Genomic DNA, 144179 nt, shown 5'->3' on the forward strand with positions numbered 1-144179 from the left:
AGACCACTGAAATAGTATAAATAGGCTGTTTAATCTTCAAACTAATTAAGGGAAAAACAAAATGTAAAATCATAATAATCCCAAAAGAAAGAAAAAAAAAATACAACACATATTGTAGAAACCAGCCCAAAAACTTTAATCTTAATACATATAGATGAATAAAACTTACTACTTGAACTATGATTGTTAGACTGAAATTTCTAAAGTCCCTCTTTATATTATTCGTAATGACATAAAACATGACACATAAAGATTAAAATAAAGAGCCAGGCAAACCATGCAGGGCCTTGGAGGAGAAACAAGCCAGTTCACCCTTCCCATGAGTCAGCAGAAGCCATGCTGGGTCTGGGAGGAGTACAGCAAGAAGCCAATTTGCCCTTCTTCTTCTTCTTCTTTTTTTTTTTTTGTCTTTTTCCTTTTTATCAGTACCAGGGATTGAACTCACGACTGCCTGCTTGCAAGGCAGGTGCTTATGCTGCTGAGCTAAATCCCCAGCCCCCCAATTCGCCCTTCTGATGAGCCACAACAAGCTATGCAGGGCTCAGGAAGACAGACAAACCAGTTTACCCTTCCTGTGAGCTGACTGGCACGTGGGATGAGTCAAGAACACTGTGTCTCTTTATCCTCTATCTCCTTTAATCGACCAGCTGATTCAGAGGACAGACTGAATTAATAACAACTGAGGTATAAAAGCAATTTATTCCTGTATTGTTTTATTGACTTTGCAGGCCCAAAACCAATAGCCTGAAAATCTATTTAAAGGATAACAATATAAAATATAGCAAATATGGGTGATCTCCTTCTGTCTTATTTTTAAAATCCAATATTGTTCTCATTTTGTTCCATTTTATTTTGTTTTACTCAATGTTCTACTTTGCTTGGTTTTATTCTGTTCTGTTTTATTTGATTTTATTATATCTGATGGTACGGGCAGCCATTTTGAAGATAGCAGGAGGCATTTTGGTAAACATTGTTCATTTCCTGTTTTGAAGTCCTGTATCACTTTGTTTTGTTTTGATTGGATTTACTTTGTTAGGTTTTATTCTTCTTAAAGTAAAAAAAAAAATGAAAATAAAAAGTAGAGAAAATATAGTAGGCATATGCTAATCAAAAGAAAAGCCAAGGATTTAGCTCAGTGGCTTAAGTGCCTGCCTGGCAAGCATGAGGTCGTGAGTTCGATCCCTGGTACCAAAAAAAAAAAAAAAAAAAAAAAAAAAGAAAAGAAAATATATGTAGCTATAGTAGATTCCAAGAAAACAACTTTAAAGGTTAAGCATAATTAAAATTACTATATTATGATAAAACTTTCACTTCACCAAAATGATATAAATATTCTGAATGTGTATGCACTAAATAGCGTAGCTTCAAAATAGTTAAGGCAAAAATCCAGAAAAGAGAGCTACTAACATATTTGAGATTTTAATGTACATTTTTTAGCTAATTAGAAAACTAAATCATCAAAAGATTAAAAAGAGATTACTGTCATTCTCTTGAACGGTTTTACATTGTCTTGATATGTTTGATGCTACAGTATACGAAGATATACCCAAAGATTTTAAGGGAAGAGACACTATGGTAACTACTATTATGTCGAGATTATCTTGTGGTGAAACACTATTTTGCTTAAATGGCTATGTTTTGACTGTGCTGTTTTGTTGTTATGCCCTCTTTTTTAAATCTCAATCTCCTTTTTATTATCTTTTTCATTTTTATCCTTTTAATTAAGGGAAAAATAAAAAATAGCAGGATATATTATAGTAACCCACTTTGATTTCCTATTAACTTGATTTGAAACTCTGTATTGCTCTTACCATCTTGTTTTGACTGATTTTCCTCTATTCTGTCATGCTTGATAGTACCAAGTTTGAAAGTATAGGCAACAACTATGCAGACAATAAGATTCATTGTGATGCCCATTCTGGTTGACTATTATCTTCTTTTGAAGTCCTCTAATGTCTCCAATGTTTTGGTTTTATTGGTCTTATTCTTTACTGTTTTGTTCAATTTTATTATAACTGATGATATAGGAAATTCTTTTTAAGAAAACAAGAGGCATTATGGTAACCATTGTTGATCACCTTGTATTTTGTTTTTACATTATGTATTATGTCCATCCTTTTGATTTGACTGACTCTGTCCTGGTATGTCACATTTGGTTTTACTTTCTTCAAAAAAAAAGTAATAAGAACTGGGGGAGTAATAAAACCCAAAATGTGTAATTGTCATTGTACAAAAGAAAGGAAAAGAAAGTTCTCTAAAAAGATATAACTGCATATATATTTAAGTGTATAAGATAGATAACTATATTACTGAGTTTTGTTGGATCATTGAACAAAACTGTTTGCAGTCTCACTGTTTGGAAGTCCCCTCTATATGTTTTAATTTTGTATCTTCAACTATTTCTAAGATGACAATATGTAATTAACTAGTGATTTCCTATTGTTTATTTTTTCTGAAATTCTGTATAATGTGTACCCTTTTTCTGTTTTTTTTTCCTTTTTTCTCCTTAAATAAAATTAAAAAAAGAGAGATTTGAATAGAACAATTAACAAAATTGAGCTTTTTCAATAAATGATAATCTGTAGGCATTACTGTTGTTATGTGTTGTAGTCTGGGTTTACAAAGGGGATAAATTTAATTCAGGACACATAATTCTAGGGATACTTTATAATATCCACCCAAAGAGTTAAATGCAAGAGTACAAATGATCTGTCCATGCACTAGAAACCCAAAGAATTCAACTGACTGTCTGAATCCTCTGGCACTGTCCTACACAAGTCCATCTGAAGATCTACAGTCCAGCTACAGGCCTGAAGTCCATAACACTGTCTCATGCAAGTCTGTATCAAGCGTCTCCGCTGGGAAGGCCCAACGGTCAGTGGTGGAAGCTAGAAAGTCTGTGCCAGCAGGCTGAGAATCTGCACTGGCACCAGGAAATGACACTAAAGGTAAGGCCAAGAGCTCCCCCAAAGAGAACCACAGCCATTCTCAGGGAGCGCAAGGACCTGAGTTCCTCCAACAATGAGAACAGCTGAGTTCATATAGGAAAATGAGTGTGACAAATTTCTTCAGGAGAACCAACAGCACACCACATTCCCCTCCAGTTCTCCTTTTGTGTTGTTGGATGTGGAGGACCACCTGAACAACTGTCCTTGAAAGAGAAGCAGTGATCTCCATTTTGGCTAAACCTGGCTCTGTTTCCAGGTACTGATATGTACAGAGCTGGCCAGGACTTTTCCTTATCCCTTCAGTTGATTTTAAGTGATGCAAACCAGTGTAGCCAATGTGCTGATGTGTAGTCTTGCTGAAGCAAGGTGATAAGTCAGTGTTGCCCTGCCCTGCAGCTCCCAAAAAACAAATAAGAGCAGGTGGGAGGGGAGCCACATTCTATGCTGTCAAATGAGATTGAGCCTCATGATAAGAGGCTATGACTAGGGCCAGGGACATAGCTCAGCAGCACATCTCCTGCCTTGGCAAACATGAGGTCGTGAGTTCAATTCCCATTCCCCAAAAAAGAGGTCATGACTTCCTGGGGCATAAAAAATTATGCACCAGAGCTGAAGCACCGACCCCAAGACAATAGGGCCACCTCGATTTATGTTATGCAGGTTATTCCTTCTACTGGTCACAGAGGTGATTCCTTCTATCCTTCTCTCTACTGGTCACAGAGGTGATTCCAGGCCTCCTACCTAGCCCAGCTCACAGCACTCACATACTTCCCACCTCTCACAGTCTCACAGTCACTCATGCTCAAATTACGCCCTTCTTCACAAATAAATAAAACCTGGACTTGGCCCTAGGTCTAGGCCTTTGTTCTGGTTTCCATCACCCTCACTGGATCTAGGAGCCTTGGCTTCCCACAACATAAATGTGCCTTAGTGCCTTTATACTCACCATGTATTGCACTGGTAGTGGTAGATTGGTATTAACTTGCTGGGATTCCAATAACTTTTCCATGGGATTACAAATAAAAACTTCCCAGACCACAACAAGGACTAGGAAGGGCTGACCACAGCAGGTAACAGTCCTCAGGTAGGCTTTCCACACCCAGAACCATGTGAATTTAGCTCAGCTTGGTGTTATAAGATGACCACTAGTTGACCCACCACATTATGTTTATTAATCACTTAGTTTTTACAACAATGTATGAAATGGGTAAAATTATTTTTATTCTACAAATCAGGAAATCAAATTTCCCATCACTGAGATATGATATCCAACACCTACAATTAAAGAAAATGTTTAATGTGATCACAGTTTCAGTCTAAGTTCAGTTGGCTTTAAGCAAAAGCATTATGAAGGAAAAATGTGGAGAGATAAAAATGCTCAGTTCATGCCTACGAGGAAGCAGAGCAGGAGAGCAGTGCCAGAAAACAAGGGGCCAAGGTCCATACATAGTTCTCAAAGTCCACATCTGTGACCTACCCAGAAACATCCAGGATGCCTCACCAAAACCTCAGGCAGCTCCTAAACCAATCAGGATGATGCAATCAGTGTTAACTGCCACATGCCATTGCTTGTCAGCTTGGCACCCAAATACATCTTAAAGCATATGTCTTTATGCTCATTGCTGAGACAAAATACCTGAAGCCCAAGTTGGGAAAGGAAAGGTTTATTTCTTACAGTTTGTGGAGGTTTTAGTCCACACTCAGTTGGCTCCCAGGCAGGTGGGCATGGCTGGGCCACCTTTCATAGCGCTGCAAACAGCAAACAGGAACCAGCAAAGAGCAAGACACAGCTTCTTCCTGCCATTACATCACATCCTGGCTCCACCGCTTTGTGGGTGGAGCACTGACACCACCAATCCAAGCACTAGACAATGAACGAATAACAAATGCACAATTCAAACTCATGAGGCCTGGGGGACACAGACATAAACCATGACATTCCACCCCTGACCCCCAGGACTCATGTACATCCTTTATACAAAAGACATTTAGTTCACCTCCAAGAGTTGCCAAAGTCTTAACAGCTTCAGCATTGCTGAAAAGTCCAAGTCCAAAGTCTCCTCCAAGATCTATGGCAAACTCTTAACTGTAACCCCTGTACAAAAGAAACAAGATTAAACATTTCTGAAATGCAAAGGCACAAGATAAACATTACCTTTCCAAAAGTTACAAATAGAAGAATATAAAGCATTGGAAACAAAGCAAGTCCAACATCCAGCAGGGCAAACATTAAGTCCTAGAGGTCCACACTCAGCATCTGAAGCAATCTGGTTGCAAGCTCCAAAAAGCTTGAGTGATTCCACCCCCATGGCACTTCTGGCGATTTCAACTCCTGCAGCTTTTCTCTTAAATCTTCTCTGCTCACTTTTTGCAGCTTTCCTTGGATCATCTACGTTTCTGGCTTTTCCAAACTTCTGGGGTCTCCACTGCACCTTTGGCTTCACACTTACATCTTCACAAATTGCCCCTCTCAGGGGCACACTTTTTGGCCTCCCAGGCCCTTTGCAATCGAGGTGGAAGCCATCTTACCCTCAGAATTCATGCATTTTCCTTGCACCTAAAATCAGCACCTTGTGGATGCCACCAAGGTTTGCTGCTAGCTGAAGCAGTAGCCAGGCTATTCTCCTTCTTGGCTGTAGGGGTCAGTTGCCTGGATTGCAGGGCTCTGTTTTCCTGATTGTGGCGAAAAGCTTCTCTGTGTTGCCACCATTCTGGAAACTCATGTGGCCTCTGTCACCATTCTGGAACCTCATATGGTCTCTGTTGCCATTCTGGAGCTGGCACTCTGCAGCTTTTTCCTCTGAGCAAATTCTTTAACATTTGCAGTGAGGCTGCACAGCATGGGGGCCCGCTTCCTGGGATGCCCTGGGGCCATCTTTCTTATCTCTCTGTTTCCCATCAACAATTAAAATCTCAACTCTGTCTTTATAATCCACAGCCTTCCTGGAATTTTCCTTCTGGCCAAACTCACAGTATTGCAAATTATCCTTCTGGGCTCTTTGCTCTTGATTTGAAACATAAAGCTCACTAAAAGCCACCAACAATAGCCATGCCACAGCCTCAACATTCGATTGCTTTTTAATTTCTTTTTCAAGATTAATCAGTCCATTGCCCTTTGTCTCAGTCTCAGGCAAAGTCTCTGGGCAGGAGCAAAATGCAGACAAACTTTCTGCCAACCCATAACACACATCATGTGGAGCCCAACAACCAATACCATCCTTCTTCCCAGCAGAAACCTCCCAAGCCTGGTCTTTACCATCAGGTTTTCTATCAGCCTTCTGGTCTCCTGAGCTCTGACCAGAGTCTTCTCTACAGAACAGCCTAAACTCCAGCTCTATGCATCCAGGCAACATGTCTGAACCTTTCCAAACTCTCAAGCCATCTCCCACAAGCCATTTCCAAAGCCTCTCGAAAAACATGGTCAGATATAGTCACAGCAAATGACCCCGCTCCTCGGTACCAAATTCTGTCTACGTGACTTTATGCTCGTTGCTGAGATGAAACACCTGAAGCCCAAGCTGGGAAAGAAAGGTTTATTTCTTACAGTTTTTGGAGGTTTCAGTCCACACTCAGTTGGTTCCCAGGCAGGCGGGCATGGCTGGGCCGCCTTTCATGGTGGCTGCAAACAGCAAACAGGAACCAGCAAAGAGCAAGACACAGCTTCCTCCTGTCATTACATCACATCCTGGCTCCACCCCAATATGGATGGCGCACTGACACCATCAATCCAAGACTGGACAATGAACGAATAACAAATGCACAGTTCAAACTCATGAGGCCTGGGGGACACAGACATAAACCATGACAGCATGTATAACCCTCAAGGAAACACAAAGTCATAATTCTGTCTAAAATGATAAAACTGTCCTGTAGAACTGAAAATGCAGTAATTTCCTCTCCAAAGTTTCACCGTTCCAGCATTTATCACCAGTCCAAGTCCAATTCTCTTCAGTCTCAAAGCAAACTCCTAGCTGTGGGCCTCTGTTAAAATAAAATCAACTTATGTAATCCCAAGGTAATAATGAAACAGAGTAAATATTATTGCTACAAAAGAGAGGAACCAGTGTGATAACTCATACCCTGGAATAAAATCCAAAGAAGCAAGAGATTGAAATTTGGGGAGCAAAGGCTTTATTTTAGGCCAGGCCTGGTGACACAGCCTCCGGTAGCAAATTTGGAGACTGTGTGCCCCAGAGACTGAAGAAAGGGATTTTAAAAGCAGGAGAGGGGGAGAAAACAAAACCCACAGAGCTGTTAAGCTGTTGACTCAAGTCTGGAAACTGTAAAGCTGTCCACTTAGTTCTGATAACATCGGGAGCCTGGCGCCTTTCAAGTTACTCCCATTCTGCAGATAAGCATTATCTTGGAATAGCACATCTGCAATAACATTCGGAGAGGAAAGTAGAAAGTTAATTATTTTGGGACAGCTTGTTAGCAATAACATGTGGAAGGAAGGAGGCGGTTAATTATCTCAGGACACCTCGTTAATAGTAACATGTGAGAAGGGGTCGAAAGTTACAGAAGCTGAAAGTTAAGTTTTTACAAGGATTTGGAACTTAACACTTTCAGCGCATGCAGAACAAGAAGAGGCGCATTACAGAACAGAAATATGACGAGATTACTTTTTTTGTGGTGGGGGAGGGGGCGAGAACAAGATCAGGTAAGGGTTGTGCTAACAAGCAAGTTTCCCTGCAAACAAACAAGTTACCCTTCAAACAAGTTTAAATTAGGAAAACATCCTGGTTTCCTCAGCAGAGAATAGAGAAGTCAAACAGTAATTAACAGTAATCAACAGTAATTAACAACCCGTGCTAGCTTATTTTAGCACCAAATCTGTTATTTGTAGAGGGCAACAATGGTTAACATATCAATTAGGTAAGATTTTGCAGTTCTTTACAGAGGAGAGTATTGATTAACATATCAATTAGGTCACCCAGAGCGAAAGGAAAAACATATAGATGGTATGGCCATGTTACAGGTAATTTGCTATAATACAAATATAACGAAGTTATTTTTCTTAGTGCAACACCGGGTAGACAGAAAAGAATTGGATCAAAGCAAGGCCAAATCTCAGCAAGGCAAACATTAACCCTACAGCTGTGTGTCCAGAATCCAGGGCACATGGTGGTCCGTGTGAGTTCCAAAGGCTTGCCCCACCTTTGTGGCCTTGGAAGTTGGTTGCAGCCCGTGTGGCCTCTTTCTTGTCCTGGCTCCACTCATGGCCTGCAGCTTTCTTTGGCAGGAATTCCAGGTACCTGGAATCTCTGGAATCTCTGGAATCTCTTCCTGGGGTGTCCACTGTACCTTTTGCTGTATTCTCTATGCCCTTCATTGTGAAAGAGTTCAAGAGTCAGTTAAAAAAAATCACAAAAACACTAATCACAAAAATGCAACTAAAACCTAGTGTGGCGTAATAAACTGTAGAGTACCTCTTGCTTTAGTTCCCTAAGCATGTGTTTATTTTGTTTAATGGTTAATTTAGATCTTGTAACTTAGATCTTTTAACTTAACTAGTGTTTAACACTATTCATTATATATTCTACTATCCATAATGTGAGAAATTATAGAATCCAGTTCCCTTTACCACACCTACTACTCTGGAATATGTTTACATTTTTACAATTAAAGTATTCATAGAATATGACAGCAGGGCACTCAAAGTCTAGTGTAGTTAACTATGGAATTTACTTAGAGATGAATTTCCTTATACTACTAAAACATGGGTCGGTTAGTTTGCTTTCAATTGGAAGTAACAGAAAAAGCAACCTAATTGGACCTAATGAAAAATTAATAAACTGGTATTTGCACAAAGTTCAGAGAGAGAACAACCCCAAGCTGACTGGTTTTGAGACTGACCACATATTAGCCTGAGTCTTTGGAGTTAGTATCATTTCATATTTAGTTTTCCTCTGTGTTGTAGCACAGCTGCCAGTCACAGCAAGGCATGCTTACTTAATTTTTCATCCAGCAGAGAGCAGTTGTTTCCCTAAGAAACCAGGCAAATCTTGATCTTCCATCTTCTGGCATCAATTTGTCTCCCCTCCCAAACAGTGGCATAGCTGTGTCTTTGAAGCAATGTTGATTGATTTACTGCCCGGCCACATCCACTGATCTCAGTTCAATGTTTAAAGTTCATGGCTACAACACGAAGGCATGTGGAAATAAGTTCAAAAGTCACTCTCTCCATCCCATAGATTTGCTCAGAAACACTTATGTACCTCCTGAAGTGACATTTGATTATATATTCATTCTGAAGTCGACTGAAATTAAAGAAATTACATATTGTGTTTCTGTCGGTTAGCATCTCAAGTAGATCTCTGCAAAAGCTAAGTGCCAAGATGGGAATCTTACTAGATTTCAGGAATTTATAAGGCATCAAGATTCAAATATACAGAAGAAGTACAGACTGATGTTTTCATTCTTTGTTCAATATAAAGTATTAGTTGTAAAATAAATAACTTTTAAACGGCTTTTGAAGTGTTGAAGATAATAAATATGTTCAAGAACATGCATAGCTAGGGAGAATCTTTCAACTCAGGGTATACGCCTCCTCTGGTGACCAAGACGGCCCTATGCAATGGCTACCATGCAAAAATATTTCATAAAGTCCAACAGACAGCATCATGTTATTCATCTATAGGAAATAGACCGTGGTATCATCTACATATGTATAATGCATATATCTTTAAAATATGTGAAGAAGTAATACATAGACATTGTTGCAGAACTTAACATCAATAAACAGACATTTTTAAAAAGTCTGTTTCTCAATTGCACTAGACTCCTCTTCACTAGAAGCCTAAAACTATCAGTTTCTTGCATGTCCTTCCCCAAACATTACACATACATGAAAGAGATGTATTCTTTCTAAAAAAGAACATGTGGAATTCATATCACACAGAGCTCTACACCTCGCTTATTTTCATTTAACAAGATTCTCACACATGGAAAAGAAAAGTCACAATCTCCCAAGAATCCGCCATACTGGGACTGGGAGAAACTGAGAAGCGAACCAACCAGCCTCTTCCTGGCTTCCAGGAAAAGAAAAGCCAGTGCCTCCTGTGAGCCTATCTGCGTGCGGGCTGAGAATGAACTCCCCACCCCTGCCGTCGCCATAAGCAACCCGCTGGATCCGCGGTCTGGCTAAGTTGATAGCAACTAAAGTGCATAAAGCAACTAAATGCTTCTCTTGTCTGCTTGATTTTGCAGGCCTGGACCAGCGGTCTGAGCATCTCTTGGGAGGATGACAGTATGCAATATAGCAAATATGGGGGATTTCCTTCTGTCTTGTCTTTGAAGTCCAATATTGTTCTCACTGTACTGGTTTGTTCTGATTGTTTTGTCTTATTCAATATTTTGTTTAGACTGGTTTTATTTTTGGTTTGATTTTGCTTTACCTGATGCAATGGACAACTACTGTGAAGATAACAAGATATACTGTGGTAGCTATTGTTTTCCTAGTATCCTGCTTTGAAATTCTATATCAGTTTTGCTGCTTTGTTTTGACTGGCTTTGTTCTCTCTCTCTTTTTTTTTTTTGGATTTTACTATCTAAAAAAAAAAAAAAAAAAGATTCTCACACATGGAGATTGACCTGAGCAAACTTTGTGTAGCTGCATGAATCTTATGACCTTGAAGCTAAAGAGAGACCAGCAGCTGTGCTGAGCTGAGGGATGATGTAAGGGGTTACCTAAGGACCAGGTGGGGAGAATGCAAAAGGAACGGGTGTGCTGGAATAAAGAGCCACAGCACCTGGAGTAAAGGGGTGAAAAACCACAGACAAGAAGTAAAAGTCACGGGCCTCACAAAAATGTCAAAAACGACTTGTAATTTTGAGGAAGTTGGAGAATACTTCAACAGTGTTAGAATGCTACAGAAACAAAGTTATTCACTTCACATTTTTTTTTCTTTTTCTGTATATATTTTTCAATGGGTTACTTTGAAATTAAAGCCTTACAAACTGATGTATCCCTTAGAGTTAGGAAACGCCTGCCTTGGCGATTCTCTGGTTCACCACTAGATGGACCAATTTGACATCTTGTCTTCCAGGACAGTGGACGTTCACACTCGGATCTTTCTATTATCTTCATATGGATGTAAACTGCTGATCTTAAATGTGATCCACTTGAAGTTTTAAAAATACACTCGGTCTTAACCAAAAGGCCGAGAAGCAATTGAAGTTTTAAAAGTATAAAATCACTTATAGAAGTAATTAATAGAAGTTCCTTGTGTATGTAAATAATGATAATTAGAAACAAACACCAGTATAATCACCACCTTCTGGTGCTGATTAATACAAACAGACAAATCTTTGAAGCTAACAATGCTCCCTCTCTGATGGTTTCTATTTCCCACATGGATAAATCACCACTGTGATTTATAAATTACCAGTTACCTTAAAAATAGTTTTATAATATATGATGTATCCCTAAATAATATAATGTTTAACTTGTCCTGGTCTTAAAATTTGTATTTTAAAAGCTCCTATATGGCCAATGAATTAGAAGATCATCAGACCAGTGCTGACACTTGGCATATTGACAGACGTATGGTTCTAATTCCCAGGATATAAATTGGCAGAACCCACTTTTCTATGCAGAGTGCCTTTGGAGACATGTGCCAAAGAGCCTGCTTGTTTGCACCAACCGAAACCTGGCATCACTGGTGGGGTGAACACAACCCAACAGCTGAACGCTATCTGCTGTGCTCTGGCTGCCTCAGCCTCCCCAGCACTGGTCCTGTCTGGAGACATGTATAAAAGTTCCTATATTTTCTTTTGTAGTCAAAAAAGGTTGCAAGAAGACTAGGGAGGCTATTTTGTTTAAGACCTTAAGCACAGAATATCAACAAAAGTTTGTACTTCTCGGGGCTGGGGATTTAGCTCAGCGGCATAAGCACTTGCCTTGCAAGCAGGCGGTCGTGAGTTCGATCCCCGGTACCGATAAAAAGGAAAAAGAAACAAAAAATGTAAAAAAAAAGTTTGTACTTCTCAGCAAATGAGAGCTGAAAAGGGCAACATGAGAAACTGCCGTCATATCTCTGCTTCACTTCTGATGAAGACAGTGGTATCACGAAGGCTGTTAGAAATATTCCAAGCACTTTTATAGACAGTGGAAGCAGACTGAACACTTTGAAACTTCCACCTGGCAGGTGTGTAGGAGTTTTCTGCATGTGTACTGAAAAGAGTTTCTGGAAGCTAAATAAAGCGGTTGGCACTAGCTTTAAAGATGGTTCTCTCAAGAGTAAGTGTAACCTGCCTGTGCGCATGTGATCAATCAAGAGCTCAACGGCATCTTGAAAAGTTGAGAGATCCAGAGTCCTCGGAGCACCACACAGGAAGATTCACCACTGACATCCAAAGAAGGATCCACTGAAGGACATGAGGATCATGCTGAAGACCGTGTGCTGGAACGCCAGTCTCCACCAGGCCAGGAGTCACAGAGTCCTGAGAATAAAATTGCAGCCAGCACAGCACCACGAGCAGCCGTATCAGATCAGAAGGAAGGCAGAAAGCCTGTGGGAGAGAAAAAAGAAAAGAAGGCTGCTGAGGTTAAGAAGCAGAAGCCTTTGAGGAAAAAATCTGCAGCTATCAAAAAACAAAAGAAGAGGAAGAGGAATAAGAAGAAGACAGAAGAAACTGCTATATAAACTATTAAAATTTCACACAGGCCACATAGGTTTGCACTGCTTATTTTGAATAGTGACCTGATCAAAGAGAAAAAAGAAATTCCTATTGTGTATAGTTTTTTCTGTCCCGTATTTGCCACATTAACATTATATTTCAGATTCATGCATGTTGGTGTGTATAGCTCTAATGGGTTTTAAAAACCATCCTGTAGTACTGTGTTACATAAATAGGTTAGCATTAATTTCTCCATTTTGCTGATTTTGGACTAGCTTTTTCCACTCAACATTATGATTTTTAAAAAGATTTTCATATTCATCCAACTATTTAAAATTTAGGTAGATCAAACAACATCTAATAATTCCAATGTCAATCTTCTTGGAGTTTGATTCTTTATCTTTTCTTGTGACTTTCACTCATTTGGACTTGGTTCCTTGGATTTCAATACTTTTTTAAAAATTATGAGCTCATAGAAATTCTCACCCTCCCCATGTTGTTATATCTTTAACTGCAAGGAGTTCCCTGTTCTTTCTTCTGGAGGTCATTTCACCTAGTGCTCCATTTGGCTAACCATCTGTCTCTTTTTAGCAATTATGAAGCAAGCACCTTTTCTTGGGTCAGAATAAGCCATGGTTTATTGTCTTCTCCAGTGATAAGTATGTGGGGAAGCCTGGGGGTAAATCTGTTGCTACTGATATCTTTCACATGAGCCACATCAAAAGCGTTACATTACCTGTTTCTGCCTCTTTATTCCTGTTGGTGATGACAGGTTAGTGCCTAGAGTCAACATATCTAGGTTAAAACAGCTTGATTAAAATTAAAAGGAGGCCATATATTTTGCTAAGAAGGAAATGTAGCCTGGTGAAACCACTGTGGAAATCAGCGTGGAGACTCATCAAAAAGCTAGTTAGAGATTCCATTTGATCCAGATATCCTGCTTCTGGGCGTTTTCCCAGAAGAACTGAAAACATCCTACCAATAGTGATATATGTGCACTCATGTTTATAACAACACAATTTCTAATATCCGAGTCGTGGAAACAACTCAAGTTCCCATCAATCAAGGAGTGGATAAAAATATGTGGTATTTTCATCTATAAAGGAAGACTGCATTGAGATTTTTTAAGTAAATGGATGTGACTGGAGACCATACTCATAAGTGAAATAAATCACACTCACATGTGTAAATACCAGATTGTCTCCCTATGTAAGAAACTTAACTTTATATCATCCAAAACCTATAGTAAATACTGCATAAGGGTAAGAAACTGATCAAAGAGGAAAAGTAATTGGGATAGAGGAAAGGAGAAAAGAAGGGAAAAAGAAAAGACATAAATTTGTGTGTGTGTGTGTGTATGCATGTATGTGTGTGTGTGTGTATATATATATATATATATGATAGCTAAAATGACTACTACTAATTGAATTAGCTTTTGAAAAAGAACAGTTAATATTCATACGATTAGATCAACTTTACAAGTAAGTCCCTATCTGTCATTCTAAGCAACCCTTTTGGAGGTAACAATATGCAATATTACAATCATTGTCAAATTCCTATCCTTTTGTTTTGTAAACCTATACTACTATTGTATGTTTGTTGTTGTTATTTCTTTCTTTTGCTTTTCACATTTCTTTTGTGTCCTTTTCTCTCTTAAATAAATTTTAAAAAATAAAAGAAAAAAATTCTCAAAGGAAGATGCCAGGACTTGGGAGACCAACCAAGAAATCAGCTAGCCAGCTTTCCAGATAAGGTGTGCAAGCCACACAGTTCCCAGGGAATGAAAATCAGAAAGCGCCTCCAGTGATCCTGCTGGCTTAGGGGCTGAGAATCAAACACCATCTGTGCTCCTCCCCCCCCCCCACTCTTAAGCAACCAGGTGGTTGGAGGACAGGCTGAGCTGATAGCATCTAAGGTACATAAAGCAACTGAATGCTTGTATTGTTTGGTTGATTATGCAGGCTTGGGGCCAGCAGTCTGACAGAATGCAATGTAGCAAATACGGGGGAGTTAGTTCTATCTTGTCTTTGAAGTCAAATACTGTTTTCACTGTTTTGTTTTGTTCCGATTAATTGTTTTACTTTATTCAATATTCTATTTTGACTGGTTTTATTGTATTTGGTTTTTGGTTTGACTTTGCTGATGGAATGGACAACTATTATGAAGATAACAAGATATACTGTGGAGCTATTGCTGTTTTCCTGGTATCCTGCTTTGAAGTTCTGTATCAATTTTGGTGCATTGTTTTAATTGGATTCGTTCTGTCTTGTTTTATTGGATTTTACTATCTTTAAAATTAAAAAAATTCTCGGACAAAATTCTTCATTGTTTCCCTTATTCATACTAGAGTCAAGCACAGATAAGTAAGTGTCCCCCTGAGTGGTTAGTTTCTACAGAAGCTCCTTCTAGAATTCTGGCTTATGCTAGACTCTTGGATTCTAATTTCTACACTTCTTAGTGTTACTGTGGCATGGGTCCCTATACTCCAGGCTCTTGTTATGAGGAAGAAAGAGTTACCAAGTATGCACCCAGTAGCAAGTGGCAAGCATCTACATTTATTGAGGATGCAGGAAGCATTGTGCTCAGGACAAACCTGTACCAACAAAAGATAGAACACAGAGGAAAGAAATGTGTCAGTGTGAAAAATACAAGTGAAAGTAAAGCGTAACACAGTACACAGGTCATAGCAACAAGGAACTAGCAACAGCAGAAACTTCCCCCCATACATCAGGCTTTGGAAATTTAAAGGCTATGCACCTCAGCCCAGGTGTCTGTCCTTGAGTCTCTAAGTGTGAACCACAGGCATGACTGACAGGGAGCTTAGGGCCTCTCAGTATGCATGCCTGTCCCACAATTTACTCCGCCTTAGTTATATTTATGATATAGTACACCTTTAATGAGGAGGAAGTAAGGTGAAGGTGACTGGGGGTCATGCTAGGAGATACCCCGTGACTGGGCTTCCTGAGGGCACCAGAGATCTCCTGAGTTTTTGGTCAACAGTCTTGGGGCAACGGAAGGAATGGCAGTAGGTTGCTGTTTAGAAGTACATGGATGGAAGGGAGTGACCTCCTCAGCTCCATTGTTTCTAACCGTACTATTAGAGTGCAGGCTTTTTTCCTCCTGTTCATTAAATGCCATTAAATCACAACTTGTGGACCTTCCAGTTTTGAGTCACATGAGACTGTTGCTGCCACCCTGACAACAATAACAAACCAGGTAAGCTACACTGGATGGCATAGTAAAGGCTGAAAGAGGGCAGAAGAACGTACAGACTCTACTATAAAGTGATGTTCCCCTTCCCAAGTTAAGATAACGGGCCAGTGAAGTGTAGGATAGGACACAATGAGGACTAGAGTTACTCTGGGCTTCACTGACTGTAGTGCAGGAAAGCTCAGAGATCCCTGTGAGACATAGTATGCTTTTACTGGGAATAAATTAGTGATCCTCTGAAAACTAGAAGAAGGCCAGAAAGACCATCTATAAAGATGAGACTGGATCTGAAGAATGAAACAAAATTACCAGCCCCACAGTAAAAGCTGCATTTCAGAAATCATTTGTGGTTCACAAAGCTGGTGGCTGTGCTGTAAAACAGCAAAGAGATTCCTGGTGTCTTCCTGGTACTTCCTTGGTGCTTCTTCAGGGCTAGAAATTCTTAGCATTCTGACGGAAAAAGAGCTGAGAATTTTCTGGAGAAAATACAATTTATGGCAAGTGTTACTGTTCATTTGTGTACTATGTCCAATGTACAATTAAAACTGAAAGGCACACAAGAAGCAAAAAAACAAAACAAAACAAAAAACTGGAGCTCGTGATCATGAGAGGAAAGAAGCAGACCGGAATGAAGATGAATCAGATTTTGGAATTAGCAGACAGAGACTTAAAAATAACCACAAATTGGGACTGTAACTTCAGTAAATCCAGCCAAAGGGTTTTCATTGTTTGCTTCCCCACCTCCCCCAGTACCTTGCCTTCTGAAATGTAGTTTTATCTCCTTTTTTTCTCTCTCTCTCGCTGTCTGCAAACTTCTGCAGATTTTGTTTTCCTTTGCAGCAGTTCGAAGTCTCTAGAACATGAGTGGCTGTGTATAAAACACCAAAGACAGGAAACACTGGCTCCTCTAACCAGAAATGGGAGTTGGGGCTGAGAGGAATCCTCTATGACATGTTGTAGCCTCGTTACATCCTCTCTCAGGTCCATATACCCCACTCCTGGGTCACATGAAAATAAAATTTGATCACCAGATGATCATTTAGATGACAAGTGACATTCTTGGGATCTAATGAAGCCTATGGACTGACACTGGAAAAGGAACTCCTGGTTTCCTTCCTTCCTCCTTCCTCTCTCCCCTGAGAAAGCCCCAATCCTCCTCTTGTCCTTTCTCTCTGAGGCTTTCATCTGTAAGAAAACTCAAATCCTTTAACTTTCTCTGATATTACTTATCAGGGAGAGGCGAGGAGCTGAAGGGAGCAGGGAGATCCACGGGAGCTGGGGAGCTCGGGAAGTTTCCTGGTGTCTCTGGGGAGAAATGTGGCCCATCACGTGAGAGGGGTGCAGGGGAGCATAGGTATTTCCCTGGCGGTACAGGAGACCAACAGGCCCGTGGCAAGGGCTCTATATCAGCTCTCTCAGCTGTTTTCCAGGACCTTCTTGGGTCCCCAGGCTGTCTGTCCAGGCTTGATTACATGTAACTTTTTTTGACAGTCTTGTGGCTGTTTCTACAGCCCTGGCTTGCTTATTTCTTTCAGATATTCATCTAAAAATCTTGGCTACAAGTTTATCTTTCTATCTAAAATGGTATGTACTAGGTGACATCTCCAGACTTTCACAACACTCTGTGAGTTATGTGTGCCATCGGTCCCTAGAATATAAAGATCTTGAGTGTGAAATTGTTGAGTAAATCCCAGATGTTTCATGTTCTGCTGATCTACTGGTGACAATTGGGGTAGTTATATGCCAAGAACAAGGGAGTTGTCTTGGATTAGAGTAACATGTGTAGTGATGCTGCCCAGACTAGTCAGTGACATCTGCCAATGATGGGGGGCTCAGGACCTGAGGCAACCCCTGGGCACTTCTGGCTCTGGGATTTAGAGTGTGGCTCTTGAAGCCTAACATTGGGAGACGTAAGTAGGATCCTATGTTTTCTGTCTTTTTGTTTTCTTTTTCTCTTTCTAAAAGTGTACAAGAGAGATTGTAAAGCCAGGTAATACATCATAACTTATTACAGATAACTCAATGTCTGTCTCCAAAATGTCATTTTTCTGTTATATTTTATGAACATGGGACCAACTTAAGATGGAATGTTTGCTAAAAGACTGATGTGTTTTCTCCAAATGTAAATCAAAGAGTAAAAAGATAAGGTCTCAGACTTGATTATTATATAAAGATTCCACCTAACAATCTATAACTCTGCTCCTTTTTCCTCTTCTGATTCTTACTGGTTGTAAGTCTATGGTATACTTTAACAGAAAAATGTACTCAGAGTAGCTTAAAGTATTAAAGAAAATACTGTTATGACTTAATATAAGAAAAAGGAGTGCTAATTGATATTTCCCAGGGAAAATTCTGACTAGTCTATTTATAGTTATAAACTTAGAACTGTGAAAAAGATTATTATAATTCAGCATAGCCAATCCATCTAAAAGTACTTTATGATTTAATGCAATTATTTCATGTTATATATATTTTCTTCTATGTTCACCTGGCTGTTAATTTGTTTTAGTAATAGGTTAAAGTACCTATAGCTGTTTAATTAAATTTTTTGAGTTTATATTATTTTTTTTAAAAAATTCTTTTTGCCCTTACAGTGTTCTGTTTCTGTAGGAAACAATTATACAAATATTCAAGAGTGACCAGACTCAAAACATTACAGGATAAAAACTGCTAGCCTCAAGGGCTACACAAAACTTGCAAGTAAGAACTTTGAACTTTAAAGGTGATGTGTGGCTTAGGTTAATATATACGTTTCTGCAGGTTAGCTTTCAGGTAGATGCTGTCCTCTAAAAGTCCCTTACCTCAACTTCAGGAACCTCATCAGACCCTGTCTGGTGACCGTAATGTGATTCATACACAGAGGAATACAAATTAGAATAATACAGAAAGTACAACAAAATTCTGAGCTCCATAAGATACATTTATAGAAATAGAATACCAGAGAAAAGCAGAGAAGTGGCCAGAAGAAATATTTAAAGAGACAATTCGGGTTTTCCTAAATTGTTTAAAGATGTTGTCAGCAAACTTCAAAAAGAGAAATACATGTTTGTGCATTTCTATATGTGCACGCACACACACGCACACACGCACATGCACACACAAAACATGATACAACTCACTTCAGAACATCCGATTCAAGCTGATGAAAGCCAAGATAAAGAGGGAATCTAAAACTACTGTGCACTGCACACATGATTTCTCACAGAAACAATGCAGGGTAGAAGACAATAAAAAAGACATTTAAATTCTTGAGGAAAAAATTCAACCTAGAGTTGCATATACAACAAAATATATTCCTTAAAAGCAAAAGTGGAACAAAAGTGTTTCCAGATAGCCAAAGAGGAGGAATTCTGTCCCCCAAAGATCTTCAGTACAAGGAATGCTAATGGAGTTCTTCAGGCTGAAAGGCAACAATCTCAAACCATAGTACAGTAATAATACCACCACGGTGTGTAGGGTATATAGTATACATAAAAGTAAAATTCACAACAAGAACATAAAGTATAAAAGAGAGAATAAACAGAACCCTCACTACTGTAAGATTATGTTGTCCATAATTATTATTTCAAGATAGTCTATGTTAACTTAAAGATGTAATCTCCATGTCAGCATAAATTACTCTTAATAGGTATGATTAGAGAAGGCAATGTGAAATTTTAAAAATACTCTGTTCATTTAAAAGAAGGTAGAAAAACATGCTCTGGGGGTAGAATATGATTGGGCAAGTGACCAATAAGCAGGGGTTGAGGGAGAGTTCAGGGTAGCTGGAGGGCTACAGGTGGATGGACTCTCCCAAGTGCCCAAGAACCTCAGCAGGCTGTTTAACTCATCACAATGGGAAGCAAGTGCCACCTCGAGTGACGGTACTTGCAGATGTCCAGGAAAAGCTGAGCCCCAGAAGATAAAACTCTACCAAGGCAGAGCAAGAGGTCACAGAGAGTGAAGAGAACAAGTACAATGTAGCAGAAATCTATGAACAGCTCATAGGAGGATGACAAAAATAGAGAAAATCAACCAAAAGTTCACATCAATTTCACTCAACCTGTCTACAGTGAATTTTGGGGGCAACTGATAAAAAAACAAAAAAAACAACAACAACAAAAAAACCCAACTGAATGAGCCACCCCAAACAGTTCAAAATTTGAACGACAGATGCAATGATGATGTAGAATTCTCAAAAAGATGTCATATAGGAAGTACCTGAAGTAAAAAATCATTATAGAATTCAAACACAGGTGAAGTGGCCATAGTGAAGACAGAGTATCTGATGTTGAGGACAAAATAGTGAGTTATAATAAAGAGCTCAAGGAAGCCAAAAGAATAAGAGGAAATGACCCAAAAGCTACTAGATGACAACAGAAGTCTAATCTAAGGCTAATCAGATTTAGAGAAAACTTAGAAGATAGCACAGATGGATTTGCTAACACACAGTAATTATGGAAATTTCCAAATTTCCATCTAAGAAAAGAATTTAAAACACAAGGAAATTTTTCCACAAATAAGAAGAGTTTAAAACACAAGTAAATGATGGAACAACAAACAATTGTAATGAAAAAAGCAGCTCATTAAGACATATCCTTATTAAATTCCCAGTTATACAGCAAAAAACCAGAATTTTAAAAGCAGCCAGAGAAAAACAAAACAAACAAAATCACATAAAACCAATTAGAATCACAGCAGATTTCCCTACACAAATCCTGAAGGCCAGAAAAGTATTTCAAGGTCTAAGAGCAAATAATTTCCAACCCAGATGAACTTACCCAGCAAAGCTACCCTTCAAAATAGGAGAAATAAGTTATTTCCATGAAAAAGATCAGCCCAGAAAATATATGAATACTAAATAAGCTCTAGAGAAAATACTTAAAAATGTTCTCAACAGATACAACAAGCTGGACACAGCTAAAAACACAGAGAAAACTAATGAGGTCAGTGAATAAACAGTAACAAAAAATATCAGGAAAAGAAAAACAAAGGTACACCAACAGATCAAGAAGGCAATGGCAGTAAATAATTAACACACCTGAGTAATATCTCTCAATTATAGGAGCATTTATCTTCATAAACAAATAGTGCTGAAGTTAAAGATCAAATAAACACACAATCATAGTACAGAATATTAACACTCATTCCACTTTTGCCAATAAATAAGTCAACTAAACCAACAAAAAAAGTAATAAAGAAATTTCAAAGCGGAACTACACCCTTAAGCATGTGGGCTTAATAGATATACACATAGTATTCCACCCCTCCACTACAGGAGCACATTCTTATCAGCAGCACACGGTAATTTTTCCAAAAATGTATCACATACTAGTCTACAGAGCCTGCTTAAGTAAATATAAAAAGAATAGATATTGCTCCATGCGTATTATCAGATCACTGTACAATGAAAATAGAAATCAAGGGGACTAGGGATGTGGTTGAATGATCAAACTCTTGCCTTCTATTCACAAGGCCCTGGGTTCAATCCCCAGCATCACACACACACACATGCACACACACACACGCACACACACACGCACACACACACACACACACACACACACACACACACACACACACGGGGGGGGGGATTATAAAGTGGGAATCAGTGAAATTGAGGCTATAAAAACAGTAAAAATAAACCAAAGAATTGAAGAGCTGGTTCTTTGAAAGAATAAGTAATATAGATAAGACTCTAGCCAAAGTTACCAAGAGAAAGTGAGCAAAGACTCACATCAATGCAATTTGAAATGAAAAGGGTGAAATCACAACAGATACCGTGGAAACCCAGAAGATAGTAACTACTTTGAAAAACTGTAGTCCAACAAATTAGCGAATTTTGAAGAAATGAACAGATTTCTAGACACATGCAAACTATCAAAACTAGTCTAAGAAGACATACATATGATTAACCATCCAGTCTTGTGAAATGACAAATGAAATTGACACAAGAATAAATAATATACTAGTTTTAAAAAAGAAGCCAAGGACCTGATGGATCCACTCCTGAATTCCACAAAACCATTATGAATGTATCACCAATACTCTTTATGCTCTTCAAAGATACTGAAAGAGTTGAAGTGGTCCCAAATTCATTTATGGGGTCTAGTATCAATTTGATCCTCAAACTGGATAAAGACCCAACTAAAAAAGAAAACTACAGGCCAATCTCCTTAATGAATATAGATGCAAAAATCCCCAACAAGACATTAAGAACAAGAATGTAGCACATTATCAAAAAGGTCATAGATCATGTTCAAGTAAGTTTCATTCCAGAGATTCACGGTAGTTCAATATATGTAGGTCAATAACTGTAATATGTTACATAAACAGAAGCAAGGTCAAAAACCATATTATATCAATAGATACAGAAGATTTCAACAAAATCCAACTCCTCTTCATGATAAAAATTCCTGAAGAAAATAGGCATAGAAGGACCATATGTTAATATGATGAAAGTTACATATGACAAACCAATAGCCAGCATCATATTTAATTGAGAAAAACTAAAGGATTCCCTTTAAATTCAGGAAAAAGAGAGGAATGTCCATTATCATCTCTTCTATTCAACATAGTACTTGAAACATTAGCTAGAGCAATTAGGCAAGAGAAAAAGATAAAAGTGGGAAAAAATAGGAAAGAACTCAAGTTATCATTGTTTGCAATTGATACTCTACATTAAAGACCCAAAGAACTCTACCAAGACACTCTTAGAATTAATGTAGTGGAGCAGGATACAAGATCGATACACAGAAATCAGTAGCATTTATGTACAGCAACAAAGAATTGGATGAAAGAGATTAAGAAAATAATAGTACCATTCACAGAAGTTTCAAGAAAAATGAAATACCTAGGAATTAACCTAACCCAGGAAATGAAGGACCTCTACAAAGAAAACTACAGTATTCTGAAAAAGGAGATTGAAAAGGTCATCAGAAAATGGAACGATGCCCCTAATTTCTGGATAGGCAGAAACTATATTGTCAAAATGGGTAAGCTTTCACAACTGTTATACAGATTTTATGCAGTTTCAATCAAAATACCAATATTGTACTTTACAGATCCTTAAAAAATTTCTAAAATTGATATGGAGCCAGAAGAGACCCAGAAAAAGCAAAACTGATTTTGGGCAACAAGAACAATGCAAGAGGCATAACAATAACTGACTTCAAGCTGCTACAAAGCACAATGACAAAAATGTCATAGTTCTGGAATAAAAGCAGATAGATAAATCAATGAAACAGACTGGAGGATACACAAACTTTCCCAGACATATCAGCTATTTAATCTTTGACAAAGAGGTCCTATGCTTTGTCAAAGGAAATATAGCTTACTCAGAAAGTGGTGCTGGGAAAATTGGTTATCTGTGTGCAGAAGATTGAAACTGGACCCTTATCTCTCACCACAGACTAAATATAATAAAAATGGACAAGATCTAAACATCAAATCAGTAACATTAAGCCTACTGGAAGATAAAATAAAACTTTTTTTTTGTACTAGGTATCAAACTCATGATCTTGCACTTACTAGGCAAACGCTTGAGCCACTAAGCTAAATCCCCAGCCCAAAATAAAACATTTGAAGACATAGGTGGAGGAAAAATTTTCTAAACAAGACTTCAATTTTGCAAGAATAAATAAATGGGATTGTATCAGACTATACAGCTTCTGTACCGCAAAAGAATCAATCAATAAATAGACAACCTACAGAACGGAAAAAATTTTTGCTAGCTACTTCTCAGACAGAGGAATACTGTCTAGAATATACAAAGAACTAAAAGATAATTAAACCACCTAAAATTAATGATCCACTGAAGAAATGACAAGAGAATTGAACACACATCTAACAGAAGAACAAATACAATGGTTAACAATATATGAAAAAACTCTCAACACCTCTGGCAGATAGAGAATTACAAATTAAAACTGCTAAGATTCCATCGTACTCCAGAAAGAATGGCAATGATTAGGAAATCCATCAATAACAAATGCTGGTGAGGCTGGGGTGAAACAGGAACTCTCTTTCATTGTTGACAGAGTGTAAACTAGTACAACCAGTATGGAAATCAATATGGATATTTCTCAAAGAACTGAATTTAGAAATTTCATATGACTCAGTGATCCTCTGTTAGGTATCTTTCCCAAAGTTCTTAAGACTTCATATTACAGCTATACATGCATAGCAATGCTTATAGCTGCACAATTCCTAATAGTTAAACCATGGAAACAGCCTGTATAACCCCTCAACAGACGATGGGATAAGGATGGACTATTATTCTGTTATACAGAATGACCAGTTTGAGATAGTTAAAGGAAAATGGATGCACCTGGAAAATATAATTTTGAGTGAAATAAACCATACTCACAAACTTAAATACCATCTGGGGTCTCTTATCTGATAGAGGCAAAGTATAAACAAATAGAAAATAAAGGATGAATGGAAAGGGACAAGAAGATGGATCTCTTGCAATAGAGAAATGGTCCAAGGGAAAGAATGTGAGGAGTGAGGAGGACAGGAAGAGGAAATAAGTAGAATAACTATATGTTATGTGCAGGAATTTAATAACCTCAATTAATGCAAACATTGTATGTCATAACATGAGCTAAGATTAGTAATATCAATAAGAATGAAAAACGTGATAGGGGAATTGGAGGAGGAGGGAGGAGAGAAGGGGTAAAAATAAGCTCTGATATGAGTATGTAACTACTCCTCAAGATGACTGCAAACATGTATTAATAAAATTTAAAAATAAATAAAGAGTTATCTCAAAAGAAAAGGGATCATAAGGATTACTCAGAGGTTCTTAACATATAGTCTGCATTTAATAAAGTGAGAAATTGCATGTCTACATACATACATATAAATATTTGGGGAAATTCCCCAAAACTGAAAACTTTACCATCATTAGACTATATTCAGTGATTTCTTTGTGGGAGACAACTCCAGTGACTCTCTTTGAATGAAAAACAATTCCTGTAACTTTGATTATTTGGAGACTCATTTCCTTATACTGATATGTAAAAAGCTGGCTAGAGTATTTCCTTCTCTCTTCAATTGGCTCTAAGCATTGCAAATAAGGAAGGCTAGGCTCAGGTGCTGCTATGTAATCTCCATAGCCAACAGACAGTCTTGTTTCCTCTCATAGTGTTCTCTGTACAATACAAACATGTACAAGATACGAGCACTGGAGATGTTAGAGCAAACAGCTCCGGGACAACTGGGTACAGCCTCAAGATAAGAGGCTATGACTTCCCAGGGCACAAGAGTTTGCATATCAGAAACCTAAGAGATAGCCCCCAAAAACAATTCCACGGATACCTTAATTGGACTATGTAAATTGATCCTTCCACATATCTTTATCTCTGCTAATTACAGACATGCCATTCTTGCACCTGGCCAGCCAAGTCAAGTTACTCAGTAATCCCCAACATCCTTACTATCACTTACCCTTGAGCCACCCCACTTTTTTCACAAGATAATAAGTGCTGGGAGAGGCCTAAGATCAAGGCTTTGTCCACATGTCCTCTTGAAGACTGGACTTACGACCCCTTGGCTGCCCTGAACTTAGAACATATCTTGATGTCTTTACTCTTGCCGTGGTTTGCATTGGTCGTGGTAGATTGGAATTAACTTGCTGAGATTCCAATGATGTCACAATGGGATTACAAATATAACCTTTTGGGTTGTGTGGGTGTCTGAACTCAGTATTTGTGTTTACAATATTCTTTGTGTTATTATGCTTCCCTCATAATTTTTGTATGTTTTAAGTGGTCAAAGAAGAAATACATTTAAGTGAAGAATAATCAGTATCAGGGATATGTCCTCAGACACTTAACTCATTTATTTATTAATGGGTCCTGAAGTAGTTTATGGTTCCCTTGAGCAAATGTAGTATCCTCTTATGTTCTATACTATAACCTTATTTCAAATTTGCTTTAGTCCCCACCAGAAGGAAACAAATGTTAATGTGTATCTTGCAGACTTGTTCTTCTTGCCTTGGCTCCATTAGCGTTCATGGCCTTTTCAGATTAGAAAATGCTTTTGTTCAGAATGATTCAGCAGCTGTGCATGCCACCTAGGCCTCCAATGCTTCTGGCAGTAGTTAGGAGTGTTACTCAGCAAGGTGAGTACAGAAGATAATTACTATCCAGAGAGAGAGTAATGTCAGAGTTTCCAAGCAGCTTACCTTTTCCCTAGCATTTGTCTTGCTTCAGGACAACATATCCTCATTTTCCATTGTCCCTTTAATCATAGTGATTCTGCATTAAAGGACAGGAGGCCTGGGCCAGGGACCTAAGAATATATCTTCCTTCTCTTTGGGCTAAGCCCATGGTGAAATGTGCAGCATATGGAGCAGAGCCTGCCAATCATCTTCAATGTAGAGTCAGTGGGATCTGGGGACCTTTCTCTGTGTATATCAGGACTCAGAAAAGTTGGTACTTATTTCTGAGAATCTATAGATGCAGGAGTCAATCAAAGAGCTTGGAGTTTCTACATATTCCTGGTACAGCTGGAGTAAATGAAATGAATCTCCAGCCAACGACCTGTTGCTGCCACAGGTGTGGCTCTGGGTGTTCTTTGGGAAGGTTCCCATTCTGCAATCAGATCCTAGAAACCCTTGTCCTATTATTGCATAAGGTAAAACAAACCAGTACAATACAGATTCTGCAATCACTGTTTCTTGTGCTCACAATGAGTACAATGAAGTTGAGAATGGTGTTTGAACTACAGAGTTCCTGTACAATGTGTTCCTTGTGATCTGGACACTGGGGCCAGAAAGCAGAAGGAGTATGTGACTCTTGTGGAGTCAACAGTTTTGGCAACAGCCTCAGAGGCAAAAATGGAAGGGGAAGGTGTAGAAAAGGTCAGAGTTCATTCCTCATTAGCAACATAGACTTTATGAAGTATATGATTAAGACACTTGGTTTTTGGCTCATATAGGCCCTGAAGGTATCCCAAGGAGCAAGGAACACACAGGATGGCAGGGGGGCAGGAGGATACATGTGGTTGCTGCACACAGAATCACAAGAAGGAAGATGGTGAGTCTTGTAATCCACACACGAGCCCCCAAACTCGAGTTCAAAGATTGAGGCAAAAATGTATTTTAAAAAGCAGCACTGTTTTATTTTATCCTCAGTCCAGCAACACACTGTAGTTGGAGACTGCAAAAGCTGTGTGTGTCTGTCCCCCCCACTCCACCATACTTGCAGCCTTTATATATATATCACTGTTTACAGAGTAAGGGGTTTGGCGTGGATCAGGAGACAGGCTAATGGGGAAGATCTGTTTTTCCTCAGCAGAGAACAGAGGAGTCTAGCAGCAATTAACAACATTTTGTTACCTTATTTTAGCACCATGTCTGTTATTTGTAGTGGGCAGCAATGGTTAACATATCAGTTAGGTCACCCAGAGGGAGAAGGGAAAGAAAAATGTATGCAGAACAGTTACGGTCACGTTACAGGTATTCTGGTATAAAACAAATATAACGAAGCTCTTTTTTCTAGTGTACAACATTCCCCATGATTTTAGTGAGTGAGTCAAATCATTGACTCATAGGTATCTGTTTATAACCTTGCATGCGTCTTTAAAATCATAAGCTTTTAAGATCTTCGACATAGTTTATCAACTTGTTTACAATACAAGGCCCAATAGGAGGATTAACAAAGGTCTTGCAGCTGTCATTATTAAGCTGTTAACCAAAAGGAGAAAGAAAACCAACATTTAAATTTACTCTGTTGCATCATACAAGTAACAATTTTTTTTTTTTACAAAGTCAGACAGAGGCCTCTTTGGGGTCTCTATAAGGGAGAACACAAGATTATCAGTTACATTTGGCAATTTTAAACTTTAAAGAGTCCTTGGAGGAAATGACAGTCCACTTATCCATAGGTTGAATGCTTTTGGAAGCTGGGACTTGCTTGAAGTGGGAATGATGAATCCAGGCAGGCTTTTTGGCTACTTTGATAGTCCATTGTGGCTCAAGAGATTTATGATGCACCTCTTGATAAGGACTGGTGTCCAGGCTCCACAGCAGGGTGTTTGTCCTCGCAGTGGGCAGCAGGTGGAGAAATGTTGGCTGAAAAGTCTGGAGGGACTTAATAAGATCTTGGCTAAATCAGCTAATTTTTTTTTTTTTAGAAATCTTAGGGGTAAGAGGAGGAGGTCTCCCATATAAAGCCTCAAAAGGGGAAATACCTGCAACATAGGGGTACATTGCGCACACAAAAGGGCAATAGGAAGAAGACTCACCCAGTTCTCGCCAGTTTTTAAGGCTATTAGTAATTATTGTCTTTAAAATCTGACTTATCTTTTTTATTTGCCCTGAACTTTGAGGCCAGTAAGAACAATGGAGTTTTTAATTGATCTGCAAAGCTTAGGTTAGTTTTTGAGTTATCTGGGTTATAAAAGCCGGGCCATTGTCGGACCCCACGGATAAAAAGGAGACCAAATCGGGGAAACTGTTATCAGGGCTGACTCAGACTTAGTAGGCAACACTTTAACCCATCTATCATTATTAATAAGTACTTATTTCCTTGAAGTCTAGGCTTAATGTTTTCTAGGCATACTCTCACATAGTGAGCAGTTTCTAATTGTTACAGTTGTTTTGGGTTCACCAATTGGCACTGAGGGCATCTGAGGCTCACAGACTGGGTAAGCTTTGATAATTGAGGAATAAAGAAACATTCTCGAAAAAGGGCAGCTAGTTTGGATCATCCTAGGTGGGTGGATTGAGGGCTTGTCACATAAGTTTGCGGCCCAGTGCCTCAGGGAGGAGGATTTAGTTGTCTGGAAGTTGGTACCAGCCTCTAGGGACATTAGGCTTTGATTGAAGCTGTGCAGCTAGAAGCAAGTCTCCTTGAGTATAGACAGGTTCTGACAGAATAGGGGGAACCAGCAGGAGAGTTGGGACTCTCAATCCCCATTGATTGTACAGCTGCCTTTCAGGCAGTGATGTCTGCCAAGTTATTCCCCCGTATAACAAGATCGTCTTCTGTCTGATGGGCTCTACCATGGATAATAGCCACTTTTCTTGACATCCAGATGGCTGCCAACAAATCTAAAATTTGGGGAGCATCTTTAATCCTTTGGCCCCCAGAAGTCAATAATCCCTGTTCCTGGTAAATAGCCCTATAAACGTGGGCAGTAGCAAACGCATACTTTGACAACTTGAGGCTTCAGTGATGGCAATGAGTTCAACCCATTGGGCCGATGTTTTTGGCTCCAGTGTTAGTTACCATAGAATCTGAGAGTCTGTGGTAACGGCAGCTCCCACAACCCACTTACCTTGATAGATGTAACTGCTTCCATCAGAGAAATACAAAGGAACTCTAAATAGTGGCTCATCTATCAAGTCTGGTCCCCAATACAGTCATGGAGGGGCATCATCAGACAGTAGAGTAGCAGAGTTTGAAGCCACTGTCCCCTTGAAACTGATGGTAGTCAGATCTAGAAGTAATGCCTGATAATGCATGACTTGGGAGTTAGGCAGCCATCGGTCCTGCGGAGCCTTGATGAGAGTCTCCAGTGAATAGGACGGGACAATTAAAAGTTTCTGCTGAGTAGTACTCCATTGTATAAAAATACTACAACTTTTTTATCCATTCCTCAGTTGATGGACACTTGGGTTGTTTCCAAAATCTGGCTATCACAAATTGTGCTGCTATAAACATGGGTGCACATACATCTGTGGTATGATGCTTTCAGTTCTTCTGGGAATAGGCATAGAAGTGGAATAGCTGGGTCAAATGGGGCTTCCAAATCCCAGCTTTGTGAGAAATCTCCAGATTGACCTCCACAATGGTTGCACCAGTTTACACTCCCACCAGCAGTGCAGGAGAGTTCCTTTTTCCCCACAGCCTCTCCAGCATTTGTTGTTGGTGGTTTTCTTGACCTTGGCCATTCTTTCAGGAGTGAGATGAAATCTCAGTGTGGTTTTAATTTGCATTTCTCTAATGACTCATGATGATGAGCCTTTTTCCCTGTATTTATTTGCCCTTTGTATTTCTTCTTCTGAGAATTGTGTACTCATCTCAGATGCCCATTTTTGGATTGGATCTCTGAATTTTGGGGGTCTGATTTTTTAAAATTCTTTATATGTTTTAGACAGAAGTCCTTTGTCTGAGAGGTAGTTCACCAAGATTTTTTCCCAGTTTGTGGGTTTTCTTTTCACTATGCTGTAGATTTCTTTTGATGTGCAGAAACTTTTTAATAAGAGGTGATCCCAGTTATTGATTCTGGGAAGTATTTCTCATGCGGTTTGAGTCCTGTTCATAATTCTCCACCTCCACCTACCTACCTAGAATTCTCTACCTACCCCTATGTCTTCAGAGTTTTTACCCAAATGTCTCCCAATAGATTTAGTGTTTCTGTTTTACTATTCAGATCTTTGATCCATTTAGATTTTATTTTAGTACATGGTAATAGGCATGGGTCTAGTTTTAGTTTTCGGCATATGGAGAGTCAGTTTTTCCAACACCATTTATTAAAGAGACTGTCGTTCTTCTAGTGAACATGTTTGGCCCCTTTGTCAAAGATAAGGTGGTTGAGTGTGTTTGCAGTTGTGGTTGTATATTCTAATCTAATCCACTGATCTTCGGCTCTGTTTTGGTTCCAGTACCATGTTGATTTTATCACAGTTGCTTTGTAGTATCACTTCAAGTCATGGATTGTGATGCCTTCTGCCTTGTCTTTGCTACTTAGAACTGTATTTGCTATTCTAGGTCTCTTCTCACGCCAGATGAATTTTAGGAGTCATTTCTTGAGATCTATAAGGTATATTGATGGTATTTTTATTGGGATTGCATTGAATCTGTATAACACTTTAGGAAGAATGGCCATTTTCACAAGATTTATGCTTCCTATCCACGAGCAAGGGATGTCTTTCCATTTTCTTAGATCTTCTTCAATTTCATTTTTCAGTGTATTATAATTTTCCCTGTATAGGTCCTTCACTTCTTTTGTGAGAGTAATTCCTAAATATTTCATTTTTTTTGGTTGCTAGTGTGAAGGGTGTGGCTTCTCTTATTTCTCTCTCTGTGATTTTCTTGTTAGTGTAGAGAAATTCTATTGATTTTTGAGTATTGATTTTGTATCCAGCACCAGTGCTGAATTTATTTATTATATCTAGGAGTCTTTCAAATGGAGTTTTGGGAGTCTTCTATGTACAGTATCATGTCATCTGCAAACAATGATAATTTAACTTCTTTTCCTATCTTTACCCCTTTTATTTCTCTCTATTGTCTAATTGCTCTGGCTACTATTTCCAGTACTATGTTAAATAGGAGTAGTGATAAGGGACATCCTTGTCTTTTGCATGATTTTAAAGTAAAGGCATGCAATTTGGGGCCATTTAGTATGATATTGGCTGTCGGTTTGTCATAGACAGCCTTTATTATATTGAGGTAAAGACCATCTATTCCAATTTTCTGCAAGGTTCTTATCATAAATGAATGTTGGACCTTATCAAAAGCTTTTTCTGCATCTATAGAAATGATTATGTGATTCTTACTTTTGGCTTTATTGATGTGGTGGATTGCATTTATTGATTTATGTATGTTGAACCATCCCTGCATGCCTGGGATGAATACCACTTGGTCATGGTGTATAATCTTGATGATTTTCTGCATCCTATTTGCCAATATTTTATTGAGGATTTTTGCATCTGTGTTCATTAGGGAGATTGGTCTGTGGTTCTCTTTTTCAGTTGGGTCCTTCTCAGGTTTTGATACTAAAGTAGTATTTGTTTTCGGGAACGACTTACGAAGGACTGCTTCCCTTTCAATTTCATTGAAGAGTTTGAGGAGTGTCAGCATTAGGTCTTCTTTGTATTTCTTATAGAATTCAGCAGTGAATCTGTGTGGGCGGGGGCTCTTCTTTGTAGGTAAGGACTTTATTATGTTTTCAATTTCATTAATAGAAATTGGGTTATTCAGCAGTTTTACATCTTCTTGACCTAGCTTTGGTACTTCATATGCTTCTAGGAATCTGTCTATTTCTTCTGTGTTATCAAACCTTTGCGAGTAGAGGTTTTCGAAACAGGTGTTGATGATCTTCTATATTTCTATAGGGTCTATAGTGATTTCACCTTTTTCATTCCTTATTGTAAGAATTTGAGCTTTTTCTTCCCTTTTTAAAATAAGATTGGCTAGGGGGGGCTTATTGATTTTATTTATTCTTTCAAAGAACCAACTCTTTGATTCATTGATTTTTGGATTGTTTTCTTAGTCTCTATTGCATTGATTTCTGCTCTGATTTTTATAATTTTCTCTCTTCTTTTGGCTTTGGGCTTGACTTGCTCTTCTTTTTCTAAATGTTTGAGGTGTAACATCAGGTTATTTATTTGTATTTGTTCTGTTTTCCTGATGTTTGAACTCAGTGCAATAAATTTTCCTCTGAAGACAGCTTTCATTGCATCCCACAGATTCCAGTAAGTTGTATTTGTGTTTTCATTTCTTTGTAGGTATTGTTTAATTTCTTCTTTAATTTCTCCTGTGACCCCCTGATTACTCAAGAGTGTTTTTTTCAGTTTCCATGTGTTTGTGGGATTTTTGTAGTATCTTTTATCATTAATTTCTAATTTCATAGTGCTATGATCTGACACCATGTAAGGGATAATTTCAACTTTTGCATTTATTTAAATATGTCCGTGAGTTAATATATCGTCCATTTTAGAGAATGACCCATGTACTGCTGAAAAAAAATGTGTATTCTGTTGTTGATGGGTGGAATACTCTGTATATGTCTATCAAGTCCATTTGTTCACAGGTATGATTCAGTTCTTTTATTTCTTTGCTGATTTTCTGTCTGGTTGATCTGTCCATTGGTGTCAATGGTGTGTTAAGCTCTCCTGTTATAATTGTCTTACTGCTAATTTGGTTTTTTATTTCTGTTAATACTTGCTTATATAACTCGGTGCTCTGGAATTTGGTGCATATATATTTAAGATAGTTATCTCTTCCTCTTGAAGTTTTCCCTTAACCACTATTGGTTTGAAATTCACATTGTCTGCAAACAGAATAGCTACCCCTGCTTTTTTTTGGGTTCCTGTTGCATGAAGTATTGTTTTCCACCCTTTCACTTTCAGTCTGTGAATATCCTTTTGGGTTAGATGGGTTTCTTCTAGACAGCATATGGTTGGATTTTGTTTCTTGATCTATTCTGCCAGTCCGTTTCTTTTAATTGGTGCATTGGGACCATTTACATTAATGGTTATAACTTTTATATGTTGGTTTATTGTTGACATGTTACCTTTCTGCTGTTGCATCTTTATCTTTCTGTTCTGTTTAATTGTCTGCTTTGTTTAGTGGGTTTTCTCTAAGTGTATCTAAACTGTCTGTCAGTATTCTTTGTAGTGTTGGCTTGGTGATCAGGAAGTTCTTCAGCTGTTCTTTGTCATGGAAGTATCTTATTTCTCCATCGATTTTGAAGGACAGTTTTTCAGGGTACATCAGTCTAGGTTGGAAATCATTTTCCATTAAGATCTGAAATACTTCACTCCATGCTCTTCTTGACTTTACTGTTTGTGCTGAGAAGTCTGCTGTGATTCTGATAGGTTTTCCTTTATAGGTGATCTGTCCTTTCTCTCTGACAGCTTTTAATATTCTATTCTTTTGTTCAATTTCTGGGATGATGATTATTCTATGTCTGGGTATAGTTTTATTTTAGTTATGGCTATTTGGAGTTCTATATGCTACATTGATCTTGATATCTTGATTGAGTTTCCAATCTCATGTTTGGGAAATTTTCAGCTATTACTTCTCTAAATATCCTCTTGACATCCTTTATGTTGTCCCCTTCTTTTTCATTTATCCCTATAAACTTTATGTTGTTTTTCTTTGCATCATCTTGCAGGTGTTGAATTGTTATTTCCTGATTTCTTGTTATTTTTAAAAGATCTTTCCTTTCCAGTTCCCTGGCTGCAGTCTTGTCTTCGAGGTCTGAATTCTATCTTCACATTCATTGAGGTAGTTTTTACAACTTTCAATGGAATTTTTGATTTTCTGTATATCTCTTTGCATCTGCTCCATGTATTGTTTGTTTCTTATATTGTTCATCCAGGGATTCTATCTTTTTGTGTAGTTCCTCCAGTTTTTTAACTGTGTCTTCTTTAGATATGTTCAGCATCTCCTTCATTTCTTTTATCATGTCTTGTTTTACCTGAGAGATTATTTCTAGTTTGAATTGCTTTAAAGCTTCCCAGAGTTGCTTCTTTATTTTGGTTACTATTATTTCAGGTATTTCAGACATATGGCATGTATTTTATTCCATGTACATGGCTCCTAGTCTTTCTTGGGATGGGCTGGATGTTTGAGATTGCATTTTGGTCTTTCGTTTTGTCATTCTCCTATATTTCCGTGTTTCAATTGTTGTTGCCAAGCTTCCCATGGGCGTGTTGGAAATTGTCTCCTATCCTGGGGTCCTGGGACTCCTCTGGTAGTGTAGCTCCCTCCTTGGGCAGCGAGGCCCCCTGACTAAAAGAAGGTTGCCATGCTCCTCTCAGGTAGGCCTAAAGCCTCTTCAAGCTACACACCTCCCCACTCTGGCAGCAAAGCTCCCCTGAGGAAAAGAAGGCCACCTGGTGTGGTCCAGGCAATCCCAAATCCTGCTAAGCCCAATTTAGTGTGGTTTCAAGCCCAGCGGTCCCCCAACTGCCTAGATCAAGGATCTCATACTCGCCCAGTGATTGGATGTTGTGTAACCATCCAGCTCCTTGGATGGCAAAGCTCCCCAGGCTCATAAAAGTTTCTCCTATGATGTAATAGGCCTCAAACCTCCTCAGCAGGACTGCTCACTCCTCCAGGCCGTGGCAGTAGAGCTGGTGCTCTCCAAATCAAAAGAAGGTCGCAGGCAAGGCCGGAGCAGGTTCCCACAGCTTGGCCCAGTTCCCTCCTTCAGGCGAGGCAGCTGCCATGTGCCCTCCGTGTGACAGAGGGCAGTCAGCAAGGCTGGAGTGGGGTCATGCGGCTTGGCCCAACTCATTCCTCCAGGCAGGCAGCTGTGGTGTGCACTCCGGGTGAGAGTAGGTGGAGAGAAGGCAGTCAGCTAGGCTGGAGCAGGGTCCCGCGGCTAGGCCCAGCTCCCTCTTCCTGGCGGACAGCTGCAGTGTGCCCTCCGGGTGAGAGAGGGCAATCAGCAAGGCCAGAACGGGGTCCCGCAGCTTGGCCCAACTCACTCCTCCCAGCGGGCAGCTGCAGTGTACACTCCAGGTGAGAGGGTGGTCAGCAAGGCTGGAACCAGGTCCTGCAGCTTGGCCCAACTCACTCCTCCAGGCGGGCAGCTGCGGTGTGCACTCTAGGTGAGAGAGCCATATGCCACTTTTTAAAAATCCACTTATTTACTGATGGACATATAGGCCACTTTCAATATTTAGTGATTTTGAATTATGCTTCTATAAACATGGTCTTTTTGGAAGATGCCCAAAAGAGATAGAGCTGGGTTGAATAGAATTTCTATTTTAATTTTTTGATGAATTTCCATACTGATATCCAAAGTGGTTCTACTAGTTAATATGCCCACCAATGATGCAGAAGGATTCCTTTTTTCCTATATCCCCCAGCAACTTTCTATTTTATTTAATTCTCGATGATAGGCATTCTTTCTGCGAAAAGATGAAATCGCAGTTTTTTGACATGCCTTCCTCTAATAGTTGAAGATATTGAACATTTTTTCATGAACTTATGGTCATTTATACTTCTGAGAGATGTCAATTCAGTTTACTTGACTATTTCTTGACTGGATCTTTGGGGGTAAGATCTAATATTTTTTATTCATTATACATTTTAGTTATCTATTTGAGAAATAGCCGGTAGACACTTTCCTATTCTGTAGGTTGTCTCTTTATTCTGTTCATTTTTTTCTTTGCTATGTGGAGGATTCTTAATTTGCTGCAATTCTTTTTATTGATTCTTAGTGTTATTTCTTGTGCAGTTAGTGTTCTGTTCAGAAAGTCCCTTAAGGTCTGTATCTTCAAGAGTTTTTTAATTTACTAGCAGATTTAGTATTTCTATTTCAATATCTAGGTCTTCAATAAATTCAATTTTATTTTAGCACAGGTTAGAGAAGTGGGGCTGAATTCATTTGTGTATGGATAATCAATTTGTCCAGCTCCATTTTTCAGAAAAGATTATCTTTCCTCAGTAATTTTTGGCCATTTTGTCAAATATCAGACAATTGAGTGTTTCTGGGTTATTTCTGCATTCTCTATTCTGTTCTAATTGATCTGGATATGTATTTTTGTGCCAGTAGCATGCTACCTCTATTTCCTTGTTATCATCTATTCAATTTTCATACATTCTTTGTTCAGTTTTGGTAATTCACATGTGTAGGGAATTTCACCATTTCTTCCAGGCTCTTTAATTATTGAAATATAAAATTTTGAAATAGTTTCTTCTTAACTCCCTAGATTTTGGTGGTGTTGGTCTTGATTTTACCTTTTTCATTCATAACTTCATTGATATGGAGTTTTCTTAGGACTGGAGATTTAGCTCAGTGGCATAAGCATTAGCTTGGTAAGCAAGAGGTCATGAGTTTGATCATCAATACCAAGAAAAATGGAGGGGAGAGTTCTTTCTTGTTTGTAACTTTTTTATTTTAAAGAGAATAAAACTAAACCAAATAAAACCAACTAAGGCAAATCAAAAGAAAACAGTGAAAGTGATGCAGCACTTCAAAACAAAATAATCAACAATGGCTACCATAATGCCTCTTGTTATCTTCAAAACAGCTGTCCACACCATCAGACATAATAAAATCAAACAAAACGGGACAGAATAAATCCAATCAAAACAAAACAATGGAAGCAATACAGGACCTCAAAACAAGTTATCAAGAAATCAACAATGGCTACCATATCTTACCTTTGAAATAGCTGCCCATGCCATCAGATAAATAAAATCAAAAACAAAACAGACTACAACCAAACAAAATAAAACAGTGAAAATGATACAGGCCTTTAAAACAATGGAATAGGGAAATAACAATGCCTACCATCTTCAGAAGGAAATCCCCAATAGTTGCTATACTGCACATTGTTATCCTCTAAATGTATGCTCAGACTACTGGTTTTAAGCCTGCAAAGTCAAATAATACAGGCATTAAGTTGTTTCTTTACTTCAGTAGCTATCATCTCAGCCTGTGTTTCTCAGAATCAGCCAGTTACTTATAGGGGGGAGGGATTGGCACTTTTTGTCTCCCAGCCTTCACACCAGCTGGCTCACAGGAAGGGCTTGGTCTCACCTATGACTTTGCAGGAAGGGCTTAGCTTCCTCTTGGTTCTCTTTCCAGGATGCATGGCTGCCACTGGCTCACGGGAAGGGGTTAGACCAGCCCATGACTACCACTGGCTCACAGAATGGGTTATCTTCTTCTTGGTTCTCTTCCTGGAGTGCATCTGTTTGTAACTGCCTCTGAGTTTATCAATCTTGTTTAGCCTTTCAAACAATCTACTTCGATTCACTGCTCATTTGTATCATGTTCTTATAGTCTCGATTTTATCAATTTCTATTCTTATTTTTATAAGTCATACTATTAACATCATATGTGAATTGCTCTTACTTTTATAGTACTGTGAGATGCCTTCATTAGGCAACTTACTTGAGGTTGCTCAGTTCTTCAAACGCATAGTAGATTCATAGCTCTAAGTTTCCCTCTTGGGATTGTTTCCAATGTGTCCCATAAGTGAAGGAATGTTTAGCTTCTATTGTCATTTAATTGTAGAACTTTTAAAGTTTCTTCTGTGATCCACTGATTATTCAGTAATGTACTGTTCAATCTATATGAATTTTTAATTTCTGCATGTTTTTTGCTATTGATTTCTAGTTCCATTCCATTATGATCCTGACAATATGCAGGAAATTATATTAATTCTTTTGCATTTATGTATGATTTATGCCCTAAGATATGGTCTGTTTTGTAAAATGTTCCATGTACTGCTGAGAAAAAGGTCTATTTTTTTTGGTGGGGGGGTCTGGTATTGTAAACCCAAATATCGAGTTCAGTCACCCAAGTATTGTAATCCTCTTTCTAGTTTTCCTCACAATCCAAAAGGTTATATTTGTAATCCCATTGTGTCATTATTGGAATCCCAGCAACTTAATTCCAATATACCACCACCAATGCAACCCACGGCAAGAATAAAGATATCAAGACATGTTCTAAGTGTGATAACTCGGACCCCGGTATGAAATTCAAGGAAGCAAGAAATTAAAATTTGGGAAGCAAAGGCTTTATTTCCAGGTCTGGTGACACAGTCTCTCTAGGGTCAACCCAAAGACTGCGCACCTGACAGCTAAAAGTCAGGGCTTTTATCTTCTAAATCCACAAACAGCTGCTGGTCACACAATGTAAGGAGGGGGAAACAGGTGTGGCACACTAAGGAAATGGTGATTATATGCCTTGGGAAGGGCAAGATCAGGTAAGGATTGTGCTAACATGCAAGGTTACAAGTTTAGATAAAAAGAAATCTTATTTTTCTTAGCAAAGAATAGAGAAGTCTAACAGCAATTAACAACCTTAGTTACCTTACTTTAGCACCACAACTGTTATTTGTAGAGGGCAACAATGGTTAACATATCAATTAGGTAAGATTTTACAATTCTTTACAGAGGAGAGCATTGATTAACATATCAATCCTTTGCCCAGAGGGAAAGGAACACACAGGTATTGCTATGATACAAACGAAGCTTTCACAACCTAATGCAATTAACACAATTTGTGTGATGGGCTACCGGAAGAGAAGGGGATTGTCAGGAGCTATTACCTCAGGCCTTTTAGGAAGTTAAAACTTAACCTAGTTAGATTTGAAGGGGGAAGATGAGGGAAAGCAGCAGGCGGGCTTATACAGAACAGGCTTCTCGGTGCGATAGTCTGGGGGCCTTAGGTTATTACACTAAGTTCAGGGCAGCCAAGGGGTCTTAAATCCAATCCTCACAAGGACATGTGGACAAAGGCCTTGATCCTAGGCCTCTCCCAGCATTTATTATCTTGTGAAAAAAAGGCGGGTGGCTCAAGGATGAGTGATAGTGAAGATGTCAAGGATTACTGAGTAACTTGACCTGGCTGGCCAGGTGCAAGAATGACATCTCTGTAATTTGCAGAGATAAGGATATACAGAAGGATCAATTTACAAAATCCAATTAAGGTATCAGTGGAATTGTTTTTGGGGGCTATCTCTTAGGTTTCTGATATGCAAACTCTTGTGCCCTGGGGAGTCATAGCCTCTTATCTTGAGACTCCTAGAAATAGGACTGTCTGATGGCTATAGACTTGGCACATTATCATCTAGGCTAGTTTTGCAGTGCTCAGAGCCAGAAGAAAATACCCAGTCTTTTACATATCAGTATAAGGAAATGAGTCTCCAAGTAATCAAAGTCATAGTAATTGTTTTGGATTCAAAAGGAGTCACTGGAGCTGTCTCCCACAGTCTGGTTTACCTAACATGAAAGTGGGATATTGAAATATCCTGTTATATTCATATTGGTATCTATCTGTCATTTTAGGTCCAATTGTTTCAGTTTTATGAAGTTGGGTAGGCTAACTCTGTTGCATATATTTATAATTATTATCTCTTCCTGTTAGCTGTTCCCTTTTTTAGTATGTAATGTCCATCTTTGTCTCTTTTGATTAAAGTCTGATGTGTCTGAAAATAAGATAGCTAATCTTATTTGATTTGGGTCCCTGATTACATGGCATATTATTTTTCATCCTTTAATCTTTGATTTATGAGTTTTATTTTGGATGACTTGTATCTTCTCTAAGTAATATATGATAATATTTTGGTTTTTTACCTCATCTTCCAAAGCTCTGTCTTTTGATTGGACCACTAACATTGAGAATTATTATAATTAATGAATTGCATTAATTTTTGCACTATTTTTCTAGTGCTCTTCCCTTTATTTTTCCTTTTGTTTAATCTCCAAGTTAGGTGTACACTTTCCTTTGAGCTGTTTGGTTCTGGTGTCCTCCCTGTCTCTATTTAGGATTTCCTTAAGAATATTCTGCAATGCAGGTTTTGTGTTCATGTATTTCTTTAGGATTCCTTTATCATGGAAAGTCTTAATTCCTCTGTCAATTTTGAATGCTAATTCAGAGGCCATAGAATTCTGGGTTGACAATAACTTTCTTTTAAGGATCAAAAAACTTGGCTTCAATTTCTCTTGGCTTTTAAAGTTTGTTCTGAAAAGTTTGCTTACCTCTATGAGTAACTTTCTGCTCTTCACTAACAGCATTTAGCATTCTCTCTGTCATTTTCAGGGATTTTAATTATGATACACCACAGAGTGTTTTTCTGATTGTGGCTATTTGAAGTTCTATCTATCTCCTATGCTTAAATATTAAAACTTTTTCCAATTTTTAAAAGTTTTCTGCTATGATTTCTGTGAATACACTTTTATTCCTTTTAAGTCATCTTGTAATGTTTCATTTATTTTAAAATACAGATTTTTTTGTCTTATAGCAACTGTTGAATCAATTTGCTTTGCCACTTAAAAGAGCAATGAAAGAAATTAAAGCAGTGATAAGACAGCAGGAAATCCACAACAGTTATTATATTGCATATTGTCCTCCAAATAGTTGGCCTCTAAATAGTTGCTCGGTTGTAGGCTTGCAAAGTCAGTCGAGCAACACAGTTCCTCCAATCAGCTGGTTGCTCACATGTGTGCGCATCTACGCACGCGTGCATGCATGTGTGCGTGTTGTCTTCTCATGTCTGCTCACAGGCGGGGGCTTAGCTTCCTTGTTCGGCTGCATCCATCAACTCAGTATTTTTTTTTAAGGTACTGCTGAATCTACGGTATATGAAACTCACTTGTTTTCAATTTCTGACACTGTGTTTTCATATTGATTGAATCTGCTAGCATGATTTCTGTGGATTTCTTTGTTCCAGGGATTGAACTCACAACCTCGTGCTTGCCAGGGAGGCACTTATACTGCTGAGTTAAAACCCTTGGCCCAGTCTATCAAATTTTTATATCTTATATTTCTGCTTGCTTTCTTTTCATAATCTCTTGTCCTTTATCACATGGTCATTTTTATTTTGTATTGTCTTATTTAACTCAGTTTATTGTTTGTTTCTGCTTTAATTTTGTCAAATATTTTATTATTCCATTAAACAGATAAAATATCCTTTGAAATTCCTCATGTGTTTAATCTTTGAGCTCTTTAAAATTTTGACCAATTTGTTTTTCTTAAAGGAAAAAAAAAACAGAAAAAGGGTAGAAATAATACATAATTTAAAACAAAACATAAATCACTAGTTGATAATTACATAATGTCCTTTTAGAAATAGTTGTTCAAGTTGTTAAAGCATACAAAGCGAGATCAGCTCTTAATAAGTAAGGGTTTTTGGAAGGTTTTCAGCAGGCTTAAGATCAATTAATGTAGAGAAACTGTATCTTTGTGTAAATATCTTTAGTTAGAAGCTGTTTCCCTGTGACATATTCTTGTGTTTGGTTATGTTTCGGTGTTTATATTCCTCTTCAACTACTCAGCATAATATTTGAGGGTCTTCTTTATGTCTAAACTTCTGAGGACTTGGTCTCCGGTGCTATATAGAAAGGAGAAAACACACTGATCTTGATGACATGAACAGACTAGTTATAAGGATATAGTAAACAGCAATAACTATGTCACCATTAGCAATAGCAAAGACAACAACAATAATAGACAAACCAAGCATTGGCATATTATAAGAACCAAGAGAAACTACAACTATATCATCCCAACCAATAAAAAAGTAAACTATAAGAATGACACTGACATAGATAACCAAATATCGACATACAGTAAACATATACTAAATGCAACACCTATATCACCAATAACAACAGAAAGGAATTCAGTAATAACAGCTTTTAGTTAACTTAAATATCTGAAAACTTAATACATCTTAAGTATAATAATAGTAAAAATGGAGTGGTAGAAAAAGGGAAAAATAGAAATAAAATATAAAAAAAGGAAATTGAGGAGAAAGGTAAGTAAACAATCCAATTGAAAAACAAAAGAAAGTTAATAAAATTAGCTAAAAGTAACAGAAAAAAATAAAGAATAAAAAAGGAGCAAAAGAAAGAAAAACCAAACAAACAAACAGAAGCATCTCCCTCCAAATTAGTCTACAAAATTCTTCCATGTGTTTGGATGAGTGGTTTCTTTGCAGGGACTATAGTAGGAGAATCTCTGAGGTGTGAGGGAAGGATTAGGAGTCACAAGGGGCCTATTTTTTTTTTTTTCTACAGTGCGTGCGTGCATATTTTCTTGCTAGGTAGAATTGTCAGTGGCTTCATTTTTGCCGTAGGGTTGCATTCCCTCCACTGACTCAAAGTGTCTGTGTCCTTCTATTCTTTTTTTTTTTTTTTTTTTTATGCTAGGGATCGAACTCAAGACCTTGTGTTTGCCACGCAGGCACGTATGCTGCTGAGCTAAATCCCAGCCCCTGTGTCCTTCTAGGTGGCCCCAGTGGCTGCAGTCTCTATCTAGCTCTGCAGTGTGTGGGCTTCCCAGGTAACCCCAACCACCTTGCTCCCGGCATTTTAACTCTAATGTGCCATGGAGAGATTATTTGCTGGTCAAATTAGTTTCAGTTTCTAAATGCCTCCAATACACAGATATAAACTTCTTTCTCAAAATTCTGGAAGCTTTATTGTATTATTTCATTGGTTTTTTAATGCTGTTAGTCTAAACTGCAGTATCCTTTTCTACACCAAAATTGTCTAAGTTTCATCTTTTAACGACACTATAGAATTGTTAAATATTTTGTTCATAAATTCTTACTTTTTATATATTAGGATGTGTGATAACTAATCAACCTAAAGATGCCCCTAAATTATGCTTTCTTTGTGACTCAGTCTATTGGTGAGGCTTTCGGCTTAGGTTTTTATTTGCCTTATTGTGCTTTTTACTTTTAAGATTTCTGTTTGTTCCTCAGAATCTTTATCTCTAGGCTAACTTGACCTCCAGGGAGGAGGAGAATATGGTAGAGTGAAGACTTGTAGCGTATCTCAGCCTTCCCTGGAGGTGGACTCTGATTTAGCAAAAGCGAGCTCTGGGTTGCAAGAAAGAGCTGACAGATAAACTAGAAATCACAGGAAAACTGGAGAAACTGAAGACCAGGGAAAGAAAAGAACAGAACAGTATGGAATGTTAGCCCAATGCCTGAGGTGGGGGCACTAGCTCTGCAAATGCAGAGAGGGCCAGCAGGTCCAAGGAGAAACAGTGGACTTGGCAGGCAGAATTAGCCCCCTCCGAAGTTCGTAATTGTGGTAAATTACAAATACAGTGTGGAATTTTAATTTAAAACTGAATCATTCTGGATGGCAGACTAGATGTGGAAAAGATATTCACTGAAGCATATACCATGTTTGGGAATGATTAGTGAGGAGCCACTTTGGGAAGGGGTTAATTGTTTAAAACTGAGCTACTCTGGTAACTGGAAGTCACAGAGTAACTACAATGTAGCATTTCTGGAGATATCCTGATATAGAGGAAGGAAACTCACAATCTACTAGATGTCTTGTATGACTCTGTGTTATCTAAAATCAAAGAATGAATCTTAGGAAGAACAGAGGTTAGGAGAAGAATACATTTATTGAGAGAAAGAAAGCTGTCTGAGAGAGAGACAGAAGGGGTCTTGGGAATTTAGTTCAGTGCCCGGGCACCAGCCTGGCAAGCATGAGATCATGAGTTTGATCCCTGGTACCCACCCCAAAAAAAGGGTCTTGAAGGGATACCAAAGACTATCTTTTCTAGGGACTTTTATAGAGCAAAATCACAAGGTGAGACAGGTTCAAGATGGGGAAAACATGGGAACTCACAAGGTGAGCATGAGGTGGGACAGAACTATGGTCAATCAGTAAGATTACAAATATAATTGTTCAGGTAAAATGTATTAAATCAGGGTCAAAGGGGAAGCAAGTCATGTTAGCAAGCAGGCATGAGTATAGAGCCAGGGTTGTGTCTGTAGGAGGTTGGGTTACTAATTCCTCTGGCTTCCTCAGGGTAATAGAGACCTATTTAGAATACCAATCCCTGGTGCTTATCCTTAGAATGTGGGTGTATTTGTTTGATCTTTTGACTTGAGATCTGGCCTTCAGTGGGAGGTGTCTGTCTCCCCACAACTGTATGGTATCTGGTCTTGAGATTATAACTTGTTTTTTTATTTTTAATAGCGATTTACAGTTAGAATTTGACTTGAATTGCAAAAAAGAAATTAACATGGATACAAAAAATGATGGAACTCTTGAGAATTGGAGAAAAGAATTATTGTGCTTTTGTTGAACGTGGAATAGCTGTATCATGTTAAGCAGAATTATGACCTGTGTTCAGAGATTACATATAGTTTAAGATGTATTTGGGTATCTGGTTGACAAGCAATGGTATGTAACAGTTAAAACAAATTGTCAAGTTGATTGGCTTGAGAACCACCCACAGGATTAGTACAGCATAAGCATATTTTTGGATATATTGGGGGGACCGAGGAGAAATGACCTTCAGTGTATGTCTCATCTCTGCCCCTTTCCTCCCTGGTGTAGCTGCCCTGCTCTGCTTCCTGTCCACCACAGACTAAGCAGCTTTGCCCCCCTATACCTTTCCACCACGTTTATCTGTCTCAAAGCCAGCTGATGGCTTCCACTCCACACCTATGAATCTATTGTTAAAGTTGTTAGTGCCACGCCTTCGGTTCCAGTGCAAGGAAAACTGTCTAATACAATATCCCATGTTCATGGACTGAGGATACTGATAGTGTTAGGATGGTCATACTACCCAGAGAGATCTAAAAACTCAATGTAATCCCTATAAAAATTTGAATGGCATTTTCCACAGAATAAGGTAAAAGGTGTTAAAATTTGTATGGAATTACAGATGGACCAGGATAGCCAAAGCAATCCTGAGAAAGAACAAACTTGAGGTTTACTTGAGATCTCACACATCCTGATTTCAAAACAGCAAAGCTAAAGGCACTATAATGTTATCCTGACAAAAATGACACATGGACCGATGGACTGGAAATAAACACACACGTGTATGCTTAACTAACCTTCCATAAAGGTGCCAACAATACACGGCAAAGGAAAGGCAGCTTTTCAATAAGTGATCATGGGGAGAATGGATAGCAATTGGACATAAAAAAAGAAATAAAGCTGGACCTTTCCCGGCCACCATGATGTGGCAGCTTGCTTGCCAGCCTGTGCACCATCCCGTTCTAGGGTTAAGCATGCCAAATATGAAATTCCTAAAACATCAGATTAGTTAAACCTTCCTTTAAAGCACACAAAAGTGAACTAAAGACTCGAATGTAGGTCCCGAAGCCATAAGACTCCCAAATGATTTAAAAAACATGGTGAGTGCTCTTTGACATTGTTTGGGTAACACTTTTTTGAATGAGATAATGAAAGCAGAATAAAAGCGAAAATGAACAAGTAGGACACAGTAAACTAAAAAGTTTCAGAGCAGCAATGGAAACAAACGACAAAAGAAAAGGCAACCAGTGGGATGGCAGAAAATATTTTTAAGCCATAGAGTGAGGCAATGCAGCTGGCACAGGGGCGTGACCTGTCAGTGGAGATTCAGGGCAGCAGTTTCCAAGCCCTGCGCTTGCTACAGAGCAGAGCCATTATCTTCCATTCTTCTGGCATAAGAACGGAAGTTTGTCAGGACGGGGTCTGAAGATGGTTATCACAGATACCACAGCCACGCGCTCTTTGTCTCAGTGGCTTGCTCTACATACTTCTTTTCCCATCATGAGTACCTTCAATAAATATGAAACCTTTTGTATGTTTTCTTGTACAGTTCTTTGTTCAGGACAACGAGAACCTAGAAAGACCCAGACCTCGACCACACAGTTTTGGCAAAGCCAGCCAGGAGGTAAGAAAACTCAGTGGACGCCGTGCCCTCCTCCTGCAGCCAGGATGAGCCAGCCTCTGGCTGCTTGCTCTTAGCTTCCTATCGAGTCTCCCTCCATACTCTGGGCCACACCCGGAGGGTCTCTCTCCTTCACTCACTCTGGTCTCCTCTCGGCCTCGCCCACTTTTCCTCACTTCTCTCCCCCTTTTCCTGCCTGGCCTCTGTCCCCACCTCCACTGCCCAGGGTCCACCTGGATGGGTTTCTGCTGGAGCCTGCAGTGGGGCGGATGGCTGTGTTGGGGACACTGCTCCGCTGGCAACTGGTGGCACATAGATATGATGTTCTTTTCTGTGGCTGCACAGCCTGAGGGCTACAAGAGAGCCTGTGCAGCTTTCTCACTTTTAGGGGGAGAAATAACTGTTACTAACTTGGTCTCCTGTTTGAGTTGCTGCCTACCCTAACCTGGCCCTTTTGTGGTCAAATTCTTATCTATCCTGTTCCCCTACATGGCTTTTTTCCCTCTGGGTATCACTTTTTTAGGGAGCCATTCCAGCTCATGTGATTCTTCCCTGTTTGTTAGATTTAAATCCTCCACATTCAGGGCCCATGTGGGACTCTCCCTCCCCTTCTGAATCAGATTAGATCTCCTCCCTGTCTCTTCTATCAGAATTCAGGTAATTTAGAAATGTGTCTGAGAGTCTAAGCAGATCGCAAGAAAACAACCAGTAAAGGTCAATCCAGCCAATGCAAAATAGTTATCCTTTGTACCTAGAACTTTAAGGTTTTTCTTCTCTTTAGTGATAAAAAAAAATAGGTTTCTATGTCTTCTTCCTTAAAGTAGTTACCAACTTGTTACTACTGGGATGAGGATAAGGAATATTATTTCTCAGGTAGCAAAGCAGAGCCCCTGATTTTCTTTCAAGTAGCTAGTTGGTGGCCTCGAGGGTCTCCACCCTTCTCCCCAAGGAATCATAGTGGGACACGGGGTACAGAGAGTTCTAAGGTGAAAATGAATAAATAAATAAGAAGGCAACTGTGCTGCTACACCAGAGTTAGCTGGTAGCTAGTACAATTGCATTTCAAGGAGAAAGCTCTTAGGACTGAACAGGTTTGCACCCTTCTGCATGGGGTGCCATCTGAAAGACCCCAAATTCAGTCTTCTTTCTCTTCATAGGCTTGTGGTTACCACAGGAAATACCCTGCAGATCTCTGCAACCTCACCATTAGGTTGTATCATTAAAAACTGGGAATAATTTTATCGCAACAATTGGAAAAATAAAAACGAAATGACAACAATAGAAAACAACATTTTCTATTGTGATACTTTTTGTGTCCATTATAAACTAAGAAATGGTGAAAGATGGATACACAATGGTAGTCTCAATTATGATATGGTAAGTCCCTGACTTATGGACTTAATTTGCATTCAAGTTGAAAACTTTCACAGGTATGAATGGACACATTACGAATATTAATAGATGTGAACAAACCACAGAAGTACCTCATTCTAATCCTAAACCCATACTACCATCTTTAAGTAACTGTAAAAATAAAAATAGTTTATCTACATTATTTGTGTGTGTTTGGTTTTTTATGCTTTTCATTTTTAATTTTATTTTAAAGAAGGTAAAACAGAATAAAACAAATCAAAACAGGACTTTGAAACATTATAAAATCAACAATAGTTACCATAATGCCTTTTGATAGATTCAAAATAGCTGCAGATAACTTTGGATAAAGTAAAAATCAAACAGAACACAATAGAATAGGAATAATAAAAACAAGACAATGAATGCAATCAAGGATTTCAAAACAAGCCAATAGTAAATCCAAAATTCTACCATAATATATCTTACTATCCTTGAAATAGCTTCTCCTGCCATCAGATTTAACATAATCAAACAAAACAAAAAAGAATAAAACCCAATCCAACGAAATAATGGAAATTATATAGGACCTCAAAATAAGACCATAGGGAGTTCACAACGACTACATCCCCCAGAAGGAGATTCCCCCAGATGCCACACTGCGTATCGCTAATCCTCTGAACCTATGATCAGACCACTGGCCCTAGATCAATGTTAGTGAAAAAACAAAGCACCGCAGGCATCCAATTGCATTTCACCTCGATAGCTATCATCACAGCCTGTGTTTCCCCTGATCAGCCAGTCGTTTGCAGGCTGGGGATGGGGAAGAGGTTGCTACTTGTTTGCCAGCCTGTGTACCAGAAGGGGTTGGGGCCTGGCCATTCATAGTCCAGCAGCTGCCCACCCTGGTGCTGGCTCTAGTACTGGGCCTGTTTGCTGCTGTGGCCACTGTTCTCTTTCCCCCCATCTGCGAATGGCTGGGCTTTTTACATTGTATACCGATGTCAAAGGTGTGTAAGACGTTGTTGGTCTTATGAATGAATCAGACATATGAACATTCTCCTGGATGCAGCTCATTGATAAGTTGGGAACTTACTGTACTATTTCTTAGTGAGATCGTTTTTACAAAAGGTCAGCAAAGTGGTGTGAAATCATTTATGTTCATGCTTTTATGGCTGTGAATCTCTGGAAAGGCCTCCAAACCACTGTATTTAAAAAGGAAGAGAAGATGGATATTGTTGGTGATCCAGCCCTCAGATGTCCTCCTGATGCTGTGGGCAATATGGTTCCCTCTCACCTGTTTAATGAAAACAACCACAGTGGGCAGTGTCCTTGACTTCCTTAAAATTCTCAGGCCAATAAATCAGTCTTATTTTCTTCAAGTGACTCAGGGAACTGAACCAAAGGCTAGTGTTCCCAGAAAGACCCAATATTTCTCAGCCCCCTCTTAGCACATCTCAGATGAGTTTAAACCCTGCAGGACGCAATTATTTTGAAGGTACCCTTGTAACTCACCTCCCACCCTGCTCCTAAGAGAGGTCTCGGGAGCAAAGGGAACTATTGCGGTCCAGGTTCCTTTTGAAGTGGCAGATACCCAACAATGCAAAGAACAGCTAATCCAATTTTCAGAGCCTGGCAGATCTGGAGGTTTGAATTTCAACCTTTGCTTTGAACTTTCATGGTGAGCTGTCCAATGTATCCTAATCATTTGCTATAGCCCAGATGAAAAACAAAGAATCCTACGAGAGGCTAGGAGATATGTAGATGAGTAATATTCTGCAAAAAGAGAAATAAATCACCCTGGGAAGGTTGTTAGCTCTTCTACAGAACCAAGTTTTATTATTAGCAGTGGACTAGAAATGAGATCTAAAATGATAGCCATTCAAATCATGGGAATAAAAAGATACATTAAGGAACTTGCTAATTATGAAAGAGTGAGAGAGGTTATATAGGGCAAAGAATAAAATCTTATTCCATGGCTGATTTGAGGAAGCTTTCTGTAAATAAACAAACTTAGATATATTGTCCAAAGACGAAAGATAGGAGATTAGAGTATATGACAAACTGCCTGGGGAAGTAGGCATGCCCTATTAAATTACAACATCCCAGGAAACATGTGGGGAACAGGTAAAAAGCCCTGCATGTGGAGCCAGAGCACTGTCTTCATTTCTTATGATGACATGAGCAAGTTTTCGTTAGGATGACCTAGATTGGTGTCAGCCTGAGGAGTGACAGATGCAGAATTCTGCTACTGTTTCTCTCTTTCACAGTAGCCCACACTCATACTGTAGAGTGTACTTTTTGCCTACACTTAATTGGCTCAAACTCACTCTGAAAAGTGCATTTCTTTTCTTGCCTTTAACAAATGTAAAACCTCACTATCTTTTGCTCGTATTTTACCCAATTCTTTGTTCAAGAGAAGAAGAATGTCTTGGAGGAGACAGTAGAACCCTGCAACTCAATAACAAAAGTTGATAGCACAGCATTTCATTAACCAAATCAACCACAGATTGTGGGAGACAACTCCAGTGACTCCCTTTGAATCCAAAACAATTACTGTGACTTTGATTACTTGGAGACTCATTTCCTTACACTGATACCTAAAAGACTGGCTAGGGTATTTCCTTCTCTCTTCAATTGGCTCTCAGCATTGCAAAGAAGGCTAGCCAAGGTGCTAATATGCAAAATCTATAGCCATCAGACAGTCCTGTTTCCTTGCCTAGTGTTCTCCACAACACAGGATGAGATGTTAGAGCAAACAGCTCTTGAAATGTTAACTGGGTAGGGGCCTCAAGACAAGAGGCTATGACTCCCCAGGGCACAAGAGTTTGCATATCAGAAACTGAAGCAATAGCCACCAAAAACAATTCCACTGATAACCTAATTGGATTATGTAAATTGATCCTTCTGCCTATCTTTATTTCTACAGTTTACAGAGATGCCAATCTTGCCCCAGGCCAGCCAGCTCCAGTTACTCAGTAATCCCTGGCATCCTCACTGTCACTCATCCCTGAGCCACCCACCTTCTTCACAAGATAATAAATTCTGGAAGAGGCCTAGGATCAAGGCCTTTGTCCACATGTCCTCATGAGGACTGGACTTAGGACCCCGTGGCTGCCCTGAACTTGGACTATGTCTTGCTGTTTTTACTCTTGCCGTGGGTTGCGTTGGAAGTGATAGATTGGAATTATCTTGCTAGGATTCCAATGACGTCTCCATAGTATTACAAATATAATCTTTTGGACTGTGACGAAAATTAGAAAAAGGATTACAATACTTGGGTGACTGAACCTGATATTTGGGTTTACAATACAGATATTCAGTGCAAATAACAAAAATTGAAACTCCTATGACTCATTTCCTGGAAGTGTCCTTTTCCTGTGTTCAATCATTAGGACCTGGAAGAGGATGAAATGAGAACAGGCAAGAAACAAAAGACAGGTGAAAATTATGGCCGTCACAATTGGCAATGCTTAAAGCACACCCAAAGTAAAGCAAAACTTGAAGCTAATCAGGAAAAGCATTTCTACTTTAAACATGAGGAGAACAGACACTGGGCCACCTGGCAAGTACAAGTGTGTGTCAGGTGGCAGTTGTGCCTGATTCATGGCACGGAAGACTGACACACAGAGAGGGGCTAGGCCAGCCAAAACCCTCATCTCCCAGTCTGACCAAGAGAGCTGAATGGCTTGGGGAAAGCTACAATTCCCCCATCCATGGACATTTACCTCTCCTGTAAGAAGCCCTGGGTGACCCTGGACATGATAGGTGAGCTAATTCAATTGCCAGTGGATACAAGAGTGACTCATTCTGTTTTAATGTCCCTTTCCAGAAAACCACCCTCCAGATCCATAGCAAAAATTGGAATCAAGGGACCCCTAGTCAGAACTTCTCTACATTTGCTGACATGTCCGTTTAAAGGTAAAATGTTCAACCATGAGTTTTTAAATTGCATTGTACAATTCCCATACTAGAAAGAGACTTGGCAAAATTAGGGACAATTTTCAAATTCTAGCAAAGATCAAAATGGATTTTACCTGTTGGGGCTACTAAGACTTCTATGATCTAATTCGCCATCAAACCAAGTCAGCCAATTTCTCAGCTAGAAGCACTCAGCAGAGAAGAGGGCCATAAAAGCCTCCAGGCTCACATACACAGGTTTCTCAAACATGGGCCTTTTCTGCCTTGCTAGTCCCCCTGCAATATTCCCATTCCCTTCTACTAAAGCTTTCAGGAGAAAGAGGATAGTAATGAGCCTATCATCCCAATTTACCTTCTACGGTAAATCCACAGAAAGTCCTCTCCCAAATTCTAGGAGACACAAATTGGTTCTCAGTCTACCTCAAAGATGCTTTATTTTTTCTTCTGCTCCATCCAGATGCCCAGTTCCTGTTTGCCTTTTAATGGAAAAGCCCTATTTCAAAAAAAAAAAAAAAAAAAGTACTCAAGACAGTTGTGTCATAGGGTTTTAGAAATAGACCTTTCTCAGGAACTGGGAAGGGTATTAAAGAACCTTAAAAGGGAAATATCTTGCAGTATATTGGTGACAATCTAATCTGCACCCCAATTTGGGAGTTATCCAACTACAACACTGTCCAAGGCCTCATTTCCTAGCTAAAAGGGGGATATAAAGTCTTAAAGGAAGAGGCTCAGGTATCTCTTCTCTAAGTCCAACATGGGATATATTCATACATTCAGGGAACGACAGATCCAGGCTATCTGTGATTTTGGGTCTCCTGTCACCAAACAATGGCTTCTTTCCTTCTTAACAATGAAATGGGAAGCATCTGTCAGATCTTGAAACCTAATTTTAGATGAATGGCAAGGCCTTTATATGAGGCCAACAAAGGTCCTGAGTTTGTGCTCCAAGAATGGACAAAAGTGACTGTCAGTGCCTTTTGAGCAGACTTGGGCACTAGGAATATCTGATTTAAGAAAGTTTTTCTTTCACAACATATCATAAAAGAGAGGAACTGCTTTGGGTGTCTTGATCCAAAAGCTGAGATGAAAACTCCACTCAGTGGTTTACTTTTCAAAAGAGAAACAGTAACAGCTACAACTACACTAATTTTAGGACAATAATGAGGACAAAAATTAAATTAATCCTTGCTTCCCATCAGTTGAGAGCTATTCTTGAGACAAAAGGTTACTTGTGGTTGACAAAGGAACAGCTAACCAAGTACCAGCTCAAGCTTTTAGACACCCCTGAGGAAATCACAAAGGCTGGAAATACTCTTAATTCTGCCTACTGGTTCCTACAGACTCAGAGGTTCGCCATCCTTGTGAATGAGTAATTTCCTAGATCTAATATCAGAATGGGGGACACATAAAACAGTTACCATTAATCTTGTGGTCACTGTGTTCTTTCTTTCTCGATGGCCTGTTCTGCACTCTGCAAAATATACTTCCTTTCCTACCTTTAATAAATCTTAAGCTTCACTACTTATATTTTCTTGTCCAATTCTTTCTTCAAGACAACAAGAAGCTAAAAAGGCACAGACACTGATAACACATATGTTGATATGGATTTAATGTCTAAAATATATAAGCAACTAGTTCACTGAGCCATGTTGCTATGACAAAATATCATAAACTGGGTGACTTACAAACAACAGAAATTTATTTCTGAGTTCAAGAGGCTGAGAAATACAAGATCAAGGTGCTGTCAAATTTGGACAACTTTAGCTTGTAGTTAAACTTTTAAGTCACCTCGCTCCTAATGAGCTCTTGGGCAACTACATACATTTCTTTAATTTGGTCTCCCATGAGGCATGCTATTTTTGGTCTGGTGGTATACAGAAGATAGAAACATCGAGAAAGATCAGTTTCAATCTGGGGAACTGGGATGCTGGAGGTGAGTTCCAGCACCCTAGCTAGACCCCAGGAGATCATATAGAACTTCAAATAGCCATGACCAAAATAAAACACCCAGATATATAATAATCACCATCCCAGAAATCCAACATAAGAATAGAATATTAAAAGCTGTTAGAGAGAAAAGACAGATCACCTATAAAGGAAAACCTATCAGAATCACAGCAGACTTCTCAACACAAACAATGAAATCAAGAAGAGCATGGAGAGAAGTATTTCAGATCCTAAGGGAAAATGATTTCCAACCTAGACTGATATACCCTGAAAAACTGTCCTTCAAAATGGATGGAGAAAAAAAGATACTTCCGCGACAAAGAACAGCTGAAGAACTTCATTATCACCAAACCAACCCTCAATGAATACTGAAAAACAGTCTAGACACGCATAGGAAAAAACCATTAAGTAAGGCAGACAATTAAACAAAAGGAAAGATAAAAATGCAAGAGTAGAAAGATAACATGTCAACAATAAACCAATATATGTTATAATCATTAATGTAAAGAGTCTCAATTCACCAATTAAAAGAAACAGTCTTGTTTCTAAGACCTCTTCTGCATGGCATTTATTGTCTCCATCCCTATCAGCATTCTGGTTTTCTAAGGTTCTCTAGAGTAGTAGTTAAGGTTCTTTAGTGGAACAAAATTTTTAAAAATGTATCGATAATTATACAAAGAGATTTATTAAATAGGCTTTTGAGATTAGAGTCATCTCTACACTGGAGAGCTGGAGGATGTAACAGCTGCCTAACCAAGAAATAGAAACAACAGAACAAGAGGGATCAAGGATGCACTACCAGTCCAAAGTCAAAGGCCTGAAGCCTCACTGGACAGTGACAGTACGTGTCGGAAAGCTGACCCAACTGGGAGGCCTGAACAATGATGTCTAAAGGCAGCAAAGGATGACCCTGCTCAAGATGGAAGCTGTTCAAAATGGGCACACTTCTTTCTTCTTTTATTTTTTCCCATCCAGACTAAAAGCTTATTGGTTGGTGCCACACACACTTGGCCTTTTCTGCTCAGTTTGCTGGCCTGCATGCCAATCATCCACAGACACACTTAGAGCTATGCTTCACTGATAAGCTAGGCATTTCATGATCCATTCAAGTAGACATATCATAAGCTCTCACAAAAGTCACTCAATAAGCTCTTTTAACTGTGTTTTAGGATTTCTATAGCCTACTCTTCCAAACTCTTCTCGTAAGCTATTCCAAAATCTGTTTCACTTCTTCAGGTATATACAGTGGTAATGGCCCCATTACTTGGTAACAGTTTTATATATTAGTAAACTTCACAATACCACTGCACAAGACTTGAAGTAATTAACTTAGAAAAGTTTTATTGAGCTAATAGCTCTGGAGGCTCCAGTCCAAGATTGGAACTTTAAGCCTCAGGTAAAGCTCCAAATGCCAATGGCAGGAAGATCATGGTAGAGCAGACTGGGCACATCATAAGAAAAAAAGCAAAGAGGCCAGGGTTTCATAATCCTCTTCAAGGGAGCATTCTCAATTATCAAAGAAGCTCCCACTGCCCCCCACTTCCTAAAGGTCCTGAACATCTTCCAGTAGCATCAATCTGGAAACCAAGCCTTTAACACATAAACATTTGGGGATTAACCCCTTCCCTTGTGTGGTACTGGAGATGGGACCCAAGGCCTTTTCACGGGGCTACATCTCTAGTCCTTTAAAAAAGTATTTTTAGACAGAGTCTCACTATGCAGCTCATGCTGATCACAAACTCACTCTGTAGTCCACATTGACTTTGAACTTGCTGCAATCTTCCCTAAGCCTTTTAAATGCTTGGATTACAGTTGTGTGCCACCATACCTAGTTCCCCAATTGGAAACTTAACTGTAGCTTTCTGAAAAAGCCAGAGCCAAAACACTTAGCTAAGCTACATCTAACCTTCTGATTCACAGAAACTGTGAGATAATACTATTGTTTTAAGCTATTATATTTGGAATAATTCATTAAAAGAAATAGATAACTATTATAACAATAGAAACTCTGTTTGGAGCTGGAAAAATGGACTACCAGAATAATAGCCTCCTGACAGTTAGACGTGCATATTTGACTGAGTTGTAGGCAACAGAATATAAAAGGCTACACGAGCAGTTGTCAGACCAAGGTTTTTAAAAAGTAGTTATACATACCTCATGCTGTCTTCCATTTGTTTAGTTAGGGCATAGGAAATTATAATGGTAGAGCTATAAGACTGAAAACGTTGGACACTTAAATCACCATGTAGAGGAGGGCAGCCTACTTGTCGGTATTACCCAATTTTGACTTTCATATGAGTGAGAAATAAATTTGTTGCATTCGAATTATAGTTTTCCAATTTGTTATAATAGGCAAATCCTAGTTAACACTTTTACATGAAGAAAAACCTAACTTTCCTCTGGAGTTAACCACTTTTCTTTTGGGTGTCTGTAACAAAGCTTATCTGTGAGGTTCTGTACAAGTGATAAGAAAGTTAACCACTTCCGAAATACAATGGCACAAAGTAGATATTTCCATTCTAAAAGGTACACATGGGGATCCAAAGGGATGGGACCAAAGCAAGTCCAAAATCCAGTAGGCAAACGTTAAGTCCTGTAATTCTATGTGCAGCAAGCAAGACAATCTGTGAACTCCAAGTGGGTTGGGTGGCTCTGCACCTATGACACTTCCAGAGGTGTAGCTCCCGTGGCTTCTTTCTAGGGCTCTTTCTGCTTCCTTCTTGTAGTTTTCCTCAGATGATTCATGTTCCTAATTTCTCAGAAATTTAGGGTCTCACTGAACCTTTGGCTTCACACATTGCCTACTTAGGAACATACTGTTTGGCCTCACAGGCCTTGTTCTGAAATCTGGGTGGAAACTTTTCTGGTTCCACAACACTTCCATTCTGCATGCACCTGAAAAGAGCACCATGGGGAGGATGCCTAGGTCTGCTGTCAGCTTAAGCAGTAGCCAGGCTTCTCTCTCTCTCTCTTGGCTGTAGGGGCTGAGTTCCTGGATAACTAAGTACTCTGAACTCAATCTTGAGGAATGAATTCTCTAGGCTTACTGCCATTCTGGAACATGGTACTCTTGGGCTCTCTTCTCAAAGCAAAGTCTTTCAAGTTTGTAATTTTAAGGATGCAAAGGGTGGAGTCCTGCTGTTTCTTATGATGCCATCAAGCCGTTTTTTCTATTCTCTTGCCCCTCAGCAGTCACAATTGCCTCTGCTCTATCTTTGCAGTCAACAGCTTTGGAGTTTCCTTTCTGGATTATCTCATGATGTTTTAAATCATTCAACTGGGTTCTTTATTGTTGATTCTCAACATATATCTGAGTAGAAATTCCCAACAGTAGCCATGTAATCACCTCAACATTAGACTGCTCTGAAATGTCTTCTGCCAGTTTAGTCTGCTGCCCTTAATCTCAGTCTCAAGCAAGATGCTGGACATAAGCAAATTTCTGCCAAGATGTTATACGTATCATCTGAAGTTCAACAACCATTGCAGCCCTTCTTCCCAGCAGAAACCTCCCAAGCCTGATCATTGTTGGCACTATTTCTATCAGATGTTGGGCCTTTTGAGTTGTGACTAGAATCTTACACATAGTACAGCTTAAGGCATTCCAGCTCTACTTTGTCAGCTGGCATCTCTGAAGTCATTCCAAACTTCTCACAAGCTAGTTTCAAAGGCTCCTGAACCACACGGTGAGGTTAAGCAATGACCCAAATTGTCTTACTTTTCTTGTTGCTGAAAGAAAATATCCAACACCCAAAGTTAAAGGGGGGTGTTTATTTAGCTCACAGTTTATCAAAGTTTCAACCATAATTGGCTGACTTTAAGGTAGGCAAAGAGGCAACAGTTCATGGAGGTCCAAGACAGCAAAAACAAGAGAACTTTAATAGTGTCTTCCTGCCCCTTTTATACTCTATCTAGGATGCCTGGATTAGAGCTGTAATAAATCAATCAATGAACTATCCACACACCCTTAATCCTTAGTCCTTGCACCATGTACTCTAGATTCAGCTGCCTCTGAAAAGGCCCTATGACCACATAAAGTTTTATGGGGCATCTCGACACAAACCATAACAGCACATATTCAAATGCCCCACAATAACCAGAGACATAGTATAACTTAGCTGCATTACAAAAACAGTAAGGGCTGTGGTGTTTCAAGTAACTAGATGGCCCAGTTGATAGCTACACGGCTAGAGGCAATGGTTTTCATGCAGTAACTGAAGAGGCTTAGTGTTTCAAAGGTAATTTCCTTATCTCTCAAGAGAAAAAATTTTAAAGTCTAAAGTTAATTCACATATGGCCAGAGATTTAGCTCAGTGGTGTAAGTCCCTGTCTGACAAGTATGAGGTTGCGAGCTTAATCCCTGGCATATAAAAAAAAAAGTTAATTACATAAGAAAGTTGGCAGAATATGCAATTATAAGTTGTTCTTCAAAATTGAGCTGCGATTCTAGAATTGAACAATATGCCATTCTATAAAGAGAAGTAGAACACCATCGGGCAAGACAGAAATCCTGGTTTTTATAAAGTAAGAACAAAGAATACTAAAAGAAAGCAAATTGTAATATATCATGTTACTTAAGTGTTAAAGCAGAAGGAACTACCTAATTTTACTGACTTAAGTTGTCTGAATCCTTTCAAATTGGCTGCCTAGATTATCCTGTTTGAGGATTTACTTGTTTCTTTCAAGTCTACTTATATGTTAGTTGGTGTCAACACCTCCATTTTGGTTTGACCTGGATAGGTCAAAGAAAATGCAAAGACCTCCCACAAAATTTGTTTCACAGGGGAAAAAAAAAAAATATATATATATATATGTATATATATATATATGTATATATATATATATATATATATTTGTTTACTAAACAAATTCCACAGGCCAGCTTTATCACATGACAGCCAGAAATGTAGAACTCTCATACTAAGTAAATATCCTTTAAACCACACTTTTATTTTCTTCAGAAATGAACGCAAAGATCTTAATTTCAAAACTTATGAAATGAGATAACAATAACAAGGGAAACAAAGGAGACAAAATGTGATTTAGATAAGCAAGAGATATGTAATTCAATGTTTACATAGATGGTTTTAATGACTGAAGTCTAATAATTTCTGTCTTACACTTTAGCATTTCCCGTGGATCGTCGTTTTCCTAAAAAAACAAACAAACGAACAACTAGAAGAGATGTTATAACCAACCAGAAAGGGTCCAATTTACCTGAGTTAGCGTGACAAAAACTTTTTAACTCTACTAGGAAAGTAACTCTGAAACACCAACCTTACTGTTCCTTGTGTATGCTTTCTTCAGCCCCTTTTTGTCTATAAAGTCAACCAGGTTATGGGATCTCTATTTCACAGAATGGGATCCTACCTGGAATTAAGGATCAGAAATAAAGGTCAGTTCGAGCTGCAAAGCTGTTGTACTCTTGTATCTTAGAAACTTGTACTAAGCAGACTTTCAGCTCTGTCCTCCTCTGGTCAGTGAACTCCTCCTAACCGGTTGGCCAGGGGTGAACTGGCCACTCACGGCGGCTCCACGACAAAACGCTCAACCATTGATAAACACCAGGGCGCCCCCCCCCCCCAATGCCCCGGTTTACACTTCCAGGCCTAAGGTCTTTATTTTCCTCAGGGAAGTGCATCATTTGCACAAGCGTTTACAAAAACACCAGAAACTTCCTTCGTAGGAGTCACAGCCAATTAGAAAGCAAGCTAACAAATTTGCCACCTGGATCAACTCCATCCGCTTGCTTCCAGCGAGGTACTGGTGTTCCCGCCCCCTCAGGTCTGAGGGGGCGTGGCCTGGAGCGCGGCCCCACGTGACCGCGGAGGGTGGCGAGCCGGCGAGTCGCGCGATCCGCCGTCATATCAGCTTATGGCGCCAGCCGCTGATTGGCTGCCGCGCCGGCCGCCTACGCTGGGCTCAGGTTTTCTCGGGCGTGTAATAGGCTCGCGGACGCCAGGGCTGCACGGTTCCTAGTGGCGCCCTCTGCACCATTTTCCACGCCTGTCCGGGAAGGCGCGAGCGCACAGAGCCAGCAAGCGGAACACACATGAGGAGCGGCTCAGGTGCGGGAGTAGGGGCGATGGCCCGGGCCCTCCTTTCTCCCAGGGTCGCGGGGGTATCTCCCTGCCCCCAGGTGCCAGGTCCCGGGTGCGGTGCGGAGCCGCCCTCCGCTAGTATAGGCAGTAGGGTGGGGACCAGCTGAAGCGGGTGCGGGGCCCGCGGGTGGCAGCGGACTAGGCCCCTGTGGCGGGGCGACTTGGGGCGCTGCAGCGGGGCGGCGGGTTTGGCATCCAGGGCGAGGCCGGGGAGGGGTGGAAGCTGACGCGGGCTGGACAGGGAGTTCAGGCCAGTGTTTGGTGTTGGCTGTTGCGGAAAGTGGCCACCGAGCACTGCCCTGTTTTACTTTGCGACTGATTTCCTTGTTTTCTGGGAGGGACTTTTTTTTTAAGGGACAAAGGAATTGGGTTGAAGTATTGTCTGTCATTTCTGCAATGTAAATAGAGTGGAGAGAGGGCATCCCTCGGTTTCAAACTACTAGAAGAGTGCGGTCTTAGTTTAACATCGTAAAAAGAAAATGCTGTATCCTGGAATCCTTGTATTACTGCACAATAATCGTGAAGGTGGTATAGGTGAAAAAAATATTGCCTCGGTGAAGAAAGTTATTAGACTGGAAAATATATCAATCTGGTAATGTTAACGGAAATTGACTAGGTGGTCACTTATATCACCATTTCTTTAGTTTCTTATGATAGATGTCTAATGATAAATACATGATTTGTAATCACAGAGTGCTTTTCTGCTCCTTATGTAATGTACTTAGGCACAATTCTTCAGTGGCATATAAGACATGTTGAGATACAGTGTAACAGGTAAAAAATACAGGCTGTGGAATGCCCTGTAGATCACAGCTGTTATTGGTTATTGGACACGTTATTTAAGTATTCTTGATTTCAGTTTCCTGTCTGTACAGTGGAAATTATAAGAAGTACCTGCGTATTAAAGGTGGGAAAGTAAATGAGGTTATAATAATCCATGATTTTCAATAAATGTTAGCTGTTTTAATCTGTATTTTTAAAGTTAAGCAAAAAGGAATAACAGGTTCAGTCATTTTGAGCCTAGTAGTGTTTCTCTGACAATTGTGTTTTAAGAAAAGGTCTTTTTCTGTAAGGCAAAGTAGTATCTAATATAAACATCTGTTTCAAGTAGTAGTATTTAAGGGTTAAGCTTGTCTTTGTTACTTTCCTTGCTGGGACAAAATATCCACATCCAAAATGAAGTAAGGAAAAGGTTTATTTAACTCACTGTTTGTACAAGTTTCATTTCATAATCAGCTGGTTCCAAGGCTGGGGCAACACTTCAAAGCAGCCAGAGCAGCACTCACACCATCTGCTTGCCTTCTGTTGCACAGGCTGAGGATGTTACAAAGTAAGGACCCTGGCCCGGTGCTGAATCACTTAATTAAATTTCTAACTTTCTCAAATTGACCCAGTGAACATCATCCTAGAACGTTAATGGCTTGTGCTCTATACCCCAGAATGTAGAGCTGCTGAGTCACTTAATTAATCTTCTAAACCTCTCAAGTTGATACAGTGTATCAGCCATAACAATCTACCAGTTGTCACCTTGGCAACCAGACACATTTCTTTAAACTGGTTTGGAGTTATAAGATGTGCTTCTTAACATTTCACAACCTAACCTAACATGGTAACACAGGTTTAAAAATTAAGAACCAGTATTCTTAACATTTCACAACCTAACCTAACATGGTAACACAGGTTTAAAAATTAAGAACCAGTATTAAGTCTACCCACATTATACTATGTTAGAATCATAATGTTTTGCCCTTGGCTGCCCAAAGAGTTCTACACATCCCTTTATGCAAAACACATTTAGTCCATCTCTAAAAGTTGCCTAAGTTGTAGCATTGCTTGTAAAGTCCAACTCCCAACTCTCCTGTAAGATGTAAACTGGCTGTACAAATGAAAACAGAGTTAAACTCTTCCAACACTGAGTGGCAGAGGACAAACATTCTCATTTCAAATGTTACGAACAGGAGGTTACAAAGAATTGGGACAAAAGCAAATCCAAACTCTAACAAGACAAACATTAAGTACTATAATTGCAAACCTAACATCCAAAGCAATTTGTGGCAAATTGTGTTCTCCAAAGGGCTTGTGTAACTTCACCTCTATGACACTTGTGGTTGTGGCTTCTCTCTTTGATTCACTTGGCTCCTTCCTTGCAGCTTTCCTTAGATGATCCATACTCCTGGCTTTTCCAGACTTCTGAGGTCTCCACTTGGCTTCATACTCACAGCTTTACATACTGCCTTCTCAGGGACACACTGCCTGGCCTCCCAAGCCTTCAGAAATCGGAGTGGAAGCCTTTTTAACCTCAGAACTCCTGCATTCTGTATGTACCTAAACCCAACACCAGATGGATGATGCTGAGGTCTGCTGCCAGTTGGAGCAATAGCCAGGCTTTCCTCTGTCTTGGCTGTTGGGGTCAAGTGCTTGGATAGCTGGGCACTCTGAATCCAATTCTGAGGAAGAATTTTTTTGTGTTGCTGCCATTCTGGAACATGGTACTCTACAGCTTTCACCACATAGCAAAACCTTTGCAGTTGTGTGGCTGTAAAGGTTTGAGACTTGCTGCTTTTGTGATGTCTTCAGGCCATGTTTTATTCTCTCATTCCTTTTCAACAGTTGAGATGTCCTCAGCTCTATCTTTGCTGTCCACAGCTGTCTTGGTTACTTTGCTCTCGCTGTTGAGACAAAATACCTGATGGTGAAAATGAAGGGAGGAAAGGTTTATGTCTTACAGTTTTGGAGGTTTCAGTCCATACTCAGTTGGCTCTAAGCAGCAACGTGGCGTGGCTGGGCTGTGGTAAACACCAAGTGTGAACCAGGAAGAGACAAAGACACACCTTCTTCCTGCCAGTTCACAGTATTCTGGCTCTTCCCTGGGGCGGGTGTAGTACTTACACCACCAATCCAAGCACTATACAATGAACCAATCACAAATACTAGATTTGGCCATGTCCATAATTGCGTGAGGCTTGGGGGACCACAGACATAAACCATGACAATAGCTTTATTGAAATTTCCTTTCTGGCTAAACTCACAATGTTTTAAATCATCCTACTGGGCTCTTTGGTCTTGATTTACAACATAAATCTGGCTTTTAAAAAACCCCAACAGTGGCCATATCACAGCCTCAGCCTTCAACTGTCTTGAAATTTCTTCTGCCAGATTAATTAGTCTGATGTCCTTGATCTTAATCTTAGGCAAAGTCTGTGGACACAAGCAAAATGCAGACAAACTTTCTGCCAAGCTGTAACACACATTGTCCACAACCAATAGTGTCCTTCCTGGCAGAAACCTCCTGAGCGTGATCTTTACTGGTTTTCTGAGCTCTGACCAGAATCAGCCATATAGAACAGCCTAAGCCATTCCAGTGTTACTCTTTCAGGTGACGTCTCTGAACTTTTCCAAAGTCTTCCCATAAGCCATTTCCAAAGGCTCTTGAATCACATGGTCAGGTGTAGTCACAGCGAGACCCCACTTCTGGTACCAAATTCTATCTTGATTACTTTTTTTCATTGCTGGTACAAAACCACCCAACATCCAAAATGAAGGAAGGGAATGTTTGTTTAGCTCACTGTGGAAGTTTCAGTTTAAAATCAGCTGGCTCCAAGGCAGGGTGGCATGGTACTGGGGCAACACTTCAAGGCAGCAGCCAGCACAAGCAGCAAGAGGAAAGAGAGGGGGGTAGATGGAAGCAGAACAAGCCACTTTTCTTCCCTTACAGTGTTTTTTAGGGTTGGGGTTCGGGGATCAAACTCATGACCTCATGTTTGCTAGACAGGCACTTAAGCCACTGATCCCTGGTCCTTCCTCCCTTAGATTGTAAACAGGCTCCTTTGGGTGGTTACACAGGCTGAAGATGTTATAAAGTAAGGACCCTGCCTCTCTGCTGAATCACTTAAATTTCTGACTTTCTCAAATTCACACTTGAATGGCATCCTAGAATGGTAATGGCTTGTCCTCTGTACCTCAGTATATAGAGCTGCTGAGTCGTTTAAACTTCTAGACTTCTCAAGTTGACACAGTGTATCAGTCATAATGGTCCCTAACTTCAGGGTATAACCCCTTAAAACTATAAGCTTATAGACTCACTGAGGAATTTTTTAAATGTGAGAAGTTGAACAGTTGATATAGTGATGCAGAGGCAACCGAACTTTGGTGAAGCTTTGGACTTTGCAACGAGGCTGCATCTGTTTGAATTCTAGCTGCAGCTTTGATTTGTTCTGTGACCTTGGGCAGGTTTCTTGAATTTCCTGTGCCCACCTTTATCAGTAAAATGAGGATAATACTAGTATCTGACTCTTTGAGCTTTTTGAAAGAGTTCATTGAGTATTTATTGAGTTCATGTAAAGTATTTACGGTTCCTACTATATAGTAATTGTTAATCATAATTATTATTTTGCAAACAAAAGTCACATGGCACCTTGGCCTTGTATCAAAATAATTTTCACTCAACTTTGGCTCCCTCAGTAGTAATAATAGTAATAATTCCTATTTGTTGATTATCTCCTGAGTATCAAATGATGTCAGAACTACTTAGTCCTTGAAGATTGCAAGTCTATCACTTAGGTCTGTTATATCTGTTTTACATATGTGGGTTGGAATGTAAACTTACTTCAAAATTTAATTGTAGTTTTGGGATCATAGCCATCAGATCTTTTTGGGGGGTGGTAGATGTCAGTAATTACAGTGTGTTTATGAGTACATTCAATAAATACAGTTAATTAAAACCAAAACTTAAAAACAGTGTGAACAAGGTTAACATAACAGTACCTCTATAACTACCTCTAGATTAAGTGAGGGATGTTTCCTCCTTCCAGGCACTGATTTACTGTTAGAGCAATAATGTGCAGGGGATATACAAGTTAACACAGTAAGCATAGTCTTAAAAGGAAAATTAGACTGTCTTAGGTTTCATGGAAAACCTTTTTTTCCATATAAGGGACTGAACCAAGGATTTTTATATTGAGCTACCTCCCAGCCTTTTTTAAATTTTTAATTTTGAGACAATGTCCTGCTAAATTGTTCGACTGTGCTTCAGTTGCAGTCCTCCTGCCTCAGCCTCCTAGTGTACAGGGATTACAAACGTGTCCCTACATGCCCAGCTGAGAATTTTTTAAAGTGAAAGAGAGATTCCTTTGATTGATTTATATCTGATACTAAGGTTGAATGAAGAAGAAGATTCCTTATTAATGTTTGAGTTCCTTTTTTGGTTGTACTGTACTATTCTATGTATAGTACTACACTGAATTAGGGCTCTGTGGCATTACAGATTGTCTCTATTAATGATAGTTCAAAGTAAGATTTTTTGACTTAAAATGGTTTAAGAGTGATACACATTCACTAGAGATCATATTTTGAATTTTGTTCTTTCCCCCTAGCTTGTAGTGTGCATAAAATGATCCCATTTGCTGGTTAGTAGCAGTGAGTAAAGCATCTCGGTCAGTCACACCAGCATGGGAGAAACAGCCGAAACTCTACAGTGTGTGGTGTTGCTGATCTAGAATTTTCAGAAGGATAGGTAACTGAAAGGTATTTTCAGTTGATATTTTCTATTTATGATAGGTTTATTGAGACATAACCCTGAGGAGTATCTATGTAGGTAACATGCAGATTAGCCCAGTTCTTACCATATTTAATGATACAGCAAAATCCTTTTTAAGTTATTGGGAGTGTTTATGTTTCCTGGAGTTTTTATATGACTGCCTAGCACTTGGTGTTACATTTTGCTTTCCCTGAAAAGTAGTGAAAAAAGTTTGAAATTCATATTACAAGCAGAAGTATAAACTTATACATAATAAGCTCCTAGAACCTGATTTTTGTGAAGAAACTAAACAACTCAAACTAAAAATGATCAAGGGATTAAAAACAGATTATTCACAGAAAACATGATGTGTACTCATAAGGTGAATCTACATTAAATGTACCTCAAACTTTTTTCTTTCCTGTTAAATTGATGAATGTCCAAAAGTTTGATGTAAGGTTGTAGAAAAATAGGCAGAATCTTCCATTGTCTGAGCACTTACCAAGTAAAACGTCTACTATGGGGAGGAGTGTACCAGTATATAAAAAGGATATAAGTGCAGTTTCTCTACTTGTAGACAGTTACTTAGTATAGGGTTAGTCACAGTCTCCCAAGTCTGGAAAGACTGGAAAATCAAAAGGTTGTTTTTACATTTGGTTTTGTTTTAGGATCTGCTCTCAAGCCCATTTGATGTGGAATCCTGATTTTGACTAAAGAATTCATTTTGTCTTGGTGCATCTACCAGGTATTCCTGTCATTTGCTTGCTGATATTGTTTTACTTTGTTTGTTGGTTTGTTACTTTGGATTTAATTGCATATGAAAACATCAAAAATGGTTTAACCTGATGATTCCACCCCATAGCACTTCTGATGATGTAGCTCCCATGGCTTCTCTCTTTGGCTGGACTTGGCTCCCTCCTTGCAGCTTTCCTTAGATGATCCATGTTCCTGGCTTTTCCAGACTTCTGGGCTCTCCACTTGGGCTTCACACTCACAGCTTTGCATACTGCCCTCTCAGGGACACACTGCCTGGCCTCCGAAGTCTTCAGAAATCGGAGTGGAAGTCTTTTTAATCTCAGAACTCTTGCGTTCTGTATGCACCTAAATCCAGCATCATGTGGATGAAACCATATGGATGATAATGATAATGAGTTGATGCCTGTCACTATTGATTGTATAGAGCAGAAAGTAGGGTTTTTGGAGATGCTGATGCACGGTGTGTCTGGGGAGGCACCTTACTGAAGACAGTGCAGGAGCCACCAACATGCGATATAAGCAAGACAGCAGTTGTTTACAGTGGCAGCAAAGACTAGTGAGAAAATTGGAGTAGGAAAAAATTGTGTGGGACAGAAGATGAAGAGCCTGACCACATTTGATTAAGTAGATTTGACTATAAGGAAATAAATAAGTGGTACTCATTTCTCTTTAGATCGTGGAACAGCCTACCATATGTGAAGAAGTGCCACTTAGGAAAAATAGTAGCATTAAAAAGGAAGGATCCAGAAACGTGGGAAGCAGTGTGAAAGTGTAGCAAAGGCTGACAGTTTTTATTATTCAGGAAGATTCTTTGACTTTATGGTAAAAGTGATGTTAGCATTTATCCCCGCCCCGCCCTCCCCCCTATACCTCCAAACACACACAGATGTTGTGACTGGAATACAGCCTGTCTTGCCAAAGAGTGTTATGCCTGACAAAGTGTTTGTACTGCCCACACAACACACATCTAAGGGAGGCCCAGGCACCAAAACTTCCTTAAGAGCTCAGTCATAAAGTTTTTTTTTTTTGTTTGTTTTTTGGTTTTTTTGGTACTGGGAATTGAACTCAGGACTTTGTGCTTGTGAGGCAGGAGCTGTGCCGCTGAGCTGTGTCCCAGAGATCTGTTTTCAAAGTTACTTACTGCCCAATGTAATGTTGATAAATCCATATTAATAAATGTTTTGTATTTTAGCTGACAGTGATATTTGAAAATGAGTCTCCAAATATTTTTAAGAATTTTTTTTTTAGCGAGACAATGATACCTAATCACTAATTGCATGATAAATTTAATGGCCAAAATCATTAATAAGTCATGAGAAGCTGCCCTTGAAGTACTAAACATTGATTATGATGCTTCTGCCTATCATTTGTTGGGTGATGGACAAATTAGTGGGAGGTTTTTTAACATATGTAAGCATGAGGACAGTATTGATAACATGAACGATGTCAATGGCACAGATGGCAGAATCACTAAAGCACTGTGAAAAGTCAAGAGCTGCTGCATAGACTGAGACATGTGTTCCTAAGGCATGGCGTTAGTAGAAATCACTTCAGAAACCTTCTGAGTGGCAGTGTGGCATCACCTGGGAACCCTCATCCTGGCACATCATCAGTGTCTAATTCTAGCTTGATCATTCTTCTCTGTAAGATCCTCAAGTGACCAGAGGTGATGGGTCCTTTTCACACACATTAGCGTCTACATCCACAGGAATTTAGCTGTGATTTTGTTCGTATTTGAAAGTTTACTCTAGTAATAAAGTTTTTATAATCTTTACTAATTCTGTGATCAGTTATTACACAGTTACATATTTAGCTTACTATATTTGTAACTAATATACTAAAATATAAGAAGTTATCCTCATATAAATAAACCATAATACTGTTTATAGTATTTTCCCACTTAATGTGAATATTCATACATGTACTAAACAAATATTAATGTGACAAGATGATATTTATGATCTTTGCAAAGCCTAAAAATTCTGAATTTCAAAATACCTGTGAGGCCAGCCAGATGTTTTAAGTGAGAGGAGTAGACCTGTACTGTAAGAAGAAATGATGACTTCCAGAGCAGTACAGTAAGAACTTTTGAACATCTGCTCTTCCATAAAAGCGAAACAAAAATACTTACAGAAATTGTCAAACTCAGTATTTTTGGATCTCTGGAAAATGAAGGTTTGCAGTAAGTCTGGAAAGCGTTAATTTGAGAAAAACTGCTGAATCTCAGTAGGAACAACGAGCTTGGTGGCATTGTAACTTGTCCTTTATTCATCTCCTGATAGTTTTGAAAGCTAACAACTTTGTAACATAATCACAGAAAAAGCCTGGCAGCCATTGGCATGAAAGCTGGCTAGAACAAGCTTGTAGCTCCTCCAGGAGGCCCGCCTGGAGAATTGTAACTGTCTGACCTTTTTGGGAGTATCCTGCAAAGCTCCATTCTCATCTTGTCTTCCTTAGAACTGGCTTAGAACTTGCTTACTGCAAACATTCCGTCCTTGCCAAGATCATTTTCCAAGATCATTTTTTTAAAGGTCAGAACTCCTGGAGGAATTGTTATCGGTAGGCGCTAAGAAGAGTGACCAAAAATTAAAGTTACTCGGGGCTCAGGGCTGTGCATGTACCCCAAAAGGAAAGGAACAGGCCCTGATCTTTGAGCTTGAAGATCTGTTAAAGTTGGAAGTGAAGGCCAAGTCTGAGTTGCAAACTATCCACAGAAATACTGAAATGGTGGCCCCACACATAGCACCAGAGCAATGGCTGTGCAGTCTCCTGATTGGAAATTGTGTGGGTCATCATTACAGTTTCAGTAATTGTGCCCACCAAAGAATACAAGTATTATACAAGTAATTGAGGGAAATCACTTAAATGCACAGCAACAGAAAATCCTGTGTGTGTGTGTGGGAACATATAAATGATACGATTTCCAGAGTTGCCATGTTATGGTATTTAAAATGTTCTTTTTCTGTGAAAGAAATTATGAGACATACAAAGAAATAGGAGAGTATACACTAAAAGAGACAGTCGCTCTAAACTGTCCCTAAGAAAACTCAGGTGTTGGACTTACTGGGCAAGGAAAGACAGAAGTGAAATAAAAATCCAAAATACGAGTCCCTGACAGGACACAGACGTGACGAAACATGTAGCCATGTGGGTCTGTCTGCATTTCCATCTTTATGATGTGCATGTCGCTACAGGAACCCTGATGAAACTGGGCTGGGTTTATGTCACTAACTTGATGGCGTTGGAGGAAAAACTTCCCGAGCCGCAGTTCTCTAGCTGAACTTCAGTGACTTCATGTATAATGTGAGGAAATTGGGCTAGAGATAGTATTTAGATCTTTTCTGATGTTAAAGATGGCAGTTAGAGGAGTTTATGGGCAACAGTTTTGTGCCACATATAATCTTAAATTGGAAACTTGATGCATAGTTTTCAGAAAATGTTTTGCTAAGAAAAATGTAGATGTGATAAGTAATTGTCACACGTTTATCTTTCAGAGGCAAACATGGACTATGTCCTCAATATCACAGATTACTATTTTTTTACGCCATATGTATATCCATCCACGTGGCCAGAGGATGACATTTTCAGACAAACTATTAGTCTCCTGATTGTATCAAACCTTGGTGCTTTTGTTCTTTATTTCTTCTGTGCAACACTGAGCTATTATTTTATCTTTGACCATTCATTAATGAAACATCCACAATTTTTGAAGGTAAGGTACTTCTTTTTTTACCTATATTCTAACTACTATTACAATAAAATAAAATGTGATGTATAGTAAAAATATATGATGTGTTTGTCAGATTTTCAGATTAAACTGAAGTTTTGAAACCACCTCCTAAAATGGTTTAGATATTTTCTGAGTGATAGTCTCTTCTCTTCACCCCTAATTTAAACATGAGTGAATTTGATTATTTGACTATAAACCTACCACTTACCTTGCTAGATAACATAGATGAGAAATGTTTTTTGCTAATACAGTTTTAGTGCATAATAAATGTACTCATTTATGTAATTATTTTGTTTGACTTTTACAAACTGAAGTATGCTTTAAACATATATTTTTCTTTGATCAGACAGGGGATTCAAACTCACAGCATTAGAGTTATATATGGTCATTCACTTATTTGGTATTTTGTCAATTGCTCCAAGGACGAAACAGTATTTTAGAGGCTCCCCCACCCACCCCCGCTTTTCTTTTCTTTTTTCTTTTTTAGTTCCAGAGAACAAACTCAGGGCTTCTTGTTCCCCAGGCAGAAATTTAGTGGCTGCACTAATGAGTATATCCCTGTCCTGAATTATTTTTAATAATAGGATTGGGGATGGAAGACATGATTGTTTTGTAAATAGAAATTTAGAATACAAATTTTATGGGAAGGAGAAAAAATTTTAGAACTTAAGGTAGTTGCATTATTTGCTCAATACAAAAGGAATCTTTTTCTTATGTGTTCTCATTGAAATTTTTATAGAAACAGTATGGAGAAAAGCCCTTTAATGTATATAAGAGAGAATTTTAAAAAATCCAATCCAAAACAATTTTACGCCATTTTTGTAGCAGTAGATTTTGTGGCTTTTTAATACTGGAGATTTTACTTTCAGAATCAAGTCTCTCGAGAGATTAAGTTCACTGTCCAGTCAATGCCGTACATCAGCATTCCCACAGTGGCACTGTTCCTGCTGGAGGTGAAAGGTTACAGCAAATTATATGACGACATTGAGTTCCCACACGGTAAGTAAAGAAAGCGGTTGGAGACTGGTCTGAACCTGTCTGGTATCTTTATAGAAACAATTTCCCCCCCTTTTTCCTTCTTTTAAATTCTTCAGTAGCTTTTAACCTGCTGCTTTCATGGATTCATATCTTGCCACATATATATATATTTCCTTCATTTTATCTATCAATTTTGAAGGTGGTTACAGATGAAATTGTGCCTAAGAAAACTTTAAGTAATCAGACAGGGTTGTTTCCTATTATTTTTACTGAATTCAAACTTCTAAAAAGGTGAGTCAAGGAGCTGAGGATTTAGCTCAGGGGCTCAAGCACTTGCCTTGTAAGTGTGAGATCACGAGTTCGATACCCAGTACCAAAAAAAAAGGTACATCAAGTGGCGGGTGAATGTTGCTGAACATCAGAAAGTACAGATTTTTAAGAAACCATACATCTTTTGTCACATATCTTCCAACTTCTCTGTGCCTGTGTACGTCATTTTTTACACTGCAAAAGAAATTGTACTGTACATACTAGTTTGCACCTGGCTTTTTTCACCTGAATAAATATGGACATAACTTCATATCAATAAATGTTGCCATTAAATAGTCCAGTAGTGACTATCTTACTGTATACGTGTCTATAGTTTATTATAGACCTTTAGATATTTATATTTATCTTGTAAACAGTCTCATAATAATTAAACTTTTGTAGAATTCTGCAATTATTTCATCAAGATACATGTCTAGTGTTTAGAGAAAGAATAACAGTTAGCATTTATTGAGTATTAAACTGTGCTAGTGACAGTCCTAAGCTCTTTACGTGTCTTGATCCATTTTTTCTGCAACAGTTCAAGAGTTGCTGTTACTGTGTTCCTTTTATAGGTGAGTAGATTAAGTATACAGAGAATTTCAGTAACCTGCTTGTATCACTCAGCAAATAGATGGTGGATCTAAGACTTGAACCAGGCATGCTTTCACTAGAACTGTGCTTTCAAAGTGAGAGGTTAGTTACCTAGAGGATGGATTAAAATTATACACTAGAATTGCCTAGACTTTGAAAACTAATCCGGCATATAAATTTAAAAAAGTGGGGGAGAGGGGAGCATTCTACATTTAGCAGCATGTGAGCAAAGGGACAGAAAATTAAGAGTGTCAGTGCTTCAGGAGGACACTGAGTAAACTCACCTGGTTAGAGCAGAAGTGTCGGAATAGAAAGACTGGAAACGTCAGAAAGCACCAATTATCAGTTAGCGCTAGGCAGAGACCTGTAGAAAGCAGAGGGCTAAGCAAGACGATCCTATTGTTAAGATAATGTTTTAGGAAGATTACTACGACGGAAGAGGATCACATACAAGTATTCTGAGATTTAAATAACATTAAAGATAACTCAGGAACGTCCTTTTCAGTCTCAAGTGTGCCTTTGGGATTTAATAAGAAACCAATCACTTATTTATAGGTAAAATTTTGTTTTTGGTATACCAGTTAAAAATAATATAAAAGAAATCAATTAAATGTTGGCCGTTTCAGGTTCTTATGAGAAGAAAGATAAGGAAGTGACCAGATTCCATGGGGTGAGGGGAGATTAATTTATACTGTATGGAGTTAGCCAAAGCAGTTCCTACTGTCTGACTCTGGAACTGCGTTCTGCACTTGTGTGAACAAGTGAAAGTGAACTCTGGTCTTAGCAGCTGAATCTTGATTCTCCTGTTCCCTGCTGTCTCTTCTAGGCTGGCTTCACCTCATTGTTAGCGTAATATCCTTCATCTTTTTCACCGACATGCTGATCTATTGGATTCACAGAGGCCTTCACCATAAACTTGTGTACAAGGTAGAGTCACTAGAAGGGGAAATAGAGAAAGTATTACACAATTTAGCACTGTACGATTGTAAGTTGTATTCTGTTTCGCAAGAATTTCTTGTGTGAAATGTTTTAAGTAGCCAGAGTTGTAGCAGGTCCCAGGTACGTTTTGCTTATATTCTTTATGGATCTAGAGGGACTGTGTTAAAATTTCACTTGTGGATTAAAGGGGTCCTTCTACAAAGCCATTCTGCCGATTTCAGAGGGCTCTTTGAGTTAGGCCATCTCTGTAACGTGAATATGAAAAGTGAGGTTGACTGCTGCACTGGGTAAAGCTCATGGTGCTAATGATGTCCCTTTCTTCTCCAGCATATTCATAAACCTCATCATATGTGGAAGATTCCTACTCCGTTTGCAAGTCATGCTTTTCATCCTTTGGACGGCTTTCTTCAGAGCTTGCCTTATCACATATACCCTTTTCTTTTTCCATTACACAAGTTGGTTTACTTAGGCTTGTACATCTTCGTTAATATCTGGACAATTTCCATTCACGATGGTGATTTTCGTGTGCCCCGGATCTTCAGGCCGTTTATTAATGGTTCAGCTCATCACACAGACCACCACCTGTTCTTTGACTATAACTATGGGCAGTACTTCACATTGTGGGATAGAATTGGAGGCTCATTCAAAAATCCATCTTCCTTTGAGGGCAAGGGACCACTTAGTTATGTGAAGAATGTGTCAGAACAAAAGTGCAGTAACCCTTCAGAAAACGGTTATAGAAATGACAAATTAAGCAATGGAGAGCTCACAAAAAAAGAGTAGTTTGTTGCCCAAATCTTAAATATTTGTAACAAGGAGAAATAAGTGATACCCAGGGAGGACACATGGCAAGTAAATGGCATCATTTGAAAATCAGCCTTGTGCGTGCTGCTGTGGAATGGTCTTTCTGGTAGTTCAATGTTACAAACCTGCCTCCTATGACAGGAAATAATTGCCAAATATTTAGGTCTTAGAAGATTTGTGTACAAGATTCTGATACCACATTTCAAATACTGAGTGTTGGTTCAAGGACAGTTTGTATCTTTCCAACCAGCAAATCTATAGTTTTTATAGCCTCAGCAATAGTTCTAAATTAAAGAAAGAATAAACTACTGAAGGGACCTGGCTAGATATCCTTTTGCCTTAATCCACCCATATTCAGCAAGAAAGATTTGTTGTGGTCCATAATAACAAGAATAAATACCATGATCAAGAAATACTAATGTGATGATGGTTTCTTGTTTGAGGAATGGTTAATTCTTCAGTATTGGTATGATAATGACTACTCAACTGGATTTTGCTTAAGTAGAAATATTAGCTTGGAGAAAAAGTCTGATATATTAGTGTCAGTGACAGTAGCAGGTATAAGATTATCATTTTCCTATAAAAGCCTCATTTTTCTGGGGATATCATCAACTGGCCCATTTTACTGATGAATAAATAAAATGAATTTTTAAAAGTAACAGTTCTACCTTGATGTAACTCAGATATGAGATTATTTAACTTGACTACTGATGGTTACCATTTAAAACCATTATTTAATAAGTGTAAAAGTGGAGATTCAGTATGGGTAGGGAAATTTGATGCTCAGATCATATATTTGGCACTGATGAATTTTTAATTAAATCAATGCACCGCACTTTTGATATTTTTCAAAGTTAAAAACCTGGCTCTTATGACAGGAAATAATTGCCAAATATTTAGGTCTAGGAAGATTTCTGTACAAATCTCTTTTTCCTCTTTGTCTGTCTCTCAACTTTTTCATAAAAAAGTTGTGTGTTTTAACATAAATGTATTAGAAAAACATAATTTTAAAGGCACTCTATTGCTATTTATATAAAGTCAGTAACAGTTGGTCATACTGTTACTCTACTGCATCAGTTAAATAATGTTATAGTACAAAATGTTCTTTGCACAGATGATGTAAATTTGAAACCAGAGACGATATGGATTGTTAAAACTTTTAGAATTTTCCTGGATGTCTCGCTGAGAAGCGAGAAGGGGGGAAGGGTCTCACGTTGTTGTTCTGTCTCACGTCTTTGTTAGATTTAGATTCAGTGTTGACCTTATGGGGAAATTCGATTCATTTCTCATTCAGATCGATTTGTGACCAGAATTGTGGGGAGAATTGAGTTTGTGAACCAGGATACTGCTGTATTTTAGCAGGAGACTGGTCACAAAATTTAATAACTGGAGTCCAGAAGGAAATGTTTTCCAATGTTAAAATGTTGAATTAGGTTTACCAGTTAGTTGTTTAAACAGGTAAGTTCAGTTGAGTACTTTTTGCTGTGCCACCCAGCCCAGTGCTCCACTTAGCCTAAGAAAAAGAAAGAAATTAAAGAGAAGTAAATGTTTTTAACAATAGTGACAGCTAATATGTGCTGAGCTTTTCTTCTTCACAGCGCTGCTGTGAGTCTTTGACATGAAGAAACCAGGACTCAGTTCAGTAGCTGCTGCAAGGTTAATTTCGCACAGAAACTCTCAGGCTGATGTTTCTGGTCTGCAGACGCGTTTCCACATGGTCTACAGCCTGATTTCCATCCTTTAGTTAAGAATCTACTTTGTCAGGGCCACACGAGGAAAGAAGGAAACATCTATGCATGCACCAGAAGTGGTGCATGTGTCTTTTTGCTCACATTTCTTGAACAAAACTTAATCATGGCCCACTGGACTGGAACAGAGTCCATCCCCAGCCACGTGCTGGGGTGAAGAAGAAGCCAGTTTCCTAAACAGATAGCAAACTTATCACATTCATGTGGTTTATTACCCTCTTCATGAGGTGCAGGAAGGAAATGATGATGTCAGAATGCTAAATGAGCTCTAAAATATTTCAAGTTCTCTCTGCATTCATTGTCTTAGTGTGTCTGACTCTGTAACTCTGATACAATGTGCAATTACATCTGGAGGTTTTATTCTTGTCTAGCTAATATAAAGGAAAGGATATAATTTATGAGGAGAAGGAACACTTTTAAAGTGTTAAGAATAGTCAGATAGTCTGCCTTCTCATCCTTAAGATCTGGTCTTTTTAAGTTGAGCTGTGCTGAGAAATTCTAACTTTTTAAAAAATACTTCATCATATCCTCCTCCATTAGAGAAATTCAGAATATTCAGGGAAGACCTGAACTTCCTATAGGAATAGCAATTGAAAAACTTTTCCCCTCGAATGAAACCTTTATATAGTTACAGAACAGAAGGGGAAAATGAAGGTTACATTTGTTTCATTTTGCTGGTAGAAACAGGGTAGATGGAGGTGATTGAGAGCACATTTCAAAAACCCACAGAAATTTACTGTGCCTTCATCTTCCTCCCTGTCTCTCTTAATACTGAATGCTTAATACTTAATACTGAATCTGGTGTTTCCTTTTTTTAAATTTTATTTTATTTTTATTTTGCCTCCTATTTTCTAGAAGCCAGGGACAGGTTTAAGTGTGAAGTCACACATTTGCCATACAGAGCAGGAATAAAGTTATCCAGAGGGATGCTGTGGTCTGAATGTGTCCCTGAAATCCGTACATTAAAACCGAATCATCAGTTTGACAGTGGGAGAGGCAGGATCATTAGGAGTAATGAAGTCACACCCTCGTCATGGCATAGGATTAAAGGTGTAGAGGAGCGCTGTCCTTTCTGTGTTTTAATTCCTTCCATCATGTGAGGACCCAGCATTCCTTTTCCCCAGAGGCTGCAGCACCAAGGTGACATCATGGAAACATGAAGTCTGCCAGACACCAAACCCTCTGGCACTTTGATCTTGGACTGAATCTCTAGAACTGTGTGAAGTAAATTCCTATTTGTAAGTGACCCAGTTGAAGAAACTACTAAGGGAAAAGAACTCTCTTTCCTTATGTTTATAGACTCGAAAAACTTAACTGACAGTATTTCAGCAGTTCCTGCTTTTGGTCATCTGTTATGTGCACTGACTATTTGTTCTAGACCTTGAAAGTAGAAATCATCATTGCATTTATCATGTGTTCTTATAGATGTCTGAGACATAACTGAGCTTCAATAAATACTTTGCTGAATGTATTAAATGAAATGGTGAAACTGTGATTCTCTTTAGTGTATATTTAATGAATCCCACATAGGTAACAAGCACCGCACCTGTTTTGATGCTCCCTGTTTACACATCGAATTGTTTTTATTGCCTGACATTTGTTGAGTGCCTTGGGGGAATAAACAGGAGGAGAGTCAAAGATTGTACCTATTTGAAGACATTTTTTGCCCTCCCTCAAAATCAGGCAGTAGCCCTGAGTCTGACCACATCCAAATTGGTAATGGAGTATTGATTAGGGACTCAACGAACCTACCTCCCTCTCTCTTAACATAGTGCTCTGGTTATGAATGGATCTTCAAAAGGGTTGCTTGCACCAAGAAAAGACAGACTGCTCAGAGTTGCAGAGAGCTTTGGACACAAATGGACAAGTGTGAGTCCTGGCTGTGCGACTCATAAATTGCATAACTCTGATTTCTCCAACTGTAATTGGACAAAACCATGAACAAGTTTTAGTTAGAAAAAGTAAAGTATCAACTAATGTGTTAGTGTCAAGTGCTTCATGCTTTTTCTTTCTAGGCTCAGTGATGATTGTAATTATGCCTTGGATAGGACTTTAGGAGAAACCGCAGGGGGAGAGGAGACTGTGTAGATATACTGTAAAACTGGAGGATAAAAGACAGTGAACTATAGGGACGGGGTACAGAGGAAATCATGTAAGTAAAATTAAAAAAAACAGTATGTACTGTAAATTATAAGGTAAACTAGATGGTTGCCATATACTTTCATTCTAAAAACATTGCTATAAAACAATGCTAGTCTACAAAACAATGAAACAGCTTCTCTGAAGAAGAAATTTCATATACAAGAAGAAAATGTGAACCATGTTTCAGTGAGTTTTACTGTCAAGGTAGGTTTTGGGTATGTTAGAAAAATACTTGTTTCATTAAATACAGTTCTGGGACTAAGGGTGCATCCTGGATTTGATCCCTAGCATTCGAAGCGTAGGTGTGCATGCCCTTAAATCTCTGGTCAACTTGAAGATTATATTACTAAATTTTAAGGACAGTAGAATTTGTAAACAAAAACCAAAACCTCTGATTAATCATAAGTATTACTCATCAAATTGTAAACATTTAACACCACTTATATATTGTATTGTGGTTTCTTGAACATTTGGCAAAGATTTCATATATTGATTAAATTCCTCAAGAGTCAGACTGTATTTGATGGAGTTTTCTAAGTACTTTGATAACTTTTAATACTCAAGCATGTTTAATCGCAAAATAGCATATTGCCATCAAAATCTAGCCACTTAAAAGCATTCATATAGACTTTTTATTGACTCTGCATCATTTTCTGTATCTCCATCTACTTCGTGATTATAATTTAGCCAGCCATTTAAGTGTAACCTTGACCTCTGACATGTTCTACCAACAAAGAAACAGAAACCAAGAAACTTAGTGCACATTCAGATATACTGGTGATTTCTATCCATCAGTTTGTCATTGTTAGTTTAGTGGAAATATGGTTTACATAAAATGTACCATTTTTATAGTATAGCTTAATGAGTTCTGACAAATTTATACACCAATGTGCAAGGTTTAGAACATTTGGTTTAGAAGAAAGTTCCATGCCCCTCTGTAGCGAGTGTCTCCCCAGCCCTAGGTAATCACTGATCTATTTTTGGTTTACTGGGGGTTTATTTGGTTTGTTTTTAGGATTTCACTTGAATTGAATCAGACAGTGTGTGCACTTTTTTTTTTTTTTTTTTAAGTTCTCCCACCTCACATCTTTCTTTCTGCTCTGTTTCACATTCTAGCAGCAAACACAGTCACCTCACATTGAAGCTAAGCACTTCCCCAGTTGCCTGTGGGTAAATCCTCACTTCTCTGATGAGATGCTGACTATGAGGTTGGCATTGAGAGTGGCTCTGGAGATCAACAGCTTGAGAACAGGTTCTCAAAATTGGTCCTGTGTTATCTGCAATTGGTTCTGATACAATTACATTTAAAGTCATTGATGACCTTGTTTTGAACAGTAAAGAGGACACGGGGAGCCTGGAACGCAGTGGCAAAACAGTCAAAGTCCCCCTATAGATACCTGTACTAATTACCTAGAGAAGGGATGACTCAAGGAACCAGTATTTTATGCACAGAACGTTTTAGTGGAAATAAGGGCTGTAATACTCTTAAGTGTATTGAGAAACTTGAGCAAAGAAAATTATGAGCTCATGACTTTCATTTCCCAGTTTAGGGTCCAACTGAAGAACCACCAAGTCCTATTCTCACTGAGCTGAAACAAAGAACCTATCCCATTCTTTAAAAGTAACATTGCAGATTCTCTGACTCTAGTTGCAGAAAAAGAATTTTCAGGCCGTGTTAATAAAGGAGACATAAGGGTTTGTTATGTGTGTGTGCTCGGAGAAGTGAGTCTCATTACGAGCAAGAATGGGAAATATTTAAGGGGTGTCTTTAAGACGGGTGGTCACTGTCAGGTTACAATACAAACCATCTATTTGTGTTTGAAGTTGAAGTATGCTGCCCACCAATATTGCTGCTTCCTGAGAATTGAGGAAGTACAATTCATAGCTGAGAAGGACAGGTTAAGGGCCTGGATTTACAGGTTTATTGTAAAAGGAACTTAAGGGATTTTTTTTTTTTTTTGAGTTAGTTTCCTGGAAGGGAAGTGTGTTGAGTACCTTTTGTGTCGTGAAGCTGTAGCTTTTCTAAATTTTAAAATCTAAGTTTCCTTCCTACCTAGTTTTCATTTTTTCTATCCTGCCTCACTATGACCTAAAATCCTTATCTCCTATAGTTGTAAGGTGGGAAGGTTCAGAATCTATCTCAAAGTTAAGTTGTACAGGCAGGATGTCGATGTCCGCTCCCGGCCGGCAGGAAGGACACACGACAAAGTCTGGTAGTGGACAACCTTTTCTTTTATTTTTCTTCTCCGTACAGCCTGCCCTGGGTTCTCCCAGCTGAAGCCTCCTCTGGTCCGCTCCCCGCGGCTCCTTTTGTGCTTCAGTCTGCCCCAAAGCCTCTACCGGTCCGCTCTCCGCGGCTCCTTTTGGGCTTCTACTTCCGGGCTTCTATCTGGCTTCTACTTCCGCCCAGGGGTGGCACCGGTATATATACGGGTACAGTGTCCAATCATGTTAAAGTAAGCAAGGCAAGCTGATTGGCTAACATCATCAGTTGCCAGGCAGACTATATTGTTGAGCGGGTTGTTTACGCGGTAAGCAGGAAACTAACATATTCGATGGGAGGGGCAATCTACCTCAGGCTTCACTCTTTACTACAGGCCTCACGTCCGCCAAGTGAGGCGACCGGGCTCGGGGCTGCGGCTCCCAACATCTCCCCCTTTTTTATTTTTTATGAATGTGCGCATCGTAGCCCTTCCTGGACTGGGTGCAGAGGCTTATGCCCTATGTGTAGGCCCACCGTAGGTCCTTGGCTTAGACCCTGGTCGGCCGTCCCATGGTCTGCCAAGGCCCTGAGGCCCTCGTCCTTTTTCTAGGGCCAGGCACAAACTGGACGGAACCTGGATGCACACAAGCTTGCACTCATTTTCTCTCCGTAAAGAAATCCCCTCGGAGAGAAATTTAGACCTGGGCAGCATCTAACAGTCCAGCGGCTTACGTGCAGGATGGGGTAGGGCCTGGCTTAGGTCGAGTCATGCTGGGGAGGCACGCTCTTACCCGTCATTGACTCATCTACCCTGCTATATCATAATTTTTTAGAGGAGGAGTGTGGGAAGCTCACCGTCCCTAGACTCGGTCGTAGGCTAGGCGAGCGAGCCATGCATATGCCTGAGGATCTTTTTGTCCATTTCGGGCTACCGCTATTTCTATTCATCTTGTTGGTTGGTCTGTGATGGATCTCCAGTAGGGCAGGTCTGATCTTTAGTCGAGGGCTTTGTTGTCCGTGTCAGTCTCTCCGGTATCCACAGTGGTTCTCGTCCCGGTTCCTGTGGGAAAACACAAACCGCGCCTCGGTTCCAGCTGACCACTGGATCCGGGCCCATCCATTGTCCTGTCAGGACATCTTTCCACTTCACCCACCCTTTATGGTTGGGGGAAGGGTTGCAGTGCTCCACAGCTGGGGAGCGATTATCATTATTTAAATTTAAAAAATTGTGTGTGAATAGTGCCATGGATAATCGTGCCTTTGGGGCCAGGCCTTGGCCTACTCCCCCTTTTTGTTTTTGTAAAATTTCTTTGAGGCTTCTATGAGCCCTCTCAATGATTTTTTGACCTTGGGGATTGTATGGGATACCATGTTTTAATTGAACCTCCATCATTTTGCAGAACTCATTGAAAGCTTTGCCTATATAGGCTGGTCTATTATCAGTTTTTAATATTTTTGGTTTGCCCCATGCGGCCCAAGCCGCCAGGCAATGATTGATCACATTAGACACTTTTTCACCTGTTTTTGCTGTTGCAAATATGACGCGAGAACAGGTGTCTGTGGAAACATGAACATATTTAAGAGTCCCAAACTCCTGTATATGTGTGATGTCCATCTGCCAAACATCACCAGGGATCAAACCTCGAGGGTTTACTCCCATCGGTATGGCAGGTTTGTATGTGGCACAGGAGTCACATAGTCGCACGATATCTCGTGCATTTGCTCTAGAAACATGGAAATGGTTTGCTAGTGTCCTGGCATTAACATGAAATTTATCATGGAAGGCACGGGCTCGCTCGATTGGTGTTAGTAAGGTAAAAATCCATAACGGGCGAGTGGCAGTGTCAGCAGCCGCATTCCCCTGTGTCATAGGCCCTGGCAGGGATGTATGTGCTCTTATGTGGGTGGTGAAGACCTTATGGTGTCTGTTCTGAAGCAATGTCTGGATAGACAGGAACAGCCCAGCCACTGTGGAAGTGGATCTAATTAAACCGGCAGTCTCAAGCACTTGCATAGCATTGACCACATACCTAGAATCGGAGACAATGTTAATGGCCTCTGAGAACCGTTCAAGAATCATTTTAACGATCTGCAGTTCCACCACCTGAGGCTGATCTGGTTCAAATTGTATGGTAACCGGGGGCTTGCCTAGGATCACATAGGCGCCTATCCCCGTCTTAGAGCCATCTGTGTATATTGTAGTTGCTGGGACTAATGGCTCAGAGGCAGTAACCTTTGGAAAAATTATAGGGTGCTGAGTGACAAATGACAAGATAGGGTCTTTAGGGTATTGATTGTTTATATCCCCATGGAAAACACATCTCAGAATGGCCCAAGTATCTATGCAGGCAGCCAGGGTCTTGATCTGGCTGGCGGTATAGGGTACTCGGATGGCTTGTGGTCCTGAGCCAAAATGTTGGACAGCTCTATCATGCGCTTCAAGGGCCAATGAAGCGACTGCCTCCGGGTAATGCTCTATGACTTTTGCAGGTGAGACCTTAGGGTGTATCCACAGTAATGGTCCTTTCTGTCAAATCACCGCTGTGGGCTGTAGACTAGTCTGTAGCAAACAGACATCAAAGGGTCGCCCCGGTTCAATTCTGTGTAAGGTAGCCCCACCTAAGGCTTCCTCCACTCTCTGTAAGGCAGCTCTTGCCTCAGGAGTGAGCCTCCTGTGGGAGGCTATATCTGGGTCTCCCTTCAGAAGGTCGAACAGGGGTTTGAGATCTGAATTTGGTATATGTAAATATGGCCTAATCCAATTAATGTCTTCCAATAGCTTTTGCATGTCATTTAGGGTCCTAACGCCATCCGTCCTAATGGTGACCTTTTGTATAAGTCTGGAGGCGACACTGAGGTCCACACCTGCTGACCCAGGGGTGGCCCTTGTTGAAGGCTGCCACCCTGAGCTGTCCTGTCTCTGGGGCGGGGGCCCGTCTGTGAAGGGGGCCCCCTCTGGCCGTTTTTTGGCTCTCTAGCATCTTGTCCACAAATACGGTTGTCCTGAGCATCAAAGACCGACCTACACTCCTCAGCTTTGTGTGATCCCTTCTTGCATCGCCCACAAACATATGGTTCTTTATTCCTAGGGCGAGGCCTAGCATCTGCATTGTTTGGGCAGTGACGTTTAATGTGTCCTGGCTCCCCGCAGGCAAAACACCCTTTAGCCTTACATTCCCCTTCTAACCCGCGAGGTCCCCTCTGCTGTATAGCCGCGGCCAGGAGAGCAGCCACTCCCGAGTTGGAGAGCGGCCCCCCTATCTCTCTGCATATCCTAATCCAGGCATTGAGGTCCTTGTTCTTATGAGGAGCTATCGCTGCCTTGCACTCCTTTGTACACTGTTCGAAAATCAGCTGCCTTACCAGCGGTCGAGCCACTCCCGGATCAGGAAATATCTTATCGGCAGCATCTTGCATTCGGGCCACAAAGTCAACAAATGGCTCTGTGGTACCCTGAATTATTTTTGAAAGACACAAGGAGGCTGTTCCAGCACCACTTACTTGCTTCCAGGCGCGGAGTCCTATGGCATTGATTTGCTCATAGACAGCGCCGGGGAACTGGGTCTGGTCATCAGCGTGCCGACCTTCTCCCATAAGCATTTCCTTGTTCCACCCCCGGTTTCCTCGATTGGCGTTTTTCTCAGCCTGCTCGGCAGAGAACTCTGTGTACCAGGCTCGCCAATCCAGGTAACTACCCGAGGGCAGACACGCCTTTGCCAGCTGAATCCAGTCCGCGGGGGTGAGGGGCCCAGAAGACAGATTCTCCAGCATGGCAATGGTGTAAGGCGCAGTCGGCCCAAAGGTTGTAACTGCATTTTTAAGTTCTCTAATCTGCTTTATCTCAAAAGGCTCCCATGCATTGCGTCCCTGGCCCATAGCTACTTGTACAGGAAATATCCCGTAGGGGCCACTATCTATCCCAGGTGGATGTACCTCATGAGACAAGCGTCCCCCCTGCCAAAGCCGCCTGTAAAAATACCGACCCGCCGGCGGCGGAGCATAAGACGGCGGCCGTGATTGGGCGGAAAATGGGGGCCCGTGCATCACTTCCTGTTCTGGCGAAAGGGGAGGGAGCTCCCAGGCGGCCGCCTCGTGGCGAGGGACCGCCTCCCTCTCGCGCCGGGGAGCGCTCAGGAGCTCTCTACTCCTCCGCAGACCAGGTTGAGCAGAGCGCAATTCGCGGCGCAACACTGGAAAAGAACCCTGTGACTCCTTATCGAGCGACTTGGGCTCCTGACAGCTGGTCTCTTTGGCCTCCTTGTCATTCAACTTTCCCTCGTCCTCGGAGTCAGACGACTCCGAGGCTAGAGCCCCGTCCTCCTCCTTAGCATCCTTGTTCCCCTTAACGGACCCCTCTCGGGAGCTCCCTGACTGGGCCTGCTCAGATACCCTGCGTACTTTTGTAAGCTCTTGAGAGCTTTCTCCACAACCACCCTCGCTCTTAGTGTTGCTACCTAACATGTTTCCCATCTTTTAATATGTTACTCACCGCGTGAGGCCCAAGGAATCCGCCACTTACGCGTGAGCCTGAGGGGAGTCTAAAAGCCCTGTAGGTGCGCGCCACCCAGAGCCCAGGCTTATCCCCAACTCACCTGTCTCGCAGCTCTGTACTGGAGCGTTGTCCACTTTCACGTCTCGGGGGTGATCAGTCCCCGTACGGGCCACCAAATGTCGATGTCCGCTCCCGGCCGGCAGGAAGGACACACGACAAAGTCTGGTAGTGGACAACCTTTTCTTTTATTTTTCTTCTCCGTACAGCCTGCCCTGGGTTCTCCCAGCTGAAGCCTCCTCTGGTCCGCTCCCCGCGGCTCCTTTTGTGCTTCAGTCTGCCCCAAAGCCTCTACCGGTCCGCTCTCCGCGGCTCCTTTTGGGCTTCTACTTCCGGGCTTCTATCTGGCTTCTACTTCCGCCCAGGGGTGGCACCGGTATATATACGGGTACAGTGTCCAATCATGTTAAAGTAAGCAAGGCAAGCTGATTGGCTAACATCATCAGTTGCCAGGCAGACTATATTGTTGAGCGGGTTGTTTACGCGGTAAGCAGGAAACTAACATATTCGATGGGAGGGGCAATCTACCTCAGGCTTCACTCTTTACTACAGGCCTCACGTCCGCCAAGTGAGGCGACCGGGCTCGGGGCTGCGGCTCCCAACAGCAGGAAGTTGAATTCCCATCTTTACTGAGTTTTCTGTTTTAATGAGAAGGGGAACAAGAGATAGCAAATAGGGGAGAGGAGGAGGGGAAGGGGATGTGGCAAGAATCTGGATGTGTTGTAAAATGTACCAACTACCCATGTTGACGGTAATCATGTCCTGAGACGAGAGTGGGAGAGAGGAATAGATTTAAAGGAGTTAAGGTGTGTTAAATATACATACCTACTCCTTTAGGGGAATATGAACATTAGATATTGCAAAAGTGTACTGATTTTATAAATAAAGTAATAGATGATATTGACTGGGAAGGAGTGGGACTCTAAACATACATAGAAGTAAGACACATTTCTGTGAAATGGAAGACCTTGAGCCTTTATTTGCCAATAGCAGAGAGAATTGCATAAATGTTTTATTGAGGCGGCACTGTTTAGCAAAAGGAGAAATGGTGTAAAACCAACACAGAGTCAGATATTGCTTCTGAGCTTATATTTAGGAATTAAGCATCTACTGTATTACAGATAGCATCATTGTTAAATCCCTATTTTGTGTAATATGTTGTACAAAACCCTTTGTATCGCATCAGCTAATCCTTTCCATAAACTTAGGGGGCAAATTCCATATTTTAGAAATGAATATATTTGAGACTGGCAGTTTTAGGTAATTTGTCCAAAATCATAAAGCAGATTTATGACAAAATGAGGCTTTGAACTCAGGACTTAAGCTCAGCTCTGCTTCAGTTCACAGCTATGAAGTGGCTGACGTTACTCATTTTAAATCAGGTTATCTCCCCTGCCCACCTTAACTCCTCTCACAGGATGAGGGTCTTCAAATTCGGTTCACCTCTCGGTCTGTTTTTCAAGGTTCAGACCTCTGTGATTTACACACAGATGTGAATGACTAATATTTTAGGTGGTAGACCTATCTGCGACACTGGGGATCTTGAGATCAATCTTTCATTTGAAACAGGTCTGAAGAGATGAAATACATTGCTCAAAATCACATGGTGAGTTTAAAAGCTGGAATGGTGATTCTTTCATGAAGGGTATAAGAGGGCAGAACAAGTCAGAATTAAGTGTTAATCCTCTCTAAGGCTACTATGTTAATGAAATCATGCAAGGCCACTACAGTTGTAAATTTTTTTTTACACTATTGTGGAAAAAGTAATCTTTTGATGAATGTTAACTCATTTACCAAGTGGTTGTGGATAATAGTTCAAAGATTTATTGTTCTAAGCACGATCCTATAGGAAATTAAGAAATTTGTTGGTCAGCCCTTTGGGTTGGGAGCTGGCTGAGAAGTTTCCACTCCTTTGGGGAGGCCAAGCATCCAATTTCTTGAATAGCAATTAGGTAATGGGAGCAGGAAGACGGAGGAGCCTTCTCTGAGGAAGTCACGTCAGTAGAAACCCAAGAGAAGAGGAAGAGCAGGCCTCACTGAGACCCGAGAGAGAAGCACCTAGGACAGGTCTTTGATACCTTTGAGAAGAGAAGAAAACTGGCATAATCTGAGCCTGGAAAGTTACAGATATGGGAGGCGATTTATAAAGACTAAGCTGAGGGAGTCAGAAGGGACAAGGCGGTTAAGTAATTGGAGGCACAGAAGAGTAAGTAACCCATGAGTGAGAGGAGGAAGACTTCGAGGTGTGACATCAATGGCACTGCAGGATTGGGGTCACTCAGATGCAGGGAGTTTTTCCACCATTGGTAACCTGCTCTTCTGTAGGTCTCTGGGTAAGGGGACAGCCAGCATACCTTTCCAGGGTTTTTTTTTTTTGTTCCTGACATGCTAAAAGAAGAGCCACGTTTTCCATCTCTTCATGATGCGGTTTCCTATGAGACATTAAACACATGAATGAGTAATTACTGGGAATGATACAAGTCACAGATACTAAAGTCACTGTCAGAAAGGCTAGACTAAAATAAATGTAGGTTCTCGCGTGGATATTCTCTGTTACGCGCTCTAAAACTGTACTTCTTTCAGCAGGGTTTCTGCCTTGTTTTGTGTGGTTCCAGTGTTTTCCTGCTTAACGCTGAGCAGTTTCTGGGATCAGACGGTAGGTGGAGTAGTGATACTTGTCCCCACGTTACAGCTATAAAAGCAAAAGCATCCACATTTTATGTCTAGACAGAAGACGTGCATGGAATCATAAAAGCTGCAGACCGGAGGGATCCAGAAAGGTCATCTACTCCTTTTCTTGTCTTTAGAAAGCCATCTCCTAAATCAGTCTGGTGGTGACGCATGCTCCCTGCTGCTCTCTCTTTCAGTGGTTAAAGCTCCACTGTTCCATTTCTGGTCAGTTCTTTTAGCCTCAACAAAAGCAGTAAAAACAAAGACTACAACGTTTCAAATAAAGTCCAGTATGTGGATGCATACGCATCTTCCCCGTGGAACAAATAGCAATCTTGGTGATGCAGAGTGTCAGTCCCTGTCTCTGTTCTAATAACTGGGTAATGGCTTTCTTTTATTCTGCTTTTTTCTTTTTTTAAGTTCTCATGAGATGTATTTATCTGAGGTTGAGATTGCCCAATATTCAGAGATAGAGGGAGAAAATACCAGGCAAAGATCTTTCCAAATGGCAGAATTAAGAATGTGTAAGGCAAGGTGTAGAGAGATGCAGCATTTCTGTAAACTTCAGGAAGTGCCATTCATGCCTGTTCTTGTGCCTCACCCACAGGAACCATATGGAAAGATTGTTCTCAATGATACATAGCTAGCATACACCTGGAAGTTTTCATGTGAAGTTAAAATATCTGCATATTGGGGCTGGGGATTTAGCTCAGCCGCATAAGCACCTGCCTTGCAGGCAGGCAGTCGTGAGTTCGATCCCCAGTACCGATAAAAAGAAAAAAGACCCCCCCCAAAATCTGCATATTTACCTGACCTTTCATAAGAAACTATAGTTGTAATGTTTTGATAGTTTTTTTGTGAGGCAAGCCTTCTACCACTCAGCTATCTCCCAGGCCCCTGTTTTATTCTCCTTTGGAAAAATCTAGAGTTACTGAGGGATGGGGGTTTTAGCTCAGTGGCATAAGTGCCTGCCTGGCAAGTGGGAGGTCGTAAGTTTGATCTCTAGTACAAAAAAAAAAGAAAAAGAAAATCTAGAGTTAATGAAACTATGTCCAGGTATAGTAAATATTTTTTAGTTGTTAAAAGGAAAATGTTTTATGATCCTACTAATTATAATTCCAAAATCAGGTTTTAGAGTACATGTGTAAACTTCTCAGCAGATTTGAGGGAAAAAAATAGCCATGAGTTGTGTGAATCAGGTGGTAGACGCCTTTTCAATTAGTCATACGCCCTATTGTAGCAGGACTTTGACAGCTCTTTTGGGTGTCGCCCTCTTCCCCCATTTTATAAAATAACCTACTTGTTGTGAATGAGCAGGTTGATTTGGAAGCAGCAGTTCACTAGCACATGAAGAAATACACAGACACATTTCCTGGAAGTAAAAATTCTCAAAGATGAATGTTCAGTACTGACAGATATTGTCAAAAAGTCAAGCCACCTGGGAGCATCGGTGTTTAGCCCAAGGAGGTCAAGGGTGAGCTTGATAAAATGCTTCCGTTGAAAGGCAAGAGCAGAAGCTGGATGGTCATGAGGACATGCAATGGCTGGTTGGTAAGGGAAGGAAGGCCCTTCAGGAGGCCTTCTTTAGTGGGACAGAGCCAGTAGAAGATGGCAGAGGCTTGGGTCAAGATGGGACGTGGTTTATAAATATGAGAAATTTGGAGGCTACTTAAGTACAGAAGGACGACACAAAGTCAGGAAAAGGGGAGGAAATCCAGATGGAGGTTAGGACAAGGCTAGATGGGCTGAGTGAGGTTCAGAGCTCGGGACAGCGATGGCATTGTGCTCTGAGTAGAGGCAGGAAGGGCAGGAGAACGGACTCTGGTAGGCTTAGTGGCAAAGGCTGGAGCACGTTTTTGTTGGGAGATTCTCATTTTCTCTTTGAGAGTAAAAATAGTGTTTTTGAAAACAAATCTAGGCAAATGGAATTCAGTGTGCTAATACAGGGTCTGAAAGAAAGACTGACTGTAAAATTTCTGCCTTTAAGAATTGGTGGTGGGTGTTCTAAAGATACGAATTTAAACTGAAACTATCCCTCTTATTCTAATAAACATTTTATGGTTAAATCTAATGATTAGGTGAATTAAAACAATTCTCTATACATATCCAGATTTAGTGCATTTTATCTTAGCAGTTGGATGAATACATAACCACTAATTGCGGTACGATTATATTAAAATCAGATAGCTTAATATACTTTATAGACCTAGATGATAATTAACACAATAACCCAAATTTAATTAGATACTTGTGTTAAATGCTAGCAATAAGCAAGTGCTTTCCTTGATATCCGCTTTAAGTACATACTAAATGTCACAGCATGGTCCAATAAGGATATACACAAATAGAGTCAATGACTTACGAAGAAATTTAACAGGATAAATAAATCATGCTCTTATTCATATGGAACTCATCCCAGAGGAGAAGAGGACACGAGAAAGTTAGCACATTTCCTTGTCTCAGCATTGTTTTGCAAAATTCAGTAATCTGAACCATAAAGAGTTAATCTTCCTTGCTGAGCTCAGGTCCTTTCTGTATTACTAAAGGAAGAAGGCTTTGTTCTCTGGGGAGGACTGGCAAGGCACGGAAGGGCTCCTTCTCACTAGGAACTGAAATTCTGTGTTACCGTTTCTCTCCAACCAATAATAAAAACAGGAAAATGGGCATGTGCTGCTTAAAATTCTACAGAAAATTTCCCCAAGTAATCATGTTAACATGCCTTCAGCTCTCAACACACCAGGCATCTTCTTTGCAAAATTTCCCTTATTAGTGGGTGTTGTGGTTTGTGTCTAAATGTCCCCCCACTCAGGCCTCATGCAGTCATACGTAGGGCTTTTTCAGAGGTCTGGATCTAGAATGTGTAATTGATTCATGATGCAGTGCTAGAATTCAGAGTGTGTGATGCTAGGATTGAGGGTGAGTGGTTACTACATCAGTCTGATTGGTTTGGGACTGCTCTAATGCTGTTGTCTGAAAGGTTTTTGCCCCAAATGGGACACTAAGCAGTGGGAAGCTTGGAGGTGGAACCAAGGGACTCTATCTTCCCTGCCCCTAGGAATTCACCTGTGGTGCGAAATGAATACCAATGGACTACCTGTGCATCACTAATGCCCCTTAGGCACCACCCCAAACCTAAGCTACATGTATGCCCCCAAACCACGTGTCTGCTGGAGAGAGTGCCAGACCCTGGAAAGAATGCCAGATCCCAGAGAAAATGCCAGACTCCGGAGAGGATGCCAGACCCCGGAGGGTCAGGGGGTCTCTCCCCACGTTCTTAAAATAAAGGCCATTTATATTTCCTACTTCTTATTCTTTCAGCCGTACCAAAATCCTATCAGATGGTTCCTGTCCGTGCCGAAAAATGCTATCATTGTCCTAGATAGAATATAAAAGGGGCAGAAAAATGCCACTAAGGTGCCCTGCTTGCTTGGCTGTCTTCTGCCTGCCAAGAGCTGTGTTTTCTCTGTGATGCCCCTGGCTTGGCAGTCAGCTGCCTGTGGGCTGAAACTCTACAAACTGAGCTAAATAAACCTTTCCTCCCTTAACCTGGGGGTTGGGTATTTTCTGTCAGTAACGAGAAAAGTAAACAAGACAGTTGTCCTCTTCAAAAATACATGGTTTCTCTAACATAAGAAACCTAAAATATAAGAAATAAGAAAAATGACTAAAATAAAGGAGGGAGAGTAGGAAACAGGAAGGCAGACTTCTGGAGCTGGAGAAGGAAATGGAGCGAGGAGGAGGGCGAAAGGATCAACAATAATCAAGATCAAGGTAGGTTGTATCAATTCCCCAAAATGAACATCAGTCTTCTTATTGCATCTCTGTTTGGTTTTGATACCGGAGATCAAACTCACAACTTTGCGTTTGCCAAGCAGTCACTTAGGCCACTGAGCTAAACCCCTGGCTTTTATTGCAAACATACACTAATAAAAGGTACAGAAAATTTCCTCTTCAGCAAAACTAGGAATCAGCTAGAAAGTCCTAAGTGTACAAGTGTACTTTCTCTCCCTCCCTTTTACCTTCCTGTGTTGGGGTTTGAACCCAGTGCCTTCTGACATGCTAAGTACACACTCCACCACTGAGCTATATCATAACCTTCTTTGATCTTTTGTTTTGTTTTGTTTTGTTTTGCTTTGTTTTGTTGAGACAAGGTTCCCCTAGCTGATCTGAAATTCTTGTGCTCAAGTGATCCTCCCACCTCAGTCTCTGAGAAAGCTGGGACTATAGGTTCATACCTCATTCCCTTTAAAAAAAATAGTATTGATTTCATGTAGTTGTTTATTTTCAAACTGCTCTGATATAATATGACTGAAGTACAAAGCTGCATATATGGAGGAGACAAAAACCTGCTTCTCCTGCATCACCTCCCTAGTTCCTTAGTCTGTGAGTACCTTGAATCTCATAGGCCAATACATGATTAAGTGAATTAAAACAATTCCCCATTCATACATTCAGACCGCTCCTCCCACCCTTCCTGGCTGAATGTGAAGCCAGAGGCCACAACTGATAGTGGATACTGTTAGGGGCAGCGGGCAGAAGTGACTACTAAAGAAGACGTATTCAAATACTTCCTCATTCTCTTGTGGAAAGCTAGCTGACTCCATTCTTGCCGACAGGATTTCTTCAGTCTTTCCCATTACTATTCTTGCATTCTTTTTGACTTTCATTTATTTAAGTGCTCAGAAATGTTAGACTCATTCTTGCTTGATGAGGCTGAGGTTTCCTAGCATATGTTTGATGGCATGTTCTAAGGAAAGACAGCCGCTTGGCAGCCAGCTGCTCTCTCCACTTCTTTCCTAGGACGCCCCTTCCTGGATCCACACTGTGCAGCCTCAGACAGTAAGCCCAGCTAGGCTTTTTTTTGTAATGAGGGCTAATTGTGTGGCTGTGGGAATTAGGCAGAACCAGCGTTTGATTTTGCTTCTCTTGTCCCCTTGCTAAGTTTGAAGACTTGGGGAAATTACTCAATTTCTACAGCCTCGTTTTCATTATTAGTAAAGTGAGAAGTGTGCAGAGCATTATTGGCAGTATTTTAGGGCCTGGCAGAAAGAGGGTTCTCAATCCAGCTGTTAATAAGAGTCTGGGATTTGGTGTTTATGTCATACAGATGTATAAGGACAAGGATTGCGACTATTTGCCCCCGTACTGCATGAGATACTGCCTTTGTAGATACACAAAGTCCAGGTGAAAGGCATTCTCATTTTTCTTTTAAATGGTAAGACCCTCAACCCCAACTACCCAAGCAAGGTGAACCTTAAATAAAACTGTATTTAATACATTTTTACAACGTTATTCTGGGTCTTGAATAACCTAAAGCCAAATGATAACCATCAAGTGATGAAGAAATTGTGTGAACCTCCTACATACTTATACATGGCTGAGAAAGGACTAGTATTCTGGGTTTTTATATTTTTCTGTAAATGTGTCATGTAAAAAGGAAAAATTTCACTCTTATTTGAACCGTTAAAAGACAAAACCGCAACAAATCTAGTTTTGCAGAACTTAATTGGCTTTATTTGTGATTATAGAATTGGGCAGCTGTTTGGACCAAAAAATGGTTTAAAATGCCCTGCACTATCATGTAAATTGGTTGTATTTGTTGGCAGAAAAAAGGCAAGTGATGTATCTTATAGAGACAGGTTGATTGGTAACAGCTACTGTCTGCCTTATTTGAACATGATTTGAGCAATTAACTACTTGTTGTAAGAGCAGATTACAATCTTTACACATGAAGATAGCTTAGAGTTCACCATGAAGGGAGAAACCTCTAGGGAAAACTTGAAATATGTCCAGAGGCAGCTTTGGACCAAATATAACAAACTGATAGAGATTAAGTTTCTGCTTGATCTCAGTCACGGTCCTAGCCGCAGAGGCCATCATGAGAAATGAGACAGACATAACTTCTGCCTAGTGTAGCCTCAACTAGCTTAGAGTAGCTTAGAACAGATCGTCTCGGACACTTGACAGCCTCATAGGGAGAAACCATTAACGGAAAAACAGACAAACTGATGTGCCAGGGAACACTACAGTGAGAATTAAATCATGGTGGGGCAACCTGCTTTGATTAGAGTAGTAAAAGCCTCTCTCAAAGAGCAGTATCTAACCCAAACTTAGAGGATAAGTAGACAATAACTAAGGGGAGAAGGAGGGGGAAATCACCGCATAAAGTGAGCAAGTCTGAGGTCGGAAAGTCCTAGATATAACTCTGGGAGATAAATGCATAAACCAGGAACAGATGTGGGGAGTTTGAAGTGAATAGGAAGCACCTCCTAAGCAATGTGAACCAACTTCTCTTGTCTCTCAAAATATAAGGAGCTCACTCAAAAATGTTCTTAGCATCTACCTGTTTAACAATTTAGAAATTGATGTGTCATTAGTTTGAAGTGGAGTGTAGCCATTGAGGAAAGACATATTAGGTTTGGTACCTGTCTTAGTTTCTTTTTACTTACCGCTGAGACAAAATACTTGATGCTCAAGTTGGGAAAGGAAAGGTTTATTTCTTACAGTTTTTGGAGGTTCCAGTCCACACTCAGTTGGCTCCCAGGCAGGCGGGCATGGCTGGGCCGCAGCTCATGGCGGCTGCAAACACCAAACGAACCAGCAAAGAGCAAGACACACCTTTTTCCTGCCATTACATCACATCCTGGCTCCACCCACACGCTCCAGCCCCTTGTGGGTGGAGCACTGACACCATCATCCAAGCACTAGACAATGAACCAATCACAAATGCACAATTCAAACTTATGAGGCCTGGGGGACACAGACATAAACCATGATATTTCACCCCTGGCCCCCAGGACTCATGTACATCCTTTATACAAAAGACATTTAGTTCACCTCCAAGAGTTGCCAAAGTCCTAAGTTTCAGCATTGCTGAACAGTCTGAGTCCCAAGTCTTCTCCAAGATCTATGGCAAACTCTTAACTGTAAGCCCCTGTACAAATGAAACAAGGTTAAACATTTCTGAAATGTAAAGGCACAAGATAAACATTACCATTCCAAAAGTTACAAGCAGGAGAATAGAAAGCACTGGAAACAAAGCAAGTCCAGCATCCAGCAGGACAAACATTAAGTCCCAGAGTTCCAAGCTCAGCATCTGAAGCAATCTGGTTGCAAGCTCCAAAAGGCTTGGGTGATTCCACCCCCATGGCACTTCCAGGGATATCAGCTCCTGTAGCTTCTCTCTTAAATCCTCTTTGCTCACTTTTTGCAGCTTTCCTTGGATCACCCACGTTCCTGGCTTTTCCAAACTTCTGGGGTCTCCACTGCACCTTTGGCTTCACCTTTACATCTTCACAAATTGCCCTTTCAGGGGCACACTGCTTAGCCTGCTAGGCCCTTTGCAAACCAGGTGGAAGCTGTCTGACCCTCAGATTTGTGCATTTTCCTTGCACCTAAAATCAGCACCTTGTGGATGCTGCCAAGGTTTGCTGCTAACTGAAGCAGTAGCCAGGCTTTTCTCTCTCTTGACTGTAGGGGTCAGTTGCCTGGATTGCAGGGCCCTGTTTGCCTGATTGTGAGAAAAAGCTTCTCTACATTGCCGCCATTCTGGAACCTCATGTGGCCTCTGTCACCATTCTGGAACATGGCGCTCTGCAGCTTTTCCCTCTGAGCAAATTCTTTCACCTTTGCAGTGAGACGGCACAGGGTAGGGACCCGCTTCCTGGGATGCCCCGGGGCCATCTTTCTTATCTCTGTTTCCCATCAACAATCAAAATCTCAACTCTGTCTTTACAATCCATAGCCTTCCTGGAATTTCTCTTCTGGCCAAACTCACAGTATTGGAAATTATCCTGCTGGGCTCTTTGCTCTTGATTTTCATAAAGCTGGCTAAAAGCCCCCAACAAAAGCCACGCCACAGACTCAATATTCGATTGCTTTTTAATTTTTTTTTTTCAAGATTAATCAGTCCATTGTCCTTTGTGTCAGTCTCAGGCAAATTTTCTGGGCAGGAGCAAAATGCAGACAAATTTTCTGTCAAGCCATAACACACTTCATGTGGAGTCTAACAGCTAATACCGTCCTTCTTCCCAGCAGAAACCTCCCAAGTCTGGCCTTTACCATGAGGCCTTCTCTCAGCCTTCTGGTCTCTGGATCTCTGACCAGACTCTCCTCTACAGAACAGCCTAAGCTGCTCTAGCTCTATGCAGCCAGGAGACATGTCCGAACCTTTCCAAACTCTGCCCACAAGCCATTTCCAAAGCTTCTCGAAAAACATGATCAGGTATAGTCACAGCAAATGACTCCACTCCTCGGTACCAAATTCTGTCTTAGTTACTTTTTAACTCATCGCTGAGACAAAATACCTGATGCCCAAGTTGGGAAAGGAAAGGTTTATTTCTTACAGTTTTTGGAGGTTTCAGTCCACACTCAGTCCACAGGCAGGCGGGCATGGCTGGACCACAGTTCATGGCAGCTGCAAACGGCAAACAGAAACCAGCAAAGAGCAAGACACACCTTCTTCCTGCCATTATATCACATCCTGGCTCCACCCCCTTGTGGGTGGAGCACTGGCACCATCAATCCAAGCACAAGACAATGAACCAATAACAAATGCACAATTCAAACTCATGAGGCCTGGGGGACACAGACATAAACCATGACAGTACCGATTCAGGTAATTTGAATTGCATTGTTCTTTCTAACTGGCTCATCACCTCCTTTTAGTATAGAAAACCGCTACACCTCAGACACCATTGTGTTAAGCATCTTCTGGATATTCAGCAACCAGATACATCTTTACTATATAGCAGGTTGATTTTCCTTTGCAATAAATTGAAATAGTCACAGTCTCCAAAATTTTCTCTTGGTACATTTTCTTTAGTTTCTTGGAAATAACAATTATAAATTGCTTACAGTCAAAAAATTGAAATGAAAAAATTTTTCAAGGGGTTGGGCATTTAGCTCAGCGGCATAAGCACCTTGCCTTGCAAGTGTGTGGTCCTGAGTTTGATCCCCGTACCGATAAAAAAAAAAAAAAAAAAGACAAAAAATTTTTTTTCGAGACCTTTACAACACTGTTGCTGTGGTTTGTGTAAATGCCTGTAAATGTCCTCCAAATGTCTGTATATCAAAGGCTTGATTCCCAGCCTGTCGAACTCCACATCCCCAAAAGCAGTGGGTCCTCTTGACTATGGACCAGAACCTCTGAAACTGTGAGCAAAAGCAAATCTGTCTTATTTTCAAATTGATTATCTCAAATATTTGTTACAGTTACAGAAATCTTGACTACCAACATCATCACATTCATGGTGCCATTCACGTCAAGGTTTTTACTTGGCTAGGTCAACTTGATCTGCTATGGGATTCTTTTGTTTTCTTTCTTGCAGATTAAAATCACATCCTGCCCTACCTCCCACCTATACTTTTGGAGAGTTGTGTACTCATAAATCACAGAAATTTAGTGACACTTCCCCAAATACACCGTGTCCCCTCTGCCTTCCCTCCCCTCTCCCAGTCACCACTTGTGCTGTGCTAAGAGGCAGCCTGTTCTGTGCCAGGTCTGAGAAATGAACCTCAGTACCCAGCACGGGTGCAGTTAAGAAGATGCTCCGGGTAGCACTCTGCTTCCTCTTACTGACGGACTCCATGCGTTCGTTTTTGATTCATTCCTCTTCTCCTGTTGTTCCCTTTAGCAGAGTTGGTATCAGCCACTCACACTGACTTAGATGCAACTCATTGACTTTAGCAGCAAACAATGGATTAATCGAGAAGGGAAAAGCTATTTATTATGCTCCTCCTGGGTCTTTAAAAAATGGTAATAATGAATGCAATAACCTTGAGCAAAAAGAGTAACTCACTGTTAATGATTTGATATATGTAAGTCTCCTCTTATAGAAAATGGACAGCACCTGTTAAATATTAGCAAATATCATTATCATCGTCAGCCCTTTTGATTTTTTATTTTGAGTCTGGGTCTCACTAAGTTGCTCAGGATGGCTCCAGTGTGCAGTTCTCCTCCCTCAACCTTCAAGTATTTGGAACTGTAGGGTATATTAATCTATTTATACATATTGATAATAAACATTATTTTCTTGTAGGTACATACGCACTTATAAATTTCTTAGGGTGTCTGTTTAAAAATTTCTTCTTGTTTTATGATTTTTTTCCTTTAGACTAATTTTTGTAAGGTCATCCAGTTAGCTGGTGGTCAGTATGAAATTCACCCTCAAGTTGGTCCGACCTTGAAGCCTACCTTTTGCCTATACCTCTGAGTGTATTCCCTTATTCTCCAATTCCATGCCCTACGGTATTGCAAGTGCTTTAACAATAATTTTATATTTTCCACTAAGACACCAAAATGGATTTTCTAAAGAGGTCAGGAAAGTAGTTTTCTTAGAGAATCAGAGAAAAAGCAAGACTGTAGCATGTGGTGGGTGACTTTTCAATACAGAACATCCCAGAGGTGTGAAGATGGATGGGCTGACCTCTTAGGTCCTTTCCAGGGCCAGAGCTCCAGGATTGATTTTGCCAATGAAAATGTCAGGCCTTTTCTTCCCTAAAATGATGTATGATGGTCTGAGTACATCGCCTACTTCCACCCCTCCTTAGAGCTTATTAAAAAGCCAAGATTAAACCAACAGAAGTGATGGAAGGAAGAATTGCTCCAGGAGTGATGAGGTTTTCCTGAGACGACACAAGGAGTGCAAAAGGGAGCGCTGCAGTCTGGCGTGGCTGAGCTGATCAGGCATAAAGGGAGAAAACTGCTCAGCGAGATGCAGTGGGCTATGAGGGCCGGCACTGCACTGATCAACAGGCGTGAGGTGCAAAGGTTCTGCCCTCTTGCGAGGGATGGGGGAGAATTCCAGGCAAGGGATTCCATGCATGCTTCTGAGGTGGATGTGGGCCTGGTTCCTTTAGAATGGTAGAGATGCACAGGGCCCTGAGAAGAAGGTAGAGTCAGAGTTAACAGGGCCAGATAGTGCAGAGCCCTGGAAAGATCGGAAAGGACTTTGGGTTTTACATGGGATGAGATGGGACCCACTGCACGTGATGGTCTTACATTGCAACAGGGTTGCTGTGATGCAGAACAGAAGAATAGGAGAATGTAGTTAATTTCTGGATGTATTAAAATACTACACATTTGAAAGTGAAACAGAAGACAAGTCTCCGGGAAAGGAAGAAATATTTTCCTGATTATCTTTCTCTGTATTTCTACCACATCTTGCCATCTCAGTCAAAGAACGATGAGCTTGTGTGAAGACGAATTGTTTGGCAAGTTAATTGATGTTTTTGGCCATTTTCCACTGAGTTACACCCAAAGGGCCAAGTCCATTTTCTGTATTTGTAGGTTACTAATCCATTTTACACCAAGCGCTGTTTTAGGCATTTTGTATGGAGATACAAAAACACACAGGCACAGTGCTTACCTGTGAGGAATTCCTGGTCTAGTGCAGGAAATGTGTGTAGGCAAAAATTCCAATTTGATAGAATAAAGGATGAGCCCAGTAGAGTAGAAGCATAAACTAGGACTTTTAGGTTTGCCCTCAGGAAAAACGATTGCTAGAGATTTGAAAGATGTAGGAATTGGCCAGGCGATAATCAAGGGAAGGTATTCTGGGAAGAAAGGCAGCCAGTACAGAAGCATGCATCTGTGACTAAGCATGGGGTATGTGTGGACCTCGCAAGGCTGTGTGATAGATTAAATCTCAGACAGCGGAGGCTCACCTTGATGTTGACATCAGGCTGTTAAGTCACTGACTGCACTATTATGATCACAAGCAGAAGAGAAAGGAAGAAGATTCATGTTTTCCTGGAAAAATCAATCCAAGCTCCATATTTTTACTCCTGACTTAGATCAACAATTCTTTACATATCACTTGATGTCCAGGAGAAGCCAGGAAGCCATATGTCTAGTTTTAAGTCCTGCCTTTGCTGATTGTCTGATCTAAGTCACCTTTTTTGTGAATCTTCCTTTATCTACAGAGAGCGAAGTGGTAACGTGCTTCATGATGCTTCTATGAAAACTGACCTAAAATACCTAAGAGTTAGTCACCACTTTAGAACTAACTGAGCTCTGTTTGTAAAAATACACTTCCCTTCCCCTTGCTCTCATGCACCATTGTCACGCTTAGTATTTCTCAGAATATCGTACAAGTTCCTTGCTCTTTCCATTGTCACTCAGTCTGCAAGATCTTCTGTTCTTCCTCTCTTCTGTATCAATTCTCAGTTGGCATCTGCTCTTCCATCCCACCCAGTGTTGGTGCCAACCTTCCCATCAGCCCCAGCCATCTCTCAACACGTGGCCTTGCCCTACCTTTTAATCAAGAAAGCTGAGGCCACTAGCTTAAAATTCTTCTGCATCATCCGCAACCAGGAAACCCCTCTCTGCTTTCCCTGATTGAAGAATTCCAGGAAAGAAGGCATCTCTTCTGTTCAACAGGCTTCTCTACTCCACTCTGACACTCTGGAGTCCCACCCACCTTCCATCCCCATCTCAGCTTTTTACTGGTTACCTATGTGCACCTTTGGAACTCTCTCCACCCATAATCCCCTTTTGTCTATAAATTTGTTCTTTTGTGTTCTTTTAATCCACTGCCCTCAGACTATAAATGCGAGACATGCCTATAATGAGCAAGTCTCCGGTGCCCTCTCCTTTGCTTCTCAGCCAAGACTCTTGAAAATAGCACCTTCACGTGGGGTCTGTTTTTCCTCAGTTCTTTTTCCCCCTGGAAATCAGGAGTTTACTTTTATACTTATTAATTATTACTTTGAGTCACAGCAAAGATAGAGCAATCTCTGTTAATCCAGAGGACAATCTACAGGGTCACAGTAATTCTTTTTTTTTTTTTTTTTACTTAAATTTTCCTTTTCTTAAATTTCATATTGACTTTTAGATATGTCTGTCTTTTCAGTGACTGTAGTTGGAATCAAATAAGATCTTTTCTAAGAAGTGTCTTGCCATGAATTTTGACCTTGTTGGCCCCAACCAAGAGGATCTTTTCTGGTCTAATCTTTTCCAAATACTTAATATCATTTTCAACTAAAATAAGGCCTTTGGATGTCACGTTCTACTGGTGACTGGCAAAGTGCACCATGGCAAAGAACTGGCATGATCTGTGGCAGTCAGCTTATTCACTTTTCCAACTTCTGTGTGGATTTGGTCTCCTTACCTGAATCTGGCCAAAGTGGTAGATGTGGGATGTTGTAGGAACATATTCACTCTAGAGTCCAGCAATGTCAGGATGGTGTCAGCCATCTAAAGGTGGCCTGAGGATTTTCTCCAGGACCACAGATTTGTTTTTGGACATTAGCTAGCACAGTTACAGCTTTAATCCTCACCTCCCCATGCTGATGGCTCTCAAATCTAAATCTCCGAGACGACATTGCTGCCTGACCCCAGGTTGCTCAATTGTAATTTGCTAGACTTCTCCCCTGGAAATTGCACATGGAAACTAATGTGGTCCATCATTGCCTCACAGACTCCAGGATGGATCCTTTTTCTTTCCTCCTCTCTGTGTTATAGTCCCCTCAGGTATCAAAGTCAGAAAGCTAGGACTCATCCCAGGCTAGTCTTTCTAATTCACCCCACTGCAACCCGCCATTGAATCCCATTTCTGTAATGTGCTAACCATATTCCCGATTCTCTTCTCTGTGTTTTCTTCTCTGCACTGACTCAGTACTCAGCCTGCTGGTTAATCTACACCAGTCACTCCTAGTTTGGTCTCCCTTTCTCTGGTCTCATCTATATCCCTGTTCTTCCCTCTATATTCATGCTGTGTATGGTTGCCAGAGAAAGTGTATGTCTTTGCTCTGCAACTGTAACAAAATATCAGGCTAATTTTCTAAAGAGATGTCACTGGGCATAGCTCACTGGTAAAGTGCTTGTCTACTATATGTGAGGTCCAAGGTTTAATTCCCACCATCACATAATGGATAAATACAAATTTCTTTTTAAAAAAAGAAGGAAAGGAAAGAGGTTTACTTAGCTCATGATTTTGGTAACTCTAAGACTGGATGACCCCATTGGTTTGGCCTCTGGTTAGGGCCTATCAGCAGATTGATAACAACATTCTTGTGAAAATTTTCTCTCATGAGTGCTCAAAAGTTCCATGAGAATTACCTTTACCCTATCTGCAGGTACCTCCATCAGTGACCTGAGGACTTCCTACCGAGCTTATTGTTGAAAGGTTCAATATGTCTCATACTGCCACACTAAGACACAGGTCAACACATGCACCCTGTGTGCGCACACTCAAGCCATATCCAAACCAGTGCAGAAAGTAATCCAGAATGCAAAAGACATATAAAAGACTCAGTTATAGTCAAAGATCTCCTAAAACTCAACATAAGAAAATAAATGGCCCAATTTAAAGCTTACAAAAGCTAAATACGTATGTCATCAAGAGAGAGATACAATAGATGGCAAGTAAGCATTTAGAAGATACTCAGTATCACACATCAACAGAGAATTTCAAGTGAGAATAATAAGTTATTACTATGCAGCCTGTTAGAATAGTCAAAATCCAGAACACTAACAACAAAACAGGCTGGTGAGGATGTGGGGTAACAGGAAATCTCACTCATTTCTGGCTGTAATGCAAAATGGATTTGCCACTTTGGAAGACAATTTTGCAGTGTCTTACAAAGCTAAAGATTCTCTTACAGTATAATCCAACAATCACAGTTCTTGGTTATTTACCTAAATGGATTGAAAACTTATATCCACACTAGAGCCTGCACATGCATGCTTAGAGGAGCTATATTTATAATTGACAAAACTTAGAAGCAGTAAAAATGTCTTTATATAGGTGAGGGAATAATCTGTGGCACAGCCAGACACTGAAATGTTCAATACTAAAAAAGAAATAAGTTATCACGATGGGATGAGAAAAAAGAGAAGATTTTATCCTGTTTGCTTCTGACTACATGGCATTCTGGGAAATGCAAAACTTTAGAGACAGTAAAAACATCAGCTGAGGATGGTGGTACCCACCTGTAATCCCAGTACTTGGGAGGCTGAGAGAAGAGGACGGATGCTTGATTTGAGGCCAGCTTGGGCTATGTGGTGAGTTCAAGATCAGCTTAGACTACACAGTGAGACCCTGTCTCAACAAAACAAAACAAAACAAAACAAAACAAAACAAAACAAAACAAAACAAAACAAATCAGTACTTGCCAAGAGTTGTGGGGAGAGAAGAATAGAAGAGTACAGAGGGTTTTGTGGGCACAGTGAAACTATTCTATGAAATTCTACTTTTTAGTTGTGTCATGCATCTGTAAAACCCACTGACTGTGTAGGTACTCAGAGTGAAGCTGAGTAGCTGTGTCCACATAAGTTTCACTGATTATAAAAAACATCCGACTCTGGTATGGGGTATCTGGGAAAGGATAGGGGATATACAACCTCTTGCTATACTTTTTGCTTAACTTTGTTGTGAATCTAAAGCTACTATAAAATATGAACTTCATTAATAATAAAAGATAAAAGGTTACTCTGGATTTCCTCTGTCTCTCTTCATAAGCTGAAACATAGACATGTCCAAAGGTACAGTGAACCATGCAGTGACATAGCCCTATAAGACGGCAGGGTAACAAAATTTGGGATGTGTCCTTAAAGGAGCTCAAGAAACTGGGAGCAAAGGCATAGGCCTATATTACCAGCTACTTAGAAGGCTGAGGCAGGAGGATCACAAGTTCAAGGTCAGCCTGGAAAATTTAGGGAACTCATATATATAATTTATTAATAATATTAATTATTTATATATTTATAAATCATTATATATTCAGGGACTCATGAGGTGCAGTCTCCTTCTTACCCCCAGCTCAGAGTATTGATGTTGGAAGTGTGTATAATAAAGAAAGGGGCACACATTTGTTTTAGCAGTTTATTTTTTAAATTTTATTTTAAAGAAAAAAAAATTCAAGACAAGATAATAGGAGAGTTAATACATTGAGTATTATTGTCTTTAAGCTACAGACAATCATAACCAAAATAAATCTACATCCAGATATATAGTAATTAAGATCCCAGAAATTCAGCATAAAAACAGAGTACTAAAATCTGTTAGAGAAAAGACACAACTCACCTATCAAGGAAAGCCTACTAGAATTATGGGAAACTTCTCAGCACAAAGCCTCAAGTTAAGATGAGCTTGAATTTAAATGTTCCAAGCGTGAAAGAAGACAACTTTCAACCCAGATTGATGTACCCTGAAAAACTTTCTTTGAAAATTAATGGAGAAATTAGATTCTTCCATGACAAAGAACAACTGAAGAAATTCATGTCCACCAAACCAATCCTAGAAAGAGTACTGGAAGACATATTAGATAGAGAGAAAAATGACTACAATTTCCAGAACAAAACCAGAAAGAAACCACAGACTGGGCAAGCAGTTAAACAAGGGGGAAAAACAAGAAACCAACAGCAGAAAAAAAAAGTGAAAAAGTTGAACCAGTACCTATCTGTCGTATCCATCAATGTAATGGTCTCAATCCACCAATTAAAAGAAACAGGTTGACAGAATGGATCAAGAAACAGGATCCAACAATATGCTGTATTCAGGAAACATATCTGACTCAAAAGAAAACTCAGAGTAAAAGTCAAAGGATGGAAAACAATATTCCATGCAACAGAAACCCAGAAAAAAGCAAGGATAGCTATTCTGTTTGCACAAACCAAAAATGATCAAAAGAGTTAAAGAAGTTTGCTACATCTTTGTTAGGGGAATACTTTAAGAGGAAGACCTAACAATAGTAAATATATATGCACCAAGTATGGAAGCATCCAATTATGTAAGACAAATACTAATAGACATGAAAAACCAAATACACAATGACACAGTTTTAGTAGGGGACCTTAATACTCCATTGTCACAAAGAGATCAACTAGACAAAAAGTCAACAAAAAAATAACAGAACTGAATCAAACCTGTGAACAAATGGACTTAGATTTTTATAGAGTGTTCCGCCAAACACATTAGAACACACATTATTCTCAGCTGCACATGGAACATTCTCCAAAACAGACCACATATTAACCCGTAGAACATTCTTCAGTAAATGCAAAAGAATTGAAATTATCCCATGCGTATTATCTGACCATAGGGCACTGAAATTGGAAATTAATGGCAAAAGAAACTGTAATACCTACATAAACACATGGAAATTAAATAACCTCTTGAACAACCAATGGATTATAGATGAAATTAAAGAAGAAATTAAACACTACCTACAATTCAATGAAAATGGAGATACCACATACCAAAATCTGTGGGATGCAATGAAAATGGTCCTAAGAGGGAAACACGTAGCAACAAATTGTCACTTCAGGAAAACAGAATAAACAGCATAATGTTACACCTCAAGCTACTATAAAAAGAGCAAGTCAAGCCCAAAGCTCATAGAAGAAAAGAAATTATAAAGATCAGAGCAGAAAGTAAGCAATTGAGACTAAGAAAACAATACAAAAATTAATGAATCAAAGCATTGGTCCTTTGAGAGAATAAACAAAATTGATAAACCTCTAGTCAACCTTATCAAGAAAAAAAAAGAAAACACTCAAATTCATTCAATAAGGAATGAAAAGGGTGAAATTACTACAGATACCATGGAAATTCAGGTCATGGATACCTACTTTGTATGTGAGTAAATCTTTACTCACATAAGGTGGAAAGCACAGAGGGAATGGACAGATTTCTAGAAATGTATGAATTACCAAAGCAGAATCAAGAAGACATAACAATCTTGAATAACTTAATGTTAGCTATTAAAATTGAAAATGTGATTAAAAACTTTCCAATAAAGAAAATCCCAGATCCCGATGGATTTACAGCTGAATTCTATAAGAAATTTAGAGAAGATTTAGTGCCAATACTCCTCAAACTCTTCAAAGAAATTGAAAGGGAAACAATTCTTCCTAACTCATTCCTGGGAGGCAAGTATTACTCTGATATCAAAACTAGAGAAAGACTCAACCAGAAATGAGAACTATAGGCCAATCTCCATAATGAACATCGTTGCAAAATTCTCAATAAAATACTGGCAAATAGAATGCAGCAAATCATGGAAGAGATTATATATCATGACCAAGTGGGATTTATCCCAGGAATGCAGAGATGGTTTAATATATGCAAATAAATAAGTTAATACACCACATCAACAGAGCCAAAGACAAAAATCCATGATCATCTCAGTAGACACAGAAAGAGCTTTTGATAAAGTCCAACATTCATTCATTATAAAACTTGGAATAGATGGTCTCTTCCTCAGTCTGATACATCTATGACTAACCAATAGCCAACATTATACTAAATGGACAAAAACTGAAAGATTTTACTCTAAAATCAGGAACAAGATAAGGATGTTCACTATCACCACTCCTATTCTATGTGGTTTGGGAATCAGAGCAATTAGAGAAAAATAAAAGAAATAAGGATAGGAAAGGAAGAAGTTAAATTGTCACTAGTTGCAGGTAAGATGATACCCTACATAGAAGATCCTAAAAACTGTCAAAAGACTACTAGAATTAATAAGCAAATTCAGCAGTGTAGCTAGATGCAAAGTCAATACTCAAAATCAATAGCATTTCTGTATGCAAAAACAAAATTACTAAGATGGAAATTATGGAAATGACATCTTTCACAATAGCAATGAAATACTTAGGAATCAACCTCACAAAAGATGTAAAAGACCTATATGTTGAAAACTATAGTACTCTTAAAAAGGAGGTTGAAGAGGATGTCAGAAAATGGAAAAATATCCCTTACTCTTGATTAGAAAGAACTGACATTGTGAAAATGGCTGTACTCTCAAAACTGTTATAAAAATTTAATGCAATTCTGATCAAATATCAATAACATACTTTACAGATCTAGGAAAAACATTCCTAAAAATCGTTTGGAAACAGAAAAGACCTAGAATAGTAAAGGCAGTCATGGGCAACAAAGGCAAAGTAGGAGGCATCATAATCCCTATTTGAAATTATATTACAAAGCTACTCTGATAAAATCAGCATGGTATTAAAAAAAAACAGACCTGAGGATCAACGGAACAGATTAGAGAATGCACATACAACTATTAAGACACTCAGTCACCTTATTTTTGACAAAGAGGTTAAACATGTTCACTGGAAGAAAGATAGTCTATTTAATAAATGGTCACAACCAAAATACCCATTAACTGCACAATGGATAAAAAAAGATGTGATATTTTTATATCATGAACTATTTACTCAGCTGTTAAAAATGATAATCTTGAGGCTTTTATAGCTAAATGGAGGCAACTTGAGACCACAGTCATAAGTGAAATAAATCACACTCACATTTAAAAATACCATATTGTCTACCTAGTATAAAAATAATTTTAAAATCTGCAAGATTAATAAGATCCAAAATATATAATAGATATTGTAATGATGAAAGGGGAAAACAAGTGCTCAAAAAGACAGAACTATTGGGATAGGGGAAAGGAAAAAATGAAGAAAAGGTCATATGTATGTATGTTGGTAAACATACACAAATGTATGTAGGTATATGTATGCTAGCGAGTTAACTATACTATTCATCTCTGTTAGTTCGTCAAAAAGAACAATTTGTGCTGTCATTGTTTGAGTGATCGCTTTTGTGTCTAGGTTTTGTAACCTGAACAACTAGTTCTGAGATAACAATATGCAATATATTAACCAGTGTTAGTTTCCTACTTTTTTCTTGTTGGCAATTCTGTATCATTTCTATCATTTTTTCTGTTTTTCTATTTAAAATAAAAAATTAGTTGCTCACAGTGCAAGATATAGGCATTTAATTGTTCAAACAATATTAACACAAACCTTTCTTTTCAATGAATTAAGAAAAATTAGTAGTATAACTATCTTAACTACCATATATATATTATATATACGGTATGATATATATGGTAAGATATATATGTATCTTAACTACCATATGTATATATATATATGTGTGTGTGTGTGTGTATATATTTGTTCTTTTCCTTCCTTCTTCTCCCCTTTCCCACATCCTGATTTCTCTTTCCTTTTGAACAACTCCTTCCCATTTCACAATACCTATTGTACGATTTGAGTCTTATTTATTCTTTCATCTTCTCACATTAGAGAGATAATGCCATGTTTCTGCATTTGAGTCTGATTTGTTTTACTTAAGATTATGGTCTCAAGTTGCACCTATTTACCTATAAAAGTCTCAAGTTTATCCTTCTTTATGACCGAGTAGTACTCCATTGCATTAAAATTCCACATCTTTTTTATCCATTCCTTGGTTGATGGGCATTTGGGCTGTTTCCAAGATCTAGCTATTATAAATGGTGCTTCTATAAACATGGATGCACATATATTGCTGTGATATGATGTTTTTAGTTCTTCTGGGATGAGACCCAGAAGGGAATAGCTGGGTCAAATGGGGCCTCTCATCCTCGTTTTTTGGGAAATCTCCATGCTGATTTCTATAGTGGTTGTAACAGTCTACGCTCTTTTATAGCAGCTTAGCCTTTACCTAAAAATGTAATGAATAAATTTATGCCTCACTGCAGCTCAAAAGAGTGTTTACAACCTATTGCAATAGTCTGTGAGATACATGATGATGCAAAAAACTACATAAAGAATAACTGAATAAATAAGACATTATGTACCAAGAGCAGGATAGTATTCAAAAGCGTATGGAATTAGACGATTATTACACTTAACCAGTGAGTTTAAAGCAGAAATGCCTTGACATTAGGGCATCTTTAATGAAAGAAATTATACACATTTTCACATATGATTTCAGAATAGCTGCAAAATCTAATGATCACTGAGGGGTGGGGGATTGTCGAGCAGTACAAGGAGTGTCACCTAGATTATAAACCCTCCTCTGGGGCAGCTGTTAAGACTTTTCCCTCTTCAGTCCCCAGTCTCCCCCTGCCCACCCCAACCACCTTTAATACTGGATCTCACCAGTAAATCGCGGCTCCGTGGAGAGGGAAGAAAGCAATGAGGCCGACACTTGGGAGAATAAGAATTGAAGCCTGCAAAGCTGTGAGGAAATTCTGTTAATCATCAAATTGTAGCTTCTCACTGGAGGTCACTTGATCTTTGCAGCCAGCTCTGGGAAAAGCAACATTCTATTTAATGCTGACCTTAGCTCACCTCTTCATTCAGGGCGATTGTTCCCTGATTCCCCCCAAGAGATCTGCTTGCCTGGAGAAAATTCTGGCCTCCAGATTACTAGGAGTTTTGTGAGTTATGCTTTCCCCTCTACCACCTAATTCTGCAAGTTAGAGTACAAATTACAGCCCTCAGAAGAAAGGAGGCTGCATGTATACGGTGACTGCGGCTGATGAAAGGGTCTCTACACCTAACGTGACATTTGGTTTGTCAGATTGCTGTAATAACACACAAGTTTCAATGTGCGTGAGACCTGTTACTAATTTAATAAAAGTGTTTCCAATATATGTGCACTATACACTTTTTGGAAAACACAAAGAGACATGAAGAAAATACTATATTACCACCATACAATAAGCCGTATTAATATTTAGGGTTGGCTTTTTCCATCTCTCCTGGATCTTTGGAGGTCCTGTTATCTCTTGCTGTCTCTCTTGACATCTTCTTCTGACTCTTGCAAAACTGGAATTTTAAGTACATAATGTTCTGAAACTTGTTTTCTTTCTTTGTTACATACTTTTATCTCATTTTTAAACACAAACAACCACAAGAGGATGATTCAAGTCAGAGTTCTTAATTCAGGGCATGTTTATGTGTAGCTATAATTGCTTCATTCACAAATACTCATTGGGTGCTGGAATACATCCTGAGTCTACTGTGATGAGGAGACCTGGGCTCTTGGAGTTTACAACTCTATAGTGAGGACATGCTACATGACAACTATTTGGGAAACTATCTTAGCAAAATGCCTGTGCATGCTTGCTTAGTGTTGGTTGTGAACTACAGATAGGTGATTACCCACTAAAAGTCACCACAACTGAGGTTTACCATTATCGGTTTGCTCATGAGATGCTCCTGCACAGAGTTTGCACAGCTCTCTGTCAGCACAGAAGCTTAGCCAGGGTTCCTTTTTATGGATTCTGGATGTGGGGAAGTTGTACTGGAGTTTCAGAATGACCTTCAAACTCAGTCCAAAGGAGAAAGAGAGGGAAGCATTTTTTCAGGCTGGTTAGCCATAGCTGCTGGAGCAGAAGCCAGGGGAGGCCATGAGAACAAATTCTAACCACCATCCCCACTGAGGCCCTCCTTCAATCATGGATAAAGGAGTGTGCACCAGAGCCTGGGGGCCTCAGACATGCACTTTGCCCCAGGGGGACCAACACAATACCATGCACAGCTTCAACAATCAAAACACACAAGATAATTTTTATTTTTAAGATACTCTGAGAAAATAAAGCCTCTGAGTTGTCTAGAAAGAGCAGAGTTTAAAATGTAACATTCTGGTACTCAGAGCTAAAAAGAGCTGTTGAGATGTACCCAGGGCTGACTTTAATAATTCTCCTTTGAAGTTTTATAATATGTGTTGAGTCTCTCCTTTGCCGAGTGTTTCTTCTTTGGAGGGCTAACCGGGCTGAGCATGAGGCACAGGTGCACACATACATACTCAGTGCCAGTCCTTTGAACTGAGTCATTCTGCTGACCTCTCTCAAGTCTGTGGTCCACTGTAGCACCTGATTCTTTTTGCTGACGGAGCTGCTTTTTTCCTGCATCCATGCAGTTGAGTTGCCCTGCGCACCGTCGTCCCAGGGGAACACCAATATGGAAGTTTCTGATCCACCATCTCTCCAGTCTAACAGGGTGAGTGAACCACAGAAAAAGCCCAAAGAGTAGCTGTCTTAGATATATGGGTGAGCAGGGATGTTAGCCCTAAAAATAATGAAAGCCCATGTCTGCAGGGGCTGTACAGCCAGAGCAGTAATTTCAAAGCTGAGTATCAGCAGGAGAACTAATGAGGCCATTTAAAGCGCGTGTTAACGTGTGGTATGTGTAAAATTAACAGCCCTTTGATTGCTGACCACAAGCACCTCCTGAGTTCAATTTGGAAGTCACAGGGAAGTCATTGTCTCTGAAAGGCAGTGTGCCAGTCATGAGTGGGAACTCACCGAAACCTGGGGATGACCCAGTTGCATCCTAAAATTAATATTGTGTGAAGTTAGCCCCACGTAAATGCCATTTTGTGACAGCTGCTGGGATATTTGTGGGAGCAACAGTGATTAGGAACATTTGGGGTTCTACTTCTGGACCATTTTCCCCCTTTCAATTAATCGCTGCCAAGCAAACATGGCAAAATCATCACCTTAGTAATGACCTGGCCACTCCTTATTGAGGGCATGATACGCCTGGCACTCCTTGCTAGACCCTGTACATTATCTCGTCTACTGCAATGGCACTGTGAGTGACCTGTTTGACAGTTGTGGCAAGTGATGTTCTGAATGTAACTGTCCCAGCTCACCACAAGAGACGGAGAGTTGGAAGTTTGAACTGGGTTGTCTAATTCTAACAGAGTCTCTGTCTCCTTATGCAGGGTGCTGGTGATTGATCCCAGGGCCTCTCTACCACTGAACCACATTTGCAGCCCTTTGGCAGATGCTTTTCTGACTTATAGAGGACACTTTCTTTCAATGAAGAGTTGGGGTGAACTTCCTTCCCTCCGTGTGTGTGTGTGTGTGTGTGCGCGCGCGCACATAAATTCTCTAGTATGTTCCAACCAAAGCTTGAGAATACTTCCACACAGACCAGTGTCTCCTTCTGATGAGCTGCATCAGAGGCGTGGGCATTGTGCTACAGTGGAGCTCCACTCCGAACGCCACCTCCAGCGACAGAACAGAAGGAGAAAGGGAGCAGGATCTTGTTGAATTGCATCCAAGGAGAAGGACAATGTCTTCCAGAAATGAATGCTCCCCGCATGACATCTGGCATCTGTTCATCACCCAATATTTTCTAAGCTGGTCTGGGTCAGGGAGGAGGCATCTGTGACCTTTTTCCAGTAGCCTCGCCTCGTGGGGGAATGGGAAGTCACTCAAATTGATCATGTTTGCTACCTCACACAAATGCTTCTGACTGTCGCTCCTTGCTTCCTCAGTCCAGGGACCCTGGAGGGGACCCTGGATTGCCTTGCTGGGGTGTGTTTCCCAGGGCACCTAGGAGCAAAGTCCTGACATACATATGTCATGTCGTGCAAGTCACACTGAACCCGCCCTCTGCCAGTGAAAAATTGAAGGCCTTTCAGAAACTATCAGACATACAGCCAAGAAAACTATCCCTTCCCTTTTAGAGGGGAAGAAAGAGAGGCAGTCAGTTGACAAGGAAGGAAAGCTCCTGGCAAGAAGTGTAATCCAACTTTCAGTCCCAGAGTCTAAGGGAGAAAGAATTGAGAAAGAAATAGTCAGTAACTTACGCTTTTTTTCTGGTTTCACAAACAAGATCCCCTGGCTGACCTTTCAGGCCAGCTGGGAAATTATACCATGCACTGAGCATGCAAATAGGGCCCACACTGTCTCTTGCTGCCACTCTGTCCACTGCTGCTCTAAAACCTTGCATGGCCCCCTGGGGCTACCTCAGTTACACGAAGAATCCCAAATGAGCGCATCCTGGCAGGGGGTGAGGATGGGGCCAGGGCCCTGTGCTAAGCTGTGTTCTGGGACTCGAATCATAGTTGCTGAGGTGACAGGCCCATTCTCTATGAAAAGGGCAGGAGATTCCAAGAGCTCAGGTCTTTCTCTCTTGAAAACAGATAAAGGGCAAGTAGCTCTCAGACCACCAGACAGATGCCTGCTTGTCCTTGGGAATATACACCTTTTCCAGTAACCTGCCGCATTTCAGCATCTTCAAAATCCAATTCAGTATCCTGAACAATCTGGCCTAAACTTAGGCCCATTCTCTGTCCCCAAGCAATCTTTGGGAGCTGTGCATTATTTTCTGACCCACTAGCCAACTTTCCATGGGTTTGTTCGAGCTGTTCTCTTCGCCAGCCTTGCTCTCCCCTTGCCTCCTCTCAGCCAGTAAAACCTTACCTATTTTTTGAGGGCCAATTCAAATGCCGCTTCCACCATGATTCTGTCTCTCATGGTTCTGGGTGCAAGTTATCAATGAGCTATGCAGAATATCTCTTACGGCTTCTCCTATGTACTAGCGTGTCATAGATCTCCACTCCCAGGATCCTCTCTGCCATATTGCAGTACTGTAAGTTCTGTACATTTAGGGAGAATGGCTGGCACTGTTTTGTGTTCCTTTCACTGGTTATTCTCATTTGAGATAGTGATTCTTACTGTTTTACCAAATTCAGCTCCTACTTTTTAATCAGGTGTTTCTTTACTTCTTCTGGTTAATGATTTTTCTGACCTCTTTTTTGGGGTCTCGTGACACTTCTGCAGATAGTGACAGATCCAGAACTCTATTGTACTTTGGAAGACTCTGAAGGGCATCACTTGGCAGATAGTAGAGTTGGGGAGAGGGTCAGTTCCATTGTGCTGCATGGACTACTCATACAGTTTTCACATAAACAGCATCCTGTGAATTGTGCTGAAGAACATGGAAGCTGGGAGAGTAGTTAAATGACTTTTCAACAACCGAGGCAAAAGATTATAGGCATCTCAGATAAAGTAAAAGCTTAGCAAATGCAAGTGAGAACTAAAGGGAAGGAGCAGCAGGATGGTGGGGATCATTTGGGGGTATTTTGCACCTGCCTGTTCATTTTCCTTCCTCCTTGTCACAGAACTCTGACTGATCTCTCTATGAGAAGTCATCTCTAACATTCACAGACCATGCAGCCTGCATAAGGCATACACCCCAAATGTAGCCAATAAGAATACCGCATCCCCCTAAGGACCTGTGTGCAATAGGCTTGGGCCCTAAGGGTGGCCAATGGAAACCATATCTGAGACTTTGCCAATGCTATTAAGAAGGAGACACTTTTTTCTTTCCTGGCTGGCAGGATGAAACTGGAGGGCCTTTCAAGGATGAACACAAGTGGCAAAAACAAAGCAAGAAGACGGAGGTGGAATATTGTTAACATCTTTAAAACTTATATTCTACTGTGTCTTAGATGAGGAACTTCCCAGGCCACTGTTTCCAGACCAGTGCACTTGCTCTTGGTTTAAATCAACTGAGTTGCATTTCTGTAAACTCCACAGACAGCCCTGACTACCACAAGGATTGGCCCAATGCTGAACCTAAGGTAATGCTGCCTTGATGCCTGGAAACCTGGGAGGAAGATGATTACCACCATCCATCATCCAAAATGCAAAAGACAAGGCAAATATAAACAATGATGCTTAGAAAGCAGTATTCCAGTTGAAGCTTGTATTAAAAAGAAAAATCCAAGATTTGTATGTTCAGAGAAGAAAAGAGAAGTTAGAGATAATGATATAATTTTAAGGGATGGTAGAAAGTGGAATTAATCCAATTGCTATTATACTTCTCCATTTACCATCCAGTGGTTTCTTTAACCTGAAAAGTACCACAAATAATATAAAAAGAACAATGAAGGTGAGCAATGTAGGCAAAAGGACTTTGCTCACCAAAAATCTAATTATGCCTCCAGATCTGTTGGGATGATGGCCTCGAGCATTGGGAAAACTTGTAGGCATGAGTTCAGGTAATCTTTAAAATATTATGAAAGAGAGGAAAGATGCCAAACGATGATGTTCCAATTTGCATCAAAGGAAGAGGGATGGATTTTGAAGATTTTACACTAAAAATCTAGATACAAGACCTGCTATGGTTTGAATATGTACCCCTAAAGTTCACGCATTGGAAATTTACTCAACAAATCTACATGTCAGTGGTATTCAGAGATGAGAGCTTTGGAAGGTCATTAGGATTAGATAAGGATAGAGTCCCCCTGATGGCATTAGAGCTTTATAAGTAGAAGAGAACCCTGAGTTCACACATTCTTGCTCTATTCAGTACTTTCCACTATGTTACAATGTACTGAGAAGATGCCAGTATGATGTTCATGCCTACCAGATGACAAGCAAATGCAACAGCATGCTTTTGAGCTTTCTAGCCTCCAGAGTTGTGAACCATGTAAATTTCTCCTTCTTATGAATTACTCAGGTAGTTTGTTATAGTAACGGAAAACAGACAAAGACAAATCCCCGGAAAATTTCACACTTGATTGTTAAACAAGTGGATATACTACTTTAAAAATGAATGCAGCTGTCACTAGAAATTAAGTGTGATTTCGTATGAAAAAAGGCATATAAAACATCACCATTTTCCAATTCTTTATAATCCTCACAGGGCTTTTCACCATCTGGTACCTGTTTAACTGTTCATCCCATTCCACTTCTACCCTTCGCCCCCATTCCTTGCTAAAGTGACATTAACCTTCATTGTGTTCCAAATTCATTTCTACCACTGGAGCTTTGCTCTCACCGTTCTTGCACCTGGAACCCTGCTCCATTTCATGTTAGCAGAGCAGGCTATTACTCATTTGCTAGATCTTATCTCAATATGAGCTTCTCGAAAGGACTGTTATTATTCAGCCTTATAAGAGAACGAAATCCTGAAAAATAGGCCAACATAGATGAGAACAGAGTACATGATGCTAAGTGAAACGTCACAGACTAATACTGCACGATCTCACTGATAGCCTCAGAGGGTTGGATGGTGGATGTCAGGAAGGTAAAGTGAGTTATTAATCAATAGGCACAAAGTTTCAGTTAAGCAGGATGGATAATTTCTAGGGATCCATTATACAACACTGGACCTACAGTCAGTAACAATTTGTCTTACATTTACAATACATAGGGTAAGAGTAAGACTCACATTAAGGGTAATTACAATAATAAAATGAATTCAAATGTAATTTTAAAAAGTGAAAAGACTTTATCATGATAATCCCCATTCAGTCACTCTTGATCCCATGATCTTATTGTATTTGCTCCATAGCTGTCTCTCTCTAAAGGGATCCTGTTTGTTTACTTCTGTATTATCTGTCTCCACCTCCTGGAACTATAATTCTCTAAATAGTGGTTGCTAGCCAAAGAGAAGTTCTTGGTGTCTGAAATGTGGCTAGTTCTGGTAGAAATGTGGTATTCCTAAAAATACACACTGAAGTTTGATGACCAGGTATAAAAAAGAATGCAAAATAGTTACATAAATATTTTGTTTATATTCAGTTAAGTATAGCATGATATTAAAATTAAAATTATCCTTGGTTTCACTTTTGGGATTTTATTTACCCATCTGTAATCCATAAATATTTAACAGAACATTTCACAAATAAAAAAATCATATTTCATATAATTATTTTTTAAAATTTTATTTTGAAAGTGGTAAAGTACAGTAGAACAAGACAGAATAAAGCCAACTAAGATCATACAGTGAAATTGGTACAGAACTTCACAGCAGGTTACCAGGATAACAGTAATAGGTATCACAGTATATTTCGTTATCTTTATAATAGTTGTTCTTTCAATCATGTATATCAAAATGAGATGAAATACAGAACATTATAGAACTTATCAAAACAGAATATTGAATAGAGTAGTACCATTAATTGGAATAGAGTAAAACAGTAATAAAAATATTTGCCTTCAAAGAGATGGTAGAAAGAAGTCCCCCTTATTTGCTATGGTCAACCTCCCAGGAGATGCTCAGATTCCTGGTTCCCATTTACTAACAGGGGGGACAGAAAAAGGGGAATAGGGGAAGTGGGATGTTTGTTTCTAGGCCATGCATCAGTAGGTTCATTACTGGTTAGCAGGGAGGCAGGCTGGTTGTTTGGTTTCACAGCGTCCTAAGTTCCAACATGGCGGAGATCTCAGGTGCTGCTGCTGGTTCTCACCCTGGAAGGGCCGCAGTCTGCCACACCACAACCACTTACCAGGGAAGGGAGGTGCTTGCTTGGCTTCCCAGTTCATATAATTCTTAGTACAGTATATTATAACTTTTGTTACTAGTTATTTTTTTTAATGTGTTACTCAGACTAATTTATAAATTAAACTAAATCATACATATGTATGTATAGGAAAATACAGAGTATTTTTAGAGTTTGGTGCTATCTGCATCTGAAGATCATGTTGGAATATATGCTTTATGAATGAAACGAGACTCTTACATATACTTACATTTAGCTATAGTTAGTGCCTAGTAAGTATTCAGCTTAAAAGTTATTGATTGAGTTAACAAACTGCCCTTAATAATGGGGTCATGCCTCGGACAGAGGACTAATATCTAGAATACATAAGGAACTAAAAAAAAAAATTAAACCTCTAAACTGAAAGACCCAAAACATGGACAAGTGAAATAGAGTCTTCTTAGAAGAAGTACAAATGGCCAATAAAAACATGAAGCAACATTCAGCATCACTGGCCATTAAGAAAGCACAAATTAAAACAACAATTCCATCTTACTCCAAAAATAATGGCTATCACCAAGAAATCAAATAACAAATGTTGGTGAAGCTTCAGGATAAAAAGAACCCTTCCACACCACTGGCGGTAACATAAACTAGTACAGCCTATGTGAAAATCAATATGGAGAATCTTCAAAAAACTAAAAATGGAAATTCCACTTGACCTAACTACTGTATTCCCCTCCTATTCATCAAAGAGTTAAAGATAAGCATACCTCAGTGTTACATGTTTACTCATGTAGAAGGCAGCACAATTTATAATAGCTAAATCTTGGAAGCAGCCTATTTGTGAATCTACAGATGAATTTATGAAGAAAATATGATATTTATACAAAATAAAGTGCTACTCTGCCATAAAGAAAGATACACTTGAATCGTTTGTAGAAAATGGGTGCAGCTTGGAACCATCATATTAAGTGACATAAATCAGACACACAAGCTTAAATGTCACATGGTTTCTCTTATATGAGAAACCCAAAGTACAAGTGAAAAACAAAATAAAAGATAGATAATGGAAGTTTTTCAGAAGGGAAGGAGATCAAGAGATTGAGGGCAGAAAGGGAGGGGGTAAAAAGTTAAGATCTACTGTGTACATGCAGCAACTTGCCATGAAGAGTGTAATCATTATATACTGCAAATGTGTACTAGTAAAGGAAAAAAGCTTTTTAAAAATAAATAAATAAAAATAGAATAATTAGATTAATAGGTTTTAAAAGTACAGTATCTTTCTTTTGAGGCACATACAAAATCTATCACCTGTTCATAGCCAAGGTCTGGTCACTTAAAGAGTTATGCCCAAGGCTGTGTGCCTGTGATCACTGAGATGAGCTACTTTGATAAAGAAGAAAAGCAGATTCGAATTATTGAATTTCACTGACTTTGAGTCTTATTGGAAATGTGTCACTATGTTATATACAAATAAGAAAAAGCCCTGCCAAAAAAGGAAGACACATCACTGATTGCAAGCAGTCTTCCAGTTTCAGATGTGGGAGACAACTCCAGTGACACCCTTTGAATCCAAAACAATTACTGTGACTTTGATTACTTGGAGACTCATTTCCTTATACTGATATGTAAAAGGTTGGCACGGGTATTTCCTTCTCTCTTCAGTTGGCTCTGAGCATTGCAAATAAGGCTAACCAAGGTGATAATACGCAAAATCTATAGCCTTCAGACAGTTCTGTTTCCTCGCATAATGTTCTCCACAATACAAGATTGAGCACATGAGATGTTAGAGCAAATAGCTCTTGGAATGTCAACTGGGTATGAGCCTCAAGATAAGAGGCTATGACTCCCCAGGGCACAAGAGTTTGCATATCAGAAACCTAAGCCATAGCCCCCCAAAACAATTCCACTGCTACCTTAATTGGATTATGTAAATTAATCCTTCAGCATATCTTTATCTCTGCAATTTACAGAGATGCCAATCTTGCACCTGGCTGCCAGCTCAAGTTACTCATCACACCATCTTCACTGTCACTCATCCCTGAGCCATCCCCCTTCTTCACAAGATAATAAATTCTCTGGCCCTGAATCAAGCCCGGCAGCTTCCTGACACTGTTGGTTTCAGGCAGGAGCCTAAAGAGATGTCTTTCTATGGTCTGTTGGCCATTTCAGAACTTGGACAGTGAAATGGTCAATTCATTAGAAAGAAACAGCTTGAAGCAAACACCCCCCCTACCCTGTGAGCAGCTGTGAGTGTGGCAGGCTTTGGTGGCCCAGGATGGGAGCCTCTGGCATTTACTGGGACCCATGTCATGCTGGGACCTGGAGCACCGGGAAACCAAGCAACTCCTCCCCACTTGCCTGTTCTGTTTTGTTGAACTTCAGTGTACATGAGGGTATGGACAGCTATTTTGAAGAGAACAAGAGACTCTATGACAGCCATTAGTGACTTCCCTATTGTCTAGTTTTGAAGACCTAAAACACCTTCCTCATTCAGTTTGGACCAGTTTTATACTATGTTGTTTTGTATGAATTATCTGTATGTGAAGACATGGACAACTATTTGGAAGAAAACAAGACTATGATAGACAGTGAAGATCTCAGGTCATCTGGCTTTAAAATTTATATCTCTTACATTGCTTTCTTATGTCCTGTTTTGTTGTATTTAATTTTACCCCCTTTAAAATAAAGAAAAAAATAATAAATGCTGGAAGAGGCCTAGGATCAAGGCCTTTGTCTGCATGTTCTCATGAGGATTGGACTTAGGACCCCTTGGCTGCCCTTGACTTCAAATATGTCTTGGTGTTTTTACTCTTGCTGTGGGTTGCATTGGTGGTAGTAGATTGGAATTATCTTACTAGGATTCCAATGACATCTCAATAGGATTACAAATATAACTTTTTGGATTGTGAGGAAAACTTGAAAGAGGATTACCATACTTGTGTGACTGAACTCAGTATTTTGGTTTACAATATCAGAGACCCTAAAATTACAAGAGGAAAGTATATCATAGAAGCAATGAAATACAGTATAAGAGTCCAGAGAAAACAAGAGGCAATCCTCTCAACTGTTCAGTCAGACTTCATCTGGACTGGGTATGTGGAAGCTGAAACATTTATTTCTCTCATTCTTTTCATTCCTTCCTTAACTTTTCACTGATGGGAATAAGGGTTTTTAAAGATCTTGGTAAAATGGTTTTGGGGAGTGTGTGCATGTGTGTGTGTGTGTGGGGGGGGGTTCTGGGGATCAAATCCAAGACCTTGTATGTGCTAGGCAGGTATTTTTCTACTGAGCTATCTCCCCATCCTAAAGTCAATTTTTTAAAAACTTTTTATCAGTACCAGGGATCAAACTCATGACTGCTTGCTTGCAAGACAGGTGCTTAAGCCACTGAGCTAAATCCCCAGCCCCCCTAAAAGTCAGTTTTTAAAATTTTAGTAACTCTTCAAAACTTTGCCATGAGAAATGATTTAAGCATGGCATTAGGATTGTTCCACTCTGAAGAATCTGGAACACATACGTGTATTTCCAGTGAGGAATTTTCATCCATTCTTACAGAGAAAATCCAAGACAAAAAAGACATCACAGAAAGAAAATCCTGAAGACAAAAGAGACATCACAGAAAGAAAATCTCCATGAAGTCCTCCAGGGAATGAACTTAATAAAACCAACTTCAGGGAAAAGTAACGCTTTGAAACCCCCAGTGGGCTTTGTGTGCTTACAGTGAGATGATAGAAAATTATTTTCTGTCTTGCTATAAATTATACCTGTAGCTTTGCAGAGGTTGGTGGGCATACGGACCATTTTGACAACCTTAGATGAAGAGGGATGTTGACAAACAGGAAAACATGAATACCAATAATTGTCAAGCAATTGTTTGCAACCCATCAGCTCAGAGGTGTTCTGTACCACGGTAGGCGCAGTGGGGTTGGGAGATGCCCTAGTGAGCAGGCTTGGAGGTCTACCCTAGCTCTTCTTGTACTGGTTTTCTATAGTCAGTTTCCACACGATGATGCCTGCAGCATTTGTAACATTGACATACCTTACCCGAGGTCTGTTTTTCTAACTTTACAGACTAAAAGGCTAGAACTAGAACCTACGTCCAGACCTGATTCCATCGTGAAACAGTTGCATACATTTGAGGATTTCTTGAATTCAGAGCTCCATCTTAATGGCCTTCCTACTCTTTGTTCTTCCCTGAAGATCCTGGTTCTGTAGAGGCTGTTGTTTTTCTATCTATAGGCTGCGTGGCTGAAATAGTTTTGAGAAGCTTCAATTGGAAACAGTGGTTTCAGAATGTGGTCAAACATTACCATAACTTGATAGCATAGCGTCATTAACATTACAGTACAGATTCTTGGGTCTCATCCCAGACCTACTACGTCAGATTCTCAGACTGTTGTCCAATAGCAAAGCTTATTGCCTGGCAAACAAATGTGCTGCTCACCCCTGGAAATGTCCTAGTAGTGGCTAGATGACCAGACTTCTGGAAGTTCTGATCAGGGGGAAGTTACTTTGCATTGGAAAAATCCTGTAATATTATCTCCTGATTTTATGAATAGAATTGTAGTTAGAATTTGTCCCCCAAACACTTTGCCCTTAGCCCTCATGAGCCATAACAATAATAATCTGTGCTCAGTGGAGGGTTAACTGTTCCAAAAATACTTCCAGTTCTTTAACAAGAATAAGACCTCTGCATGGTAATTGTGCATAGAGTCTGATATATTTCCCAGACAGGAAAAAAAAATCAATATAACCAATTAAGAAATACAGAGAAACAATGATAAGGCTAGTTTAAATTTATATTTCTTTGAGAAGATAATACATTCTTAAACTTGAGTATGGGATACCTATTGATATATTACGAACTTGACAGTGAAACTTAATTAGCAAGAGCCAACACAGAAGGAGCTATAATGCTTTAAGCTTTCTCATTCTTTCTTTCTACTTGTGTTTTCTTCCTCCTACAGTCTGCTAAGGACAGATCACACAAACTCTGATACTGGTTACGTCATTCCCTCTCTTTCTGCTTCTTCCAGCAGCTGGCTCTAATTCCATAGTCTCAGTCCTGCTCTACTTACCAGCCAGTCTTCATTAAATGGGTAGGTCCACGTTCCTCCATCCAACATGTATTTATTGAGCTCTTGGTTTGAAATGTGTCCTGTGCTTTTTGAAGAAAATAAAAATATGAAGAATAGAATTCTTCCCTAATCCTTCAGGTAAGGAGGCGAATAGAGCATTCTAATAATCAACCTTCCCTAAATCCTGTGCCTAATTGCGAGTTCTCCTTGATGTTATCTTTTTCTTAGTCTCAACTGCACACACAGCAGTCATCATATGGGATTTCTGTCTCCATTTCTCAGTTGTACTACACTTCTAATCTTGTGAATATAGACCTGACCTGAGTCCTCACCTGCCTGGATGGAAGTTTCACTAATAGATCCTACATTTTTTTTTTATTTTAAAGAAAAAGAGAACAGTGAAACAATGGTACAGAATTTCAAAACAAGATTGTAGAAGAGTAATGATGGTCAGTACATTGCATATTGTTATCTTGAACGTAGTTGCTCAGATTACAAGACATAGGCATGTAAAACTGATTAAACAATATAGACACAAACCTTTCTTTTCAATACTAGCAATTAGTAGTATAACTATCTGAACTATTTTGTATATATTTCCTTTTCCCTTCCTTACTTCCTCCTTTTCTCCATCTCAATTTCTGTTTCCTTTTGAACACTTTCTTCCCATTTCACAATATATATTGCATGTTTGAGGTCTTATTTACTGTTTCAGCTTCTCATGTTAGGGAGGCAGTGCTATGTTTACACATTTGAGTCTGATGTATTTCACTTATGAGTATGGTCTCAAGGTGCATCCATATTCCTACAAATGTCTCAAGTTGATCATTCTAGCTGAGCAGTACTCCATTGTATAAACATCCCACATCTTTTTTTATCTGTTCCTTGCGTTGATGGGCATTTGGGTTCTTTTCAAGATGTAGCTATTACAACTTGTGTTGCTGTAAACAGGAGTAAACATATACTGCTGTGGTATGATGTTTTTAATTCTTTTGAGACAATACCCAGAAAGGGAACAGATGCGTCAAAGGGACATCTAATCCTACGTTTTTGAAGAATCTCCACACTGATTTCCATAGTGGTTACACCAGACTTCATTCTAGACAACAGTGCCTAAGAGTTCCTTTTCCCCACAGCCCCTCCCGCGTTGGTTATTCATTGATTTCTTGATAAGCATGAGGTGGAATCTCAGTGTTGTTTTAATTTATATCTCTCAAATGACCAATGATGTCAAACATTTTTTTCACATATTCACCTGCCATTTGTATTCAATGTTCATCTCAACTGACCATTTTTGGATTGGCTCTTTGAATTTGGGGGATCTGATTTTGTTTTAACTCTGTCTATGTTCTACATGTAAGTCTTTTGTTTTATGGGAAAGTTGACTCAAATATTTTCCTGCTCTGTGGGTTGTCTTTTCACTCTGTTGGTGATTTCTTTTGATGTGCAAAGGCTTTTTAATAAGAAGAAATTCCAGCAGTTGATTCTTTGAAGTGTTTCCCTTGCTGTTTGGGTTTTCTTCATGAAGTCCTGCCTCCCTGTGTGTCTTCAAGATTTTTACCTACTTCTTCCAGTAGATTTAGTGTTTCTGTTTTAATATTTAGATCTTTGATCCATTTTTACTTTACTGCATGGTGGTAGACATGCATCTAGTTTTAGTCTTAGACATGTAGAAAGTCAGTTTTTATTGAAGTGGCTTTCTTCCAGTGAGCATGTTCAGAGCTTCTGTCAAAGATAAGGTGGCTGAGTGTGTTTGTAGTTGCATCTGAGTCTCCCAATCTTTTCCACTGGTCCTCAGTTCTGTTTTATTCATTTATTTATTTATTTATTTTGCCAGTACCATGCTGATTTTATCACAGTAAATGTGTAGTATAATTTCAAGTCTAGATCTGTGATGCATCCTGCCTTGCCTTTGTTTCCCAGGACTTCTTTTGCTATTCTAGGCCTCCTCTACTTCCAGATGAATGTCAGGAAAGTTTTCTCTAGTTTGTGAGGTACATTAATGGTATTTGCATTGGGATTACATTAACTCTGTGTAACAGTTTTGGAAGTATGGTCATTTTCACTACATCAGTTCTTTATACCAAAGAGCAAGGAATACCTTTCCATTTTCTAATACCCTTTATGATCTCCTTTTTCTGAGTACTGTAATTTTCAATATATACATCCTTCTTTGTTAGATTGATTCCTAAGTATTTCTTTTTTGGATTCTCTGATGAAGGGTATGGTTTCACTAATTTCCCTCCCAGTGAGTTTATTGTTTGTGTACAAGAATGCTACTGAGGGCTGGAGATTTAGCTCAGCGGCATAAGCGCCTGCCTTGCAAGCAGGCAATTGTGAGTTCGATCCCCGGTACTGATAAAAAGACCAAAAAAAAAAAAAAAAAAAAGAATGCTATTGATTTTTGAGTGTTGACTTTTTATCTAGCTATGCTACTGAATTTGGTTATTAAATCTAGGAGTCTTTTAGTGAAGTTTTTGGGGTCTTCAGTGTAAAGTATCATATCATCTGCAAATAATGATAGCTTAACTTCTTCCTTTCCTATCCTTATTTCTTGTATTTCTCTGTCCTGTCTAATTGCTGTGGCTAATGTTTCCAGAGCTATATTGAATAGAAGTGGCAATAGTGGACATCCTTGTTTTGTTCCTGATTTTAAAGTGAAAGCTTTCAGTTTTTGTCCATTTAGTATGAGGTTGGCTGTTGGTTTGTCATAGATGGTTTTTACTAGTTGAAGTAAAGACCATCTATTCTGATTTTCTGTAGGGTTTTTTTTTATCATGAATAAGACTTGAACTTTAATTAAAAGTTTTTTCTGCATCTATTGAGACAGTCATATGAATTTGTTTTTGACTCTGTTGATATGATATATTACATTTATTTATTTGCATGTTGAACCATCCCTGTATTCCTAAAATGAATCCCACTTGGTCATGGTATACAATCTTCTTGATTTGCTGTTTTGTTTTCTAGTAGTGCCTTATTGAGAATTTTTGCATCTATGAACACTAGGATCATTGGCCTGTAGCCCTCTTTTTTGGTTGGGTCTTCCTCTGATTTTGGTATCGGAATAATATTTGCCTCCAGGAGTAGTTAGGAAGTATTGCTTCCCTTTCAAGCTTACTAAAGAGTATGAGGAGTATTTACATTAAATCTTCTCTAAATTTCTTGTAGAATTTAGCCATGAATCCATTAGATCCTGGATTTTACTTTGTAGGTAAATTTTTAATTACATTTCCAATCTCATTAACTGATATGGGTTATTCAGAATTTTTATATCTTCTTGATTCAGCTTTGGCAATTCACATGTATCAAGGAATCTGGCATTTCTTCTGTTGTTCAATCTAAGAGAGTAAAGAATTTCAAAGCAGATATTGATGATCTTCTGAATTTCCACAGGATCTGTAGTGATTTCACCCTTTAATTCCTCCTCACGTGAATTTGAGTCTTTTCTTTCCTTTTTTGATAAGGCTGGCTAAGGGCTTATCACTTTTATTTATTCTTTCAAAGAACAACTCTTAGGGCCGAGAGTTTAGCTCAGCAGCACAAGTGCCTGCTTGGCAAGAATGAGGTCCTGAGTTTGATCCCCGGTACCAAAAAACAAACAAACAACAACAGCAAAAACAACAACAACAAAAAAATGAAGAATGACTCTTCTACTCACTAATAGTTTATTTTGGTTTCTTGGTCTCCATTGTGCTCATTTTTGCTCTGATCTTTGTGATTTCCTCCTTTGTATGAGCTTTGGTCTTGACTTGCTCTTCTTTTTCTAGAAACTTGAGGTGCAGCATTAGGTTGTTTATTTGTGCTCATTCTGTTTTCCTGATGTGAGAATTCATGGCCATATATTTCTCTTTTAGGGTCACTTTCACTATATCCTACAGGTTCTGATATGTTGTATCTGCATTTTCATTGGACTGTAGGTATTGTTTAATTTTTTCTTTAATTTCTTCTGCAACCCAGTGTTGTTCAGGAGGGTGTTATTTAGTTTCCAAGTGTTTACATAGTTTTTGCAGTTTCTTTTGCCATTAATTTCCAATTTCAGTGCATTATGGTCAAATAACATGCATGGTGTAATTTCAATTCCTTGGAATTTACTTAAGCATGTTCCACGCTATTATATGTACTGTTTTAGAAAATGTCCCATGTGCAGCTAAGGAGAATGTGTATTCTAATGTTGGGTGGAACACTGTAAACATTTAGTAAGTTCATTTGTTCACAAGTTTATTTCAGTTCTGTTATTTTTTGCTGACTTTTTGTTTAGTGGATCTACCTCTTTGGGATAATGGGGTTTAAGGTCCCCTGTTAAAATTATGTTATTGCTTATTTGATTTTCATGTCTATTAATAATTATTTTATACAGTTGGGTGCTTCTGTATTTGGTACATAGATTTTTATGATTGTTACCTCTTCTTCTTGGAGTTTTCCCCTAACAAATATGTAGTAACTTTCTTTATTCCCTTTGATCATTTTTGGTTTAAAGTTCATATTGTGTGCAAACAGCATAGCTATCCCCACTTTTTTCTGGGTTCCTGTTGCATGGAAGGTTCTTTTCTATCCTTTGACTTTCAGACTATGAATTTCTTTTTGAGTTAAATGCATTTCTTGTATATAGCGTATTGTTGGATCCTGTTTCTCAAACAAATATGCTAGTCTGTTTCTTTTGATTAGTGAATTGAGTTCATTTACATAGATGTTTATAACTTATACGTATTAGTTAACTCGTCACAATACTTTTCCTGCTGTCAATTCCCTGCTTTCCTCTGCTGTTTAATTGGTTGCCCTGCCTGCTGGTTTCTTTCTTCTGTTGTTCTTGGAACTGTGATCATTTTTACCTCTGTCTAGAATATCTTTCAGTACTCTTTCTAGGGTTGGTTTGGTAGTTATGAATGTCTTCAGTTGTTCTTTGTCATGGAAGTGTCTTGTTTCTCCAATAATTTTGAAAGATAGGTTTTTAGACCACATCAATCTGTGTTGGAAGTTGTTTTCTTTAATGATTTGAAATACTTCACTCCAACATCCTCTTGATTTGAGAATTCTGCCTTATTTTAATGGGTTTTTCTTTATAGGTGACCTGTTTTATTTTTCCCTAAAGATTTTAATATTCTGTTTTTGTGCTGAATTTCTGGAATCTTGATTATTATATCTTGGTGTACTTTATTTTGGTCATGGCTGTTTGGAGTTCTATATGCTCCATTTATTTGTACGTCAAATTCTTTATCCATGCTTGAGAAGTTTTCTGTCATTACTTCTGTGAAGTTTTGGATTTACGGCATTTTCACTGTCTCCAGATTTCTCATCGATCCCAATCAATCTTCTGTTTTTCTTTGCTTCATCTTGTAGCTGTTGGGTTGAATTTTCATTGTCTCTTGCTATTTTTAAGATATCTTTATTTTCATGATCACTAGCTGCAATTCTGTCTTCACGATCTGAAATTCTATCCTTTCCTTCATTCAGTCTGTCATATATATATATATATATATATATATATATATATATATATCGGTACCGGGGATGGAACTCACGACCACACACTTGCAAGGCAAGCACTTATGCTGCTGAGCTAAATCCCCAGCCCCTGTTGCATAAATTTTCAATGGAGGTTTTAATGTTTTGAATTTGTGTTTGGATCTGTTTCATGCATTTCATTTATTTCCTATTTAGGCATTTTTTGTTTTCATCATTTTTCTAAGATCATCTATTTTTTTTTCTGTCTTCTCTAATATCTTTGATTTCAAGCATCATTTCTTTTTGCACATGAAAGATTATTTTCTGTAGCTTTCTCCCTTGCTTTTTCACTTCTGTTGCTCTCATTTCAGGAAGTTTCAGTGTTTGACTTTCAGTTTCATCTATCTCATTGAGTTTTGGACCTGTCCAAGCCGCCTGGGCTGGCGGCTTGGGGTTGCATTTTGTTTCTGTGTCTTGTCATTTTCTATTTTTCTCTTTTTTATTTTATTTTGTTTTCTATGTTGATGCTTCACAATGTCTTACGACCGATAGCTTTATCACTAGAATTGAGGCTTCCCTAGGAGATGTCTGTGCTTCAGGGATTTCTTCTAGATATAGGAAGCTCTTTATAGCTACCCCAAAACCCTACCTTCACAATTTGTAAAGGATGGAAAGTTACTATTTGGCTCAGCTCTCACTCCTTTGGTACTGGACTCTGGTGATGATTAGGACTACATACAATACAGTGTTATCACACAGGAGACAAAAACTGTTTATAGCATGTATCCCATTCTGACTAAAGTAATACAGTTAGTAATAATGTTACTTTCAAGTACAGCTCGACTACTGGCAAACTATGGTAACTATTAACCTGCTACTTCCATCCTCAGGAGCAAACTTTAAGGTTATATAAAAAAAATCAAACATATACTGTGTACTTACATGCAGTGATTTACCACTTACTGGGGTGATTTTACCTTTCTGCAGAAGTTGGGGGAGTTAAGATAGGAGATAAGACAAACAGAGGAATGAGTTCATGTATAATAGGGTCAAGTCTGGAGGTCGGAGGATGATCACCTGAGTTTTAGGAAACTGTAGGACACGAGAGGGAAAGAATGAACTAGAATGTGAAAGAGTAATCAGAAAGGAATGAGACAGTGTTTACTCACTTGAAAGTTTAAATTTAAGAAGCAATTGAGGATAAATAGAATAAAATGAAAAAGAAAGATAAGAAACCTAAAGTATGAAGAAAAGAAGACAAGGAAAAAACTAGACCTGAGAAAGAGAGGAGAGATAAAAAACAAAACAAAACAACAACAAAACCCAAAACAAAAATCCCCAAATAGCAAAATAATCACAGAATAGAAAACAAAACAAGATGGCAACCAGACAGGAAAGGGATGACCATTCAGACCATCAAGGGAGAACAGAAGTAGTCAAATACCTCTGTTGTCTACAACAGAGGTGGTTCTGTGATAGCCCATGTTACACACCAGAAGTGTGCTGGAGATGGAGCCATTCTTGGCCTCTGGTTGAGGAGCTGGCCTTCTGCTGGTGGAGTTCTCCAAAGTCCAACTGCTGGCTCCTTGCTGCTGCTATAGGAGCTTCCACCTTGCTGGTGTCACCAATTACTCTGCCCTCCGAAGACATGTGTGTTCCCAGGTGCCTGGGGCCCTGTTGTCCAGAGTCTTGGGTTTCCAACAGCGTGTGTCCTTACACTCCTCTTGCAGAGGCTGCTGTCTAGGGGACAATGCAGCAAGTGCAGAGTGCAGACTCACGTTCCTCTCTCAGGCCCCAGCATCCCAGAGCAATGGAGGAAGCATACAATGTAGACTCACACTCTTCTCCCAGGTGCCCCTATTCTGGGGTGATGGGGGAAGTGCAGAGTGCAGACTCATACTCTATACCCCAAAACCTACATTATTTCTCCTAGACAAACTTCATGTGAGTATGGAACGGAGGTGGTCTCTTGGTATTTCCTCCTCTACTCCTCATGCTGCTATCTAATTTTGATGTAAGTAGGGTCTCCTATATTTTACCAATATTAGGGCATAGGTGGCATCATAGTAATCGTAACAACTCAGCATTACTGACTGCTATAGTTATGGGCCAATATGTGCTATAGAGTTTCTATTTGTCATTTTTCTATGACTATAACAAAATACCTGAGGAAGTATACTTTATAAAAGAAAAGAGGTTTATTTAGCTCACAGATTTGGAAGTAGAAAGTCCAAAATTAGTTGGCTCCACCTGTTCTGCCTCTGGTGTGGGCTTCCTGGCTGAATTGTAGCATGACAGAGAAGCAGAAAGAGAAATAGCCATATACATAAGGGATAAGTGCATGAAGCAGCCCTGCTTTCTGATAACCCATAGTCTGAGAACTACCTCCACTTCACAAGACTAGCATTAATCTCTTCCAAGGGAAGAATTCAATTGGCTTAATTATCTTGCACAAGGGCTCACACCTTGAAGGTTCCACCAGCTCAACAGGACCTCTCTAGGTATCAAGCTTGCAACATATGAACCTTTGGGGGATACACTAAAACCATACACAAAGTAGAGCACAATTTTAAACATGTCTTCCTACATGTTAGCAATTTCTAGACCTGAGAGAATCAAGAAACTAACTGAATGCTTTCTCAAAATTATCCCTCTTCCATTTTGAGCAAAAGTTTTCCCCAGGGTCACATGCCTGCTTCTTTCTTCCTTTAGTATGAATTCCCAATCTTGGCTCTTTGTGATACTGTCTTTTATTAGTGACTCAATCAATTTACCAAGTTTCTTGAGGCTCATTGCCTACCATAACATGCCCACTGCGATAAGATCCTTAGGACATTTCGATTGTTTCAAGTCATATCAAATGGTTTAAATTGTGCTCCCTGCCCACAAAAGATGTGTTGAAGCCCTAATCCTCAGTATCTCAGAATGTGATCTCATTTGGAAGTAGGGTTGTCATAGATGTCATTAGTGAGGATGAAGCCATTTTGCAGTAATGTGAGTCCCTCATTCAATGAAACTGGTTTCACTGGGAGAGAGAAATGTGGATATAAACTCACACAGACAGAAGTGGATGCAAACACACAGGATGATGAGAGAGACAAAGAATAGGGTTGTGCAGCTACAAATCAAGGGGCACGTGAAGCTCCTGTGAGCCAGAAAAGGCAAGAAATGATACTGCCTTACAGATTTCATTGGTTTCAGGACCCCCCAGACCCTTTAATTTTGGATTTCTAGCTTCCAGAGCTCTTATAAGGCAATACATTTCTGTTATTGTAAGCTAACCAGCTTGTGGTACCTTGTTATAGCAGCCCTGGAAAATGTATACAAGTTCCTTGTTTCTCCCCTGGCTATCCTTCCTGGGATGCAGAGGCAGCAGGGTAGAGAATACAGCCCTGCTCTGCTGGCAAACTTTTACTGCAGTTCATTCTCCTTTTGACTCTACAGCAGGGTTGTTTATCCCCAGAGCCTCCTGGGCCTCACTCCTACTCATTTCCTTTCCCATTGAATTTGGATTTGACAATAGCAGAGACTTTCAGCCTTCCTGGTTCACATCTTTCTGGGGACATAAAGAAAAGCAGCAGCTTCTTTGTACAAAATTTGTTCCTCTAGTATCTGCAGGGTTATAGGGTGCATGGAGAGGCAAAAAAGAGAAACAGCCCAGTTAGATAGTGTGCCATCAGTTATATTCTGAGATGATAGATGTTCACTCACTAAAGTATATTTGCGTGTCAGCTGTTTGTCTATTGGTATCGCTTATCCATACCTCATTCCTCACCTTGTGAAAGTAGATAAGGAGATAATCTATTGCTTTAGGACTGAGCAAAATTAATTCACCTACGGGGGGAAGTAGATCTCACGCCATGGCTCCAGTGAGCAGATTGCAACTGCGTTTTAATTCATAAAGCTCAGGACAGTTAGAATTCCCTGCTGCAAGAATTTTATTATAAAAATGAAAATAGGGTATTGCAGAGGCAAGGGCAGGATAAAGGGGACTGGAAGCAGAGACAGAAAAGGTCGCTGTCTTTGCTCTCCACCTGCTTGGCTCCTCTATTGTGACTGATTTTTTTTTTTTTTTTTCTGTAGAAAGACTGGTTTTCCTGGTGTAAATGCGTCTCAAATCCACACATTATTGGTCCAGCCATTAACTTACAGAGCCAATTCCTGATTTTAGGGAATGGACTCTGATTGACCCAGTTTTAGTCAAAAGTTCAGCTCTGTACAAATAGGGTGGGGGAAGGTCATGAGTGGGCACCTGCACAGTGCTATGATGTGGCTGTGAATGGCATTGTCTAGGAAAAATGGGCCAGCGAGGCAAACAACCCAAAGACGCCTTCTATCAGGATGCTCTAACAAGCTTCTCTAATGAGGCACACAGAGGCAAGTGATGTTAAGAGAGAATGGAAATAGACCAGATAATCAGCTCTTTCCTTGCTCTCTGCAGGACTCAGATGCGGAATGAGGGCACAGATCTTAGTGAGTGATACTGTGCTGTACTTGGGATTTCCCTTTCCATGCTGCTGTCTCCTTCCAGCTAAGTTCTCTGGCAGGAGACCCCTAAGTCATCAATTAATATTCTCCCACTGGCACCAAAATTTACAGTGCAAAAGGTAAAGGATCAAGCAGACTACTGAGTGAAGGCTCTATACCTGGAGCTGAAATAGTTGGATTAAAGCTAGGAAATGGTTTTTGTAACTCAGAGGATAATTTCTTAAAGGAATAGGGTATTGTCAAATGCCTCCTCCCTACCCTCTTCAGGGGAATACAGTGTTGAGTAAAGAACACAGGCCATTGTACAGCATGATCTGGATGCATAGCCTGGCCCCACATTAGCATGAAGTCTGGGCATGTCGCTTTTCTCTCCAATCTACAATCTCCCCACCTGTGATGTAGTCACACTAATACCTTCTTCATGGTACTAGGATTAAATAAGGATTTCATACACATCCTTAGTGTAGCGTCTGGCTCTGTTAGACCCTGAACTTCTAATTGGCTTTTCTACTCATTTCTTCCATGACTTTATGTTCTGAGGTGGAGAAGACAACCCAGAACACAAATCCTGGAATCTCAGGTGCCATTGTGTTTTGACAGAAGATGCCAATGAAAGGTTAGAAGAAATAGCACTAGTTCTTAAATTAGTTTTCCAATAAAACTGTAAATACCATGAGCTCTTAAAATCCGTGACTTCAGGCTCTGTAGCATTGGGCTGGTATATATACACAGGAATGGGGAAGATGTTTATGGTGCTTTGGAGAGAAAACAGAAGAAAACAAAATATTATTAGCATGCTAGGAAATCAATCACAGATGGCCTTCAAAGATTAACCAAAAGCAGAAAGCTCATTTTCAGAAAGTGCCTGCCTTCTTAAAATAATCTGAAAAAGTCCTAAGAACATCTCTCATGTAAGTGATCCAATGTTAATTAATTCAGCTGGAAATGAGGAAAAAAGTTTTTGTTCTGTCTATCTTTGCTGCCCTATTTTGTCTAACAACAGTGGAGAGGGTGATAGATGCAGGAAAAACATTTCACAAAACCCAACACCCATTTATGATTAAAAAAAAAACTACAGAAAATTGGAATAGATGTTTTCTATATCAATCTGATAGAAGTCATCTATAATAAATCAACAGCCAATATCATGTTAAATGGTCAACAACTGAAAGCTTTCACTCTAAAGTCAGGAACAAGATAAGGATATCCACTATCCCTGATCCTATTCAATATAGTTCTGGAAACATTTGCTGGCACAATTAGATAGGAGTAACAAATAAAAGGAACAAAGATAAGAAAAGAAGAAGTCAAATTATATTATTTGTGGATAATATAGTCTACTCTAAAGACTCCAAAAACTCCACCGAAGAATTTTGGATTTAATAACCAAATTCAATACCATAGCTGGATACAAAATCAGAAATCAATAGCATTCCACTACACGAATAACAAACTTCCGGAGAGAGAAATCAGAGAAACCACACCTTTCACCTAGGAATCAATCAAATGAAGGAAGTAAAAGACCTTCACACTGAAGACTATAGTATGCTGAAAAAGGAGATGGAAGAGCTTATCAGAAAATGAAAAGATATCCCTTGTTCTTGGGTCGGAAGAACCAATATAGTGAAAATTGTCATACTTCCAAAATTGTTATACAGATTTAGTGCAATCCCAATAAAAATTTCAATTGCATATCTCATAAAATTAGAGAAAATAATCCTAAAATTCATTTGGAACCAGAAAAAACCTGAAGTATTCAAGGCAATTCTGGGCAACAAAGGCAAATGTGTAGGCCTCACAATCCCTGACTTGAAATTATACCACAAAACTACTGTGATAAAAACAGCATGGTACTAGAAGAAAAAACAGACCCTAGGATCAACGGAACAGATTAGAAGATGCAGAAACAATTTCAGACACACTCAATCACCTTATCTTTGACAAAGAGGTCAAACACCTTGACAAGCCTTTTTATTAAATGGTGCTGGATAAAACTGGCTTTCCATGAGCCAAAGACTGAACCTAGACCCATATCTCTCACAATGCACTAAACTAAAATTGAAAGAATCAAATATCTAAATATTAAAACAGAAACACTTAAGTCTGCTGGGAGATAGAATAGGTAGAATGCTTGAAGACATAAATGTACTGAAAGGCTGTGAATAAAACCCTGATTACACAGCAAATATTATAAAGAATCAACTAGAGGGGTCTCATTTTATTAAAAATCTTTTGTATGGCAAAAGAAACCACAATACAGTGAAGACACAACCCACAGTGTGGGGAAAACATTTGGCCCCCTGTTCCTCAGACAAATATCTAGAATATATAAACAACTCAGAAAACCAGGTCCCCCAAATTTAATGACCTAATCCATGAATGGGCATCTGAAATGAATAGATGCTTTTCAGATGAAGAAGTAAAAACAGCAAATAAATAATTTAAAAATGTTCAGCATCACTGGTCATCTGAGAGATGCAAATTAAAACAAAGCTGAGATTCCATCTCCTTCCAGAAAGAATGGCTTTTATCAGGAAATCACACAATAGTGCATTTTGGTGGACTGTGATAAATGTGATCATTATGTATAATTAATGTATGTATAATTAATAAAATTAATTAACTTTAAAAAGCAGTGAAGAAGAGAGTAACACATAAAGATTCTTCAGTGTGTTCTAGGGTGTCCATTTTCTACCCTGGAAAGAGTCTGGTCTATGCCGAGTTGAATTGCTCTGAACCGAGTACGGAGTCCTCACTCTCCTTGGATGCAGGATGCGACTGTCAGCCAAAGGGCGTCTGACGTGACTCCTAGTCCTGCCTCCCACAGCCAGTGCCCCTTCTCTGCCGAAGTGGTGTTTATTGTGCAATTAATGAAAGGTAATGACCCTTGCAGGTGCATTATCGGGGAGCCCAAAATTAAAACTCATGCGGCTGATTAAGATGAGCCCTTCTCCTCCACTCTTCATTACTCAGAGCTGTAAAACATTTTTAAAGCTCACGGGGACTCTGAAAGTCTCTTGGGTTTTTAATCTCAGCACCAGTACAGTCTCCTCAACCAGCATTCCTACCAAAAATACATAAAAGTGCTTATGAAACGGAAAGGAAGCTATGAATTTTTGTTTCTGTCTTTCCTATATGCTTCTTCCTAAAGGAAAAAGCCCAGCCAAGACATGTTGTCTGAGTAACCAGAGCCCCAGGCATTGATTCTGCTCAGAAACTCCAATACATGGTAAAAAGTCATGGCTGATGCTTCATGGACATAAATATTTTGAAACCACTTGCTTTCTGGTCTACCAGATGGCTACGTTTTATACTTCCAACAGTGTCAGACTCCAAAAAATTCAGCTACTTAAAGTTTGGAGTCAGGTTTATGATCTCAGAATAAGGGTTGGGGAGGTGGGTGAATAATACAGCAAAGGATTTTCCACATTTAAAAAATATCATGGAGCAAGTGCCACCTGTTTTGCTAATATGAATATTCTTTGCAGGTGATTTTACTGTAAAAATTCTAGTTAGCCAACATAGTTGGCAAGGCTCTTCTCACGTTTATATTTTCTTTGCTCACTCTGCCTCCTCCCCACCTCCAATCCTGCGCCAGTTTACTCACCCTGATCCTGCTTTCCCCTGCAGGTGTGGACTCAGAAGACATAGCTGCCAAAATGGGTGGGCACACGTTCCTTGTTTCTGTGTTCCACACAGGTCTGCAGGAGAACACTCACAGGACAGAGTAGCAAAATCCTCTGAATTCTTAGGCTTGTGACCTTCTTTTCTCTCAGGTCTGTGCTGGCTGTTTTCAGGCCTTGGGCTAAAAATGTATCAGAAGAGGAATTTTTAAGTCCTTGTTGTCTTACGTTTATTAGTAGGAGTATTGCTATTTTTTGTAAGCGGTATATATTCATCTGAAAATCAAGAGTGCCTGCAGGTGTAGCTCAGTAGTAGAGTGCTTGCCTAGCCCAGGGGAGACCCTGGGTTCAATTCATAGCACAGCAAAAATAAATAAGTAAATAAACAAAAATAAAAAAGAAGGAATAGAGATGTCAAAAGACAAAACACATGTGGTACACACTTATACACACTTGAATCTCATAATAGAAAACAACAGCCAACATTTTAGTGTACTGTACATCTTCCCAAATTTCTGCGGTACATAACTACAGGCAGGTATGTGCCTGGGGCCTCTTATATGTGGTTCTGTATCTGCAGATTCAATCAATTGCTGATAGAAGATATTCAGGAAATAATGTGTCTGCTCTGAATATGTACAGCTTTTTTTCCTTTGTCATTATTTCCTAAACCATATAGTGTAACAACTATTTATATGATGTCCACGCTGATTTAGATATTGTAAGCACAAGACCTGAAAGTATGCAGTAGGTGTTCACAGGTTATGTGCAAATATTACTCCATTTTACGGAAGGCATTCAAACATTTGAAGGTTTTGATGTCCTCAGGGTCCTGGAATCAATGCCCCATGAACACCGCAAGGCAGCTGTGTGTATGAGGACTCATAATATATCTCATGACAGTAGGTTCTGTTGTTTTGCAATTTGCTTTCTTCACTGAACAGTATGGAGGGTTTCTTTCCAAGGTTTACAAGCCCTGTTAAGCTTGTGTGTGTGCACATACGTTAGGATAACTGGCAAATAGGTGCTTCATGCTCCAAAGATGTCAGAAAGGTTAGGATCCTGGGTGAGTTTAATTAACTGAAATGAGGGGGAGGATGATTTCTTCTAACTCTGCAGATACTCGCAGCCTTAGCTCCGGTCTCATCTCGTGTTCAGAGGACAGCTGGGGAGGAGGGCATGGTGGCCCCATTAGAGGAAGTGTGAGAAGAGGCTGAGCTCAGGAACCCTGTACCTTCATGGGGCAGGGAAGATGGACACCAATTGTCTGAGAGGTCCTTGTTCTTACCTATCCTTAAATAAGGCCTAACACTCAGCATAAAAACACAAATCAGTGGCTCTGTGGGTGCTGCCTCCCTTCCTAATTAGCATGAGAAATGGCGTGTCCTCCAGGGACCCCAGGGCCTCTCAGATCTGGAAGCCAGTGGGAGACTTTCAGCAGCTGTGAGCCTTCTGTATCCTGGCCAGCCAGCCTTCCCCAAACCCTAGGGAGCTGCCTTCGTCCTTGTGTTCTCTGCCAACACAGCTGGCAAGGGAGTTGCCCTCTAGAAATCATTGCCTCCAAACAGCCTTCTCTAAGGCAACCACGCAGCTAGCAGGCAACCTGACCACAGTGGCCCTCTTCGTCCTCTGTGCACCGAGTCCCCTGAAGCTCCCGTGACCAGCAGTACTCCTGGCACTGGGACTGTGATGCTCATGAGCCACACAAACAGCCTACACACAGCTCAGTAACTGCCCCACACAGAGCATACGATGCAGACAGGAGGAATGGGGCATCCTGGCGCTGTGCACACACTCATCGAGCATTTGCCGGTATCCTGACTCTCTCCAGCTAGCTTTCCACTGACCTAGTAGTTGGGATCTGTCACTCCTGAGGAGGGGGCTCCTGGTACATTTAGTCACCATCTCCTTCCTTCCAACCATTTCACCCAACCCTTGACCAACCATAAGCAACTGCTGTACCTTACTGATCAGTCCATGGCAGCCCAGTTGAGTGCTGGCCAGCTGCATCTACCCTGCCCTGACAGCTCAAACTTCCTGATGTCTCCCTGTTTTCTTTATTACAATGAAATACACCACCTCAAACTTACTTTTCCAAGGGAGGATCCCAGAATTTTACTGATGTCATTTCCCTATTTCTAATCTGCCATCAAATCTGGTCCATTCATTCTTTCAAAGTTGCTTTTTTAAAACAATAATGAGTCTGTTTCTTCCTTTGCAAGCCCAGTTCTTCATTAGTTTTGATCTAAGTGAAGTCGACTATGGCAGATGAAGTCCTGTCTGTCCTACACAAACTCTTCATTCTTTAGGAGCTATGTCCACTTGCCTTTGAGGGCAATGGTCTTCCTCCATTAAATGTGCTGGTAAGGAACTTGTATTGAGTGTGTGTCCATTGCCTCTGTCCATGGGGTGAGGTCTATAGCCATGGAGTTGAAGTCATGGCACCCAACATTCCTGGCTTCAGAAAATGTTTTCCACACAGAGCCAATCAAGTGCTTCCAGGAGTTTCAGTGTAAGAATACTGAAAGACAGTTCCTTTTACTACTGGATCAACAACTAGAAGGATGCAAACGTGTGGGCCTGAGGTTTCTAGCCATCGTTGCTGTCATGTGGATGCAATCTGTCTGTTGTGTGAAAGAATGTGACGCATGAAGAAAAGAGAAGGGCTGGGGCTGTAGCTCAGCACTAGAGTGCTTACCCAGCAAATGCAAGGCCCTGGGGGAAAGGGAGGGCGAGAGAGGGAGAGAGAGACAGACAGACGGACTCACTCATTCTCAGAGTCAGGAGGTGCCTGATGACCTTATATGAGCTTTTAGATCCAGCTGTGCCTGCAGCCTTGCCAATGTGAATTTACACCCTTTAGAAGAATTGCACCTCTCTCGTCTACCTCCCTTTATACCTCTCTGCTCCCTTAAGCTAGTTTGAGTTGAGTTTTGCAAATTTTAGCTAGAGTATTACCAAGTACTCTGCTCTATGGTTTCCTTCCTCTTCATCTCATCTTTGCTTGCTTCAGTGTATTCCCTTTGGTACTAACAGAGTGAACTTTATAGTACACCGTGATTTATAACATAAAGTAAAAATGTAAGTTATTTTCTTCTCTGAGAAACATCTGTAATTCAACACGATCTGCAGGATGCAGTCCAAAGTCCTCATCATGCTCTGTTAACTTCCTAGAGTCTGATCACTGTTTCTCAGTTTTAGTCTTAATCATAACCTCTCTTGCCCTTTATATGCTCCTAAACACTGTCAATGCCGCATGTTCTATGCTCCACTTTATAAACATACCTGTCATTTGGTTACCTGGCTGCTGGCACACACTCGTCCAGTCATCGTTTGTGTCTGAGTAATGAACGCACACCTATTCTTCATAACCCAGTCAAGACATGCAGTGTCATGCATTGGGGTTGTGGCTCAGTGGCACATGCCTGAGGCTCAATTCCCAACACCGAAAAAAAGAATATATAGACTGAGATACAACATCTTCCGTTACGGGTGACCGATCTCTCTTCTGCGCTCCACTATAGCCTGTAAAGCCTTTGTCATCACCCCTCTAATAGTTTATTTATATGACAGTCTCAACTGTTAGACTAAAAGCTTCTTGGGGACAGAGGCTTATGTCCTACTTGACTCTGAGCTTATCATACTAAGCACAGTGCCAAGCATAGCAAATGTCTGATAAACGAATCATTGAGCAAGTGGACCCTGAGCACATTTTGGCTCTGGAGGTCACACAAACAGCCTCATCGAAACCTATCAGGGGAAGCAGGTCCTTGCAAGCTTTTGTTTCCGTTTCCCCAGTCTTCTCTCCATTTGTCACTCTGCCATCTCAAACTGGAAGGCAGGGAAGAGTAATAACCAATAACCCAAACTTGAAGTTAATCTGCCGGATACTCAGACCATTTTAGAAATTCACTTATTTGGCTTTTCAGCGTTCAGCAGCAGCTTTAGTAAATGAAAAGTGGCACATAGTTATTGTCCATTGAATTTTGACTCCCAAAGAACCGAACTCCATGTGTCTTCCTTATCACGATGTCCTCAGGAATTTAGAAGACATGTATGAAGTATTTACCATGTGACCAAATGATGGCTGGTTGATGTCAAAGGTAAAGCAGAAAACAAAAACAAAACAAAATCCATGTCCACAACCTGACTGTACCAATGTCATTTAACCTGACCAGACTCATCTTTCTGTTTTGAAACACCTGTTGGTAGTTATTTATTCCTCTTGGCATAACATTGTTATTTCTCCAGCATAGCTGAGAAGCACCAGCTCTGACTTTAGCCCTAGCTGCTATTATCTTGTTAGACCATCTGTGAGGTCTGGTTCTCCTCACCTTTTTGAAAGTGAAGCCCCTAAGGATTGATCCCAGGAGGCAGTTTGTATGTATTCAGACCAGTCTCACACTGTCTGTCCCACTGCGATGGGACAGAATCTCTGCCTTGCAGAGACCAGGAGAGTGCTGGAGCGAATCAGTTGGGACCCTGAGGGGATACCAATGAGATGGTTAAATGTGGCACTATTTACAGTGTTACTGACCCCAATGGTGCTGAGGAATTTGTGCAAAGTTGGGGAAGATGAGAAAGATTATGTCAATGAAATATTTGCGGAAAAGAGGCATTGTAAGAAGCTAATGGCACAAAGTCACTAATTTGAGGATAAAAACTAAACTCATTGAGATGGCTCCTTTTCTGTTCTCTGTCACCAACTGACAGTGCCTGTGGCATGAGAGAGAACTGCGGCTGGCAGAGTGAAGAGGGGTTAAACAGTGAAGCAGGTCATGACTACTCACCACCACCTCTTGAAGCTCACAAAACAGGGAAAAAGCAAGGACACCAAGGACTGAGAAGCGAGGAGATGAATTAGAAGGTGAGGAGGGGAGGTGGGTGGGACACACGGGGCTGAAAGTCCAGAGACAGACAATACGCCAGGGAAAGCACCGATTTGATCCTACAGTGACTGTGAAAAAGCCCAGAAAGGGCACACAGCCTTGGAGAAATTCACAGTGAGTCAAATTAACCAGGCTAAAATAGCTTCTTACAAGGAAGGAGGCAGACAAGGAAAAGGCTTTGCAACTGCCTGGGCTTCATATTTGAATATGAGCTCTTCCACTTGCAAGCGTTCACACTGAGCAAGACCATTATCTCCCTAAACTTGAGCTTCTTCATGCATAAAATGACAATAGTAATGCCTTCCTCCTAGCATTGTTGGGAGGATTAAGTAAGATGATTCATGAAAAGCCTTGAGCACGGCGCTAACAGATGTTACATTTTGAATATGACCCTTTTTAAAAAATGCACAGTACCAAGTTGGTATGGCATTGAGCAGGCTCAGGGCACTAGCAGAGGCCGTGGCCAAAAATAAGCAACAACTATTCTTTGTTTGTCGAAACTTGTCGAGCACTTTTTGGGCGCTATTGCCAGGAACTTGGAGAAACAGTCATCATCCAAGTCACGCCCTAGCGTGGGAATCAGCTGCAGAGGACCCAGTTGGACACTTGATTCAAAGAGTAACGCAGACTAATCAGCAGTGACACCCCAGTCTTAGGGAGCTGGCTCAGTTTTCCATGCACGTCATACACAGGTACAATTGTAGGACGGCTTGTTAGAAGTATTGATTGTGCATCTTAAATACACACTTTTGTACCCAATTCTACCATGCTCCTGTTTGGATTTTTACCTTCTGCTGACATGATGACTAAGACAGTGCTTGTCTACTAAGGCAGACCTTTTATAATATTTATTTATTGTCGGTACTGAGAATCCTGCTCAGGACTCTGTGCTTGCCAGGCAGGTTCTTGACCATGAGCTATATTCCTGGACCAGGCAAACCTTTTAGAGCTTTCAGTGCTAACAGTCTGCTGTGGCATGCACGTAAGAGGCTTTCCACCACTGTCCTAAGAATGTTAACAAGCTTTTAAAGCACACACAAAGACCTTCAGTGGCATTCCTTTATTATTATTATTTTATTTTATTTAAAAGGAAAAAGAGAAAAAAACAGAACAAAACAAAACAGTGTAAGGATACAAGTAATTCAGAACTACAAAAAAAAAAAAAAAGTAAGCTATCACCAGTTAATAGATTACTTGCTATCATCTTAGAAACGGTGTTTCAGGTCACAGAATCAAAGCACACAAAGCGAACATTCAAACAGTGAGACTGCTAACAGTTGTGTTCAGTAATCCAATCAAAAATATTAATATGGTCTTCTATGTAACACACCTAAACACCCTTGCTGTTGTATCCTTCAGGGCATTTTTCTTTCCCTCTCTTTATTGCAACAAAATTTACACATTTTGGGCTTTATTGATCCCTTAGATCTTATTACTTTTTTTTGTAAGAGAATAAAATCAAGCATGATAAAACAAAGCTGTCAGTCAAAACCAAGGATAGACATAGCACATGATGTAAAAACAGAGTTCAAGGTTATCAACAATGGTTACCATAATGCCTCTTGCATCCTTAAGAAGAATTATCTATCTCTTTAGGTATTATAAAGTAAAACAAAACAGTTACAAGACCAATAAAACCTAAACTTTGTAAATCTTGCAGAACCTCAAAAGAGGATAATAGTTAAAAACACATAAGATGCACATGCACATCTAGATTGTCTTTGAAGATGCCGAAGTCTATGGAGAGGGAACCAACTGTGTGCTAGGCTGTACAGAGTGAGGAGACTGCAAGGTATGTGGTCACTAAGGTATAAGGGGGGGCCTCAGAGGGGTGAGAACAAACTAAGCTTTGAGATCCGCGTACAGTTCGTGAGTCCTTTATCTCGGCTGTACATTATCACTGACAGCTATACAGGTTTTGTGGACCTCATCACAGCTACCACACCTGGCTGACCATGATAGGCATCTAGGGAGCTTCTCAGAGATGTGGTTTTTTATGTCCTACCCCCAGAGTTGCTGATTAAACAGGTCTGTGGGTATGTATTATTTAAAAACTCCCCAGATGATTCTATTGCAGAGCTGGCCTAGGTGACATTGATAAACACATGTGAGAGAGAGCAGGTGAAGAAGTAACAGCCAGACTCCCAGAAGGAGGAGGAAGCAGAGACCTGCGGGCAAGGGCAGGATCAAGGCCATTTGTCCAGACGCTTCATCACCAACAGTGAAGTCAACTGACCGTTGGTCTTCCTGCGGACTCCTCTGAGCAGAGATATTATAGAGGAAGTCCAAATATCTGAGATTCTATAATTCAGACTATAAATAGGGAGTGTTATAAGATCACAATGGGATAGCTGAGGGATGAAGTCAAATAATGTACAGTATTTTATTTTAAGGAAGTTTCCCAGTTACTAGAAAAGTAGTGGAAGAAGAAGTTCTACCCTGCTGGGTATGGTGGCACATGCCTGTAATCCCAGCACTTGGGAGGCTGAGGCAGGAAGATTGCTATGAGTTTGAGGCCAGGCCGGGCTACATAGTGAGTTCGAGGCCAGCCTGAATTACATAGCAAGACACACTCTCTCTCTCTCTCAAAAAAAAAAAAAAAAGTTACGCCCTTTTTTTCTTTCTTTCATTTTGTCACTCACTTATGAGAGGATCACAGTACACTGGGCGGTGTGCCCTTGCTGTTGCATCATGGAATTCAGCACTGCTTCCCAGGAGCACCTTCCAGCCTTCCAGCTGCCTGAGGTGGGTAAGGGTAGTAAGGTAGAGCCTTGCTGAGAGATGTAGACAACCCTCTGCAGTGTTGGCTACAGATTTCCCTGACGGCTTTCTCAAGCCTGTGTTGGACTTCAAGTTTGTCTGGAATACTTTTCCAACCTTCCCACGTCTGGGTAGGTTTACACTGAGACCTGCTCATTCTCCATTCGTTCCTGCCTCCTCCTCCAAACATTTCTCTTAATAAAACTCTGGCATGTTAAATCCCATCCTAGCCCCTGCCCCTTGGAGGACACGGACCAGCACAGGCACATTGGAACAGCAGCTCTGAGGCATCCATGTTTTCCAGAGGCTCCCAAGAGCTTTCAAACCTGCAATCTTGAGGATGACTCTTAGGTTACCAGAGACTTAAAGAGTCCAGGTGAAGTCAATAAGAAGAAGAAGGAGGAGAAGGAAGAGCAGAAAGAGAAGGAGGAGGAGAAGAAAAAGAAGAGGAGGAGGAAGAAAAAGAAGAAGAAGAAGAAGAAGAGGAAGAGGAAGAGGAAGAAGATGAAGAAGAAGAAGAGGAAGAAGAAGAACAGGAAGAAGAAGAAGAAGAAGAAGAAGAAGAAGAAGAAGAAGAAGAAGAAGAAGAAGAAGAAGAAGAAGAAGCAACAGCTAGGTGCTTGATGCTGAATCTCCCTGGCCAGATAAGGAAAGCAAGACTTTGTTTTTATTCTCATTTACTCCTTATTACAACAGTCCACATTATATCTCACTTAAAGATAATGAAACTGAGGCTCAGAAAACTTGAGTAACCTGCTCAAGATTACTCCATTCATAAATATCGAACAGGAGGGTACTGCAAATCTCAGAACCACTTTCTACCATGCTTCAAAGGCTGTTCAGGAGAAAAGCAGCAGAATATGATTGTCGAGACTGTGGAGTTTGAAGGCTGGCTGTCTTGGCTTCCTCGAGCTGTACTGACTTCTGTTAAGAAGACTGTGAAGAAGATTAAGTGAGCCAATGTTGGTAAGTACTGAGAAGAGTGTCAGAAGTAATCCTGACACGAAGAGGCTGGGTTTTCCTTTGTGTGTGCTACTTACCAAGTTGAACATGGAAGGCGGGGGTTAGGAGGGTCATAGATTCCAACTGCAGGGATGCAGTATTGATCCGGAACTTCACTTACAGAGAACCATGAAGCATCCTAATGGACCAAACACAGGCTTTCTCCAGATTTCTTTAAGCCCGTTTATAGCCAAGGAGAACCTTAGAGAAGAACAGATTAAACAGAAGTTAGTTATTAAGCATGTAGTTTTCTTTACCTAATAATACAACTTGCCTGAAACAAAAATTAGAGAGTAAACTGAACATGTAGGAAGTAGGATCTTGGAAACCAATGGTCTTTCCAGACATTTTACAAAGTTCTTTCCAGTGAGTAAGGAAATAAGGCAGGTTTTGTGTCAAGACATTTCTACCTTGTCTTCAGATAGTTCTGCATCGCTAAGCTTTTGTGCTTCAAACATCTGAATTATGCATCAAAATTCTCAGCAGTGTTATCACTTCCTCATGAAGTACCTAAGTCTTGGATACTCCTGTGTTCTAGAGTGGTAAGAGCCCTGCTACGATGTGAAGATGTGAGCAAATTCAGGCACAGGGGCTAAGAATGTGAGGCTTGGAAGTGGACAAACACCAGACCACGCCAAGGCTCGGTCCACTCGCTCTACTCAGTTTAGAGCAGTAGTCTTACTGTGTGCTAGCTCCCCTGCTGACCTCCAAGGATACAGAGAAAAACACAGACGTGGCCTTCACAAAGCTCATCGGCTAGTGCAGAGACGCAGCCAGTGTTCACGCCTTCATGTGATGTGTGCAGTGGTTAAGTAATGCACCAGTTCGCGCTCTGCTCTCTAGCCCTACAGAACCTCTTCCAGCTTCTTCAACAGGTCACCTGCCCCTCGTCTTGCTCTAATCATCGCTCATAATCTTCTCTGTCCCTGGCATCCTTTCCCTCTTCCTTTGTCTTGCTAAACTGTCCATTAGGTCCTAGCTGATGATCCTTCCTTAGAAACCTTCTCTGGTCCGTGACATGAAGCACCCTTGCTGCCTGATTGAGGCGGTCATGCTGGATATGGATGGATGGGGGACTGTTACACTCACCATTGTATACTAATGTCCCAATCATTTGCTAAGCATAAGAAAGAGCTCAGTGTATATGTATGAATGAATAAAGAACTTAAAAGAATGTAAGATTATCTGTCAGTAGCCAACAGCCCCATTTTTTAATAGTCGTAAGAGGCTGGGTTGGTATCTCTCATGAGCAAATCCAATAGGTATGGAACAGCAGCAAAAAGATCTAGGAACTCTGCACTTAACACCTGAAAGAGCGGTGACACTATCCCTGCAAGTACTTGGTCTATTTTAGTAGTAAGAGAACACAGGATAGACCGGAGCCCTTGGAGGGAGGGTTAATGAGGGCAAGGCATGCTTTGAGGTTAGAGATAGGGCACCAGGACTGTAAGCAACTTGTCTAAGGATATAAATTAAGTAGGAGGAGCTAGTGTACTTCACTTCAGTGTCAATGACATCTAACTACTAGGATGAGTATCCTGAGATAGGTTCTGAGGCAGACAGAGCCATGCAAGGAAGAGTTCTGGGCTGTAGTGATAGTGGTTTGAGATTCTCCAGAAGTGTTTGCTGCCTCTGGGAGCTGGGAGCCTGGAGGGCGGATGGTGTTTTGTTAGCGCCCTGCTCTGACAATCTTTGAACAAGGGCTTAGCATATGGTAACTCAGTTGGTGTTAGTTCCTTCCCTCTATCCTTAGGAATGGGATGGGCTGAAGCTGCTTGCTGCTGGATGAGTCTAGAAAAACAAGGGATTGAAGATTACAGGAGGCCTAGTCACCAGCCAGAAGCTTTCTCCAAAAGTGCTTGCTCTTGCCTGTTTACATCGAAGACTCCAGGATGGAAGGCCACCTGTCTGCCTCATTGGACAAAGCAATCACTTCTTGACTCATACGGTAAGAATTACAATGTCTTTATGGCCAGATTGTAATGAAGCTCACACGGGTATTAAAATATTTGGCTCAGTATCTATCATCTGGTAAGGACTCTGTCAGTGTCAGTTTAAGGGCTGTACCTAGCTAACTAAAAGCACACTGTCCTTGGAACCTATTCCATTCGTTCTGGGCCTTTTTCTACCTCCTGGTGTGTCCTTTTTCTGTCTTCTTTCCTGTTGCCAGTGCTCACTCTTCTGGGGGCCCCAGACGAGTCTGAGCTTTCCACTTCATCCCATTCTCCCACATCAACTCTTTCCCTTTTCCCTCTCTAGAATTCTTTTCTTTTTTTTGGTACACC

General features: G+C 40.0%; 1 protein-coding gene, 1 long non-coding RNA gene and 1 other non-coding gene across 4 annotated transcripts; 2 read left to right on the top strand and 1 right to left on the bottom strand.

Annotated features, from left to right (window-relative positions):
- Nucleotides 1-10906: 10906 nt before the first annotated feature.
- Nucleotides 10907-58652, bottom strand: LOC106028258 (uncharacterized). 2 transcript variants are annotated; one of them, XR_010049677.1, is made up of 3 exons: nucleotides 58554-58652; nucleotides 58104-58196; nucleotides 10907-12461 (listed from the first exon to the last, which is right to left on the bottom strand). It is a non-coding gene; the product is annotated as an uncharacterized LOC106028258 (long non-coding RNA). The 2 variants fall into 2 exon arrangements; XR_001201866.3 differs by lacking the exon at nucleotides 10907-12461 and adding an exon at nucleotides 57756-57977.
- Nucleotides 58653-58698: 46 nt separating this feature from the next.
- Nucleotides 58699-75778, top strand: Sc5d (sterol-C5-desaturase). The gene is made up of 6 exons (XM_003472642.5): nucleotides 58699-58894; nucleotides 65111-65187; nucleotides 68693-68910; nucleotides 69798-69927; nucleotides 71633-71733; nucleotides 72073-75778. The coding sequence occupies exons 3-6, from the start codon at nucleotides 68701-68703 to the stop codon at nucleotides 72526-72528; spliced, it is 897 nt and encodes a 298-aa protein (XP_003472690.1). The 5' UTR covers nucleotides 58699-58894; nucleotides 65111-65187; nucleotides 68693-68700; the 3' UTR covers nucleotides 72529-75778.
- Nucleotides 75779-116684: 40906 nt separating this feature from the next.
- LOC111757700 (small nucleolar RNA SNORA2/SNORA34 family) lies at nucleotides 116685-116821 on the top strand. The gene has a single exon (XR_002791985.1). It is a non-coding gene; the product is annotated as a small nucleolar RNA SNORA2/SNORA34 family (small nucleolar RNA).
- Nucleotides 116822-144179: the final 27358 nt, after the last annotated feature.

Source organism: Cavia porcellus, unplaced genomic scaffold (assembly GCF_034190915.1).
Source record: "Cavia porcellus strain 051 isolate PalLab524CR breed Dunkin Hartley unplaced genomic scaffold, mCavPor4.1 scaffold_9, whole genome shotgun sequence".
In the NCBI taxonomy this organism is placed as follows: domain Eukaryota; kingdom Metazoa; phylum Chordata; class Mammalia; order Rodentia; family Caviidae; genus Cavia; species Cavia porcellus.

Bases quoted from the DNA above. Each gene is read 5' to 3' on its own strand.
- Sc5d (XM_003472642.5), top strand. From the start codon at position 68,701: ATGGACTATGTCCTCAATATCACAGATTACTATTTTTTTACGCCATAT. The intron at 69,928-71,632 runs GTAAGTAAAGAA...TGTCTCTTCTAG, and splicing joins CGACATTGAGTTCCCACACG to GCTGGCTTCACCTCATTGTT. The intron at 71,734-72,072 runs GTAGAGTCACTA...TTTCTTCTCCAG, and splicing joins ACCATAAACTTGTGTACAAG to CATATTCATAAACCTCATCA.